At 37.0% G+C, this 135148-nt stretch overlaps 23 protein-coding genes and 1 long non-coding RNA gene across 42 annotated transcripts; 12 read left to right on the top strand and 12 right to left on the bottom strand.

Moving 5' to 3' along the window:
- Nucleotides 1-12789: 12789 nt before the first annotated feature.
- Nucleotides 12790-18192, top strand: LOC131010327 (uncharacterized). Its single transcript, XM_057937798.1, has 9 exons — nt 12790-13154; nt 13633-13744; nt 13969-14159; nt 14246-14340; nt 14469-14894; nt 15569-15677; nt 15918-16563; nt 17104-17233; nt 17906-18192. Exons 1-8 carry the CDS (start codon nt 13020-13022, stop codon nt 17223-17225), a joined length of 1836 nt encoding a protein of 611 aa, XP_057793781.1. The 5' UTR covers nt 12790-13019; the 3' UTR covers nt 17226-17233; nt 17906-18192.
- Nucleotides 18108-24341, top strand: LOC131010309 (sucrose-phosphate synthase 4). Of its 2 annotated transcripts, none has more exons than XM_057937766.1 (16): nt 18108-18249; nt 18327-18436; nt 18848-20008; nt 20095-20184; nt 20305-20522; nt 20654-20717; nt 20825-21024; nt 21101-21581; nt 21700-21822; nt 21968-22099; nt 22192-22368; nt 22454-22507; nt 22595-22657; nt 22761-23585; nt 23667-23794; nt 23902-24341. In XM_057937766.1, the coding sequence occupies exons 3-16, from the start codon at nt 19733-19735 to the stop codon at nt 24164-24166; spliced, it is 3096 nt and encodes a 1031-aa protein (XP_057793749.1). In that variant the 5' UTR covers nt 18108-18249; nt 18327-18436; nt 18848-19732; the 3' UTR covers nt 24167-24341. The 2 variants fall into 2 exon arrangements, with proteins under 2 accessions (XP_057793749.1, XP_057793750.1); XM_057937767.1 differs by having other exon boundaries at nt 18111-18249; nt 18381-18436.
- On the bottom strand, nt 24298-28417 carry LOC131010363 (uncharacterized). Of its 5 annotated transcripts, none has more exons than XM_057937857.1 (11): nt 28124-28257; nt 27883-27969; nt 27506-27639; nt 26650-26708; nt 26531-26585; nt 26405-26452; nt 25658-25685; nt 25402-25511; nt 25051-25098; nt 24719-24838; nt 24298-24521 (listed from the first exon to the last, which is right to left on the bottom strand). In XM_057937857.1, exons 1-11 carry the CDS (start codon nt 28245-28247, stop codon nt 24462-24464), a joined length of 873 nt encoding a protein of 290 aa, XP_057793840.1. In that variant the 5' UTR covers nt 28248-28257; the 3' UTR covers nt 24298-24461. The 5 variants fall into 5 exon arrangements, 2 of the variants coding, with proteins under 2 accessions (XP_057793840.1, XP_057793841.1); XR_009096534.1 differs by adding an exon at nt 28283-28417 and having other exon boundaries at nt 24493-24521; nt 24719-25098; nt 28124-28185; XR_009096535.1 differs by adding an exon at nt 28283-28409 and having other exon boundaries at nt 24493-24521; nt 24719-25098; nt 28124-28180.
- A 167-nt stretch (nt 28418-28584) lies between these two features.
- On the top strand, nt 28585-32287 carry LOC131010357 (glycerophosphodiester phosphodiesterase GDPD4). Of its 3 annotated transcripts, XM_057937849.1 has the most exons (10): nt 28636-28764; nt 28838-28854; nt 29043-29129; nt 29555-29652; nt 30248-30308; nt 30388-30468; nt 30642-30734; nt 31349-31438; nt 31755-31882; nt 31950-32287. In XM_057937849.1, exons 3-10 carry the CDS (start codon nt 29043-29045, stop codon nt 32116-32118), a joined length of 807 nt encoding a protein of 268 aa, XP_057793832.1. In that variant the 5' UTR covers nt 28636-28764; nt 28838-28854; the 3' UTR covers nt 32119-32287. The 3 variants fall into 3 exon arrangements, with proteins under 3 accessions (XP_057793830.1, XP_057793831.1, XP_057793832.1); XM_057937847.1 differs by lacking the exon at nt 28838-28854 and having other exon boundaries at nt 28585-28764; XM_057937848.1 differs by lacking the exons at nt 28838-28854; nt 31349-31438 and having other exon boundaries at nt 28585-28764.
- Nucleotides 32288-34094: 1807 nt separating this feature from the next.
- Nucleotides 34095-36648, top strand: LOC131010373 (uncharacterized). The gene is made up of 6 exons (XM_057937872.1): nt 34095-34223; nt 34384-34551; nt 34661-34731; nt 35352-35457; nt 36016-36148; nt 36271-36648. Exons 2-6 carry the CDS (start codon nt 34469-34471, stop codon nt 36463-36465), a joined length of 588 nt encoding a protein of 195 aa, XP_057793855.1. The 5' UTR covers nt 34095-34223; nt 34384-34468; the 3' UTR covers nt 36466-36648.
- Nucleotides 36649-37203: 555 nt separating this feature from the next.
- LOC131010379 (RING-H2 finger protein ATL58-like) lies at nt 37204-40141 on the top strand. The gene is made up of 3 exons (XM_057937879.1): nt 37204-37929; nt 38005-38087; nt 38439-40141. Exons 1-3 carry the CDS (start codon nt 37684-37686, stop codon nt 38734-38736), a joined length of 627 nt encoding a protein of 208 aa, XP_057793862.1. The 5' UTR covers nt 37204-37683; the 3' UTR covers nt 38737-40141.
- Nucleotides 39397-40107, top strand: LOC131009755 (phytolongin Phyl1.1-like). Its single transcript, XM_057937164.1, has one exon. It carries the CDS (start codon nt 39397-39399, stop codon nt 40105-40107), a length of 711 nt encoding a protein of 236 aa, XP_057793147.1.
- A 50-nt stretch (nt 40142-40191) lies between the features above and the next one.
- LOC131010369 (single-stranded DNA-binding protein WHY2, mitochondrial) lies at nt 40192-42602 on the bottom strand. Its single transcript, XM_057937866.1, has 8 exons — nt 42430-42602; nt 41944-42050; nt 41769-41854; nt 41579-41671; nt 41378-41472; nt 41182-41255; nt 40911-40999; nt 40192-40474 (listed from the first exon to the last, which is right to left on the bottom strand). The coding sequence occupies exons 1-8, from the start codon at nt 42465-42467 to the stop codon at nt 40349-40351; spliced, it is 708 nt and encodes a 235-aa protein (XP_057793849.1). The 5' UTR covers nt 42468-42602; the 3' UTR covers nt 40192-40348.
- A 1764-nt stretch (nt 42603-44366) lies between these two features.
- LOC131010340 (uncharacterized) lies at nt 44367-48716 on the bottom strand. 7 transcript variants are annotated; one of them, XM_057937818.1, is made up of 7 exons: nt 48527-48714; nt 48220-48443; nt 47945-48077; nt 47198-47366; nt 46565-46601; nt 45698-45986; nt 44367-45604 (listed from the first exon to the last, which is right to left on the bottom strand). In XM_057937818.1, the coding sequence occupies exons 2-7, from the start codon at nt 48403-48405 to the stop codon at nt 45561-45563; spliced, it is 858 nt and encodes a 285-aa protein (XP_057793801.1). In that variant the 5' UTR covers nt 48406-48443; nt 48527-48714; the 3' UTR covers nt 44367-45560. The 7 variants fall into 7 exon arrangements, with proteins under 7 accessions (XP_057793801.1, XP_057793805.1, XP_057793802.1 ...); XM_057937822.1 differs by having other exon boundaries at nt 48523-48714; XM_057937819.1 differs by having other exon boundaries at nt 44367-45624; nt 48527-48713.
- A 13685-nt stretch (nt 48717-62401) lies between these two features.
- On the bottom strand, nt 62402-63755 carry LOC131010371 (DNA repair RAD52-like protein 1, mitochondrial). Of its 2 annotated transcripts, none has more exons than XM_057937868.1 (4): nt 63376-63735; nt 63166-63208; nt 62991-63085; nt 62402-62776 (listed from the first exon to the last, which is right to left on the bottom strand). In XM_057937868.1, exons 1-4 carry the CDS (start codon nt 63639-63641, stop codon nt 62488-62490), a joined length of 693 nt encoding a protein of 230 aa, XP_057793851.1. In that variant the 5' UTR covers nt 63642-63735; the 3' UTR covers nt 62402-62487. The 2 variants fall into 2 exon arrangements, with proteins under 2 accessions (XP_057793851.1, XP_057793852.1); XM_057937869.1 differs by having other exon boundaries at nt 62510-62776; nt 63171-63208; nt 63376-63755.
- Nucleotides 63756-64846: 1091 nt separating this feature from the next.
- Nucleotides 64847-66477, bottom strand: LOC131010354 (GDSL esterase/lipase At1g71250). Its single transcript, XM_057937845.1, has 3 exons — nt 66291-66477; nt 66017-66144; nt 64847-65668 (listed from the first exon to the last, which is right to left on the bottom strand). The coding sequence occupies exons 1-3, from the start codon at nt 66442-66444 to the stop codon at nt 64946-64948; spliced, it is 1005 nt and encodes a 334-aa protein (XP_057793828.1). The 5' UTR covers nt 66445-66477; the 3' UTR covers nt 64847-64945.
- Nucleotides 66478-70082: 3605 nt separating this feature from the next.
- Nucleotides 70083-71186, top strand: LOC131010393 (uncharacterized). The gene is made up of 2 exons (XR_009096545.1): nt 70083-70640; nt 70992-71186. It is a non-coding gene; the product is annotated as an uncharacterized LOC131010393 (long non-coding RNA).
- Nucleotides 71187-73427: 2241 nt separating this feature from the next.
- Nucleotides 73428-75418, top strand: LOC131010331 (protein NRT1/ PTR FAMILY 4.4). Its single transcript, XM_057937806.1, has 2 exons — nt 73428-73600; nt 73670-75418. The coding sequence occupies exons 1-2, from the start codon at nt 73504-73506 to the stop codon at nt 75226-75228; spliced, it is 1656 nt and encodes a 551-aa protein (XP_057793789.1). The 5' UTR covers nt 73428-73503; the 3' UTR covers nt 75229-75418.
- Nucleotides 75419-76102: 684 nt separating this feature from the next.
- Nucleotides 76103-78591, top strand: LOC131010342 (probable beta-1,3-galactosyltransferase 8). Of its 3 annotated transcripts, XM_057937827.1 has the most exons (6): nt 76103-76528; nt 77051-77263; nt 77328-77896; nt 77967-78092; nt 78163-78272; nt 78340-78591. In XM_057937827.1, exons 2-6 carry the CDS (start codon nt 77105-77107, stop codon nt 78492-78494), a joined length of 1119 nt encoding a protein of 372 aa, XP_057793810.1. In that variant the 5' UTR covers nt 76103-76528; nt 77051-77104; the 3' UTR covers nt 78495-78591. The 3 variants fall into 3 exon arrangements, with proteins under 3 accessions (XP_057793810.1, XP_057793808.1, XP_057793809.1); XM_057937825.1 differs by lacking the exon at nt 76103-76528 and having other exon boundaries at nt 76636-77263; XM_057937826.1 differs by lacking the exon at nt 76103-76528 and having other exon boundaries at nt 76991-77263; nt 77967-78029.
- A 4940-nt stretch (nt 78592-83531) lies between these two features.
- Nucleotides 83532-85330, top strand: LOC131010356 (protein BEARSKIN1-like). The gene is made up of 3 exons (XM_057937846.1): nt 83532-84075; nt 84186-84460; nt 84541-85330. Exons 1-3 carry the CDS (start codon nt 83919-83921, stop codon nt 85102-85104), a joined length of 996 nt encoding a protein of 331 aa, XP_057793829.1. The 5' UTR covers nt 83532-83918; the 3' UTR covers nt 85105-85330.
- Nucleotides 85331-85512: 182 nt separating this feature from the next.
- Nucleotides 85513-87428, bottom strand: LOC131010364 (chlorophyll a-b binding protein CP26, chloroplastic). The gene is made up of 6 exons (XM_057937859.1): nt 86696-87428; nt 86535-86619; nt 86402-86452; nt 86198-86318; nt 85971-86105; nt 85513-85853 (listed from the first exon to the last, which is right to left on the bottom strand). Exons 1-6 carry the CDS (start codon nt 86892-86894, stop codon nt 85593-85595), a joined length of 852 nt encoding a protein of 283 aa, XP_057793842.1. The 5' UTR covers nt 86895-87428; the 3' UTR covers nt 85513-85592.
- A 15-nt stretch (nt 87429-87443) lies between these two features.
- Nucleotides 87444-89807, bottom strand: LOC131010377 (uncharacterized). Its single transcript, XM_057937878.1, has 3 exons — nt 89666-89807; nt 89422-89602; nt 87444-87715 (listed from the first exon to the last, which is right to left on the bottom strand). The coding sequence occupies exons 1-3, from the start codon at nt 89805-89807 to the stop codon at nt 87610-87612; spliced, it is 429 nt and encodes a 142-aa protein (XP_057793861.1). The 3' UTR covers nt 87444-87609.
- Nucleotides 89808-89994: 187 nt separating this feature from the next.
- Nucleotides 89995-94431, top strand: LOC131010343 (uncharacterized protein ycf45). 2 transcript variants are annotated; one of them, XM_057937829.1, is made up of 9 exons: nt 89995-90241; nt 90321-90383; nt 90909-90986; nt 91121-91341; nt 92249-92321; nt 92410-92694; nt 93505-93648; nt 93915-93965; nt 94081-94431. In XM_057937829.1, the coding sequence occupies exons 1-9, from the start codon at nt 90017-90019 to the stop codon at nt 94138-94140; spliced, it is 1200 nt and encodes a 399-aa protein (XP_057793812.1). In that variant the 5' UTR covers nt 89995-90016; the 3' UTR covers nt 94141-94431. The 2 variants fall into 2 exon arrangements, with proteins under 2 accessions (XP_057793812.1, XP_057793811.1); XM_057937828.1 differs by having other exon boundaries at nt 90017-90241; nt 92246-92321.
- A 5-nt stretch (nt 94432-94436) lies between these two features.
- LOC131010383 (uncharacterized) lies at nt 94437-95560 on the top strand. Its single transcript, XM_057937885.1, has 2 exons — nt 94437-94999; nt 95261-95560. The coding sequence occupies exons 1-2, from the start codon at nt 94755-94757 to the stop codon at nt 95463-95465; spliced, it is 450 nt and encodes a 149-aa protein (XP_057793868.1). The 5' UTR covers nt 94437-94754; the 3' UTR covers nt 95466-95560.
- Nucleotides 95561-95858: 298 nt separating this feature from the next.
- LOC131010321 (CLP protease regulatory subunit CLPX3, mitochondrial) lies at nt 95859-104025 on the bottom strand. 2 transcript variants are annotated; one of them, XM_057937785.1, is made up of 15 exons: nt 102675-104025; nt 102255-102316; nt 101481-101569; nt 101243-101322; nt 99943-99993; nt 99118-99192; nt 98948-99025; nt 98181-98237; nt 97773-97843; nt 97561-97660; nt 97338-97442; nt 96770-96832; nt 96550-96672; nt 96278-96436; nt 95859-96201 (listed from the first exon to the last, which is right to left on the bottom strand). In XM_057937785.1, exons 1-15 carry the CDS (start codon nt 103530-103532, stop codon nt 96130-96132), a joined length of 2043 nt encoding a protein of 680 aa, XP_057793768.1. In that variant the 5' UTR covers nt 103533-104025; the 3' UTR covers nt 95859-96129. The 2 variants fall into 2 exon arrangements, 1 of the variants encoding a protein (XP_057793768.1); XR_009096530.1 differs by lacking the exons at nt 95859-96201; nt 96278-96436 and adding an exon at nt 97084-97168 and having other exon boundaries at nt 96595-96672; nt 102675-103930.
- A 1537-nt stretch (nt 104026-105562) lies between these two features.
- On the bottom strand, nt 105563-107318 carry LOC131010341 (probable methyltransferase At1g29790). The gene has a single exon (XM_057937824.1). It carries the CDS (start codon nt 107158-107160, stop codon nt 105913-105915), a length of 1248 nt encoding a protein of 415 aa, XP_057793807.1. The 5' UTR covers nt 107161-107318; the 3' UTR covers nt 105563-105912.
- Nucleotides 107319-110880: 3562 nt separating this feature from the next.
- LOC131010312 (pentatricopeptide repeat-containing protein At1g19720) lies at nt 110881-113881 on the bottom strand. Its single transcript, XM_057937770.1, has 2 exons — nt 113609-113881; nt 110881-113536 (listed from the first exon to the last, which is right to left on the bottom strand). The coding sequence occupies exons 1-2, from the start codon at nt 113792-113794 to the stop codon at nt 111158-111160; spliced, it is 2565 nt and encodes an 854-aa protein (XP_057793753.1). The 5' UTR covers nt 113795-113881; the 3' UTR covers nt 110881-111157.
- A 4786-nt stretch (nt 113882-118667) lies between these two features.
- Nucleotides 118668-126053, bottom strand: LOC131010336 (zinc finger CCCH domain-containing protein 6). Its single transcript, XM_057937812.1, has 4 exons — nt 125550-126053; nt 120779-120985; nt 120171-120295; nt 118668-120032 (listed from the first exon to the last, which is right to left on the bottom strand). The coding sequence occupies exons 1-4, from the start codon at nt 125607-125609 to the stop codon at nt 118958-118960; spliced, it is 1467 nt and encodes a 488-aa protein (XP_057793795.1). The 5' UTR covers nt 125610-126053; the 3' UTR covers nt 118668-118957.
- Nucleotides 126054-132800: 6747 nt separating this feature from the next.
- LOC131010329 (uncharacterized) lies at nt 132801-134882 on the bottom strand. Its single transcript, XM_057937804.1, has 4 exons — nt 133779-134882; nt 133558-133665; nt 133334-133474; nt 132801-133260 (listed from the first exon to the last, which is right to left on the bottom strand). The coding sequence occupies exons 1-4, from the start codon at nt 134877-134879 to the stop codon at nt 132835-132837; spliced, it is 1776 nt and encodes a 591-aa protein (XP_057793787.1). The 5' UTR covers nt 134880-134882; the 3' UTR covers nt 132801-132834.
- Nucleotides 134883-135148: the final 266 nt, after the last annotated feature.

A 135148-nucleotide genomic window follows, 5' to 3' on the forward strand; every position in this document is an offset into this window, starting at 1 on the left:
ATTTTCCCGATGAGCAAATCTTGCAAGTCAAGACCCACACCCCATGGTATGCAGACTACGTCAACTATCTTGCATCCGGCATTCATCCACCACCCGAGTTGAATCGTTACCAAAGAAAAAAATTCTTTCATGATGTGAAATTCTTCTTATGGGATGAGCCGTTCTTGTATCGACGATGTGCCGACACCATCATCCGGCGGTGTGTACCCGAAGAGGAATGGGGAGCTATTATGAGGGAGTGTCATTCTTCCCCTAGTGGAGGGCACTTTGGCACCAACCGAACCGCTTTTAAGGTGCTTCAAAGTGGCTTCTATTGGCCAACTATTTTCAAGGATTGCCACTCATTTATTTTGAGTTGTGATCAATGCCAAAGAATGGGAGGAATATCAAAGAAGCACGAGATGCCCCTTAACAATGTGATTGAAGTTGAGCTCTTTGACGTATGGGGCATAGACTTTATGGGCCCATTCCCAATGTCTTTCGGCTTCCAATACATTTTGTTGGCCGTGGAGTATGTTTCAAGATGGGTGGAAGCAATTCCTACTCAAACCAATGACTCCAAAGTGGTGATCAAGTTCCTTCAAAAGAATATTTTGACAAGGCATGGAATTCCAAGGGCCTTGATAAGCGATGGAGGATCCCACTTTTGCAACAAGTGGATGGAAGGACTTCTCAAAAAGTACGGGGTGAAGCATAGAGTGACAACGGCTTATCATCCCCAAGCCAATGGTCAAACCGAGTTGGCAAACCGGGAGATTAAACAAGTGCTAGAGAAGACGGTGAATGGGAGCCGGAAGGATTGGTCTCTCTTGCTTGATGACGCACTTTGGGCATATCGAACGGCGTACAAGACACCGCTTGGCATGTCACCATACCAACTTGTATACGGGAAGTCATGTCATCTCCCCGTAGAGTTAGAGCACAGGGCATATTGGGCGGTCAAGAAGCTCAATTTTGATTTCAAGAAGGCCGGCCAAGCTAGAGTCTTTCAACTCAATGAGTTGGATGAATTTCGAAGTGAGGCATTTGCAAGCTCAAGCCTCTACAAAGAGAGGACCAAGAGGTTTCATGATAGGATGATCCACAAACGGGAATTTGCACCCGGGGATGAGGTCCTTCTCTTCAATTCCCGCCTTTCACTCTTTCCGGGAAAGCTCAAGTCCAAATGGTCGGGCCCATTCCTCATCAACAAGGTCTTCCCCAATGGAGCTATTGAATTGAAGGGCAACGATGGACGCACTTTTGTGGTGAATGGCCAACGCATTAAGGCATACTTTCGAGCCGAGCCACGAGAGAAAGTGTCCGTCATCATTCTCGCCGAACCAAAGACATGACACCATCATGAAGACGTCGAGCTCACGACGTTAAACTAAGCGCTAGTTGGGAGGCACCCCAACAAGGTATCTTTAATTTTTGCAAGTTCAATAAACACACATATACATAGGTATTATATATTCATCTATGTATATATTTTTATATGTGTGTGATTTCTTTTGTTTGTGAGTTTAATTCCCTTTATCTTAAAAAAAAAAAAAAAAAAAAATTGAGAGAAAAACGCATAAAAATTGAATTTTTCAGAGGTGAGGACTCCCAGGGAGCCCGCGGTCACCACCCGCGGCCGCGGGGTGGGACCGCGGGCGAAACGCGCTGATCCAGGGATGTCCCGCGGTCACCACCCGCGGCCGCGGGCGGGACCGCGGGCCTCCTGGCCCCGCGTTGACTCGGGTTTTTAACCCCTTTTTCACCCTTTTTTTCCCTCACTTTTCACTCTCTACTCACACACCCACGAAAATTGCTTCATTCTCCTCTCATTTTGCACTTCCAAATCCAACTACAAGGTATGTTTACTTGCTCTCATTCCTTCATTTTTACATTCTAAGCATGATTTAGAAGATTTTTACCGATTATTTTGTGATATTTTGCATTCTACATGTTTATATGCAATTAGGGCTCAAAATTAGGATTTTTCCTACATTGTGCTACATTGTTGAATTGATGCTTTTAATTGCTTCTATGCATGTCTAGGATGATGGGTCTTTCATTTATTCGCAATTTAATCGGTGAATTTATGCTTAATTGACATTCTTGCTTAAGAATTTGCTTGTGTTGGGTGTAGATAAATGTCTAAGTTTGGGGGGGAGATTTTGGTGATTGTGGGCTTAATATTGATGCTATGTGTTGTTGTGAGATGCATTGTGATAGTGTGATTAATTTATGTGCTTTTAGAATAAGAATTCGCCCGTTTCCCGGGCTAATTTGCTTAGTTAAGTTGTTTTCTAGTATCTTGTTGTTGTCGTTTGTTGTGTCAAATAAAGACTCACACTTGGTTTTGTAGGCACATTTTGCTATGGCACCACGTGTAACAAAGGGCAAAGGAAAGGGGAAGGCCAGTACCTCCCGTGCCGATGAGGTGACTATCACTCGGCACATTCCTCAATTCTATGGGATTCGACTTCCTACTCCGGACTCCCGCGAACGTTGGGAGCAACTTTGTGCCATTCCTCACCGGCAATGCTGGTATATTTGCTCGGAAACTATCGAGGCCATGGGAATAGCCGAAGACATTTGGTCTTTGGCGGATAGAGGCGGATGGCGGCGAGTAATCACTGGGGGATGGTTAGCATACCGAGGGCTCACTCTTGAGTTCCTCTCCACATTCCAGCTCATCAAGTCCAACGGAGCTCCATCAAGAATCTCTTTCCAACTCGGGAATGAGCCCCGAGAGCTAACTATTGATGAGTTGGACGAGATTTTGGGTTGCCCCCAAGGAGGAGCATACGCCGGTGGATTAGAGTTCAATCCCACCCGTATGTGGGAACGATGTCACTTTCGAGGCGTGGAGGAGATTGCAGGCTATGACTCCCGGCGATCAAAGGCGGCGTCATTGCGCAACCCGGTTATCCGCCTTACCCAACGGGCCTTCGGGTTCACTTTCCTTGGTCGGGAGAATGTGGGCTTTTGTCGGTCGAATGAGCTCTTACTCATTCAAGGCGCCCTCACCAACATCTCCTTATCTCTTGGGTGTCTTTTGGCCGACCAATTCGAATCTCAAGCTCACACAAGAGGGGGCAAAATATGCATTGGAGGCATGATCACCCCTATAGCGACACATCTTGGGGTGGCTATTCAAGAAGACCCCATCTCCCGTGACATCCTCCTCGACCAACGTTGCCTAGTGCAACAACACTTTCTCGCCTCCGGGAGACGGCTTTTGTGGATCCTCAAGGGCGACAACGGCAATGTGTACTTCCCATTGCCCAATCCGGCCCTTACCACCATCATGGGCCCCGGGGAGGCCGCTAACCTAGGCATGCGTCAGCCCGCCCACTTTGCCGCCACCATTGCTCACCTCCAAGACGCACATGCACAACAACACGCCCCCGAGGGCGAGGAGGAAGAGCAAGCATATGAACCAGGTGGTGAGATACCTCAACCACCCCCGGCGTATCCAGGAGGGGGTGTCGGATTTGAGGATAGGATGATGGGCCGCTTTGACTCCTTCCAAGCCGCAAACATGGCCCGCTTTGATGCAATCCAAGAAGAGCAAAGAAGGCAATATGAAGCCTTTATGCAATACCAAGAGGATGAGCGGCGCCGCTACGAAGAGCACATGCGCCACTTCCATGCCTTCCATGGCCCCTTCCCGCCACCGTAGTCGTGCCCGTACCATTGTGAGTCCGAGCCAACTTATCCTTCTCTTTTCCTCCAACCTTATTTCCACTTTGTGTGAAATAAGTTTGGGGGGAGGGGGAAGATGGATTAGTTGTCTCGTTTATCTTGTGTTTTTGCATGTTTTGTTTTTGTTATGTTTTGAATAATTGAAAGACTTTTTGATGTTTTGATTTTTGTTGGGATAATTGTAACAAATTTTGTGAGGATGATTTGTTTGTTATTGGGCTTATGATATGATTGTGTTTTTGAAAAGAAATTGTTATGTATCACTTGTTGATTTTGCATGAAGAGTTTGAACTTGTGATGATGAGCTAAATGTTGCACCTCCAAGAACTTGAAAAAGAAATGAGCTTGTGAGAATTGAGCCTTTGATTGTCATACATTTACAATCTCATTTTGTTCTTGAGTGTAAATCATTTGAGCATGTGTGTTGATCTCTAGAACTTGCCATGAGTCCTCTCTTGAAAATAAAAGTAGATGTGTTGTTAATATTGAAGTGATTTAAGGCCATCTTTGTTAGCCACTTAACTCAAATTGTGTCCAAATTCTCATATGATCCTAGTTTACCCCTTTTGTGCCTTGTAGCCTTTCTTTGAATAACCAATAATAAAGGGGTAGAACCTAGAGTGTTGGTGGTTGCTTTGATGAAGAAAAGTTTGGGAAATGATTGAAAGTGCTTATCAAGCTTTGATTAAGTGAAAATCACTAGTCTCCTATGAGCTCAAAATGAAAAAGAAATGAAAATGAATGTGAATAAAAAAAGAGCATAAAGGGGAGTGATTTGCCTTTTGAATCATGGCCATGATATATATCACTAAGGATGAAATGCAGGGATTGTGGTTTATGTTTGATAAGAGAAATAGTGAAGTCGATTTGTTCATTATGATTATTTGATCGTGGGATGAGTCACTTTGCCTAAAAACTACTCACCTTACCAAAGAACCCTCATTACAACCCAAGGAAAGCCCTTTTTGATCTTTATTTATAACACATTGAAGTATAAAGAGTTAGGATAAATGGCAAGCTTATGGTAGATTGCATGCATTGTTTCAAGTTGAGTGCAAACACGTCCATTCTAAACACTTGAGAGTTGAGTGCACCATTGAAACATCCACCTTGTGAGGATTCAAGCTTGGAGGCTATAATGTTGAACTTACTATCACTTGTGACTTCTTGAAATGCATATCTACTTGTGATACACTAGTGAAATATTTTGAAAAAATTGAAGCCCTTGAAATGACATCAATTCATGCTTACATGTTTGTTTACTTTTATTTCTTTCTTTTTGTCGTTTGGGGACAAACAACGCTTTAAGTTTGGAGGGTTGACAAACATGGATTTCATACCTCAATATCACACGAATTGTTGTCATTTTTCCCCATGAATTGATTGCATATATGTGTTTGTATCCCAATTTTGAGTATTTATGAAGTTTTGATTGCTTGGTATAGTTTTTGAGTATTTTCAGGGCAAATCAAGAGTTGATTGGAGAATTGTGAGAGCATAGGATTGAAGTACGTCTCGAGAGGAATCCATGAGCGTGAACGGCGCCCGAATCGGAGCTCGGACGAGGGAGAACGGGGCCGACAAAGTCAGCCGCGCACAGAGGCCGCGGCCGCGGTCACGCGTCGTGGGGAAGGTATCGCCCGCGGTCACCACCCGCGGCCGCGGGGTGGGACCGCGGGCTAAGTGCTCAAGTCCAGGGGTGTACCGCGGTCACCACCCGCGGCCGCGGGCTGGGACCGCGGGTCCCCCCCACGGTCACCACCCGCGGCCGCGGGGCGGGACCGCGGGTTCCCTGAGTTTTGCCCACGTTTGAGCACCACGGGCGCGGGCCATGACCGCGGGAAAAGAGCGGAGTCGCGTTTTTCAGCCCTTAAACCCCATTTTCCCCCTTTTTCTCTCATTCTTCTTCTTCTCCATCACTCATCTTCCCCAACACTCCACACACTAAACCCTAGCCTCCAACAACACACCCATCTACCATTGAAGACCATTGAAGAGAAGAGAAGGAAGAAGAAGCTCATAAATAGGATTTGTCATTTCTTACTCTCTCTTTCATTATGTACACCTTTAACTTTGATTTATTGTGTTTGAACATGTTAGGCTAAATTTCTCTTTGATTTGGGGATTAGGCTAGATGATTATTGTAATGGATTGATTATTTATGCTCAATATAAATCTTGTTTGTTCATTTGCACATTATCTTTTCAAACCCTTGATTTATTTCTTGTATGGATTGTTGGCCACATTCTATGCATTTCTAATTTGCACATTGAATCGGGAGAGGATAATTGCAATAGATAAGGTGTTTGAAACATATCAATTCGATAACCGGGAGGTTGAGAGTTGGGTGAGAGTATGTCGATCTTTGTGTGCTTTTGGGAGTTATAGGTTAGAAGTTGACCGGGGACGGCAACTATGACCCGTAATCTACCGCTCTAGTCGTCCGGGAGGGGGCTAGAACTAGTTGGGAGATCACTCTAGATAATTAGGATTGTCAAGATTAATATTGAGCTATAATTGAAGTCTTTTACTTAATCATCGATGCCTAGTCCCTAAATCGCCTTAATCATCTTATTAATCCACTTGCTTATTTGGTTTTATTTGTCTTTGCACTTGTTAAGTAATTAGTAGATAATCAAACCAATCACTCCATCGTTTAGTCTAAATAGCTATAGCATAATGACTTAGGATAATCACTAGATTGAACTACTAATCCTTGTGGGATACGACCTTGCTTCCATATATTACAACTACCCGTATACTTGCGGCGTGGTGAAAATATTAGCGAACAACCCGCATGACTCTTGGATATGACTCGTCACATTTCTCAACCATACACATTCTCGACTTGTTTCGTGGATTGCAATGATTTCAGATTGATTTGAGGATGTTGCAGTCAAGGTTTGCTTCACAGACTTCCATGATATAGCAGTTCCACCACATGTGAAAATGTATCCAGTTTGTGACTTAGCTTCATATGAATCGGATAAAAATCCTGCATCCAAATACCCCACTAGAGTATTATAAGAATTTTCTTGATAATATAATCCAAAGTCAATGGTAACCTTTAGATAGCGTAGAATGTGCTTAACACCATTTCAATGTCTCAAAATGGGTGCAACGCTAAATCTAGCTAAAAGATTGACAGAAAAGCTATATCTGGTCTAGTATTATTAGCCAGATAAGTCAACGCTCCAATTGCACTTAGATATGGTACTTCAGGATCAAGTATCGTTTCACCCTTTTCAATTGGTTGAAATGGATATTTCTTAGTATCAAGAGATCTAACGACCATTGGTGATGCTAATGGATGTGCATTATCCATGTAAAAGCGTTTTAACACTTTTTCTGTATATGTGGATTGATGGATAAACGTTTCTCCATGGATACGTTTTATTTGCAAACCAAGAAATATGTATTAAGCGTACAATATGAGGGCCAAAGGCCTCTATTTATACAAGTAGGAAGTTAGGATTTTAGGGAGATTTCTTGATCAACACACATAAGATATATCTAAAAGATATATTTACAACAGATATTATAATTTGGTTACGAATAAATAACTGTAAAATATAAGGATAAAATTGTCTATAATACGTGTGAGGTAGTTTAAACATTAAAGGTCACCGACACTTCCATCAACTTGCCTTTATTTGATAAACTCTTTAAACTTTGGTTAGGTGAAAATAAAAATATTTTCCCTTTTTTAAATAATATGGACTACAGATAATAGTTAGAAGTTTATCTCTATCAATTATTTCAACATGTCAACTCCCAATTTAATTTATGACGAAATCACAATTAATGTGAAGACTAAATTTACATTTATGGATTTTTTTTTTTGAAACCACATGCTTTATGGATTGTATTTATAAAAGCTTTGATCTCTATGATCCCATTTCTATTATGAGACCAAGTAATTAAATCGATCGCCCTAACTTAGTTAGTGGAGCGTTTGATATTTTGACTAAAAGTCGGTAATAATTCAAATTCCACAATGCTTTTTAACTCGAAATATATTTATTAAAAAAAAAAACAAAATAATGAATTTTAAATGTTATGTAAAAAAATACTAAGTATTTGTTAGTATTGATTCATGATATATATTTTTTTTAATAAAAACAAAAATAATGAATATTTAACTTTTAGGACACAATATATTGATATGTTGAAATTGTGTCATGGATGATGATGATGATGATGATGATGATGATTATTATTATTTTAGGACACAATATACTACACTATTTAAATAAAATCAAGTCAATATATCCAAAAATAAATCAATAGGTAGTAATTAATTAGTCAAACATAATATAATTAATTTAATCTATATAAGGAAATAATTTTTAACTATTAACAAGATTTATTTTGAAATTTGAAAATTTGAAGTATTTAAATTTATTTTCATAAAGTTTGATCAAGGCTATAAATGTCAAAATATATTTCAGTCACTGATAATTTACTAAAATATCCTATTATGTTTATACATAATATATATGAATAGATTTATCCTTATATAAATAAAAAGTGAAATCAACAATTCAAAAAATCAAATTTTGCTAATGAGGCCTCTATATAAACCCTCAGCCAAGGCGTCTATATAGTACCCAAACACTTAAGTAATGGCTACCGACACTTCAAAGATGGTTCAAAAACAATCTGTAAAAATTCTCGTTATTCTGCTTGTTCTCTGCTTGCTTATTTCAGGTATGAGTTGTTACACAATAATTATGTGAAGGTGTAGACATAATCTCTCATTCTATAAAACTATAATATTAAATTCAAATACATTAACTTGATTCATAACGTTCCTTTTGTAGCCAGTATTATACGAATAGGTTATCTCAATTTTGATAGGTTTGAACTCAACAGATGAAAGAGGAATGATGTTAGTCGATGCAAAAATATCAAGAAAAATACAAGCAAAAATTTGCTCGGTATCATATGTTGATCCAACGTGCAGCCAAGAAGGAAGCCAAGCATGCTTTAAATGCCTAAATGTGAGGCATTTATATAATACAGTGTGTGACACAAAATCAGTTCCAAATAGATGTATTTGTAACTATCGCTGTTGAGTTTACCTCATTTCATAATAACCATCAACTTATATGTTAATTTAAATTTTGAATAATTAAAGTTGCAGAATTTCTCAGCCTTCACGTGTTAATGTAATATTTCTTTATTTAATACTGTTAATTTATATATAAAAAGATATTAGATATTATCATCCACTTTTTTTGAGATGAGATTTTGAAATAGGAAATACGTACGTCATTTCTAACAATAACACGAGGGCAAAATCTATAAAAGAAATACACTAATGAATATATAGGAAATATATACGAGGGAGAATAGTATCCTATATTATACATTGAGGATTCGTTTGGTATGCATGATAAGAGTGTGATAGATATCTATAACATCTTAATATGTTGTTTGTTTCAAAAATTAAAGTTCTTTAAAAATTCATGACTCATTGTCTATTATCAATATTTTTTTGATTGTGCACCACACCTCAGATGTATGTGATATACGTAATACAAAAAATTTAAACTTTTTTATAATCTTACCAGACATCACAGTCTAAAATACCACACATTATCCCATACCACGTGTGGCTAACGACCCATGCTGTATCTTATATAATTGTAAATTTATCATGAGAAATAAGTAAAAGTATAAATTTTTTATGTTACACTACTATTGTTTTTTTTTTAAATCTCAAGTTCTCTAAGAAGGAAAACAAGAGAAATATATTACACCACTATTCATGATTATCATGAATTGGAGTTGCTTGAATGTTTTTCCATACTACTAAAAAAAATTATTCATCATATAAAATATATGAAAAAGTTAAAAAATGCTCATGATACCTCTTTCACCTTTTCTGCTTGAAGTTTTTAATACAGTTTTTAATACAGTTCTTGTTTGGTCAATGTTAATGTGCTGGTGGATTTCACTTATATTTTAGTGAGGCTTTACACTATCTATATTGTCATATCTAGTTTCAAAGTTACATAATATTAAAATTGGATTATATGATATTGGGTGAACTTCATACGTACTCAAATAAATAAAATGTAGTACAACTTTTCTATCATATTTCATAGTAATATTTTTTCCGTGAGCGAAAGAATTTTTTAGAAGAGAGCTGAATGAATCTTAGGAAAAAGGTTGTTGAGTATTAAAAATGAAGAAAAAATTGTTGAGTGTATTAAGGATGATGAAAAAGTATTTTAATTAGTATTGAGAGTGATGAAAATGTGAAAAACAAAGGTAATGAGATATTCCCTCCGTCCACAAAAAATAGTAATTATTTTTATTTCTTGTCATTTTGGGATGTTCACAAAAATTAGTCAATTTTCATTTTTTGAAAATTTTACATTACATGGTGGACCATTTTCTTCACTCATAATACAATTACTTATCATTAGTTACACTACTTTTTAAGTGAGACCCTTTCTCCACTCACAATATATTACTCCCTCCGTCCCATTACAAATGTCTCAATACTTTTGGACACGAAAATTAAGAAATGTGTAATTAATAGATAAAGTGAGTTGGTGTAAATTATTTAAATATTATGTATAAAGAGAGAATATTTTGCCAAAAAAAGAATGTGACATGGGACATCCCATTATGGAAAGATAGATATTTATAATGGAACGGATAGAGTAACCATTTTTATTAAAACTCGTACCATATCTTTTTAGAACTATTTTTTGTTGACGGAGGGAGTATTTATAAGTGGTATGGTATAGTCTAAAAATAGGTAAGAAATTTTTTTATGAACGTCCCAAAAAAAAAAGTAGAAAGTTCTTTCATGGACGGATGAAGTATAAGTTTTTAGCCATTTTAAGTAATAAGACAAATATATCATTTATGGCCCCACCACTATCAATTTATTATTTTAACTTATTCAATAAAATTTTATAATCTTTTCAAACTTACGGTTTTATTGTGGTAACCGTGCGTGAGTCCCTAAAATAATCAATAAGAATCTTCCATCATTATGACATTATTCTTTTTTGTATTTTCTCTATCTCACCCTCTCCCTCTCTCAATACACGGCTGAATCTTCACCAAAATAAATCATCTAAAAATCCTAATATCGTGCATGCCTCTATCTTAAAAAAACGTGCATCTTGAATTCACATTTCACTATTGAATTCTTGAATTCATATTTCACTCTTGAAGAAAAAATAAAAACCGTGCATCTCAAAATAAAATCGTGTATCTCATATAAAAATCGTGCATCACATTTCTATTCTTAAATTATTGTTCTCAAATTCATAATGAGTGAAAGTATAACTGAATCCGGTTTGTGGCAGCAACCACATCACCATAATACTTCAAAGAAGAAGAAACAATATATGGCGCCGCCTCCGGTGAGAAACACTAATTTTAAAGATGATATTTAATTTTAGAAGTTGATTTTAATGTTGTATAATTGATTTCGTATGTGTAGTGAATCATGAATTAAAATTTAGGGTTCGGAATTGAATTTTTTGAACTAACCGTGCACGGTTAGTTAATCGGTACATGGTTGCACATAATTGAATTTTTAGATGTACAATTATGTTTTTATGGTGATGTTTATATGCACACATAAACAATGAAATTGGTATTTTTGTACAATTATGTTTGTTGTTGATGTATGCTTGATTTGAGTGTGCACAGTTAATTATTGATTGCACGGTTTGATCGTTTTTCTTTGATATTTGATGATTCTAATAATTTATTTTTCATTGCAACCTCCTCTGTGTACTAGATAAAATATATTGAAAGAAGTGACAATGTGCTTCGAGCGATACGAGTGTTTGGAATAATTTAGATATGGTCATTTTGATCGGCTCAAGAGGGAGAAGAGCGTCAACGCAACACTATACCATCTTTTGGCACGAAAGTTGTATGATGAGAGATTTTATGCAAGTGATAAGTGGTTCTACATTTGTGGATACAATTTACGATTGGACATGATTGAATTCTATTTGATAACAAAATTACACTTCAAACCATTTCCACAATTTTTTATCATTCAAAAATTGAATGATTATTTAATTATCCTTCCAATCCCATCATTTTATTTATAAGAAAATAAGAAATACCGAATCAAACTTGCTTATAAGAAAATAAAAAGATTGGGTTGAAGAAATACCGTGAAGAAGGTGACGGACGGCAGCGCAGCGATGTAGTAATAACCATAATTGCTAAACTTCGTTTGAATAAAGGGCAAATAACGTCAAAATGCCTGAAGTTTGGCGAGATTCTCGTTTTTCCCCTGACCTAAAAATCTCGCCTTAAAATCCATGACCGTTGCTCCGATTCTCGTTTTCCCCTTAGTGATGTTTTCTGGCTATTAATTAGATGACGTGTCACCAACGTGGTACACTTATGCTGAGTAGATTAATTAGAAGCTAAACAACGTCGTCTTGCGTCTGAATTAAATAACCTAATAGCGTCAAAATACCTAAAGTTTGGCGCGATTCTCGTTTTTCCCTCCACCTTAAAATCTCGCGTGAAGGAACTACAGAGCAACGGTACCAACATATTCTCCGACGCCGAACTAGATGTCCGTTGGGTTGGAAACGAGAACGAATTCACCGGAAACACTGCAACAATTTAGAGCAGTGATCAACACTATCTTATACGCCTTCCATACTGTATAAAAACCCTAGTATAAAGAGAGAGGGAGAGGGAGACTAATGATGGGTCCATTGTCCTCAACACGCCGCTCTCTCTTTCCAGTCATCTCTCAGCCGCCGGACTAGACTAATGATGGCAAAAAATTATTTAAGTCCGGCGGCTGAGAGATGACTAGAAAGAGAGAGCGACGTGTTGAGGACAATGGACCCATAAGTTTTTGCCCTTGAATAATTTTTTTTTTAATACAGTTTGAATAAATATCTTCTATCTAAGATTAATTTTTCAAAGATTTTTCAAATTCTTTCTATTTTTCCATCTGTTAAAAACCAGACACGCGTTAACAAAATAAACTTTAGATTAATTTAGTCCAAAAGAAAATGGGCCCAGGGAGTTAAAAATAACCTAGTAGCCCAAGAAACTTTGAACAAATATGAGGGCAAACATTAATCTATTATTGTATATTATATTTATACGGACACAAAATATTGAATAGGAAAATAATGAGGGCGAACACTATAAAAATAAAAGTTGGTCTGTGGCGCACCGCCTAATTGCAACTCCGAACCCTTTCATCTTAAGCAGCTCAAGACAATCATAATCCTGAGCTCGAGGCGGCAATCACCGATCGCTCTCTGATTGAAGTGATCACTCTTGGTATTCATATTGAATCGAGTCGAGTGAAGGGGAAGAAAATGTTCAAGAAGGCAGTGGATGCCAAATCGCAGCAGCGCCTCTCGGGGGCTGACCGCAAGAAACTCAAACGCACTGTTAGAGACCGATTTCCGGCTGTCTCCGATGCGGATATCGATCTTTTGCTTCCGCCCAAGGTCTTTGCTTTCCCACTTTTCATTCCCTTTTCTTGTAATTGCTGTTTTCTTTTAAGTGCATTTGCCCTTCTTTGCCACAGTTTTCGTGGGCTGCAACTTCTTATCTTCTGTATTTAACTTTTTGCTGTATGATTATGTCTGACGTAGAGTGCTTCTCTGGATAAGTCTGGGGAATACCAAATGCCAAACGATTTCTTAGAGCTCACTTCCGCTGTTGATAATAGTTTTACACCATATATACGTATGAAAGTTCATATATTTGAGCCGTATATTAGAGTCTCTCGTTCAATGAAGAGGGTCTTTTTATTTTTTATCTGCATTTTAATTAGTTGGGAGTATTCTCTATGCTGAAGATCATATTGAGAAAGTTCAGTAGAAGGAGAATCCCATTAGTCAAGGAACAGCCTTTTTAGTTTCTTTCTTCTGATATCCTTGTTTACGACTGCCTAGTGTTTTACTTGATCAATTATTTTCTTAGGTAGAGATTGCAGTGGCAAAGTATCCCAACCGAGTTCTTGTATATGGCCTAGAAGGTGACTGTCCCTTGTTTTTTGATGCTGATGGACGTGGCTCAGAAATATTCCCTACAGGTAATGGGAAGTTAGTGCCATATATGGATTGTGTTGTATAAGCTTGTGGGTGGGTGCGTGTTGGCTCCAATGCCTAACTGCAGTTAGAGTGTTTTAGTCTCCATTTGCCTATATACGTTCAACTTTTGTACTTATTGTGAATTATTTCAGAACATGTGTTCTAACTTGTAGGTGCAACTCTTGTGAACTAGTGTTACTTATTTTACCCATTTATTTGGTGGTAGTTTATGCTTTGTGGAAGGTTCCAGATCTGTTGCCTGCTTTCATGCTCAAAGGGGGTGAGGTTTCCAGATATGTGCTTGGCGGGGCGGACTTGATGTTTCCTGGCATATATATTCCCCCTGAAGGTCTTCCATCATTTTCTGCTGGTGAGCCATGGGCTGTCAAAGTTCCTGGCAATCCAGCTCCTATAGCTGTAAGTAATATAACAACTTCATTTGGCCTGATTAAAGTGCTTAATATTTCTTATCTAATAATATGTCAAGGAATTTCTATACCCAGGTAGGCAGTACCACCATGAATAGCACAGAGGCATTAAAGGCTGGCTTGCGTGGGAAGGCATTAAAAATATGGCATTACTACCGTGACACGCTTTGGTAATAGCACCTGGGAATTGCATTTGATCAGTACAAGTTTCCTTTAAAAATAAATATATCGAGTGGGTTGCCTTTGCCTCTATAACAGTTCCTCTTGTTCTTTGTTTGCATTTGGTGCTTTTCTCCAGGGAGTCGGCTGAAAATTGTTGTATTCCAAATGCTGGATTTTTGGAAGATGTTGTGTTTGAAGACCCTGCTTTATATTCTGCTGGCCAGGCTTCTGATTCATTTGAAGATAATTCCTCAGTTGGCCAGATGACTGCTATGGCCAATGAGAGTACAGGAGATGCTAGTCTGGCTGATGGAGCTGCTCCTATTTTTGATTCTGCTCCCAATACCGATCACACTGTGGTCAATGAAGTTGGTGAAGAAATAAACAGTGCCATGGTTGATTTACAAGTAGCGGAAAATGCATCAGGCAGTGATTCTAATGTGGATGACCAGCATCCGTTGTCCGTTGAGGATGTAGATTCACTATTGGACAAGTGCCTTTTGCAAGCCCTACATACAACCATCAAGGATAAAGATCTTCCCATGCTAGGAAGTATATTATGGTAAGGGAGACACACCCGTTGGTAGCTGTTTATAGCTGGAAGTTTTATTTCATTGCCTAAATGCATTGGTTAAACATTTCATTTAATATGTTACCTGGAGATGTTGAATAATTTTTTATCAGCTCAATTTGGTGGTTATTATGTCATTATATTTCCTCGAATGAGATTATTCAGGTTATTGGCTTGCACATTTTTAGTTACTGTTCATTGATGATACTTGAATATATAAGTTTTGGTATATATTGAAATCAAAATTGAACATGACTGGTTGGGTTGGTCACTTGTCTTGATTACAAACATTAAGTAGAATGCCAACACATTCTTTTCCGTTTGCAGTTTCCAAATAATGCTCTAACAATTATTCAGTTGAAGTGAGTGTTATGATAAGTAGGTTGAAAGAAATATGTTGCTCTAATGAATATATGTATCTTTTAGTCTGTTGAGTAAATTGCTTGTTACATCAAAAAGGATTATTAAATGATCAAACACTGATGTGGGACTGTGCTACACATATAGGTCCCTGTCGTGAAGCAAAGCTAAGTCAGAAGCCTATTTAATTTTCTATTTTTCTTATCTTATGTCCTTTGTGCTATCTTCTAAGTATGTCTGTTGCCTGTTTTTCATGCTCAATGTATGATATTTCATAACTGATCTGCTTATTTGTGCTGTTACAGGTCTAGTCATGTGCTACCTTGCAGACCTTCAGGTGTTACTTTGGACATCAAGAAGTCTTCTTACAAGAAGTTGTCCAAGTGGCTGCAGTCAAAATCTACTGGTGGATTGGTCCGATTCCATTTACTAAATTTACAGTTCCTTTTTGTTTACTATATACTACAGATCTTTTTTGCTGTGCACATTCTTGAATAACTTGATATTTTTGTATCTACTGCGAAGGCACTTTAATGAACTCTTTGTTTAACCTATTTGCCTTTCCAACTTTACTCTGTTAGTCTGTTGTGTTATCATTTCCTTGTATGTGGATTTGATTGCTTAAGACTGTATTTTATGTATTTTGCGTGCCAGATTTCAGTGAAAGAAGATAAACATAAAAAAGAGGTAACACTTGTCTCAGTTAACCGCAAGCACTTGGAATACACATCTTTCAAGCCAGAGAAGAAGAAAGTTGAAAAGAATGAACAATCTGCAAAAAGCACCACTGGCGAAGGACAGTCAGAGAAATCACTTGATGTTGTCGAGCTTTATAAGCCAAGCACGCATGTCAACCCTATATTTGCTGCTGTTGGAGCTGAAACTGGGAAACTGTACACTGCTTCAGAAGCTTCTGAAATTGTCTTTGGATACATAGAGAAGGAAAATCTGGTGAAACAAGCAAACAAGGCTATTGTAGTTTTAGATGCAACTTTGTGTGATGCTTTGTTTAAGGGTGCTATCAAAAAGGGTACAACATATCCAACTGAAATTCATAAAAAAGATGTGGGACAGACCTTTGTCAGCCGAATGCAAGCTCATATTGGAGTAAAAAGAGGTAATGATACTGTTGTGCGGAAAGGTGCACTGAAGCCGATCCAGATAATTACAGAACGAAGACAAGGGAACAAAAAGGTTACGAAACTGTCTGGTCTAGAATCCTTTTTGATAGATGCGGAGGCATTGGCTTCAGAGCTTCAGAAGAAGTTTGCTTGTAGTACAACAGTTTCAGAACTCCCTGGTATGGCTTAATACTAGCGTGTCATATTTATTCTCTTATTTTAAATGTCTCTTTCTTCTCTCTGCGTCTGAGAGTATGTGTCTGTGTGTTTTGGGCCTTTAGCATGTGCTGATGAACCGTGGTGCTTGTATGTGTATTTCATTATTTTGGGAGAGTGAAAAAAAGAACTTAACTCCCTTTTTTTTTTTTTTTTTTTTTTAAATATATCTCACACCTCTTGTTTGTTTAGCAGGAGTCTTGGCAAAATTAAGGTTGAGAGATTTTTCTAATCGCTTTGCTTAAAAAAGTGGTGCTTTCAATTTGAAATGATATTAGCATGAGAACTTTGTGTTACTGTTGCAACTTTTTGTCATGACATAGCTAATGCAATGCAAAGTCCTAGATGTTCCTTAAGTCATACACCAAGTCTCCAAGACATTGCTGTTAATTTGATGATGCCACAGTAACTAATATAAAATAAAAATATTATAATTCTATTACTTGTAAAGGGGCTTTCTACTCTTGTTCATTGAGATCTAATCAATTTCTTTATACAAAAAGGTAAAAAGGGGCTCGAAGTTTTGGTCCAAGGTGGTGTCATTGATGATCTTGGGAGACATCTTGTTGAACAGTATGGCGTCCAAAAAAGATACATCGAGGTTCTTGACAAGACCAGAAGATAAGTACTAAGGTTAGTTTATGCCTTTTATGGTTGAGTAATTGAGGTTAAGCTCAGCATGTTGCTCTTTAACTATCTTGTCTCACAATTCCCAATCTCCTCCACCCAAAAGATATATATTTAGATAATATCTTTTAGGGGTGGTGGGCTAAAATAAGAACATCTCTTAAAATAAATAAATAGGAACCATTTTCAGCCCTTAGATCATCAAGATCTACGGTTGATTCATCACTTTGTTGGATGAATGCGTGGTCCTAAGTTCGAATCTCATAGGTAGCCAAAATTTTAATTTTTGAAATTCGACATGTACACAGTGAATTCATACATGTTCTACATAGAATTCATACATTTTACTTGGTTCGTATTTTTAATTTTTAATTTTTAATTTTAAGAGCTAACACATAAATACATGAACAAGAGAGAATCAGGTCGTGAATAGTTAAATATAACATGCATACGAGATTCGACCATCTCTTGTTAATGTATTTTATGTGTTTATTCATGGTTCTTAGTTCTCCCGAAAAGATGTGGTTCTCACTTGAACCTAACCCTATATATATATATATTTAACAAAGTATTTGAAAACAATTGCTCTTGCCAAAACCATTATGCATAATACTTTTGCGCTTTACATGTTTGATTTCTCTCAAGCTGAGATGTTTGCTAATATTGTTTAATCTTCAGGTGTAGTGGCGTATCCTCTGAGGCTCTAAGAAGCACTGGTGACGTGATGGCATTTCTTGTATCAAATGGCTTCCTTGTTATTGCAATAAGCATTTGTGGTCAGGATCTTATTGTCTTGAATTTCAGGATGCATATACAAAACAGTTTTGTGTACAGTCACTAAAATTATTGTTCTAAAGTCCAGTTTTATTTAGTGGACAATCGTAATGGTGTTGTATCTTTGAACCCCAGATCTTTTTACGAAAACGTTGTGACCATAAAATTCTAAATCAGATGTTATTTCTTCATTGTCTCTCTCCGCTAATATACATTTGGAAGAGGTAGCGGCCAGTTAGGTGGTGAAGGTCTGCTTTTATGCTTATATATGTGCGCTGTCTTCCAATTTTTCTTTAATTATCGGTCTTTCTTCTGTTTGTGCAAGTGTTTCAACTAGGTTTAGGTAAAGAAGCACTCTTATCCAGGAGAGGATTTGCAGGTATCAAGGCGAACTAACTAACTCGAAGTCTAAGCAAGTATGGCGTTGAGTAGAAGGTGAAATTTCTCTGCTGGTATTTTTATATCCTCCAGTCGACTTTAACTACTAGAGTGAGATAAGCTCATAGGCATATTGCTTTCTGAAGATGCTTATTCGTTCATTCCACAATGGTAGGTAGTGTTGATGAAATGCCTTTACCGAAAAATAAGGTAAAAAGTGTGCGTCTGGAACTTGCTTTTAGTCAGGCTGCTGGGTTTGAATATGATATCAACGTAGCTCTCTAGAAGTGGAAAAGTGAGAATAGTATGTTACACCATGTTTGGATATTCGACCAAATATCCACCAATTCTTTGATGCTCATCTTTTTTAGCTAGCTTTTGGCATAGACACAGCAGCAACTGTTTGGGAATCCTAGTAGAAAAATGTTGTTAGATACTGGTATCTGATGCTGCTGCCTTAAACTGCAGGAATATGTTGCTCTAACTAACCTTTTCCGGCGTCGGCGGATCGAGGGAGAATAGCTTGAACACCCTCCATATCTTGTGTTCTGCTGCGAACAAATGGCATATGCTTTTCATAATTTCAGCACCATTGATTCCTTACACACTATTTATTGAAGAAAGAATCTTGGTGTAGTGTTGTTGAAATACCACATCAACCGTTGGTCATGCATTTGTGCTCTAAATGAGTGCTCCTATCACCTAACCCAACATATGCTGGAATAATACCACACACAAGTTCCTCTCAAAAATAAAAAAAATACCACACACAAGTTTACCCTACCGAATCTTGATTTTCTTATGTGATTATTAGGGGTAAAAAAAAAGAACATGTTTTGCAATTAACAAGGAAAATATGGCCATTTTCAGATTTGAAGTATATATTCTTGTAAAATCACTGATTTGGCAATAAGTGGGATAATGCTTTATCCGTTCTTTTTCGAATAAGTTTTCTTTGCGTTAGTATATATATACTCTTAACACAATTGAATAGAAAACTAAAGCGATGGACACGAATGGTCTGATAATTTATTTTAAGAATCGGATATGAAAATTGATTAAAATAGTTTAGTGTTAATCTGGTTCTAATCAGCATTTCAAAAAACACGCATTTTGACGTTTCAAGTTGATAATAAAAATAGAAACTAGATAGTACATAGAGATTATTAGTAAATCCCATGCATCTATGAATAATCAATATAGAGAATCAATCCTTCCAAAATTATTCAAGTGTGGCCAATATTCTATTTGAATAAAATCAGTATTTTTGGCCATGATATATAAGGATGGCTGTGCTTCTTCCTCTTTTGAAACTCAAAACACAAGTAGCATTGGCAGTAAGTAGAGCAAGAGATGGTGAACATGGGAGAAAACGAGTGGCTAAACGGGTATTTGGAGGCGATATTGGACGTTGGAAGTGCAAGGAATGGGAAAAGAGATGCAGAGAACCAAGGAAGAAGCAAAAAGAACAGCTTCAACAAGTGTATAAGAAGAGAACTTGATGAGGAGATGTTGAAGTTTGAGAAGATAGAAATCGAGAAGCATAAGCTGTTCACTCCTACTAGGTACTTTGTTGAAGAAGTCATCAATGGCTTCGATGAGGCTGATCTCCACAGAACATGGGCTAAGGTATGTACATCAGTTTCTCTCACACTGCACATAGTGAAGGCTAGCATTGTAGATTATAATTTGTGAGATTGGTTATGGATGGACAGATGATAGCTACTAGGAATTCTCGCCACCGCAACAACAGGCTTGAGAATATGTGCTGGCGTATCTGGCATCTTGCCCGCAGAAAGAAGCAGGTGAGCCCTTTTCTCCATTGTTTCTACATAAGATGAGCTAGTTATGGATTTATAGTTAGTTGTTCAGCAAGATGATTTGGCAGAAAAGATTGAGACTGAGAACTTACTCTCTACTTGCAGATAGCATGGGATGCAGCGCAAAAACTAGTGCAACGGAGATTTGATAGAGAGAAAGGGCGTAATGATGCTGCACAGGATCTCTCTGATCTGTCTGAAGGTGATAGGGACAAAGGAGAGTCTAATCAAACTGGCTCAGTCACAAACATGTCAAGAATAAGTTCAGATACACAGCTTTGGTCAGATGACAAATCTCGACAGCTATATATTGTTCTCATAAGGTAAGTAAACTATCTTCCTTTATCCACATTAGCAGCTGTAAATCTGTATATGAACTAGAAAGATAGGTGTCTATAACATTAACATATGATGGAATTAGTTTTTCATATAATGTGTAGTGTTTACCATGCAGTCTTCATGGGCTGGTTCGCGGAGAAAATATGGAGCTTGGACGAGACTCTGATACTGGTGGCCAGGTAGTTCTGATGTTCCTTTTTTGTGCAGCTGATAACTGGTCTAGTCTCTAGAGTGATTTAGATGTGATGTCACTCACTTCTTTCTCCTGTTTCCGATTCTTGATCAGGTTAAATATGTTGTGGAATTAGCTCGAGCTTTGGCCAACATGGAAGGGATACACAGAGTGGATCTTCTCACAAGACAGATTACTTCGCCCGAGGTTGACTCCACCTATAGTGAACCCATTGAGATGCTTTCATGCCCCTCTGATGGATTTGGTGGCTGTGGCGCCTACGTTGTCCGAATCCCTTGTGGGCCGTCTGATAAGTATGTACACGGTTCAATTCCCACATATTTTCCCTCTCAAGCTATAACTTTGCTTCTGAATCTCTCGATGGAACAGATATATACCAAAAGAGTCTCTGTGGCCTTACATAGGGGAGTTTGTTGATGGAGCTCTTGCCCACATTGTCAACATGGCAAGAGCTTTAGGAGAGCAAGTCAATTCTGGAAAACCGGCATGGCCTTATGTTATCCACGGCCACTATGCAGATGCAGGGGAAGTTGCAGCGCGCTTGTCTGCTGTCCTAAATGTGCCAATGGTGTTGACGGGGCACTCCCTAGGCAGGAACAAATTGGAGAAGCTACTCAAACAAGGCAGGCTCTCTAGGGAGGACATTAACACCACCTACAAAATAATAAGGAGAATCGAAGCCGAGGAGTTGGGGCTGGATTCGGCTGAGATGGTAGTAACAAGCACCAAGCAAGAGATTGAAGAGCAGTGGGGCTTGTATGATGGATTTGATATACAGCTGGAGAGGAAGCTAAGGATAAGGAGACGGAGAGGAGTGAGCTGCCTCGGAAGATACATGCCAAGGATGGTGGTATCAACTTACATTTCTCAATGCTATAATTTCATATATACGTAAATGACTAATATGGCACAACAGAGAAATACAGATGTGAATCTGCTATAATTGCATCAAACTTGTTATATTATAGGTTATACAACCAGGTATGGACTTCAGCAGTGTGGCGGAGCAACTATCATTAGACAGTGAAGGAGATCTCAAATCAATGATTGGCTCTGACAGGAAACGTCCAATGCCTCCGATATGGTCCGAGGTTCGGTTATATTAATCATAAAAAATGCACAATACACATTGCTTCAGAAGAATGCCAATCAAGGAATGCTGCCATCAAGACCTCAAAATGCATATCGTACCTTTAAGCTTTTGATGACGGCGTTCTTAACTTGTTTCCAATGCAGATTATGCGTTTTTTCACCAATCCTCACAAGCCTATGATACTAGCATTATCCCGTCCAGATCCTAAGAAAAACATAACGACTCTACTCAAGGCATTTGGAGAATGCCAGCCCCTTCGAGAACTGGCAAACTTGGTAACTTTTACATATATCTTAAACTGTTCTAATGTGTAATTGAGTTGCTGTCAGAAGTAGTAGTAATCTAAGATCAACTCCTAATCTTGCAGACACTAATATTAGGTAACAGAGACAACATTGAAGAAATGTCCAACAGCAGCTCATCCGTCCTTACAACAGTACTCAAGCTCATTGACAAGTACGACTTGTATGGTCAGGTAGCTTATCCAAAGCATCACAAGCAACCCGAAGTTCCTGAAATCTATCGCCTGGCAGCCAAAACCAAGGTGAGTAATCTAATGATGGATAAATTCAGTTGTTCTGATGCTAGTGATCAGTAACATTGATTGATCTGATGGATCTGTACTGAAGGGTGTTTTCATCAATCCAGCTCTAGTCGAACCATTTGGTCTCACTCTCATAGAGGTCAGTATACAGCAAGTTTCTTTACAATTTGTAACAAGCTAAGCTAACTAATTTAATAATATGTTGAAAACTCATGCTTTTCTTCAGGCTGCTGCTTATGGACTGCCCATTGTTGCCACAAAAAATGGTGGGCCTGTCGACATATTAAAGGTAATCATTTTTGGTTATTCTTAACTGTTACTGATAGGAACTCAAGAAAGAATACCATGTTCCTGCATGAGCTAACCAAAAAGCTTGGTTTCTGACCGACCAGGCACTCAATAACGGTCTGCTTGTCGATCCACATGATGAGAAAGCCATCTCAGATGCTCTTCTAAAGCTCGTTGCTGACAAAAACCTCTGGCAAGACTGTCGGAGGAATGGCCTGAAAAATATCCACAAGTTCTCATGGCTGGAGCACTGTCGTAACTACCTCTCACACGTTGAGCATTGCAGAAATCACCACCCAACTAATCATCTTTCTGTGATGCCGATTCATGAGGAACCACTGAGTGAATCACTCCGTGGTGTTGAGGACCTATCTCTGAAGTTCTCTATTGATGTGGATGTAAAGGCCAATGGGGAGTCTGATGCAGCAGCTAGCAGCCAACAGAAAATCATTGATATTATTCTACAGCAAAAGGCAACTTCTGTTGGAAAATCAGTAAATATTTACTGTCCAGGGAGAAGGCAACGGTTGTGTGTGATAGCCGTTGACAGTTATAACAGTAATGGAAGCCCTGCTGAGGAATTGGCATTGATTATCAAGAATGTTATTCAGGTCTCGGGATCAAAGTGCACGGGGATAGGCTTTGTGCTACTGACAGGTATGAGTTTGCAGGAGACTAAGGAAATGCTGGGGAGTGAGGTAAAGCTAGAAGATTTTGATGCATTGGTTTGTAGCAGTGGAAGTGAAATGTGTTATCCTTGGAGGGATCTGGTTTTAGACCAAGACTACGAATCCCACATTGAGTACCGTTGGCCAGGTGAGAATGTGAAAGCAATAGTGACGAGGCTTGCCAGTGTAGAGAACGATGATGTGCAGCTGAGTCGATGTGGCTCACGATGCTTCTCATATAGCATCAGACCTGGAGCAAAGGTGCATTTTACGAACGTTGTCTGATATAAATATATAAGAGGGAAATTTTTGAATCACATACATGCAAATATATTGTCACAGGTTCAGAAAATAGATGATCTAAGACAGAGGCTACGTATGAGAGGCCTAAGGTGCAACACGGTCTATACTCATGCTGCATTGAGATTAAATGTTATACCATTGTTTGCATCAAGAGCTCAAGCACTAAGGTGTGTCTTTCAATTTACAAATAATTTATTTGAGGAGTTCATTGTGTTTTTTCCAGAGTCACCACCTACATGGAGTTGTACTGTCTAACCTTAAGGTATATACACAGATATTTATCTGTGAGATGGAGTGTGGAGATGGAAAAAGTGATTCTATTCATGGGGGAAAGAGGGGACACAGACTATGAAGATTTACGCGGAGGTGTTCACAAAACCGTTATCCTCAGAGATTCTGTTGTTTATGATGGTGAGATTAATGTGCATAGTGAGGACGACGTGTCCATCTCTCAGGATAACAAAAGAGTAGCTCTGGCAGAGGGCTTTGAAGTTCATGACATTTCCAAAGCCTTGGATCTTTTTCAGAATCCGATTTGATTTGTGATAGCAGCACGAGTGACTGCATTTGGCACAGTGAGTCAGACCATATTTTCGACAATCATGTAAAACAGAAGACAGCAAATGAAGGTAGATAATGTAAGTAGCTTGTTGCTTGAATCAAGACTAGATAGAAGGAGCAGATAATGATATTTTATATTTCTCCTTTTCTGTTTGTCCGCACCAACCGTGTAGCATATTTGATAATCTGTACATGCTAAGAAGAATATGTCAAAAGCTACATCTTTAAACTTTCCTGTTACATTCCTTCTTCCTTTGCCCCCTCACAAACTCATTAATCCAGCGTAACATTGTATTCCTCACCACAGGAGCACCTCACATTGTTTGAGATTTCCTGAAGAAAGGGAAAAATTGTTGGTTCGATGAAATAATCACTCTTCTATTAAATAAAAACCATATTTCAGAGGGTTGAGCTTTCTTTGATCACTGCCAAGTTTTGAAGTCATGTAATTCAGAAGCGACAATGCCAAGAGCAAAACGGCTAGCTCACATACATTTACTGAAAACGTAAAGATAGAGTGGCAAGCTTACTTTCAATCTCATAATCTGAAGCTGAAGGGATTCCATATACTCAGCTTCTCCAGCTTTGTCGGATAAGAGTGCCTGAACCTCCTCCTCCAAGGTTTTCTCGCTCATCTCCCTAAGTTCTGGCTGGAATCACTCAGCATCATCATCAGATATTAAGAACATATAAAAAGGAAAATATCAGTTTGTTTCTTTGTTTGTTCATTGAGTGCGCTGCCGATAAACCAATGTAACTCAGATAACCTCATTAGCCAAAGAACATTATATTCCAGAACAGTAGGTACACAATCATTAGAAGATAGATAAGGAATAGAAGTATACACACTATCGGAAGTCACCTTAAAGTTTGTCATCTTAGCCTTCACTAGCTCAACAGACTGCCTCAGCTGTAACCGGAGTAGTCATGCAAACACGTCAAAATTTTGTTTAAGTTACTAGAATAATTTTAGTAGCATCAATTGAGCTAAACCGAGAGTTCATTTCGGCTACAAATCTTTGTCAAAATACGAAGCCTAACATTTAAAGATCACCATTTTATCGTGGAAAAGTAATTCCAATTGGAGGAAGTATATGTATCAATTACTCACTCATATGCATACCAAGGATATAGTTATCTGTCTTCTGAAGTATGATTATCCAAGTTGGAAAAGAAAAAAATGAGTATCCAATAACAAGATGCTTATGCAAACCTTAGTATTCTCCAAAACAAGATCTGATTTTAGTTGCTTTATTTCATCGAACTTGGCCTGAGCAGCTTGAAAATCCATCATAATGCTTTCGTCAACACCATCTGGGAACTCTGGATATCATCAAGGATTTGTTATATCGATTAGATCAATTACCCCTAGCAGATGATATAACTTTGTCCTTTACATCCCATTGATTGACCTGAAATTATAGGAAGTCTAACTAAAATTGGAAAGAAAGGAAATGTGTATTTCATACCTTTTATTCCGTTGCTATTTTCATTTACCTGCAAGATTAATTAGTAAGGATTGACAAAACATCCTCAAAGGAAGAAAACATGACAAGGAAACAATAGTTGAAATTCCTTCAAGTTCATAATTTTTCCATGTAGTCAACGCACAGATTTTTTTTTTTTTTTTTTCTAATCTTTTTTGTCTTTCGAAGTTAATTTTCATCCTTAAAACCTGAAGCTACACTAGAATGATCAGAGAAGGGGAAGCATTAAAAGGACAACACAAATGTTATTTAACATTGAACAAGCCAATGAATACCAAAGTGATACCATAGGACTTAGCAAGAATACAAGACATGAACTTTTTTTTTGTTGAAACAAGACAGGAACTTAAATATAGTATTGTCACAATGCATGTGGCCTAGTATGGTTTGACATAACAAGCTTAAAATAGAAGTGGGTTTTTAATTACATGTAGAGCATGAGAGTGTCAGACATAATAAAGTTCGCCACTTATCAACTGTGTTGATGATATGTCTGGTGGTTGTCAATCACACATTTAGAGAGGATGGAATGCAGCAATGTCTGCCTTCCACACTTTCCAACAGTTTATGGTCATTCAAAATCTTCTACATGCTAAACATTAGTGTTATGAATACTAGATATAGATCTAGCGCACGATGTTCCATGGATCTTTGTATTGCTGCCCCAAAAAAAGCACGTAGTCATCATACCTAAAAATATCTTGTGATGGAGAAAGTCTAAGAAATTACCAAGTGATCTCCGGTTTTTGAGCTAAAATTCTGAGTTTTGACCCACTTCTGCACAAGTAAATACATGTCGAATATTACTAACAGATGTTGCATGGACAATCTGGAGGGTTACAGAAGATATCAGACCTGTTGTTCATTTAGCTGTCCACTGATATCCTCAGTAACCTTCTTATAATGTGCACTGTATAGGAGAAAACATGTCATGTGATATCTTATAGCTTTTCTGCATGTGGTCCACTTGTTACCTTCGTTCCACAAGTTTTGCTGACAGGCTCAGTCTTTCCTGTTGCATTAGCTCCAAAGTCTGCACATCGAGAGGAATCAAGACTAGAATGACTTCACATATTGTTCTGAAAATATGAAGATCGACCCCCACCCCCATCCCACATCCAGCAGGGGCCTCCAGCCTGAAATGCATACCATGTCTGATCTACCTTGCTATTTCTATCTACCACATGACCTTATATAACCAAAAAGATTAACCATGCAAGAAAAGATAGTAGTTCTTTGGGATTCCGGATGTTAGCATCCAAGGAAAAAATACCATCGAAGAGATTTGACTCATCTTAGATCTCTTGTATAGGACAACAGTGGCGTTAATTATTAGCAAAGCTTCCTATGCATAAAGATATTCACAACCATTATTTACAACCCACAGTGAAGCTGCTTCACTGATGCTGAGGTGATGCTCAGATCTCTAAATAACTAGAGTTAGGAACACAATCATAAACTCGGGAAGAGGACCCAAAATGGCATAGGCAGGGACACATGAAAGCAGAAAAATGGGTTTCACAATCAGATGCATGTTCCTAGAAATCGCAGTAACACAAAACATTCTTTTAACTGTGAGCAATAGAATAGGAAGGGGAACAGGTTGATCCAAACTATTCAAATAGCGCAAGCATGATATTCAGATTCCATCACCAGCTTCAGTGTAACCTTATGTTTGAAATGAATAGGTTTGGTAACTTAATGAAAAGGTGTTAAGGAAATCCAGAAAGGCAGACTTCTTAAAACAAGAAAAAAAAGAATATAAAATTCACAGGTTATTCCTTCAGATAAGAATAATATATAGGTCTGCATCCATCAGCCGATATGTACCTTACTTAGGGTGTAAGAATCAGCTTCATAAGAAGCAATTTTCCTCTGTTTTTGCAGAATCTGCAAGCAGATCTCCCCCGTGGCTTTAGCTATCCGATCAGCTTCCTCCTTGACTTGCTTACTATCATTCCTCACTGCATTTTATTGAGAATTGTTCACAAAAGAAGAAGAACTCCGAAACCAAACCACTAGAACACTAACTCTCTTTTAAAATGTCGATATGTGAGCCTAAGCTTTAAAAGGAGCAGGCATCCAAAGAAGATAAGGGAAACGGCTATGAAAAATGAATTGTTCGAGATGCTACATTGAAAAAAACCAATTATTCGCTTTCAGCACAACAGAACAACATAGGGAAGAACTTTTTTCCTACATACAACCTGAATCAAGATCCTTTTGGAGAGTCTCAATAGTAGTTTTCTGCATATGCTCTTCCACGGACATTTTAGCTGCGTGATCCGCCACATCTGCAATTCAGTGGATTTTACTTTCAATCTCACATTTCAAAAGCTCTCCAGCCATTTAACATTAACCAACAAAATTTCAAGTAAAACTAAAGGTTATTTAACGAGAGCTACACGATCAATTCCAAAATTATCGGCAGAGAGAGAGAGAGAGAACCGTTGATCTGAGAGCGCAGGGTCTTCATGTACTGAAACAATTCCTCCATTGAAACTGCTGATCTACCCATGGAAATACTTTTAAGTTTCACAGCGCATGATTGCAAACGAAAATTAACTCGCATTCCACAATAAAAATGATCGATATTTACAGACCTACCTTCAGTATTTGAGAGAGAGAAGAGAGAATTTTGAAATACGCGGGGTTGTTGATTGTTTTATAGCCGTGGGAAGCGGGTTTGGAGGGAAATGAGGTAAAGTTCCGGTGCAGGTGGGGTGTAGGGAGAATAGAGTGAGGTGTCAGTGTCACGGTTAAATTTGGAAGAAATTAACCATTTACCACGTGGCTGCTATTACCATTTACCACTAGCCAAACAAACTGTTGTTGATTAAATGAACCTTTAGCTGTGGGATTTTGGGAAGGCTAGAAAACTAGTAGACGATCTTCTTGAAGGAGGAGAAATGGCAGCGCTGATCTCGCGATGGGATCGGCAACAGCGGCAGCTCCGCGTCCAAAGACGCAGCATTTTTGGTCTCTTTTCATCGAGGAAGAAACTCTTTAGGTTCCTACTAATTTCCCTCGCCATTATTGCAATTCTTCCCCCTCTCTACTTCCATTTCAGCCTCCGCCGCTTCCGCCAGGTCCCTTTTCTTTTTCTATATTTACCAATTTTTTTTGTTGTATCGTTAATTTAATTGATCAAATCTCTATCAGGATTCCGTACTTGTAAGGTGGTGTTTCCGATGTGATTGAACCTCTTCTTACTATGCAGTTTCATTTGTTGTGGCTTGATCATTCATTTGGAACGTTAGTGAAGAAGTGACTGATCCCAACTGCTTGTTGGCATACATTTCTGAATTATGAAACATATTTGAGTGCCTACTATATCATCGTCTTATTGGTTGCCATGTATTCGCAGATGCAATTACGAAAGTGCAGTTGGATGTCGAGTCCACCTTTAGTGTGTGCTCATGGGGGTGACTCAACCAAGGCTTTTCCCAATACCGTAGGCATCTCACCTCTATTCACTTGGCTTGTTTCTTTTTGCTCTTATTCAGTCCAGAACGCACACTACATCTTGTAGGGCGAGTTCTTTCTGATGAATTTAAGGACACTTTAACTTTTTTATTTAAATTTAAGGTAGAAAGGTCTATCTGATGATACATAAGATATTAATTGGACTATAACGCAAGAAAATATGATCTTTTGTTGATCAGAGTGATTGTATTTGCTGGGATCGAAAATATAGCAATGATATTGTTTGTTCATGCCTGCCCCTTTCTCATCTTCTTACTGCACTTCTTTATATGATCCTTCTACTCTTATTGTCAAAAACAAACAAAGAAAACCAAGGGAGATAGAGGTGAAGTTCTGAAATTGTTCTAGAATTGTATGCATTGCAATAATAAATTGCTTCCTTTTATTTGGCAGATGGATGCTTATCGCATTGCTTTAAGTTCTCAAGCAGATTGCATTGAGATTGATGTGTCTCGTTCTTCAGATGGATTATTGTTAGCTCTTCATGATAGGTAAACTAACTGTGTAACTCAAACATTCATTGGTTTGTCTTCTAGGAGTATGTATTTATTCTATAATCTTTCGCATTTTAAGATGATTACTTAAAATCACAAAAAACAATGACTCCCCTTGTATTTCAATTAGCTACAGACTTCTCCAAAGGTGCTACTAAGTTGAAAGTAGTAGTACTTGCAAGACTATTAATTACTACTATTGAAAATTGTAATATTCAGCATAACAACCCCCCCACAAGGGGCTCGGATCTAGTTAAAACAGTGCACAGTAACATAATGACAAGACTCTATGATGAATGCGTTCTTCTGAGTAGAGATTAAAGGAAGTGAGATTTGTATCTGAATACCTAATCTTACTCTACAGTGGTGCACATAGTTAAGAAATCATCATGAATTCCTAAGTTATTCTAAGGAAAATTACAGGACATTTAACAATCTTTGAGTTCGCTATGTGGTGTCAAAGTAATAAGCACTGCCAACCAGAAACCAATTATCTGACAACCTAAAGATGAAAGAAGCTCCGCACACCGCTTCAAGTTGTGTTTTCTTTTGAAGATGTGCTGGAATGTTGATTCTCACATATTACAGGCAGGGATCTGCAGCGACTCTCTGGAAACAAATCTTCTAAAGTTGGTTATTTGAGCATGAAAGAGGTGGGCTGCCCTCTAGAATGTCAAATACTTGAGAGTTATCGATCAAAATCTGGGATCTTGATATAATGAATTTCTGTAGATTGCAGATCTGGGTTTCAAACATCACCAGTCCCTGGAGTTCAGTGATGTAAATATTCCAACCATTGAAGATGCATTAAGGGTAAGATGGAGAATTCTGTCGCTTTCTCTATTTTAAAAAATCAACTAAAATCTGTTTGAGATGGTCTGAAGCTGAATTTCCTTCATGATTCTTCGAAGAATCTCCACCAGTCAAATAGCACTAGCTCGTAGATAGTCTATGATTGTTCTAAGCTTGGTTTTATTGTGGATCAGTTAGTTTCAGGTTCAGTTAAGCAGGTGATTCTCGATGCTAAAGTTGGACCTCCACTATACGAGAAAGGACTAGCGAAGGATATCCTTTCTGTTGTAAGTATTCCTAGTTGGGGCCATGACCTGTATTTGTTTGTGTTGTATTGTGCAAGTTTTGGTTTTGAAGTGTCACGTTCTATGGTTTGGTTCACATTTGCTTCCTTTTTACAGCAGTTTACTTCCTTTGTACCAGCACGTATTTAGTGGGATATACGTAAAAGCTCATTTATTTGATTGTGGTGAAATAGAGTTGCAGTCCAATAAAGAAATATAAAATAGAAAATGCAACTTACATTTGGAATTAGCTTATTTAGGATCAGAATATTCCTCCTTTCAGACTCACAAAAGTTCAAGTTCTTTGAAACTGTGATCTACTTAGATCTGTTCTCCAAATGAAGAATATAGACATTATAGAATTTATCTTGACGGAAGTTTCAGAGTGAAAATAAGTGAAAATTTGTTCGTTTGATTGTGGTAAGCTAACTTATAACGAAAAAAGAAGCTGCGTGTGTGTTATCTTTCAACATTGCTTATATTGGTCGTTACCTGTATTTTTCCATGCTTTTCGACTACCAAAAAATGCTAAGTAGATCCAACTGTTCTTCCTGTTCTGCATTCTCCAGTGAGAATGCGAATCATTGTATCTTCTTAAATGATTAATACTTTTACAGGTAGAAAAAACCAACTGCAAGAACTGCCTTGTCTGGGCAAAAAGTGACAGCCTAGCAAGGGAACTGATTAGATTATCCAACGATACAATGGTAAAAGAAGGTTAAACTGTTGTGCCATTTACATTTTTCTTGGATTGAAGTTATGGGAAATGAGTATGAATGGAGTTAAGAGCTAGTTTTGGCAACTTGAATATAGAGAAGGGTCGAGAGAAAGCACTTGGGATGTGTGTGTGTGAGTGAGGTGAGGGGGGTGGTATGCGTTATATATTCTCGTGATTGATCTTAAGATGTGAAATGTGGAGCAAAACATAAGCTTCACCAAAAAATAAACTAGTTGTGTTGGTGTCGTGCAAAAATGGTTGAAAGATTTGGATTGAACTATTCTGATTGATCTGTGTTTATGAAGGTGGGGTACATCGTAATGATGGATCCATCAAGTGGAGCTAGGATGAGGGTGTTGAGGATGAGAGGCGCCGGCGTGGTTGGTGTTTACCACCCATTAATCGATGAGAAACTTGTGAAGATACTCCATGGGTAAGAATGTGAAGTGAATGTTGTGAGTAAATATAGTTTGCATAAATGTGATGAGTAGCATTTGCAGGAGGAATAAGAAGGTTTTCGCGTGGACCGTTGATGAAGAGGAGTGGATGCAGAAGATGTTGTTGGAGCGTGTAGATGCAGTGGTAACGAGTAATCCTTCTCTGCTACAGCGAGTTATGCAAGATCGCAGGAAGCAATGCTTCGAGGAGGGCTTTTCTTTCTCTTCTTAGAGGCTGCTCCAATTCGATCAACATTCTCATCTCATCAATGGAATTTTATTTTAGTTGATTAGCATTAATTACCCAACTCTCTCTCATACAAGTATATATTAGTAACACTAATTGAAAGCAGCTCCACGGATTTGGTTTTTGTGAGAAAGAAAATACTCCCTCCATCCCATTTTGATACTCCTCTATTCTTTTTTCGGATGTTTCAAAATATAGTTAACTTTCTAAATTGAAATTACATTAATTTTGTTTATTAAAACTTATTTAATGTGTATAAAGATAATATGTAGAATAGTAAATAAAGATAAAATAGAATAATTATATATCACTTATATTTTTCAAATAATATTATTTAATATACATAAAAAAAGGTGGGAGTGTTAAAAGTGGGGCAAAGGGAGTATTATTTATTTGAGGAATAAGTTCAATCCTCTTTTCCGCTTGGGAAAATTACTAGATAAGGCTATCTTGATTTTTCTCGACAAGTGAAATAAAAGTTTATGTAAATGAGTACTCATCACTATTACTTAGAGCATCCGCAATGGGCTTACTTGATAGCCTACTTGATAGTGGGGTACCACATTGAGTAAGTAGTGCCGCATTGGAGTTACTTGATAGCCTACTTGATAACATTAGTTTTGATTTTTATATTTTTCATTTAAATTTAATTGCTCAAATTTAAATAACATATTTTTCTAATAGTTAAATACGCCATTAAAATAAAACATCATTAAAAATTACATAGAATTTAAAAACACCTAAAACATCATAAAAAATTACATAAAAATTAAAAACACCTAAGACATCATAAAAAACCATCATTAAAATTACATAATTAAAATCTTAGTCTAGACCACGACGCCTGAGCACGTCGGCGACCATGGACGCGTGCAATGCCCTTTGTGCGTCCGTCATGTGCGTCGTATCCGCGTTCAGGAGCTGCATATCGAGCTCCCTCTTCTTGATATCGTTCCTTCGCATGTACTGGGCGGTGAATGCCCTCATCTGTTGGTCGGACCTGTCCAACCTCTCCACTATTTCGGGTGGAGGCTCCAAGCTCATCTGCGACGCCGACGCCTTCCCTTTCCCCTTCGCCGCCTTGTTGCCAATGGGCCGGGAAGAAGAGATCTCCTCGCCCGACGCCGAGGTGGTAAAGCCGCCCTCTTCCGTAGTCTTTGTCCTCTTGGAGGCGTGCACGTCTCCGGCGAGGTACATCGACTTGAACTTGTGATTGTTCCGGAGAACTCTCCACGCATTCCAATAGTTGAATGCGGCCTTTTGTGGGCTTCGACCCTTGAAGAGGATTTGGGCCTTGTCCCGGAGCATATCGTCGGAATGGCCGGAAGGCTAATTGTTGCGCGTCTCCGTCCAAATAGCTTCCCAGAGACGCACATCCGCGCCACTCGGGCCCAGTGGCCTTGAAGTTGCCGGATCTTAAGGTCGACGCCGATGATGGGGTTGACACGTTCGCGGATCCGTCATTCTTCGGTTTGGAGGCACTCTGCTCTGCACTGGCTGGTTCCTCCTCGGCTGGGGTCTCTTCCAAGTTGATTCCTCCCATATCGGGGTGATAATCGGCGGAGAGATCGGGGCACCAATTAGGATCATAGAAAGGGTTGTGTGGATCCATGAAGGAATAAAATTAGAAGAGAAATGGAGGAGAAGAAAATTGGAGAAGAAGAAATGTGAAGAAAAATGGAGGAGATGGGGTTTTTTAAAGAGGAGGAGAAGAAAAAAAAAATTGAAAACAATCTGTCAAAGCACGGAGATCGAGGAAAAGCAGTCAAAATTTTCATTTAAAATTCGAATTTCTCTAATTTTTTTTTAAATTAAGGCGCGTGCAATGCACGCGCCTTCCCTCTCCCCCATCGTGCATACTCGAAGACTCGAGTATCCCTCGAGTAGGTGCCCCTGCAACGCCCTACTCGAGTGCAACGCTCTACTCGAGTAGGCACTCGAGTAAGGGCGTTGTCAATGCTCTTACTCTCTCTAAAAAAAAATCAATTAAATGATGTTCTTATATGGGAGTATGTTTTGGTGGGACAAGCAACGAAAGGAATAACCGGTGGTTGAGACGACGTCGTTAAGGCTCTGATCTCCATAAGAAGGCGCAGGACCTGTTTTTTGATAATCAATTAAATCAGATTCCCAATTTAGTTTTAACCAACCAACCGTCTGAACAACACCCAGAGCTACCACACTCTCTGCGCATATCATCCAAATATTTCAAATTAAACTAAACAAAACTTCATCTTGATTTGAGCGCAGGCAGCAGCAGGAATCCATCAATTCTCCCTGATCCGCAGCTCACCCCATAAACAAGGATTCATTACTCAACCAAAATCACACAACGATGGCGAAACGCTTTGGATTTGGATTTTTGGTCTCATGGTTCCGTAAAAAAATTGTGGACCCTCTTCACCAAATCCTTCGCCGGTTAATCTCTTTCCCAAATTCAATTCTTTATTTTTTACATTTCTTCTCATAATTGCGAGTAATGCTTGTTATGTTCACTCAAATTTCGGCAATTTGATTGATTTGATAGGGGAGCCGAGCCCAAGCAGCTGTCATTCTCCGCTGCGCTCGGAATCACCTTAGGACTCTTTCCCATCTGTGGTACGTTCCTTCCTCAACTAATGCTCTCACTGATTCAGCTCATTGCCATTTCTTTTATTCATTATTTTTAAATCATTTTTGTTCGCATTATACCTCATCCATGCAGCTTTGAGCTGAAATTGATCATTTTCTAGGGTTTTCTTCTTCCTCTCCGAATGATGATGAATTTACAGTCGATTTCATATCTTCTTTCTTTGTCTGTTCTTAAATCCTGTCTAAGATAGCCCTGTTACTGCAGGATCTACGGTAGAGTAATATGATTATTATAAAAGGAAATTTTGGAAACTTATTATTTTTGGTTTCACAAACTTTTAAGTTTTGGTTTCAGCTTATGCTTTGATATTGTGTGTTTGATATCACTCCCTCAAAAAAGGTGTTGTAGTTGCTGTTGCTGTCGTTATCCATTAAATATCTGGCCTTCACAAATTTTTTAATTCTTGGAAGTGCAACTAGTTAATTTGTCTCGTGACTTGATATCTTTTATTAACTTTCTGCTGAGTATGTAATCTTGTGTCCCCCTCTTTGATGTTATATCACATATCCTAAATATCTGATATTGTGGGCCGCAAAGATGCGATCTGGATGACTATCTTACACTTGGAGTTTTTCATCTTCACTAGGGGTTACTGTGTTTTTATGCGGGTTAGCTATTGCGGTACTTGGATCCCATTGTCATGCTCCAACTGTAATGCTGACTAACTTTATTGCTACTCCGATTGAGTTGAGGTAATCCTTTATCAAGCTCAAGTCATCATCTATCAGTTTGTTCTGTTATTAAATTTTCGCCTAACACTACAAGGTTCAATGAGTATTAGTTCATTGCGCACCCGGTGATAGCCTTTACCCTCGATGCAATATTCATGACAAGGATTTCTGTGTGTTAGGGTGCAGAGTACTAGTTGGCATAGTGATGCTTCTCTTTCTCTGCCTTTACCATCAAATTCTTGATGCGTGCTTTGATGTATTTTTTTCGAGTCAAATTGCCAAAGTGCATGATTTGATGTTTTGGGAGCCAGGCTTTTGTAGTATGGTTGTGAGCGTCCACTTCTGCTTATTCCCCTTCTTCATATTGGTTGGGAGGATACGCACAAATGTAATATGGCAATGGTTTCATCTTATAAACTTACGCCTTTGGTTTGTAACTGCGAGTAGTAAGTCATGTGATATCATACTATGATACGACTAGTATATTTTAGGACTTGATTTCTATTTATTATTCTTAGCAGAAATTTTGAATGATCAATCTCAGAATTTGTGATTATTGTCTATTTCTTCTCTCAACAGTCTGATGATTCCATTTCTACGATTTGGTGAATTCATTACTGGTGGACCTCATTTTGCTTTAACTTCTGATGCTCTTAAGAAAGTGGTCACCGGAAAAGCTTCATGGGAAGTCCTGCAGAGCATTTTCCACGCGGTACGAAACCAAGTTGACATTTACATTCATATCCATCTCCTGCTGTCTAGTGTTTTTGAGAAGCATTAAAAAATAGGGCAACAGTTTGATTAAACAGATGGATGGTATTGACATATGTGCAGTTGCTGGGATGGCTTGTTGCTGCACCATTTATTTTTGGAGGCCTCTACGTGTTGTGCTTGCCATGTTTCAAGATGTTGGTTTATAGGTTTGCGGTTGTTCCTTCAAGCCCGAAAAAGCCAATCACCTCGATTTCGAGCCCGAGAAAGTCTCCCAACTCCCCCAGTGAAGTCAGGCTAAAGGTCAGGGATGTATGACTATCTGTGAGAAATGCAAGTGAGCGCTACGGTACGCCATTGCAATTGCCATTGCCATAAAAATGGACACACCTTAGATGTAACAGTTTCAAAACATTTCTGTACAGGCTGCTAGCATGTAAATGTTGTACCCTATTTTGGCCTACGTGCTGAGATATTAATATACAATCTTTATTTTTTATGTAGTTTATTTGTCTTGTTGCTCTTGCAAGAGCCATCCATCGTAAACCAGACTATTATAAAAACGATATTTTCATTTTCTTTTCTTTTTTAATCTCAACATGCATTAGCTGTACAAGAAGACGAAAGGGTAGTCGTGATTAATGCTAATTCAATCATCAGCAGTCATTAGAAAGGAAAAGGATGCATGGGCCATGAGGTTGAACCAGAGCCTTAATTTCTTTTTCTTTTTTTTTGCCAGGGTTAATTTATGTTAACTACTAGTAGTACATGGTAGGGGCTTGGTATCGAAAGAGTATGATTCGGATATTTTGAATTCTTTTTAGAATGAATTTAGGAGTGCAAGTACTTAGTGGGGCTCTAACATAATATTATACTCCATTATACATTATTAATGTAGTAGAACACATGAAAATGATGGTGCGAATGGACGGTTCGCCGCAGGGCAGGTGTTGGACTTGGCACAACGCAACCAATGTATTAGTTGTTGATTTTTTATTTGAAACTATTAGTTGTTGATTGTTAAAGATCAACTAACTATTTTTCACATACTAGCAAATATCTAACAAATAATACTACTTAATATTTTGGTGATGTTCCATAGAGACAAAACAAATGTCATATGTTGTAATATTTGATACCCTATCTAATCTTACAAGCTTGACATTTCACCGATCGCCGTTGCCAAATAGGGAGATCGGTACATGAAGAAACTGACAATACGAGATTTTATGAGAGAGAAACTTGCTCTGGACAGCTCAATTGCCTCTCTCACTCTCTCTCTCTCCACTTTATCTATTTAGGTGTGTGTGTGTAGTGGACCAGTTGTTAAGATCTATGTCTCTATCTCTTCTTTCCTGGGCAAACCAATTCCAGATCTTTGCCTCAAGGGTTCTTCTCCTATCAATTCCATTTTTATCCACATAAACCCAGACAACCTTCGTTTAAAAAGGAAAGAAAAAAAATCCCGTCTTGCTTGGTTGCTTCAACAAATGCGATCTACTTTGGGGATCAGAGCAGAGCTGGTGAGTGTTGGTGATGTCGAAAAATAGGAATTCAGAGCGAGAAATAGGTAGCAGCAGCAATGGTAGCAGCAGTTGTTGCTCGAATGCATCTTCTCAGCTGAAAATCTACCAAACATTCATATTCTCAGTCCCAATTTTCTTCACATTTATACTTCTCTTCTTGTTTTATTGGTTCTATCTCCGGCGGCGACGGGCGGACTGGTCTTCTCTCAGAATGAGGGCTAATAATTCCGTTCTAATCGGCGATGATATCTCCAGGGTATGTATGTATGTATGTAAATATCAGCATTCCGTTAAATTAATAATGCTAATTTACTGTATTCTTGGTTGTTAGTGTGAGCTTGGGCTAAAGAAGGAGCTGAGGGAGATGCTGCCTATTATCGTCTTCAATCACAGCTTTTCTGTCAAAGACACACTGTAAGTTTTAGGTCTTCATTCAACTATAATCCTTTCTTTATATGCAGCACAGAGAATTAGCAAATCATCTATTATTTGTACTTGTAGTTGCTACAAGCTATATTTTGTTTTGGTTTGTGTGTTGTATATGAAGTTAAAGAAGAGCCGTTTGGTTTCTCTATATATGTATAACTGGATTAGTATCATAACAAAACTGATTTGCCTATCTTTTTCTGTTGGTTGCAAAACAAAATATTTCTTGTGTTTCTCTAGTGGTGCTACATAAAATTGAGTAAGCAAGTAAATATGTGAGGAGTTATGGATAGGATGTATGATGATTGATGGGAATGAATTTGTTGTTTGTATTGGTAGATGCTCAGTGTGCCTGGGGGAGTACCTAGCGGAGGATAAACTACAGCAGATACCAAGCTGCGGGCACACGTTTCACATGGACTGCATCGACCTCTGGCTAACCATACACACCACTTGTCCACTCTGCCGCCACTCTCTTCTTGCTCCCACTCTTCACCAACAGACTCAGACTAATCAGGATCCTCAAACCAGTGATCCGCCTTCAGAGACAGATGAAGGCCTTGTTGCCATCGCAAGGGATCAACATGATGACCCAGAAGCTCAAACCCAAAGGGGTGTCATGGAGACTGTCAAATGAATCTCATCAATTGGAATATTGATATTCTAATTTTCTCATTTTCTGTGTACAGAGTGAAGAGGCATTATCGCTCTCTATTTATGTATTTTTCCCAACACTTGAACAACTCTAATGTATGCTTAAGCCTGGCTGCCTTGTTTATTCATTTATATATGTTGAGCTGGAGAAAAGATAGTTATGACATACATGAATATGAATAGGGAAGAGGGGAAGAGATCAAATGTTTTAAGCATATGTACTCCCTCTGTCTCGCGAAGCTTGAGCAGTATTCGTTTTGGAGTTGTCCCGTAAAACTTGAGCAGTTTTCTTATATGGCAAAAGATTTTTTCATTATTCACCTTTTCACTCACCGCATTTAACATACAAAATACTAACTTCTTAAAATTCGTATTTAAAAAAAATTGCTCAAACTCCGGGATTACATTTACGAAAGAAAATGGTAAATGGAGTTAAGTAGAATTGAGTTGGGCCAAATCAAAACTCAACATGTTGAAGTAGATCTATTTTGACTGAGTCAACTACTGACTTCGCCAGTAACCACTTGTCTTATCTACAACGACAACTAGAAGCAGTCACTACTCTCTCTCTCTGTGTTGACTTTCTCTCTCTTACAGCTTAGCTTGGTCGTGGCCATTTCAATTTTGAAATAAACCGGCAGTCATGTCTGTGGCGACAGCCGCAAATCCGGCCAACATCTGTGCAATGGATAGGGTTTCCTACTGCTGCGTATGGAAGGAGGGGCGCGTTATCTACAAATACAGCGTCGGCAACCACGAGATCGACAACATGGCCGCCTTGTGCTTGGAATCCATCCCTCCTTACCACAGATCCTACTCCCAAACCATTGCTTCTTACACTTTCTCCTTCTTAATCGACGACGCCTTCGTCTACTTCGCTATTCTGCGCCGCCACTCTCTCACCAACTCCCATCTCCTTGCCTTCCTTCAAAGCTTGAGGGATGAATTCACCAATATTGCCACTCCTAAGACTCTCGACGACCACTTTGCGCCCGTCGTCCGTCGCCTGGTGGCTTCCTTAGAGGCCGCAACTGCCACGCCGTGGCCGGCCATGAATGGGGCCGCCGCAGAAGCTGGTACTTCCACCAAAGCCCCTCTCCTAGCAAGGCCTTGCAAACAAGACAAGAAGAAGAAGATCAAGGATGATGCGGCTGTTGCCAGGGATATTGAGACGCCGGAGCACAGGCGATCCACGGACTCCGACGCGTCTTCGAGGATCAAGTCCAGCACCCAGAATCTGAGAGACAAGTGGTGCCGCCAAGTGAGGATTGTTCTTGCCATCGATGCTGCAGTCTGCCTTCTTCTACTTGTAATTTGGTTAGTTATATGCCATGGTATAGAGTGCATTCGTTGATATATATATATGATGGAGGCCTTTTGCATTTCAATATATACATATACATTAGGTGGATGTAGATATGAAAAGTTTTGGAAAATATTTATCCTCTGAAAATGGATTGCTTAATTACTACTGCAAATGGTTATAGAATCCAGAAACAGCCACTTGGGAAGTATCACAGACTGCAATGACACTCAAACCCTAATTAACAAAATGGGCATCATTACAAAGATGATTGGCAAAAGTGAACATATATCTATCTATCCCACTCAGAGGTCTGGGCTTGAGGAACCACCCTAGCTGAACCTGAAGATTCACCATTACCGCTAAAAGGGACCTTCACCACAAGTTTATCCCAACCCATGATGTGCGGCAAGGCAAACTGCACCAACAAGATGAAGCAAATTAGCATAACAATGCACAAATGAAATAGCATCAAGGGATATTTCATGTTTCAGCACATCCAAACAGTCATGATTCTAGGCTGCACTAACCAGGCATCTTCAGTTTTTTACTCATGGAGACACCTTACAATCTGATGTTCTCCAAACCACAAAAAACAAAAAACCGAAAATGAAAAGATCCATTTTGAACTACACCAAGTGTGAAGCATCAACATCAAAATCCTCATACTTGTAGCACAGGATCAACTAGTAGCCAAAGAATCCTTTACTATGTGTTGATTATGTATTTTGGGTACACATGCCACTAATCTACAAGCCATCACCAAAATGGAAGGACGCGTCTCACTATATGCAATTCATTCTCAAATAAGTAAATATCGACTAGAAAACATGAAATAAAAGATAATGTCTTACAGAGAAAGCAGTCCGCATCACTGCAAACTCAGCACCAGTGACAGGAACAACAAACCGGTCATTTGTGTTGTGGACATTGCTGACAACACCTGCAAAGCAACACAGCAATATATTCACTCAGTAACTTAGGTATTCCTATTGCACTTTGTTCAAAACCAAAGATAAACAAGTACCGATGGTAGAATTAGCTATAACACTACGTTCTACATCATACCAGTCACTCAACTTCGTGATTCATTTGCATAACTTCACAAATAAAAGGAATACTTACTCAGAGAAACAAAGTAACCACTACCATCAGCATGTGCTTTAATTGAAAGACTCTTTCTAACTTGACCTGCATTACTGTGGATTAAATTGCAGTTAATTTCACATCTAAACTAACCAAAGATGAGAAAATTGAGAACAATAGCTCGCAAAAGATTCAAAATGCAAACAAACATATTAAAACCAAATAGATAAACAACCTTGATAGCATTGATGGGTCATGGAAGAATTCACATGAATCCTTTGGACCCAAATTGATCAGGGATCCAACTTCTGTTGCGGACAGAGCAAATTTCTGAAGTATACACAATAACATATATAAGCCACTGATCAATCCAGCAGTATGAATGTTAAGAAAAAATACAGATCAAGGAACAATGTCACCTCAGTCAAAAAATTACCTGCCTTTTCTCCCAATCATATTTACGCTCACCAATAGCGGGCCAAAATGTCAACATGATGACGCCACGACGTTCAACTCTGTAATCTCCAGTCTACAAATGAGGGATCCAAATTACGGCTTCATATTGAGAGGGAAAAAATGGAATACATATCATGAAAATAACTAAGCTTTGTTATTTGATATCATACTTCTAATTTAGTGAACTTGGGTAGAAGAGGATCAGCAGATAGTGCAGCTTTACCCTTGTAAATTGAATAAGGTGCAAATATTTTAGCTGCAGAATTCCCAAAAATCAAAAAATTAAAAACAGAGATTGAGTAAGGAAGAGGTGAAGTTGGATTTAATGGTGAAAAGGTGTGATACCGCTAGGCTCAAATTTTGCTGTAGCAGTAGACATCCACGCCCGGGTGGCAATGCCACTAAATAATTTGAAGTCATTAGCAGCTACACCAAGCATACTCTTCGAAGCCCTGCTCCATATACAAAAAGAGTAACTGGCATCATCTTTTTGTTTTTTTTTTGAAGTAAAAGTAATCACCTGCACAAACTTATCTAGACAACAGCAAACCAACTCGCCTATGCTAGACCGAACAGATCATTTCTAACAACGGCAGCTCATCATTAATTTGAGGGCATTTTGGCTACTAAAAAATTGTCAGTAGAAATGAGAAGAATCGCATGGTTTTAAAACCCCAGAAGCCCTAGAGTGAGTATAAGAGCAAGCAACAAACGAATTGAAGGAACAAAAGCATTAAGGATATTGAGGGGCGATTCGGCTTACAGTAAGAAATCAAAGGAGAAATTGTGAAGAGTAAAAGAGGGTTTTGAGAATTGCAGGGTGGGGTTTACCTTGAGGAGTGCAGGAGCAGCTTCGACAGCTTCAACATCTTTCTTCACGAAACCAGAGAGAGAAAGAGCGAGAGAGTGTTCCGCCGGTGGCGCAGGAGTAGCAGTGTGAACGCGGGTTTCTAAAGAAAGACCTACACTTCACACCACACTCGTCCCAGTCGTCCGTCTTTGATTTCCCGCTCCTTTTACGTTTTTCTAGAATTTCAAGGCCCAAGCCCACATACAATTGCCTATTTTTATTGGGCCGGACACAAGCATCTTTAAATTTCTGAACTATAAACAAAACAAAATAATGTATTATGTCCACAAAAAATAGACTCTTTTTATGGTTTTGGAATGTCTACAAAATTAGTCTCTTTCTATTTTTAAAAATTATCTATCACGTCATGATGGCCCTAATTTTCACTCACAATACAATTAATTATTATTAATATTTATTATTAACATACTCCCTCATTCCCACGAATCTTGAGGCAATTCTTTTCGGCATGAAAATTAAGAAAATAATATTTAGCGTGTTAAGTGTGATAAATGAAAAAGTGAAAAAGTGAATAAAGAAAAAAAAATTATCATATAAGGAAATGACTCAAGATTCGTGGGACGGAGGGAGTACTTTTACGTGTTCCACTCACAATAAATTAAATGAAAAAGTGAATAAAGGTAAAAAAAAAATATCATATAAAAAAATGACTCAAGATTCGTGGGACGGAGGGGGTACTTTTACGTGTTCCACTCACAATAAATTAAACTATTTTCATTAAAACACGTGTCGTCCTTTTCTAGGATTATTTTTTATAGACGAATAAAGTATTATTTTATATTTATCTATATAAAGCACCTCTTTTCACCATTTTTTTTTTAGTTTTTTTTTTTTTTTTGAATTTGTTACAACCAAACAAAGGAAAAAACTCACTCACACTCTAGCTCCTAAGGTGACTCGAACCCCCGACCTATTGGTTGGAGGGGAAGCGTCTTACCAACAGACTGTGCTTCATCGTCGATTTTTTTTTTTAAGAAGCCTCTTCAATAAGAGATGCCCAAGATCTGAAGTTTCGAATTAGATCTTTAAAATTTCTTTATTTAGTTGCATAATTTGTCAAAAAAAAAAAAAAAGAAACCTCCTCAGTCTTGTTGAGAAATCAACATCCGGATGCAGAATTGAATGATCTATGAATTGGAATCATTAAAAAGATAGTGTTTGTTGAGAGGGGACTGGAAAAGAAACCAATAGCGCGTAGTTATATCAAATATCTTGGAAGGTAGCAAGGATTGATTGAGATCTCATTCTTTGAGTACGCGACCACTAAATGGTGAAAAGCAACTGAATTCTTCTACAGAAAAGACTCCACAACATTCAAAGATTGAGATTCTTGAAGAATTCGAGATATGCTATATAGTAAGATAGTATTGTAAGTCTAGGCTTTTTTTTTTTTTTTTGACATTTTTGTCCGTCCATAAGAATTGTGATCTTTCTATTTTATACATAAACTCTTATATTTTTATTTACATTTACACAAAATATTTACAAAAAAACTACTATCACACATACCCTTTCTTCACTTTATATACATTTTTCACTATTTTATTAAAATTCATGCCCTTCCATCCACACCACACTTGTAATAATCTTCAATTTATGTATATGTCACAATATATCTTCTTTTTCTAAAGTTGTACATTGGATTTCGGAAAAAAAAATCAAATCTTGGAAGTAATTGAAGATGAAATATAGTTTCGCTCAACTACATATATCTGCTACCTCTTGAATGTCAAAATTCAGAAAATAACAAATTAGGATTAAAAGGCTTTTTTTTTTTGAGAAACGGATTAAAAGGCTTTGTTCGTAATGTATTGTGTTGTTAAATCTCAAGGAGAAATTAATCGGACACAAAAATAAATAAGGATGCCAGGCTGCCAGCAGCATCATGGAATGACAATTTGAGCAACATTGTCTCAAGCATAGGAATTATGTTACATAATCCATCAGTAGTCGAATTAACAAGCAGTCACTAAATTACTCCAACACAAATGACATGACAAGAAGTCTTCCCTAGCTTACAATTACAAACCAAAGTCTTGAATTCAAAGTGCGTCAAGTTCCAGAGAGAGAGAGAGAGAGAGAGAGAGAGGGAGGGAGAGGGAGAAAGCAAGGATGAAGATGACCTGAGTCCTAACCATGGTTGGTGTGTGTTAGGGTAGAAGAACCCAAAGAGACCAAAAATATCTGAGGGTAACTTCCAATGCAATGAAACTCCTACCCCATTGGTGGAGTTTCTTACAAGGTACCTTATAATCTACCTAGCTATAACAGAATACTACGTCACAACGGCTCCAACTCCAATAGTTGAACCCCCCGTGCATCATTCCATATTTTTACATTTACATCAAAACAAAACACTCAGACCCCACCCCCCTTTTCCCAAAAGAAGACAGGATCTACTACTTTATAAAAAAAAAAAAAGAAAAAAAAACATAGTTTTTCACCACAACAAAACTATTACTAGTCAGAGTTTTTCAAATCCTGAGACTAGCTAAAGTTATCAAACAACAAAATCTGGGGCATCCCCTGCCCCATTTTCCTAATTACTATCTACTACTGCCATCTACAATATAGAAAATAAAAACAAGAGAGATTAATTTTGAAAAGATGAGCCATTTCAAGATCAACATTTTGAAAATGAAAGTGGACTTAGAAGTTATTAATATATATGTGACAAACATGAATAAAAAGACTGTTTGTTCGGCCGCCCCTCCCCTTGAGGGGGCATTGATGAATTGAAAATGATTTGATCTTTGCTTAAGCCTTTCCGAGGCTGAAGCAAGAGATGATCCGACTCACCAACTCTGCCTTCCTTCCCAAGTGAGGCAAGAGTTGATTGAGATGCACATGCATGCGATTTTGCACTCTCTTGTAGCTAGGAACCTTTCCTAGTGAGAGAAGTGCATATGATGAATAAGGCGTGCTCCATTTCTGGATGCAAATAACCCCTATGGGGGGTTCGTCCATGAGAGGGAGAGATAGAGAGAGAGATGTAGAAAGATAACCATGGTTAGGCCAAAGGTACTTCAGGAATGAAGTGAACCGAATTGAAAGAATATAATGATCTCATCCGCATGCACGAGTCTCTAGCTCAACGATGAGGTATTGGTGGTGCGTGCAGACTCACGGTCACGCCTGCGGCACAGCAAAGCAGACTGTCAAAGATATTAGTACACTCATCAACACCATCATATTTCAACACCAAATTACTCAACAAAATGCACAAACCTGATTGAAGTGGAGTTGGTGGCGCCAGGGATACAGGTGTGCCATAATGTGGCGGGTAAATACCAGTTGAGTTCATCGTTGAATACTGGAAGAGGTGGTGGGGATACTGAACGCCGTAGCCCTGGTTGCCCGAATACCCCGTTGCTCCTCCGCTCCCATCGCTCAAGTTCAGATAAGGGTAGTAAGCAGCAGCAGCAGCAGCCGCCGCCGCTCCTGAGACAAGCCCGCTGCTCCCAGATCCATACAGTGGATACTGTGCGCTTGCTCCTCCATACACACCGTAGTAGCTCTAAATCAAGAAATAACTTATATAATTATTTAATTTCTAGTAAATATCATCGACTTAATTCCTTAAGGAAAATAGTTGCAATCAGCTTCAGCAAAATTAAATATTACATCATTATGTAATTACATAATATTTTCAGTCCAATTACCATCAGTCGAGCCATGAACTAGGAGGATGCTCGAGAGCCAATCAAATGGTATTCAAAATACCATTTTGTTACATTAAAAAATGGTGATTTTGTTAAAGATCTAGTTTGTAAGCCAAACAATATTGTCAAGAATAGATGCGTGTGTGAGAAGGTACGCAGTCCTTGTGTTTCATGGTATTTAACTAATTTCATCGTGACAGAAACCTGAGAAATTGTGTAGAGTTACAACTTCTGAGAAATAGACTTTCGTTGACAAAAATGTAAGTAGTATATGAAGCAATTCAATGTTTATTTATTAATTAGTAAGATAAATGATTAAGAAAAAATGTTTTATAGTAATTATCAGTGCATGTATAGTAGTGGTCAATGAAGCATTTCATGAGAATTAGAGATGGTGGAGGAAGTCCAGAAAAAAAAGGAGTTATGTACAGACCGTGGGGTAAGCATATTCAGCCGAGTATGGAGAGAACCTGGGGATTTTGCCAAACAAAACAAGGTATTAGGATCTCATGCTGTCATCAATTATTTGTTAACAGTTGCTAGAGTTAAAGAAGACACAAGCTAAACATGCATCAATAATTATCAATCATTTCATGTTCTTCAACAGTGGTGTGTGTGTGTAGAGAGAGAGATGAAGAAAATGATGATGATAATGGAAAGACTGAACATGCGTTGGACTAGAATAATATCAGTGGATGCAGCAACATAATGCGGGTGGTCCAACCATACACGCCTATCGCGGTGTACATGTTTTTTCAAAAGAGTAAAAACGCAGAATGATGCAATAGAAGTGTCTTGCACAAGATATTAAAGATCAATGGAGCAGCCATTATTGGTTGGTAGTCATTTGGTTTCAGCATGTGTTCATGTTTGTGTGGGTGAGAGAGAGAGAGAGATGTCAGACTAGGATGATGATGGTGGGAGGTGGTAGGGAAAACCTTAAAATTCAAATTGATGGTAATATATAAATTAAATGCACATGCATATGTTAGTATATATTCTGGGCGTGAGTTGGCAATGCACGTGCAAATGCCCTCGAAACAGTAATGATGAAGAGCATACACACCCATACAGATTGTAAGGAATGCCTTGTTGAATGGAATAATGAGGGAAGGTTGCAGCGGAAGCGAAGGCAGCCGCTGCCGCCGCAGCGCTCACTCCACCTGCTGTCGCCGCCCCCTGAAATCCTCCCTGATGAAAACCCCCCATCACCCTTATGTTCCTCCCTCCTCCACCTGCGCCAGCACCATATAAAAATTGGATAATTAATTAGTTGTAGATTTATTATATGTACATACATAAAAAATAAAATTGAAATCTTGAGTGAAGGCATGCATGTAGTAGAGAGGTTTAATGTTTAAATGGATAAATAATACAGCTGGGCATGCCAGTTGTGGTAAATCCGAAAGCAAAGGTAAAGAAATAGCAGCACAAAAGCTAAAGCGTGTTGTGTGTCTTTCACAGAAGAAATGAGCTGTCATGCTTTTCTTAAACATATCCTGTGCGATATGGCCAGCCCACACACACACACTGTTTCTGTTTGTGTGTGTTTGTGGTCAATAACTCATAATTCCCAAGTCCCAAATGTTGAAGATGTGAGAAAGTGGTGTTCAAGTTCAATTCACACGCAGTAATTAATCATCAAATATGAGAGCTAGCTAGCTGGGTTCTTATTTACTTGGGGGTAAAGCAGCATGCATAAAATAACAAAGTTTTACCCAATAAAATCTCATATATGCATACAATGAAGAAAAGTAAGATCAAAGCAAGTAAAAGACAAAACAAAATGATGAATGTATGAAAATGAATATACCATGCTTAGGAGTAGAGGGCTTAGATCTTTGAACGCCCAATGAAGCAAGATTGCAGTTAGCCCTCCTCCCATCAATGACTGGAGCTGCATCAACACATGCTCTCATTGCCGCATCTGGTTCCCGGAAAGTTACCTGAATCATTCATTCCACCCAAATATACAGCAAGCTCAATTAGATACATATTCATCTAATCAATATAATTCTCTCACGATCTACACACACACAGTATATTCAACAAGAATAAAGTGAGGAAGAAGAAGAAGAAATGACATACAAATCCGTAGCCCTTGGATCTTCCGGTGGTCTTGTCGGTGATGACGACGGCCTCCAATATTTCGCCGAACTGCTCGAAGTACTTCTTCATGGTATCCTTCTGCGTCTCCCACGCCAGCCCGCCAACAAACACCTTGGTGTACGTGGTGTCTCCGAACTGTCCGGCGATGTTTGCTGCCGCCGTCATCGTCTTTCTCTGGTGGTGATCTCGATTAATCTGATCCTCTAGCAACTCTGCAAAGTCAGTATAGTTGAACACTGCGGATCTGGAAATCAAGAAAAATAGGGTGAAATTGGAGACAACTTACTGGAAGGAGTAGAGATGGTGGGTGGATTATGAAGCGTTGAAGGGTGGGGTGATGGTGGTGGAGATGGAGAGACAATTAGGTCAGAGACAGCAGGGAGGGAAAAAAGAGATGAGGAGGAGAGAGAGAAATGGAGGGAAGAGAAAATAAAATAAAATAAAAAAAGGTGGAATTGGAAAAAGAAGAAAGGGCGAGTGATAATACGGACATGAATTATATAGATATGAAGCCCCCACCAGCCCCCAACCCCAACCTCTTTTAACATCCATTCCCCACGCGCTCTATTTCTCCCTCCCTTCTCATTCAATTTATGTATGCAATGGTCCCCCACCCCAACACACCTTCAACTACTAAAATGTCTTTTAACTCTCAATCAATTTCAAACTTCTTTTTCCCAACTAAAATCCTATATAAAGAAGTGGAAAATTTTATTCTTGTTACCTCTTATAATATTGAATAAACTAAAATTCTACAAAATTGTAGTAATATTAATTTTTTTTGAAAATTATGAAAAGTATCTATTATATAATCAACTAAGCAACTCACAAGCAGACGGAACCTCACAAAGGTGGGAAAATTATCCGCATGCGGCGGAACCACTACCCATAAAAAGGTGGGAAAATTACTCACACTCAAACGGAATTGAATCCAAGACTTTTCCATTACCCATACAAATGTGGAAAAACTACTCACACACAGGCGAGATTGAACCACCCAAGACCTTTCACAAAAGAGATTTTTTGAGTGCCTCAACTTTGTCACTTGAGCTAGGACTCATTGACAGTAATATTAAAAAATTTAATAAGGTTAAATTGCATATCTTTATGAAATAAAATACTAATGTGGGGATAGACTTTTTTAAAACATAACGCTTATTCATAGACGAAAATTAGTAGATATTGTATTCTAATTGTAACTAGTTATATTTTGTTCATGTTTAATTGTAATCATTATGATAGTTTTTTTTAATAAATTTTTGTAACTTTTGTCACTATGATTATGATATATGGTTGTTGCTTTGGCTTAATGTGTAAGTTCAAACATATCCTACTTATGCATATACAAAACAACGTAGACTTTTTTTGTCTATAAAGCTATGGTCAAATTAAGTGAACTAAGTCTGGAATATATGGATTTGTGGTATTGTTGTTCAATCAAGTTGCTCCATTTTGACCAAAAAAAAGTTGCTTCATCTTGACCTATTATATTTGGCTAAAAACAGGGGCAGATTAGGGGATGAAGCCCCTGCTTTTTTTAAAATATATACTCCCTCCTTCGTTCCTAAAAATTATTTATTATAGTAAGTGACAGAATTATAATTTTTTTTAAGTCTATTAAAATTTCACTTATCCCCGAAAAAATAAACGGTATAAACCGTATAAGAGCAACTAAATCCGCCGCGGGCTAAAAGAGCAACTAATCGTTAAACTCATGACTGCATTGACAACTTTTGTGAATGGGCTGAAATATTAGCACAAACTTTGAGTTAATTTCTTCTTTTTTCCAGGCTATATTATGGAAACTATTTACATTGATATTTTTTTTTTCCGAAAGAAAACATTTATTTTTAAAAGCATAATGATCTAGTAAGAGAAACTATAGGAGAACTAGCAAAAACGGAGCTTAATAAATATGGGAAACTTAATTACGATACATAAAACTTTAAATTGCACCTTCCTCCAAACTACTTCTTCACATCTCGTTAGTTGCCATCAATGCCTTAAATTTTTATTTATTTTTCATTTATTCATAGACGATGTATAGTTTTGTTAGCTAAATTTGGTGTTATAAATTTTGGAGAAATCGGATGAATTACGAGTTTGATCGGGCGCATTTGAGGCAGTCCATTTTTCTTAAGTAGCTCATCAAATAAGAGAAAAAGTTGCAAGAAGACTGTGTAATATAGTTTATAGTAATATTTTTATTATTCACGTATTTGTCTGGGAACTGTGTGTGTTGTGCAGTAGACATAATTGTTTATTTTTATAGTATATGATAAATTATGGCACGAAGAATAAATAAAAAATTTAATTTAATTTAATTGTAATGTGAACTCGTATAAGTAAAGCATAGATTTGGTTTGTGATGGAATTATTTTGGATTTTGAGTTGTGATAATGGCGGCTGTAGCGTAGAACCATTTATTGGTACAAGAAAATGATGTTTGATTGGGACGCGCTGGTGAAGGAGGTTGGGGAGTGTTGTGGGCGGCCATAATTGTGTTTCCCATGGGTCTCGATATTTGAGTAATCAAACATTGGCCTCAATTATTGTAATATTTTCAACAAAACCATATCATATTGATTAGCATACCATATAATAAAAAGAAAAAAAAAAAGTACTTGGATGAGATGTCTCATAACAGTCAAAATTTGGATCAAAACTGAAATTAAAAGAGAAAGGGTCAAAAACTTGATGAAACACGATATGTTTGTTGAGTAATTGATTGAAAATAGGTCGAAATCGGTGGTATATTTGAACTCGTCTTTAGATATTCAGATGAAAATACGATAGAACAGATAAAAACTCAAAGAACATATGTGATGAACACGAGAAAGAACTCCAGGAAAATAGACAGAATTTTTACTTTTGAACTAGAGTTTACAATATGAGAGTAAAAAATGAGTATGCATGATAACGCTCATATTTTCATGGTTTTTAGTTTTCATATGATGTCAATTTTATAGGGAATTGAGTGTTGGATGATTGTTTTGCGCTTATATTGATTTATCTTGTGAAATATGATACTTGCTCGAATTTTGATAGATTTTACAGGAATCTTGAGATCGAATTTGGAAAAATGTTCTGAAATAGAAGTTGTAGTTCGTCTCGAGAGGAGTTTGTGAGCACAAACGGATTGCAAATCGGAGTTCAGACGAGGAAGATATGGCCGAAACAAAAACGTCGCACGCAACAGTACAAAAACGACGACCCACTTGAATAGGTTGCCGATTTTGGGCATTTTAATGAAGAAAAACGGCGGTCAAAACGGCGCCCACCGTGTTGACCACCGAAATCTCTGGACGGATTTTGTGGTTGGAAGCTAAAAGACGGCGCCTGCCGTTTTGGGGATTTTTATGTACAAAAACGGCGACCGAAACGGCGCCCGCCGATCGGATCGCCATTTAGTTTGCGTTTTTCAGTATTTTACGTTTTTATCAGTTATTTTTTATTTTTGTACTGGATTTTTCCCTGAGACTATAAATATGGCTCATTATTGACCTATTTAAGGGGCCACACTTTAGTTTTCAGTTCTATAGCTTTTAGTTTTCATTGCTTTCCTATTTTTAGAGCTTGGATTGGATTTCTGCAAGGATTGAAGATTCAAGATTGTTACATTGGTTTTACTACGGATTTTTATATAATTCGATTTTTATCATTGCTTTCATTTTAATTATGTTTATGTTCTCTTTTACTATGTCTGGCTAAATTTTTAATCCGATATATTCTAGGGTTTGTAAATAGTTAATTAGATTCATGTGATTAATTTGTTAATACATTTTTGCCTTCCGGTTTATGATTCATAATTCCTGGTGCTTGAATTCTTGCGAATTACTTGATCAATAATTTGCATGTATAGCTATTCGGTTTGAGACCTAACGGAGATAATTGTTTAACGGATTCAGGAATGTATGATATGATTTTAACCTTGAGACCTAACGGATATAGGTGGATCATAGGGAGATATTCCTAGGAGCTTTTGGATGTTAGTAGATTTTCTTGAGACCTAACGGAGATAGATAATTTACTAATCTACTGTCATTGCTGCTCTAGCAAAAGTAATTGATTAACGACCTCTCATTATAGCTGGATTAAACTGGTAATTAGGATTAATAGATTGATTGTGTGAGTTTGGTTAATGAATTTACTTCCATAGGATCAGACGTTTTATCATTTCTACCTGAATTTTATTTGCTTTGTTGTAAGTTTAGTTTTAATTATTCTTTCATCTAAGTGTGAGCGTGTGTTGGCCAAGGGGTAAGGGGTTCATGCCTAAGACCAAAGGTCTTGGGTTCGAGTCCCCTGTGGCGCGGCCGTTTAATTTCTTTATTTAATATTATTATTTCATCTAAGTCTTTTGCGTAGATATTGGTAGAGTCTCTTTAGGATTACTTAGAGTAATTTTGTTTATCAGTCCTCGTGGATACGATACTCTGCTTACTATTTATGTGCTACAATTACATTGTTTAGTTGCAGTTTTTGTAACTAATAAAATAGTGACCAATACATATACAAATTAAGAGAAAAGAAACTATATATCTATTTATAAGTGTGATTCTAAACTAAGAGCACCATTGTCTTTTTCCAACTCCTCATGCATGCACATTCGGGCCGGGGTAAATTCATCCTCTCGCTAGTTCATGTGTAATGTTCTTGATAATGACGCCAGTCGAATACTCTTCACCAAGATCCTTCGGTATAATGGCAAATTTTGTCTTCTCTTGACATTCTTGTTTTTAATTAGGGCTGGAACGAGGACCTTTATTGATCCAGTTATGTGCATCTAGGGCTGTAAACGAGCCAAGCTACTTGTGAGCTATTCGACGTTCAACTCGATAAAAGCTCGTTCGATAATTTAATGAACAGCTCGTTTAGCTAAACAAGCCAAGCTTGAGCATGACGATGCTCGGCTCGTTAGCTCGTGAACAAGCTCGTGAAGTGATTTATCTTAAAAACATAAGATTATTCATTAAATGTCTTACTATATTTTATACTATATGTATTAATATTTGGATTAAGTATCTAATTAACATCATTTATTTACAAGAAAATAGTAAATATATTATATTTTTGTGAATAAAATAACTTATATATTTGAGAATTAACTTATGTATTAGGAAAATAACTAAAATTTTAAATAAAAATTTAAATTTAAAAAGCTCGATTAGGCTCGGCACTGTATTCGACTCGATTAAAGCTCGATCGATAATTAATCAAACAACTCGATTAGCTAAACGAGTCAAGCTTGAACTAGACACTATTCGACTCGGCTCGGCTCGATTATACCCCTATGTGCATCGCTTCCTTCCATCAACTTTTATCAAAATTTGGTCAACACTCCTATAACTTTATTACTTATTATCAATGACTCGATGGCAAAAATACCTCTTGTTATTAGATCACCATTGATCTCTCCCATCATTCTGAACCTCTCAGACTCATTAGGTCGTCATAAAGAAGAAGTTTAATGGAATCCTGTAAGGCTTTGGGCTTTTATGTCCATTGATCATGCTCCATACCTAATAGACCACACTTCCTAAAAGATGCACAAAATCATCCACGTCACTATTTTACTATAAAAATGGTATCACCCAAAATTAACATATGATCGGGTAGAGCGTCGGGGGAAGGGGGGGGGGGGCAATTTTTCATTTTAAATTTTAAGTCTATAATTATTTTCTTAAGTATTTTGAAAGTTCAATAGAGTTTTATTGAGCAAATATATGGGAGTTAGCTGAAAAATCAGTTCTTATTTGCTTAACATTGTTTTAATAATCAAAGTTAGCAGGAAAGTTAGTTCCTACTTTTTAATACGAACATCTATTAATAGAAAAGTCGGTCCTTGTTTTATGAGTTTATAGCATCCAAGCCAATTGCTTAATATTTTGCATTTTTTTTTATAATATTTTGTTAAAATTATGTTAATTTTCCTCTTTTCCCCCATCATAGTTAATTTTGAATGTGAGTTTGAGTCAATTATCTAGTTTAAATAAGATTGTGAATTGTTCATAATGAAAATCAGTTTATTTTTATAGAAGATATAATGATTTTAAAAAAACATAGAATGTGCTTCCGATGTACTTGTTGAATCAATGGAAAGATAAGCGCATGTAGAAGTTGAGTTAAACTTAAATCATTTATAATGTATTGAAATAACTTAATGTATGAAAATATCATTTGTTTTTGTTACTATTATGAGGGTTAATTATAGTTTATAGCATGAACTTTTAACAAATTTTAATTTATAGCCTCAACTTTAATATATATTTTTTATAGCCTGATCTTTGTAAAATTATTTAATTATAGCCACAATTGCACCAAAATTATGGTAGTAGCCTATTCTTTATCATAATTACAACTAAAATGATAATCGATTGCCACAAAACTAGAGCCTAATGTATTATACACGAAAAGAGGTTTCCAACGGTAGGTAGCACATTATCATCGGACCATCGGTATAATCGGAATCACGCCTAAAAGTTAGTGCTATGATGCCAACTTTCAGATGCAATTCCGACTTCACCGATGATCAAATAATGATGGGCTACCTATCGCTCAAAATCTCCTTTAGCGTAGAATACATTAGAATTTGATTTCGTGGCAATCATCATCGTTTCATGTGTAATTTCGATAAAGAAGAGATACTCTTAGTTTTGATGTGATTATCTCTATAACTAAACAATTTTTCAAAGTTCGGGTTATATAAAAAATAAATCAAAGTTTAGATAAACTAAAATTTGCTGAAAATTAAGGGTATAAACTATCATCATTTAACAAAATTGTTCAATTCTTATTAAAATTCCTAGCTCCGTCATTGGGTGGTACTTCAGCATGCATCCCTTCTTGTATATCTATATGTCATTATCATCCTTCACATTGATTGATCATCCAAGTTTGCAAAATACAATTATTATTTTAATTGTGTTTTGGACAGGTACAATTATATAAATTTTACACGGATTTGGGTTGTTAAAAGTATCGGCCTCATAATTTTGATTTATCGCCATGTTCTATCATAAGTAACAATTTTAAATGGCTAAACTCTATCAAATATGAAGCTAGTTACACACACACACATATATATATATGGTTGGGTTCTACAAGAAAATGAGCATATACAAAAAAAAGAGAAACATTGGACATGTCAGTAATGCGGTTGAACATACCAATAATTTTATTGAAAGTTTGGGGTTTCGAAATCTGGATACGTTCAACACAATTACTGATACGTTCATCAAAAATCTGGATGCAAAATTTAATCTTAATTATTGACCGTTCGATGGTTGATATTGTTTCTCCTTTCTTTGCAAATATTTATTTTCCTATTGAACTTCCTCCTATATATATATATATATATATATATATATATTAGAGTGGATTTTGAAAATAGCTTATTTGTTTAGTAAATTTAAAAATTATCCACTAAGATAAAAATTTTAAAAATGACCACACATACCATTTCACCCTTTAAACATCACCCCTTTAAAAATTCGCGCATTTCACAACCAGTGGAATTCACAACCATAATTTTTTTGGTTGTGAATTCAAGTAGTTGTGAATTTGAGTTTCTAAAGTTTGAATTTACAACTAAAACTAGAATTTATTTTGGTTGTGAATTCGAGTTTTAATTGTGAATTCATAGATCTGGTTGTGAATTCAAGAATATTAAGTTGTGAATTCAATAATATTAAGTTGTAAATTCATCGAGCTGGTTGTGAAGTCATAGATTTAGTTGTGAAATTAAAAATATAAATTGTGAATTAATAGATCTGGTTGTGAATAGAAGAACATTAAAATGTGAATTCATGGACCTAATTGTGAATTCAACATCATAAATCAATTATTCATATTTTTTTTTCTCTTTCAATCAATTAAATTTCTCAAATAAAATTCGTATATCATCACTGAAAAAATTAGCCTAACAAAAAAGTAGTAAGTAAAAGAGATACTCAAGAACAAATACCATAAATCCTAAATATGGAAATCCATGAATTAATTTACATGTTATGATGGATTGAGAATTGTTGAGGTTTTATTGGAAGAAACAGACTTGTTATTATGCATCCAGACCTTGAAAACCTGCCTCTTAACCCCAGCCTCACTGCAGAACCTCTGCAACTCGGCGTCGTCTTCTTTGGGAATCCTCCACCCCACCTTATCCGCGAACTCCATCATCTTCTTCTTCTGCGCCGCCGTGTACTTCGTCCGGAATCGCTTCTGCTGGGGGGGCAGCGCCACCGCGTTGAGATGGAAGGCGCTGAAGTTGAGCTCCGAATCGAACAGAGGGAAAGCGCGTGAAGGCTCGAGTCACGGCGGAGGATTTGGAGGTGCCGCCGCTGCAGCTCCACCGGCCCAGGCATAGAGAGAGAAAGAGAGCTACAATAGGCCCGTGATCTAGTCGCCGGAGTCTAGTAAAGGGAAGGGTGACGGTGGCTCCTGCATATGGAGTCGCCGGACCACGGAGAGAGGGAGAATAGGCGGTGGTTCGCTGCCATCTGACGAAGAATGAGAGAGGCATCGCGGTGGTGGTGGTTGTGCGGCGCTACCGCTGCGATTGCTTGAGATTGAGTGGCGGCGGCGCGGCGGACGAGCGGCAATAGGGTGAAAGAGAGAGAGAGAGCGAATTTTTTATTTTTGGGGGAGAGGTATTTTCGTCTTTTTGATAAAAAAACTGGCCATTTTTTTTAAGTTTTTATTTCATAGGCTAAATTTTAATTTTACAATATGGAAGTGCACACTTCTATATATTACCTCTATATATTACTTATAAATTACAACCTAAATTGATTTTTTCCAGGTTATATACGGTTACATGGAAATAAGAATTTTCTCACTTATATATAAGTTTTTACTTGTGTTTTGATCATGTAATTAATATTGGTACGTGTGTCCTACTTCACAAGTGATCATGACATGCAGCACACAAGTATGTTGATGGTTTATGACTTTAATCATGGTTTAGAATCTCGGCCTAGAGATTTAGTGCTTAATAGTTTTAATAGTAATGTAAAAACGAATAGATTTACACATAACAAAGTTGCACGTTGTCATTTCGCACAAAACGAGTTAAAACGAAATTATTTCTTCCAAACAATTTATTTTTTTCGTACATGATATTAACATATATTATTGTCTCGTATTCATGAATTGAAATGTTCTTCTTTTATATGAAGCTCGTAGTCTTATGCCCAAATTAAAACATACATCAAAGGTTGCAACTAAGGGAAGTCAATTAAATCCTTGTCTTCTCCCAAATAATACTTTTTCCAATTTTAATTATCTATGTACTTGGTATTTAGTGTGAATGAATAGGCACGCAATATCCATCCATCTCCTTTTACAAAAAAAAAATTATTAATTATTTGCCATCTTTCACACTTGATATGTTGACATCATACGGTATTCTAAGAATTGGAAAAACACAATGTCAATGTAGATATATTATTAATTATTTGCCATCTGTTACACCTGATATGTTAACAATATATCATATGGTATTCTAAGAATTGGAAAAACACAATGTCAATGTATATAAGGTTTTGAAGAATGATGTATATACATAAGGAGTGGTTAATTATAAGTTATAAATTTATTTTAAACTAAGAATTATGAATCATGGAATCGTTATAAATTTTATGAGTAATAATAAATTCAGTGTCGGAAGTGATGAATTCGAAAAAAAAGAAAACGCCTTCCATGCATGGCGTTCAAACTCATGACCACGAATCAATTTAATAAAGTGATGAATTCACTGTAAACCTTCAACATTTAAGGGTTAAAAATAGTTCATAGTTTATATTTTAAATTAACTAACTTTTTATTTTATCCAATTCATATGGTGTTGTTTTAGTGAGAACTACAATTTTTGTAAGAAAGTGAGAACCATTAAAATAATTGCATTTGTTGTAAAAATTAATGCATTTACGCACTCGAAAAAAAATTAAATTTTCGCTCCCTTCAAGATTCAAAACAAGAATAATAAATACTAAGTTGCTTGTAATGTACAAATACCGTATTAAGTTAATATAGTTAAATTTATGTCCCTTTCAGGATTTGAACCCATCTTTGAACGACTATTGGTGTATTACAATCAGCTTATTCGTAGATTTATATTGGCTTAGTTTCATTTTACATGATAAATTTGATTTTACACGATCCATTTGAATAAATTAATATTAATCATACGATTTTTCAGTACAAACTCCATTTAATGTAAAAACTACAAATTTTGCATTTAACATATATAATAATTGCACTTAACCTTGTTGGGTCCCAGAGGGTTGACTGAACAGGTGTAGGGGGGGGGGGAGGGAACACCTGAAGGCTATTTTTCGCGGCGTAAAACAAACTAACCAAATTTCAGCTAAAAAGATGGTCAAAGACTGATACTGAAGTGACTTCAGTAATTTGACATCAGTCGAGCACTGAGCTTAACTGATATCCACATAAGGCTTCAGTCTAGAGTTTGTAAAACAGAGTAAAGTTATTGATCTCACTGACTATCAGTAGATTGATCAGTTAGACTAATAACTCAGCAGCGGAAATTTAAACTTAACGCCAATGGCCTTTTGAAAAGGTTTGTCACTTATAAAATCTTTAGTTACACTTTTCAATTAATCCAGTTCAGTTGAAAACCGATTTAGGACAGAGAAGGAAAAACTGAAAGCAAATAAAGAACACAAAGATTTTTAGACACAACGTTCCTAATCCACGGCCAGATGGATTAGTCTGACAAACACTCTGGGCTAATGTTTAAAGGTGCATAGCAAACCTACCAACATCCTGGGTTGAATTTCTCGCTCGCTCTTAGCACGCTAAGACACACTCGTGCCCTTGCAGCGCTTCGCTAAGATTTGTGGAGTCAGAACCCTAGTTTGAACTCCTCTCTACTCAAACACTTTTTTCGCTCGGTTGAAAAGGGGTTCGAACTCTTCCAACTAAGACTACTGAGAACATGCTCTCAAGTAATCTATTCTAGGCTTAAGATAAAACAGGGGTTGCCTAGATTTCTAAGAGAGTTTTGGTAATCAGCTAGACTGATTTTACAACATTTGGGTACACTCTTCTTCGATTCAAGGTTATGTCTAAGATAGGGCTGGCTTGTGATTTTGACAAAGCTTCAGCGTATGTCTTGAATCGGTCCCCCAAGATTGAAGGTGTTCCTCGAACTCTATTTATAGGTGAAGTCCCGAATATATCCGTTGGAGAGATGGTCTTCAGGATTTCAGTCATTGTGAGACATTCTGTTCTTTGGGGCTAGGCTTCAATCTTCTTGGCTCCTGATTGGTTGAAGGTTTGAATCCTTTTTGTTCTTGGAGCAAGGTGCGTCTGAACTTTAGCACGAAGAAGGAAAGTTGGTGTACTGGAAATGACGATCTTCAAATCTGTTGCATTTAATGCGCCGTTGTTTACACTTGTTTGCACGTGAGACTTTAAGTTCAACTGGAGAATCAGTTAGAGCTTTCGTCATTTGCTTGACCACTCGTTGATTTCAGTTAACTGAACGTCTCTATTTCTAGTTGTCCTTCACCAGTATTTTTTTTCAGTTGTTCAGTCTTCAGACGAGCTTTGATCTTCTAAGTCTTCAGTCTTCAGTTTTTTCGGTCTTTGATATTGAGAAACTCCAGTAACCTTCAGTCTAGCTAAAAGATTGAACTCTAATAGTTGAGTTCAAATAAAGATGCTAATATAAGAAAAGGTAACTAAGGGTTTTGGGATCATCAAAACTTGGGATATGTTTTTTCTTCTATTTCCCAATAAACCTATAACAACATTAATATATTCGATGATAATAACTATCCAATTAAAATAAAAAAAAATAACTAGGAAGAAAATGAAAAGGAATTAAAGTTAAAAGAAAAGAAATACTACTAAATCAATGAAAAAAGCTACACGATTTGTAGGAAACAAATAAGAAAGAAATTAAAAAAATTCAATGAAAATAATTTTGAATCGAATATTAAGTACACAAAAATTTGGGTACAACCAAGGTTAACCCGCACCCAGACCATGACACATATTTTGATTTAAATCGTGTAAATGACACTATTCAGTTATACAAATGACACTGCTTATAATTGACATTATTCGATTATATAAATAACACTGTAATATTTTAAAATGTTATGGCGTCATTTTCAATCTTATAATATCATTTAAAATATTATAATGTCATTTACAATCTTATAGTGTCAATTACAAGAAGTGTCATTTATATTTCTAAATAGTGTCAATTATGCACAGTGTCATTTATAATGTTATAATGTTATTTGTATAACAGAATATTGTCAATTACAGACAATGTCATTTGTATAACTGAATAATGTAATTTACACGATTTAATCAATAACCCTAATCATTTTTATTTTTGAGTTTGATAACTATCAATTCGACAGAAGGAAATAAAAAATTGGTCATTAAGTCATTATTAATAAGATAAAGGGAATATAATTTTAATTCGTATTCAATAGCTAATTGAATAAAAAAATATTTATATCTATATTTGAATAAAATTTTAAATATAAATATAAATAATTTAAATGAAGTATAAAATCGAATTAAAATTATTTGATCTGGTATGCGTATAATAAAATGGTGGATGAGGATACGATGTTGGGACAGATGATATAATATGGTTATGGGGGTTGGAGTTGGCATCTTTATTTGCTTTTTGGAGTGGCATTCTATGGCAGGCGTGCTGTCATTGCCACGTCACTCACACGCAGTCAACTAATTAGTAATTACTGCTACTGTTTCCATTACTATTCTAAGAGAGTCTCAAGCTAAGTTTATTTTAAAGAGTTTAAAAATTTATAAAATATAAATTTTTAAGTTATAAGTTATCAAAGTATTTAAGTAATTGAGCTTATAAATTAGACAAAAAAAATTTATTTGTGAGAAAAAATCTTTGTTAAATAGAAAAAATCGAAGAAAAATAAAATTCGAATGATATATGATGAAAATAAAAAATTATAGTTGAGTTATTTTTGTAAAATAAGTGTTGCTTATAAGATAATGAGAAAATAAGTTGAGGTAGAACAATTTATTTTTCGAAGAGCTTATAAGCTCTTGGAGCTTATTTTTACAGCTTATAAGTTGTTTAGAAACTTATTTTGTCAATCACTTTGAAGGAGCTTATAAGCTATTTTAAAGAGCTTATAAACTCAACCAAACACCCTCTAACTACTGCTCTAAAAAGAAGAACATACTAATCACTACTCCCTCTTTAACAGTCGAATTAGTTGTTCCTTTATACTCCATCCGTCCCACAAAATTTGAGCAACATTTCTTTTTGGGTTGTCTCGTGAAATTTGTGCACTTTCCTTATGTGGCAAATTTTTTTCTCTTTATTTCATCTTTTTATTTTTTCACCTATCACATTTAATACACAAAATACTGCTTAATTCTTTAAAATTTATGTCGAAAAAAAATTACTCAAGTTCCGCGGGACAGAGGAAGTAGTATAAAGACGTGTAGATCTATATTTAATATAGTAGTATAAAGTAATTATTAGGAGGAAACAAATCAAATTAAGCAGGAAAATTAGGTTAAATTAAATGGGAATATTCAGCACGTTACAGTTTGGTTTTAAAAGTCTTATCTAATACTCATTCATGCTGTCCCACACTATTTGATTCTTCTTTCTTATTGGCCCAACAAACGAAAATAATAAGAGAGAGAGAGAGAGTATTTCGCAATGGGGAGTATGGGCAATACTCCCCATTTTGATATACATAAACTTTATTCCTGCAGCAGCAACAACAAATTTTATGCCACTGCATGTGTTATGGTCTAAAATACTTAGTATTCATTCTAATAAGTTTTGTGTGCGCATAGGGTTCAAACTTAAATAAAATATAAGAAAACACATGGTAGAATTTGCAGTGAATGTGGTTGGGTAGCTTAGCTTTGTAGGAGAATCCCAGGCTGTGTTTATTCCCAGAAAAAGATGGAAGAAAAAATTCAAAGTAGCAGAGCAGCTGCAGCATAATTGAATATTCAAAGTGAAAAGCAGTTATTTAGTTTTATCTTTAGAGTGTAGAGCAGAAGCACAATTTGAATTGAGTTATAAATAATTGTATTATACATCTGGCAAAGCTGCCTCCAACATGTGTGTTCCTTTGACCATAAAGTCACTCCATCCCATTTCACATCTCCATTTGCTCATATACCTTTATTTATTTTCACCAACTTACATATACATTTATAAGAATATCATTTAATCAAGACTCGCGGATCACCATGTCACATAAATTCACATACAAAATGAGCCAAATTAACTTGTAACAAAACAAGCCTTGATGATAATGTGCTAAGTGGATTACATATAGAAGCAAGTAGGTGTTGACATACATGATAGGTAATCCAGGTGAAGATGAACATAGACAAATCATTCCAATTCTTGATGATAAAGATGAAGTCCCAGGCCAAGGCGAGCACAAGCTCGACGAAATGCCATTGCTTCTGCCTTTTGCACAGGACCCCCATAGCTTGTGTCGCTAACTGAAGCGCTGCCTGTTGCTTCTCTGAAGATCTACCTCACAGCAAACAACCATTAGGAATTAGGATAATGATGAAAGACAAGACAAACTTAAGACTTACATGCTCTAAACATTTTACTAGAAACACAGATGTTGCTAATTGAGTTTGAATATTTCATACAACAACCACTAGACTTTGAATTCCCCAAGATTCTAAGCTGGATGTTATGATTGTATGTATATAGAGAGAGCTTGAAAGTGCAATACCTCTGCATCAGTTCCATAAAGTGTGACACGATACACAACGGATACAGAAGTGGCATCAGCAGAATAAGTGATGCTACGGACCTCACCAGACCATTCTACAAATACAACACGTTTTTCTTTTCAGCATACAAATATATATACAATTGCAATCAGATTACTCAGTTACTATATATACCTCACCTGGTGCATGTAGGTTCAAAATCCGATTCAGTATGTGCCTGCGAGTTACCAGATAAATCCAATCAACTCAAACAATACTATTCGCATTCCATTTGTAATAGCAGGAGGCAAGACACCATTTTTATTTTACGATTCAACTTTTTCAGTGTAAATAAACAAGCAAAACGATAACTTGTTAATAATGTTAGTGAGAGAGGGGAAATACCAGGGAACGTATCTCAGAGAAAAGTCAGAGGCTTCTGTGCGAGATTTGATAAGGGAATCGGGAACCTTTTTGTTCAAGTCCTTGAGAATTTCGGAGAGGGGCCTACTTATTCCGGCGGTCGGCACGGCGGCGTCATCGTCGTCACTGGCCACTTGCGGGTGCGCCTTCGCGGAAGAAGGGTAAGAGGGCTTTGAGGAAAAACGACGGCGTTGAAATTCAAAGCAGTAAGCTTGACCGATTTTTGAGATGGACCTTCTGCTGCCCATGTTTGATCTCTTCACTTCCAACTTCAAGCTGTTGCTTCTTTAGGTCTTTTTCAATTTTGGAGCAATAAAAACATTTTGGGCCGCATTTTTATTGTTGTGCAAGTTGGCAACACCCCAGCTGTCAAATCAACTTTCATGCTATCAGAATAAGCAAGCCCAATGGTGCTCTTTTATCTTTTATCTTTTATCTTTTTTTTTCTTGGGCTTTTTTGAATAAAAGAAGCCCAAACAATTACAATTATAATCTGATAAAATCTTTACACATGTCTAAGAGTAATATCAAATTCTAGCATTTTCATATAACAAAAGCAAATTCTAGGTATGTAGATAAAAATGTGGAAATCATAGTTACTTTTAACTATTGTGCCACGAATCTTTTGTGGAACCAAAATTTGTGTAACAATGAAAATAATATTACACGAATTTATATGAAAATTTTCAAATATCAAAATTTTCGTGTAAGGGTATTAAGTGAAAATAAATACTACTATTTATATATTTTTATCTATAGAGATACAATTTTCTATTACTATATGATTTTGCCTAAAGTAGGATGATACTTGCTAATGCATTTGTATGAATATATTAATCTTGAAATATCAATTTTAATGTTCACCCCCAAATTAATACTCCCTCAATCCCACTCCAATAGGCTCACTTCTTTGGGCATGGAGATTAAGAAAACTTACTTTTTAGTAGAAAAGTGGTGTGATCCACACCAATTAAGTACATTTTTTTTACTTAAAATGAAAAATGAGCCTATTGGAGTGGACATCCCAAAAAGGAAAACGAGACTATTGGAGTAGGACGGAGGGAGTACTATATATATATATTTACTCAAAAAGTTTTAAAGTTCAGACAATTAATTGTTTTTAAGCATGAGGTGGTGAGTTTTATTATGTTTTGTATTCTCAACTTTCAGTAATTTTCAAAAAGTATCTCGTAATACCAAAATAACAACGTAATAATTAATGAGTCGCCTCGTCGAATTTTTAGGTGAAATCTTTTCTTTCCACCTTAATTATCCAATAAAACGACGTCATTCCACCTAATAATCTGACAAGGCGACTCATTATTCCAAATTCAAATTTTATATAACGAGACATTTTTTGAAAAATATTGAAAAATGAATTTTTTTTAAATAAAAAAAAAACGAAAATTGGTTATTTTATGAAAAAATAATGCTAATATTTGGAGACAAATCATAATCAACCTGAAATTTTATTTAGTAAAGAACAATGTAACTTAATTATTATTCTGTGGTGTAATGTAATTGTAACTACATAACAATACTAGAGATGAAATCAGAGAAAGTTGATAAGAGCGAGCTGCTGCACGTTAATGGGATGGCAGTCGGAAGGAGGGCCGGCGTATGCCCGGTGAGCAAGAACAGCATCGACGGCCTGCGTGGGATGGAAGGCATCCCAAAACACGTACTGAGTCCTGTCGAAGCAGGGCGGCATCCACGGCAGGCACGTGATCTGTTGTCCGAAGCCGCAGCAGCCTCTGTCGACGACCCTGAAGCCGTACCTGGCAGGGTTGTTGAGGATGTCGCCCATGGCGGCGTAGGAGTTGCCGTAGACGAAGATGGAGCCGGGGTGGGAGCCGTTGTTGAGGGCGTCCACGAGGGAGAGGAGCCCCTGGTTGAAGGGCCCCAGGATCTGGTTGACGTAGTCCACGCAGCGCCCCGGGGGCCCCTGCCCGGTGGCGCGCTGGTTGGGGATGCAGCCCAGGGGGCCCAGCCCCGCCAGCACGAACTTGCGGAGGCCCACGCTGTAGAGGGCCACCAGCTGGCGCGCGTAGTGGTTGAGGAGGAGGTTCGCGAACTGGGTGGGGTTGTAGTTGAAGCTCGTCGGGTAGAGCCCCGGGAGGAGGTAGTTGTTGATGTAGTCGTTGCTGCCCAACACCACCACCGCGATGGCTTTCGACAGGTATCGACTCAGGTTCGGCCCGCTCATCATCGTCCGAAGCTGGCTTAGTGTTGTCTCGAAGTTTATCACTTGCTGGCTCAGGGAATACCTTTCACCCTAATATATATGTATAACTAATTAATCACCGCAAATATCACTTTTAAGTCTCAAATTACTCTTTCATTTTAAATTATTATTATCTTTTTAAATCATGAATTTTCATTTTCGTTTCATGGCTTATCATTTTTGTTCCATGTAAGTTAGAAAAAAGAATGATTAATTCTAAATACATGTGCAGTGATATGCGGCTAGCCATGTCAATATTTTGGAGCCGAAAAATGAACAAATGGTTCAATTTCATAAATTTAAAAAGCTAATGTGAACTGATCAGAATATAATTAATAGTGAGAAAGTAATTTAAAGTTTAAAGTGATATATGAATATTTAGAAAGTGAGAATTTATACATAGTGCTGGCCAGTCTCGTCGAGGATGCCGGCAGCCGCGGAAGCGTAATTAACACCTCCGAGGATTCTTGGTCCGGTTGTGGTGGGATCGGCAAACGGAGGCGGCGCGGGAAGACCCAACCAGGCTCCTGATCATAGACCATATCAAGGTTTTCTAGACATATTAATAATGTACAAAAGATATAGTGGTAGGAAAACATGATTTAATTTAAAATATAAATAAGTAAAAGAAGTTATAGTATTATGAATTAGAGGGAAATGGGTAGATAGATACCGAGGTAATCTACAAAGGTATCTCCGTTGGAGAATTTTCCGGTGGCAGTACCCCTATTGGAATCGATGCCGTAAGGGTAATAATTTGATTTGGCAATAGACCTCAAGAAATTGTTATTCCCATTGTCTACCAAAGAGTCGCCGAAGACATACATGGCTGTGGCTTGAGGCGCTGCTGCTGCATTACTAGTGTTGGTGGATGAGAATGCAGATCCCATCACCATTAATAAGCTCATCCACAACACAACTCCAAACATCTTTTCTTTTCTCATTTCTTAATTAATTTAATCAAAAAGGGAAATTGGGCAGTCTATACATATATACACACACCAAATAAATATTTATTTATGAAGCTACTATCCATTTGCAACGGCTTGATTGAATTCTTCCTTTTCTCCCAACTTTTTCCCCCAGTTTTAGTATGCCCCCGTCGTTTAGCATTTGAATGCATGCATTTCTTCTCTCCACCATCAAAATTCATGTGAACCTTAACCAATCTAATCTTCAATCAATTATTAATTTCTTATATACTTTATTGTGTGCATACATACGTGTTTAGTTTACTCTTAATTATGCTTGCTTTTTCCAGCCACTACATCACTTATTGCTCCCCATTAATTCCTGTATAGTTGCCGGCTAATTTCCAAATATATTATTCATTTTCTTTTCTTTGGGAGATGCAAATAGAATATATATACATATCTCAACTTAGAAGATGCTAATTGGTTATTTGAGCTTCCACTTGTATACGCAATATTAGCCGGTCCTTTCTTTAATATTGCTTCAGCATTATCATTTCCTAGCTAGATTTGGATATTAAGTAGTCATCTGGTCAAATGTGGAATTTAAGAAGCCATTATCAAATTAAATCCTTTCTATAATAGAGATGCCTAGCTATGCATATTCTTCTTTCCATAAATCTTTTCGTACTTTAATTACTTCTTGTCTCCACATATCACATATACAGACAAAAGGAGTACTACAGCTTAATTATTTTTGGGACAATTTATATAGATCATATTCATATGTAGCTAGATATCCACTAACTAGTAATGGGTAATTATATATAGAGTTCGAATTTCTTACAAATTTGTTTAGATGTGTACATACAAGAAAGCTTCAATGTGAATTAGTAGTAGTATTTTACAAACTATAATTGAATGTTGCATATGTTTTATCTGAAAATATATTTAGAGCACACAAGACTTTTCTAAGAGTAAATATGACTTTTATTTAAAATAAATGAGATTTTAAGACTTTTTATTTAATTTATAAATGAGACTTTGCTCAATTGTGAATCATATTTTTTGATAAAATTAAATAAGACTTTTTTATTTACAAATATTTTTTTTCCCCGTAAATGAGACTTGCTTGCATGTAAATAATAATTTATATAAAATTAAATACTCTCTCCATCCACAAAAGAACTTCCTATCTTTCCTTTTTGAGACGTCCACAAAAAAACTTCCTAACTATTTTTGGACCATACTCCACCACTTAAAATTTCTTACTTTTCATTTTTTCACAACTCCCAATATTAATTATAACACTTTTTCACCAGTACTCCCAATATACTCAACAATTTTTTCTCTAATTTCAATACACTTAACAACCTTTTTCTTAAAACCCGTGCCACTCCCTCATAGAAAGTTCTTCCATGGACGGGGGGAGTACTAATTTTCTTAAGAATAAATAAGACTTTTCTTAAGAGCAGAGAAAACTTTTATTCGTAAATGAGACTTTGTTTAAACGAAAATAACACTTTTAAGAAAATTATACTCCAAAGTAAATAATTTTAAAGATTTTTATTTAATATAAATAAAAGTTTTAAGACTTTTTATTCATAAATGAGACTTTGCTTAAATGTGAATCTAACTTTTTATAAAATGAAATGAGACTTTAATACTTTTTTTTAAATTTATACGTTAATACTTTTTATTCATAAATGAGACGATACTTTACGTGTCACAGCCCAAAACCGTTTACTACCTTTGCAAATTTTATTTGAAAATTTTTATATTTTCGAGATATTAAAAATATAAATCTATGAGTCGAGTTTGTGGAGAATTATCTAGTCGCGCCCCTAGCTAGATGTATGACTCTAAATTCTAGGTTATACCTATAGAAATAAAGTTTTATATTCCAAAAATATTTTTATATAAATTTGGGCCTAAATAAATTTATTTACTTAAATATATTTATCATGGACATTATATTAATTTTGGATTAAGAATAAAATATTTTCATAAATTTTGTTAGTGTTGGGCTTATTGTTATTAATGTGCCAAATTCTTTTGCAATGATCCTAAAACAATTATTCAAGTTTCAACATTTATAGTTTATTAATGATTTCAAGGATTTGGATACCTTATTTTCGTATCTGCAAATTAACAATTTCTACTCTATTTATTTACATTTGTTTAAAGAAGTCTCCAAGCCAGCCATTCCTATTTTTATTCTTATCAGATATCTAACCGCCCTAATTAGATAAATGACTTTGAACTATAGATTATATTTATAAAAAGATACAAATTTATATTATCAAATTTTTTAATAAATATGTTGGGCCATAGTTTTTATTCTTTTTCTATGATAATTGGGTTAAAATTTTATTATTTGAAAGCCCATTTATCATCTTTAAAGCCCAATTATTATTATAAGTCCATATGTCTTTCTTTAATTAAAATGAGATGTTACGTGGTTCAGTTTTTCCTTAGCCACATATTCGGATTTAATCACCTTCAGCCACCTAATTTTATTCAGCCACATATCACTCACTGCTATCACATTTAAATTCACCCAAATAACTTGCTAGGTTTCATTTCATCAAAATTTTCCAGAGCACAAATTTCATTCAAGTTAACAGACTTCTCATTTCTGATATTTCCTTCACAAAACTTCAGCTGGTAATTTTATTGTTTCTGTGAGATTTCATGTTTTAATTCATCACAGCAAATTACTACGTTTTTCTTTCATTCTCATTTATTTTGTGAAACAAAACAAGCCCATTAAACCAAACCCCTCTGTACATATGCACATAACCAAAATTCCTTAAAAAAAAAAGAAAATCTTTTATAAGAAATCATTTTGGATAAATTCCTTTACGTAAGTATTTGACAAACACTACAGTAGCAAACTTTGAGCAGCAAACTTTGATTTCCAGCAGCAAACTTTGATCAGCAAACTTTGATTTTATCTTCAGCTATATTTTATTCTGAAACTTAGAAAGCAAGTGTAAATTTCCTCAGCCACCATCTGTTATCATCTGCAGCAAATTTTGATTTTTGATTCCTCCACAGCATCAAACTTTGAATTCTACAGCAGGAAATTTGATTTCTTTCACATTCAAAACTTTGAATTCTACAGCATCGAACAAGTATTTACTTCTCATTGCTGCCGACGTAACTTCTCCTATTTATACCTCAATCCATCATCCTCAATTCATCATCCCCAATTCGTTTTCTTACACCAACTTCTCGTCTGTTCATTTTCGCTCAAGTGGTAATTTTGATTTCTTTTGTGCAGATACTATGAAATTTTATTTCAGCATCTAAATTGTTTCTTCATTCTCTGCTCAAAACCAAGATTTCCAAATTCATACATGCATACATCATCAAATCTATCATTTATATTTAATAAGAAATCAAATAGAATAGATCTTATATATTACATGGAAAAAGGAAATAGATAGGAAGATAGGGAAGGAGAGTGAGGAGGTAGGAGCCGCCGGCCTCCGGCGGTGGCGGCCGTCCGGTGGCGCGGTGGTAGGAGACCGAAGGAGAGAAGAGGAGAGGAAGAGAGGTTGAGGAGATGGGAAGGGGAGGCAGAGCCGGCGGCTCCCGGCGGCGGCGTGCCGTCCGGTGGCGCGGTGACAGGAGGCCGAAGGAGAGGGAGAATCGGGAAGGGGAAGAGTGAGCGAGAGAGAGAGAGGAGAGGGTGGCGTGAGTGGTGTGTGTTTGTGAGGGTGTTGTGGTGTGTGAATTTAAGTTAGGGATTTGTTAGATGGGTTTGGGCTTTAGTTAGTTTAATTATTAATGGGTTTAAGTTTTATTAAAAATGTTTGGACTCAACCTTTAATTTCTTAATGGGTTGCAGGATTTTATTTTAAATAGGTTATATTTGTTTTTAAAATAAATATCAACCCAAATATTTTTATAAGAAAATATATTTTACTACTTAAATTTATTAGATCAATTATTTTTATATGATCCAATAATCTAAATTATTTTCTAAAGTTTAATTAGGCCCTTATGTTAATTATTTGAATTTATCTGACTAGGTGCGGCGCGACTAGGACGTGAACTTTAAATTCTTGCAGTTAATTTTCAAAACTCAAAAGTTCAAGTTTCAGGTGTGGGATTTATTTCAGTACATGCACGTGGTTAATATTTGTCCATTTTAATATTATGTGTTTACCGTATGTGTTGTAAAAATATTTATCGCTAGGGGCCAGCATAATTGGTCCAGGACTTCACCGTCCTTGGTATGCCACAAAGCGATTTCATGTTACAGGGTTGCAACCATTATATTGTCGCCAGGGGCCCACATATAGGGTCCGGGACATTAAAGTCCTTGGATTGCCACAGTGCGTATGGAAGTTATGTTACGTTATGACAATATGTGTTACCATTTTATTAACATGGACAATTATTGCATGTTCCCACACTGAGTGTACCCTGTATGCTCATCCCATATTCAACAGTTTCAGGTGATTGATATCGGAGGCGCGTGGAGAGTCGAATGGGCGCGTCGAATCTATTTAAAGATAAATGTTTCCTAAAACATATTATGTTATTTCATGTGATATCTTTTGGTTATGTAAACTCTGAAATTCTATACTATTTGAGATTTGTGTGTGATTTATTTAAATAAATGTTGTTATATTATTTTAATGTCATGACTTGTTTAATTTATATTTAAATTCATTTCAAATATTTATTTAAGAATTTATATCTTTACGAAAATATATACATGGATACATACAAAATTTTTAATCATATAAAGATTTTATTTTGTTATATTTTCCGCTGCTAAAAAGATATTATTTTATACTTAGAGTTTTTCCTTAGTAAAAGTTTTATTAATTAGTTAATTATTTTTCTGACATCTTCATGTCGTGCTTTGAAAATAAAGTTGTTTAAATTTATGAATTCAAAATCAAGTTTTATATTTGAATACATTATTGAAAATTTTGATATCTTATAAATCGTTTTAAAAGTGCTTTAAAAACCAATTTTATTTAAATATTTCTTTTTCTTAAAATTATTTTCGAAAATATTTATTTTAAAAGTGAGTTTTAAATTATTTTAAAAGACTTCCGCATTAAATATTTATTTAAATTTTATATTTAACTCCTTAATTAGATTAGGGTGTTACATTACGAATACAAATAATATTTTTCATATAAGTAAGACTTTTTAAAAAAAAACAAATAAGATTTTGTATACGTACATAAGATCTTGCTTGGTAAAGCAGATTTGATTTTTTTAGATGAGCTGACCCGACCACCCGACCCATCTCGGTTCGGCACGACCAGGCCCAACCACATGTATGGAATGTACCACACCACAAAGTGTGGCCCTTTAACATTTTAGAAAGCCAATAAATTCTATAGTTTGACCTATTTCCCAAAGTGCTTGTGTATGAAATTACTTTTTGAGGTTACTCTAGTAATTATACGCCACTTTCACTTGATAATATATGCGAATTCATTAAAAAAAAATTAAAAAAAAGGAGGAGAAGAAGAGTATTGTCAACCCTCGCCACTCACGGAGTTTCAATGATGATTTTTTGGATTGCTATTTGGTCACTCATCGATCATCATTACACACACCACTGTTTGAGGGTAACTCATTAATTAATATAATGTGTATATGTCATGTATATAATAAGCGTGGTTACTCAGAAGTTTGAGCAATTAAACATATAAGTTTTGAGATACTCTCTAATCTTTCAATGTATTACAATGGAAAAAGTGCAAAATTAATCTGTTTAAATTAATGTTTACTCCCGCCGATAAGGTCTAGTCCCAAGTAGCAAGGTTAAAGCATAAAAAATTTCTCCATAGTTAGAGGGTTTTGGTCGATTCCTATCAAAGTGTGAATTATCTTTTTATTTTATTTGTAACTATGTGTATCTTATACCCTTCAAAAAAAAAACCTATGTGTATCTTATAGCATTCTAAAGATAAAAAAGCTCACTCATAAACTCTAACCCATATTGCTAAGTAAGTATGGTCCATTAACGCCAATATTTGGTAAATTTTGTTGTTCCAAACTTCCAATTATATTGGTTTTATTCGCAAGGCTGAGGCTGAAAGTCACCACTCACTTAATTAATCCAAAAGAGGTTAAAGGAGAAGAAGTAATTGACATCTTTACTGACTAATTAAAGTGAAAAGACGGGTGGGGGTAATGCTATTATTAATCAAAATGGATTGATTTGATTCATTGTATATTACCAGTTACTACTCCCACTCTCGAGTGCATCTATATGTTACCTTACCAATTAAGGAAGCGTATGTATTTCTGTCCACAAATTACAAGGAAAAATAAACAAAATAATAGTGGTATGCTATATATATGCATGCAGATAGATGGTAGTTGATAAACAAATTAATTTGTTTGATGGAATTGATCATATAGAGAAATGAAAGGATTTATTGATAGTGCATGAGAAATAGAGATGCATGAAAATGACGTATCCATGGGGAATGGAAGCAGCGGTGGGTGTTGAAAGAAATGCAGGAGAATGAATATTTTCAAGGTGATTATAATATATGATGGGAAATTAAACAAGTGGTAAGGAGTTGACGCTCCTCCACCACCTATATATTGCAAAACTCAAACAGCTGAGACGAACGTACATGATTCTCTCTCTCTCTCTGGATGATGGTGGTGGTGGAAGGGGTCGAGGAATTGGGGGACATTGACAAGTTCGGTTTGATGGTTCCCTGAACTATGCAGATTGGATTTGATGAGAAATATGGTAGTATATCTACTGTATATAAAAATCCATGGAAGATGGTGGTGGGGCCTACATTGGTGGGCAGTGGGGCCGCCCCACTACCAGAAAAGTCAACCCACAGCAGAACAGAGCAGGGGACATTATAAATAAAGGCTCAACTTAATTTGAGAGTAGCAGAGCAGAGCATATCTATTCTACTGATTGTGTTAAAAAGGGGAACATTCAAAAGCTAGCAGATTATAATTTGCATGGATATGGAACAAGAGTCCGAATCTGTTGACTGGAGAGGGAGACCTTCCAAACCCACTCGCCATGGCGGCATGACTGCTGCTCTCTTCGTCCTAGGCATGCATTTCATGATTTCATCATTTATCCAATGAATGAGTTTAATTTATACTATATGTTTATGTGCAGGGCTTCAAGGTTTCGAGATGATGGCAGTAGCTGCGGTGGGGAATAACCTCATCACATACGTCTTCAACGAGATGCACTTCCCTCTGTCCAAGGCCGCCAACACCGTCACCAACTTCGTGGGCACCATTTTCCTGCTCTCCCTCTTGGGCGGATTCCTCTCCGATTCCTATCTGGGCAGCTTCTGGACCATGCTCATCTTCGGCTTCGTCGAGCTCTCCGGCTTCATCCTCCTCTCCGTCCAAGCCCACGTCCCCGAGCTCCGCCCCTCCGCCTTCCAGGAGGCCTCCGGCTACAAGGCCTCCATCTTCTACGGCGCCCTCTACCTTGTCGCCCTCGGCAGCGGCTGTCTCAAGCCCAACATAATCTCCCACGGCGCCGACCAGCTCGGCAAGCACCAATCCAAGAACCTCTCCACTTTCTTCAACTGCGCCTATTTCGCCTTCTGCACCGGCGAGCTCCTCGCCCTCACGCTCCTCGTCTGGGTCCAGACCCATTCCGGGATGGACGTCGGCTTCGGAGTCTCCGCCGCCGCCATGGCTGTCGGCCTCATATGCTTGATCTCAGGCTCCTTCGCTTACCGCAACACCCCTCCCCGCGGCAGCATTTTCACCCCCATTGCTCAGGTGTTCGTGGCTGCAATCTCCAAGAGAAAGCAGATATGCCCATCAAACGCAAGCACACTACACTCCTCCTCCCTCCACACCAACAAATTCCGGTTCCTGGACAAAGCAGCTTGCATCAACGGCAGCGATGAGAGCCCCTGGCGCCTCTGCAGCGTCTCCCAGGTGGAGCAGGTCAAGATTCTCCTCTCCGTAGTGCCCATATTCGCCTGCACAATCATCTTCAACACCATCTTAGCTCAGCTGCAGACCTTCTCAGTCCAACAGGGAACCTCCATGAACACTCACCTCACCCCCAACTTCCAAATCCCTCCCGCCTCCCTCCAGTCCATCCCCTACATGATGCTCATCGTCGTCGTCCCCCTCTACGAGACCACATTCGTCCCCCTCGCCAGGCGCCTCACGGGGAAGGATTCCGGGATCTCCCCCCTCCAGAGAGTCGGGACGGGCCTCTTCATCGCCACTTTCTCCATGGTTGCAGCAGCCATCATTGAGCACAAGAGAAGAGTCTCCACACAGACACTCTCCATTTTCTGGATAGCTCCACAGTTTCTCATATTCGGCCTCTCAGAGATGTTCACTGCTGTAGGGCTCATTGAGTTCTTCTACAAGCAGTCAATACAAGGGATGCAGTCCTTCCTCACGGCCATGACATACTGTTCCTATTCCTTTGGGTTCTACCTCAGCTCCCTTCTGGTTTCTTTAGTGAACAGAGTCACCTCCGGGTCCGGTGGCGGCTGGTTGAGCAACAACGATCTCAACAAGGATAGGCTGGACCTCTTCTATTGGTTGCTAGCTGCACTCAGCCTCGTCAACTTCTTCAATTTTCTCTTCTGGTCTAGATGGTATTCTCGCACTCAATCTCCACTACTCGACACCGAATTGCCGCAGGAGCTAGACAAACACAATGCTTTAAGTTTAAACTACAATCACCACTAATACTTAGTAATACGATTTCTTGTTTTTTCTTCTATTTTTGTACGCCATTGAGTAGTGGAGCAGGAAAAGAAGCCTACTAGGCCACAGCTGCTTTATGCATATTGTATCTTGTTCCTATCTCTTCCGTGCTACTGTTAAATTGGACATCGCGCAAAGTTAGGTCCGGAACAATAATCTCTAATTAAGTGTATACGTGTCAATTTCATTCACAAGTAAGTTTGTATAGTATGTGGGTGGTGGGGTAGTGTGCTTTAGTTAAAAGCAGAGTCTTGATTTAATTTGTAATGATCCTACTGAAACCATGGTTGTTTGCTTTTTAACCACCTCCCCTTGGGGTAAAGGTGGTAAAAGAAAATGACAGGGGAATGAATATGTTATTGGGTGTCCCCCTGCATTTCACTCTTTCACCATCACTCCCAACCTCCACTATCAAACATGTCTCATACATGTTTCCTGCCACCTTCTCAACTCCAGATAATCTTTTATTTTTCCTTTTCTCAAGCATCAACTGTTTCATCTCCTCCTTCATCAAAGGCCAATACATACATAATATCCCCATATGTTTACTAACTTTGGTAATCAAATAAGACATGGAACCAAACATCCTTAAATGAACAGATATGTACACACTAATGCTTTCATGCCTTGTTTTCCAAGGGCATAACACTCTACATCTAGTACAGTTCCTCAAGTTGAGCTGCAAACTAGATGTTGGAAATATAGTTTGCATGTTTGTCATGAGAGATTACTAGCATGACCTCAAAATTGAGCAAAATATGGAAGTTCCAAAATCACATCTCAGCAACATATCACTTTTCCATTTCTCAAGTATAATATCAGCAGACTTGAGCCTATTTTCTTGATTCAACCTAAAATTTGTGGTTTCACCTTTGCTATTTCTTCCAAGTTAGAATACTGAAAAGAAATGAATATCTAGAATCAGCCTCTGTTGTGCTTAAATTAATACGACTCCAAAAATTCGGCCAAAGTGCTCCATTTTCTGCGAAAGAGAAGTAAAAAACCTTCCTCAGCCCCGGAAGTATGATTTATGTGTACAAGAAAAAGGGCCACACACTGTAATTTCAAGTAAACAGTTTGTTGAAACATGAGAAACTCATGATCAAACTGCCATCCAAGCACCATCTCCTAAGCATCCAATAAAAACCAGCCACGCCATCTAAATAGCTCTAAAACAAGTAGACAAGTTTTTCTTCTTCAATCTCTACTTTACTTAATAATTACTGATATTTCAAATCAAACTTCTTCCAGATTCTAATGATTTCTCATATCATCATCTCAGGTACTGAAATGCACTAATTCCTTTATTTTATAATTATGTTATGCATTTTTAGGCAGTAATGTTTTGCATTATATATGTTAGCCCCAGAAATGGAGTTTTTGTGTGCTTTGTGGTAAGACCAAATCCATAGACATTTCGTATGGGAATTTAAATCTTGATCTCCTAGTACAGCAATTTGGAACCATTGAACCTGTAACCAAAATCATGAACATGGAATTATTATCTGGCTGTAGCAAATTAGCACACGTTTTTTCCTTTTCAGTAATTTGACTTGGAACTTGGTTCCCTCCTAGAAATGGAAATTCTAATAGTTGTTTCTTGCAGAATCATGAAATTCTTTACCCAACATAACACATCCTCAAACATGACATGCTTAAATTTACATCCATTCTGTGGCTATTAACAGCCCAGATCATTAATGCCTATAGGCATAGCTACTTTTTTTCAGCCTACCTTTTTAGTATATATTAGAGATAGATGAATTTGCATAAGCAGAAGCAAGCAATCATGTTGTTGATACAGGAAATCAGGAATCACAGCAAAAGGAGTGAGGCAGAGAAGAAGGTGGCCTGGCATATGCTGTCAATCAGCAAGAAAATGAGAGGAAAATCAGTTCCATTGAAGGTTATTGCTGCCCTATGTATAGCATGCTTTCTTGCAGGAACCCTGTTTACCACACGGACAAGGCCCCCGCCGCGGCTCCAACACGCGGACGAATGTGATCATAATAAGCGCGTAAGTGGTCTAATTAATTAAGCTTCTACTTGATTAAATGAGTAATTGTGTTTGATTTTGTTAGAAATTGGGGGAGAAGATTCCGAGCGATAGTGATATAATGGGGGAAGTGATGAAGACACGCGAAGCAATCCAGTCACTGGATAAAAGCGTATCCTCGCTGAAGAAGATGAAGACGGCATCGAGTTCGAACGGGAGCAGCAGGGCGTTCGTGGTGATAGGGATAAACACGGCGTTCAGCAGCAAGAGGCGGAGAGAGTCGTTGCGAGAGACGTGGATGCTGAAAGGGGAGCAGCTGGAGAAGGTGGAGAGGGAGAAGGGGGTGGTGATCCGGTTCGTGATAGGGCACAGCGCGACGCGCGGGGGGATCCTGGACCGGGCCATCGACGCGGAGGAGGCGGAGTACAGAGATTTCCTGCGGCTGGATCACGTGGAGGGGTACCACCAGCTGTCGACGAAGACGCGGCTGTTTTTCTCGACGGCGGTTGCGACATGGGATGCGCACTTCTACGTCAAGGTTGATGACGACGTTCACCTCAATTTGGGGATGCTCCTCACCACGCTCGCCAAGCACACATCCAAACCCAGGACCTATATCGGCTGCATGAAGTCCGGCCCTGTGCTTTCTCAGAAGTCAGTATACTTACTTCATTTTATTATTTTGTTTTTGTAATTAATTTTGAATATATATATATGTATGCAGAGGTGTGAAATATCACGAGCCCGAGTACTGGAAATTCGGGGAAGAAGGGAACAAATATTTCAGGCATGCAACTGGCCAAATCTATGCAATCTCCAAGGACCTTGCGCATTATATTTCCATAAATTCGTAAGAATAATTATTAATCTGATTTGAATTAGTTGAGGTAGGGAAGATGAAGATGTTTATGTTATGGCAGAGACATCTTGCACCGGTTCGCAAACGAGGACGTATCTTTGGGTGCATGGTTGATCGGATTGGAAGTGCAGCATGTGGACGACCACTCTATGTGCTGCGGAACGCCTCCGGGTAGGGTGATTATATTCAATTAATGAATAAAGTGGTGGATTGATGATAAATTAATGGTTGCATGCAGATTGCGAGTTCAAAACTCACGCGGGGAGTGTGTGCGTGGCATCATTTGATTGGCAATGCAGTGGGATATGCAAATCAGTAGAGAGGATGAAGAAAGTGCACAGTGCGTGTGGAGAAGGTGATGACGCTATTTGGAGCGTCCATCTCTCCATTTAATTTTCATTACCCAACCGCACCATTATTTTCCCATTTTCACTTCCTTTTGGATTTCATTATTACTTTAATCATCAATAAATTAATTGAATCACTACTACATGCACCTTCAATCTGCCTACTTTCTTTCTTTCTTTCTTTTTACTGCTATATATTCACTTCCATATGCTACTTTCTTCTTCTTCTTCTTTATTTTCACTTTCGTTTCTTCATTATTATAAATATGTTTGCTACTCCGTTCATTCAACATTATGAAATTATGATGAAAGCCTATAATTAATTGCAAGTCTAAAATAATATTTATTTATATATTCTAATTTGAATCGTGTCGCTGCTTCTTATAATAACTATTAGTCTTTGCATTCATAATAATAGTTCATTTTTGTTATTTTAAAATGTTCACAAAAATTAATCTCTTTCAAATTTTTAAAATTTTCTATTACATGGTGGACCATTTTCTCCACTCATAATACAATTAATTATCATTCTGCCTAAAAAATATATAATTAATTATCATTATTAACACTAATTTTTAATTGAGACCCCTTCTCCACTCACAATACACTCGACTATTGTTATTATATAAAACTCATGTCATGCATTCATTTCTAGGACTATTTTTTATGGACGAGGAATACATATGATACGGGATGAAATCCGATGTCCCATAATTTTACATGTGCCACGTTGTCCACTCTTATAACTATTATTTTAATAATATTTTTTATATAAAAAAATTGTTATCGTACTATGAATTATACTTGATTTTTATTTTAAAAAATTGTATATACCATAACTTTAATTTATCAACATGTTATTTCAAACAACTGCATAAAACAACGTTTAACAATAGGAAATGTGGCAAAGTAGGTGCATGTAGTTGTGACGAAGAATTTAGGGACTTCAAAAGTATCTATAGCATATTTTAAATTCATATATATAATTAATTATAAGACTGTCACCATAAGGTACTTTAATGATACAAGTAATCAAATAAGATGAATGAATTATATTAACTCCAATCATATGAATGTGACTCATCAAACTTATGCACTATAATCAATCATGTAGGATTAAACGGAATCTTCTTTGTGACTAGAAAAAATTATTACTTTATTTTCTTAGTAATTATTTGTTTTAGAGACTTAATAGTTGCATGTCTTGATGCAATGTATGTATTTTTTTTTACATATATGAGCGGTAATATAGCTGAAACTGACAAAGATGTTTATGAGAAACCAATTATTAATACTTGTAATATATATGAAACTAAATGAACTAATTAATTTCTTTGTACATAAGATAAATGAAGTAAAACGTAATTAGCAGGATATATAATTAGCGCGCTATATGATACTCTCTTCGTCCCACTTTAAATGTCTCAAAATTATGAGATAATTTTATAGTTTTAAGACATTTGAAGTGGGACGGATGGAGTATTTACTGTGAAATATATTGAAATATATATCCTTCTATATTATGCAGAATCGTGGGTGTCAAAAAACACGAATCGACTTGTCCAAGAAATGTCCGTTTGCGACGCGAGTTATTATGCATGTTAATTAATTAGGTAGCTACTATATATGGGTATATGACACTAATATCCCCCAACCTACAATGCTAAACACACTAAATTTATCTGCACCAGCACCACTATATACATGGACGATAGCTTGTTTTAAGAAAAATTTACACTCTCCATTTTTGGAACATAAAATTTATGTAGACCTAATAATAATAATGCACGAGTACCTATTGGTTAAAACAGTCAGGTACTTTGTGATGCAAGGTGTATATGCAGTTGACTAAATAAATACCGAAAAATTAATCTAATTCTTTGCACAAAATGTTAACTTTTTAGGTCTATATATCAATTTTTTTTAGGAAATAATTTTAACAATTTGGTTCAATATTGCTAATTTATAAATTCAAAGCTAAATGATCCAAATGCTACTAATTAATTCTATATATATCGTGTTAATTAATAGGAGTAGTTTAATACCACAATTATATGTATAATTCCTACAATAAAATTATCTAGTAGTGACACAATTTTAATGACATAAAAAGATGAGTCATAGAATTTGTTACATCTTTAGGTGTAACAAAGTGTAGCTACGTACACCCGGCCACACATGTATGTATATATCAGTCATATGATTGATAAAATATCACCTTCCAGATACAAATCAGTCATATGATTGATAAAATAAACGCACCATATCGTGTCCTAGATCTCACTAAAATTAGGGGGTCTCATTGGAGCGGCCCCCTATATATATATATATATATATATATATATATATATATATATATATATATATTTTGAAGCACATGTATTTATATATATTTTAGTTACACATAAAATTGTAAGTAAATTATTATTATTATTATTATTATTATTATTATTATTATTATTATTATTATTATTATTTTATTAATAATAATAATAAAATTAATATTTTCAAATAACTAACAATTAAATATATTATTATAAAAAGTAGCTACACTTTCACATATCACATAAATAGTTACATCTATACATGTCACTAAATTTAGTGACATGTATTTATTTTTGTGACATATATAATAGCTACCCGATTATACCATGTTGCAATTTTATTTAATGATATTTATAATTGTCATTATTTGTTAAAAATTATTGTCACTACTAGAGCATTTTGTTGTAGCGTGTGTTAGACTAAATTTACAAAACAACCGTATCAATTAGCAACCAATCGCAAAATACTAACTATAAATTGACGACTTTTAAAGAACCGAGTAAAATTGCAAATTTGTGCCAAATTAAAGTTTGAATTTTTGTTGCTACTGAGAAGTATATATATCATACGTCGAAATTGAGATATAGATCAAATTATATATGCAATATATGTGCACAAATATTTTACTCGTCATTGACATGCAGATGATGGATATTACTCTGAATTTCGAGGATACAGATCAAATATGGAGCAATATATAATAGAAAAGTAAAAAAAAGATGGCGTGAAAAACAATAAAGGAAATATACATGTAGATGAGGAGTAAATGATACTACTACTATTGATATTAGATTGGGAGACGTGCTTGTGAATCAAAAAGGAGGAATTTCGCAAACGTGCATGTGCACATCCCTATGCCGAATGCGTCTCCAACTATTATTCATTAACACCCCAAATCCCTTTTTCTAATTAATTACTATCTCTGCAAAATGGAGACCTAGACTAGTACTTAATTAATCAATAATGTGGTTTGAAATTGAATTGTGATTGCTATGTAGTATTAAATTATGGAAATCCCTAGACGACTTATTTGTTTCTTCTTTTCTTTTTTCTTCAGAAAAATTTACTTTGCATGATTGAGTATTTTTATCTTCAAGAGTATGATTTCCTTAATCACATATTTTTAATAGGATATGAATCAAGATAAATTAATTTAAATAATAGAAATAATCAAATGCATTGAGATATTCCAAATTTTTAATCCATCAAAATAAACAAGGAATTAACTTTACTATCACTAAAAAAAAAAAAAAACAATCCTAACGACCAAAAATTCTGTAGCAGATTCCCAAAAAATGATTGTTAAAGGCCCTAACGATCGATTTAATGACCATTAATAAGTGTCGTTGTTTGCATCGTTGTTTTTGTAATCAACGATCATTTTTTCAATCGTTAGAGAGTAGAATTTGGTTGGTCATTTACGACATATATAGCTAGAATTAACGATCGAAAGAAAACGGTCGTTAACTCCCCGCACAATTAACGACCGTTTATTTTCGGTCGTTAGTTAACGACGGTCGCTAGTATTTTTTTTTGTTTTAACGACAATTTTTCTATCGTTAATTCTTTTATTTTATTTTTATGTTTTGAATAGCAATATAAGATTTATAGCAATATAAGACATATAACAAATTAAACTACAACAATTCCGAGAATCCAAAATGCATAAAAGTAGCAAATATATGTCTACAAGTTTATAAATTCATAATCAAAGTATTCAAGTATGTATCTAGTAGTGTCAAATAAAAATGAGCTAATCAGAGGTTAGGGTGAGTCTGATCAGAACTATTTGAGGAGGAAGATCGATATATCTGCATGAGCTGCGCGATCTGCTTCTGCATCTGCGTTTAGAATGTCGTTATTTTAGAACTGTTAAAATTCGATCGTTAGATACGTGTTTTCTTGTAGTGTATTTTTATTTATCAAAGTTAATCCTCCAAATTAAATACACAAATTTCTTGCCAATTAATAGTGCACATAATTTTTAATTTTGATATGGTAATACACAAACTTTTAATTTGTGATTTTATTGTGAAATTAAAATCTCCTAATTTCAAAGTCTACAAGAAATTTAAAGAAACAAGTTAAATTTTATTGTCAAATTTATGCAGCTCTCTTCGAAAATTTGAGAATTTTAATTTTATGATAAAATCATGATAAATTAAAATTTTATATATTATCATATCAAAATCAAAATTCATATTCAATTCACGAAATGGCTAAAATATTTATATATTTACAGGTAAATAATCCTTTTCTTTTCTGTTTGACCTAGCTTGCTTTACGAGCGATCCAATATCCTTAATACACTTTGTTATTTCCTTGGGATTGTTTCCTTGCATTTAATTACTGCATGCAATCCTTTTTTCGGTATGAAATGCCACCATATGCGACCTACTATAGCCTTTGACTTTTATTTTCATCAATTAATCAAATTTGATCACCTTCAATTCCCTTTTCATTTAATTTTTATTATCCAAGTTGATGCACTTTCAATGTGTGTGTGTGTGTGTTTTTTTACATTTCTAGTGTCGTGAATTGAGGATCTAATATAGTTTATACATTATTAATGACATTTGGTTTTTATAGTTTCTTTCTACCAGCTCAAATAATTTTGATTGATCGAACCAATCTATATTTACAAGAGAGGAAGTTATTTTAACAATATAACATATACTCCTATATATAGATATAGAGAGACGACGCAACGTACACAAACAGATTCATTAACGCATATTTTGGAGTTTGAATACGAGGTTTTGAGAGTGGCAGTTATAAGCAAAAGTGAAAAACTTGAAAGTAAATGAAATGTTGTTAGAATAAATTAAAGAGTGGAGATGAGGAATATATAAAAGAAATAAGAGGAATTTGCATGGAGCGTGGCCTAGCTTTAACTTAACTTCGACGTTAGCTTTAAGCAGTCCCAACGGCGGCGGCTCCGGCCGTCAACTCATGTATCTCTCCCCGCCCAAATACAATAACCTATCGTTGACACTTGACACTTTAATTACCCATATATCATATATATGAGACAGAATGCCCTGCGTCTTTGCTAGCTATATTAATTTGCAGAGAGAGAGAGAGAGTTTGGGCATGCACCAGCACATCACATCCATCAATTATATATCTGCAATCGATCGTATATATGGCGGCGGGCGGCGTTCCACCTGGATTCCGGTTTCACCCGACGGATGAGGAGCTTCTCCACTTCTACCTCAAGAAAAAGGTTTCGTTTCAGAAGTTCGACATGGAGGTTATAAGGGAGGTCGATCTCAACAAGATTGAACCATGGGACCTACAAGGTATGTATATGTATATGTATATACTGATGCATGCATGGAAATGGAATATATATATATATATGGATGAAATTAATTAATTAAGATGATGATATGATCATATATTGGTGCAGAGAAGTGCAAGATCGGGTCGACTCCGCAGAATGAATGGTACTTCTTCAGCCACAAGGATAGGAAATACCCAACTGGTTCTCGGACAAACAGAGCCACCAGCGCCGGCTTCTGGAAAGCAACCGGCAGAGATAAATGCATACGCAACAGCTTCAACAAGATCGGCATGAGGAAGACCCTTGTCTTCTACCGTGGTAGAGCCCCCCACGGCCAGAAGTCCGATTGGATCATGCACGAGTACAGGCTCGAGGATTCCAACAACGAGCCTCCACCAAATGTACATCACTTCACTTACCTATATATTCTCCTAATTTATTCAATATTAATGCTAACATGTCGTTTAATTTCAATGATCAGGAGGATGGATGGGTTGTTTGTCGCGTATTCAAGAAGAAGAATCTGTTCAAGATTAACGGCACTAGCACTAGTACTGAAGGAGGAGGGATGATGGCTGATCCCAATTCCTCTATCTTCGCACAAAGAAACAACATTAATGCTTCAATGAATCAATATGATCTGTTGCATAATGGTGCAGATCTCAACTACTCCCATATCCCAGTTGATCAGTACCCACAAGTTGAATCCCACAACTTCCATCTCAAGCCATTGATGCTCACTAGTGGCAGCAACTACGATCATCCAGATTATGACCACCACCACCACCACCACCCACCACCGCTCATCAATAACATGCAGGTCAAACAGTTGATGTCTAGAGATGACTGCGAGAGTAGTGCTACTCCTCCTGCACCACCACCACCACCACCCAATTTCCAATCTTGTGAGCCGGGAGGCCTCGAATGCGATCACTCCTCTCAACCCATGAATCAATGGGATCCACTTGCCGTTACTTCAAATCCCACCCAAATCAATCACTTGTCTCTCAGAAGTGAGATGGACTTTTGGGCCTATGGGAAATAGCATTCCTACCTCTCTAGTATTTATTTTCACCAAAATCATTTAACTTGGTAATTGAATATAAAATTATACGTCACCTTGTAACTCAAATTCTTTACAGATTATTACTCATCACTCATTACATTCTCATATCTTCAATTTCATGTATATACTTGTTTCAATTAATGTTGTTTGAGCCTCGTATACACGTGTTGAAATTATATCAATATTATTACTTAGTTTTTCCCAACACCCCTGTTATCGATACTGTGATGTTTTATCTTGGTAATGTGCATGCACTGGTGAGACATTAATTAATTAGTGAAAAACTGAGAGATGAAACATGCATGTTGTGTATAGTAATAGAGAGTAGGTAGGTAAATCCAAATCGAGCAAGGCTGCAAGCAGAAGAATATATCTGAATGAGAGTGATTTGGATGAAAGATGTGATGATTAATGGATTGTACAAGGTTTGATGATGTTTGAGAAAACTGGGAGCGTACATAAACGAATTAGAGAGTTGGAGCTCTTTCAGCTGATCCGGCAATAACAGTGAGCAAGTTGTTGCCAAAAGGATCGCTCAAGTGTGCAGCGAGGTTCTCAACGGGGCCTTTTCCGGTGACATAGGCTTGGATGAAGAAGCCAAGCATGGCGAACATGGCTAGGCGCCCATTCTTGATCTCCTTCACCTTCAACAATGCAGCTTGGTCCGGATCCTTAGCCAGACCCAATGGATCGAAAGGACCACCGGGGTGAAGCTTGTCCTCCAGATCCTATACCAATTCATAAAACACACAAATTAACATCTCATCTCTACCTAATACATACATATATATATATATATACACAGTTTCAAGCAAGAGCAGAAATTGATGCATGTTTCCACTTACCAAACCGTTTGTAATTCTGTAGTACTCTGCACCTCCCAGCAGAACAACCTCAGCAATCACGGCAACAACAAGGTTAATGGGGATGTTTTTGCCGAAATAGTTCAATGTGTTGCCGTCAAGAAGCAGAGCGCCCGTCTGCATACATATATATATGTAAAACAAGAAGCTAGCTAGAAGCAACAAGTGTTGGGAGCATAGATATAGAGAGAGAGAAGGTAGGTAGTTACCTTGAACCAAACAGCCTCGGGGCCGCAGTTGGCACCAAATTTGTTGAATGCCTCAGGAATGATAAAACCAGCAGCGCCAAGCATGGCCCATCGAGCGTGGATCAGCTCATAACCTTGATATCTAAACCAACATGGATCCATCGATGAGTATATCTATACATCTGATGTGATGATTGAATAAATAATTAAGGAATATATATATACTTGGCGAAGTCTTCAGGCTTCTTGCTGAGGCCAAAGGGATCGTATCCATAGCTACAGTGCATATATATGAAACGAATGAGTATTATTTAGGGTGGGAATTGAGGAAGAAGCTGAGTGAAGTGTATATACTTACTCTCCAGGAACTTCTCCTGTGAGGTACTCTGGGATTTCAGATCTGTCCAAGAGCCCATCAGGCAAGAAAATTCTCCTGTCAGGTCCTGATCAAATCCACGTACACTAATTAATTACTACTCCAATTTACTCATTCATAGTTAAAGTAGGTTGCATCCTTACCATACCACTTGGCGAGCTCCTCGTCTGCTGGGGCCACAGCAACAGCCTTGGCCTTAGCTGCCTTCTTCTTCGAGAAAAGGGCCACCGTCTTGAAGGTTGCCGGGCTCGATGCAGATGGCGCAGCCCGTGATGCCCCGGAGAGGCTCAGTTTGTTTCCGAGCATCTCCGACACGCCAAGGGAGGATGCAAGAGAAGCCATCTTCTTCTTTTTGTTTTTCTCAGATGGTGGTGGCGGTGGTGCTGGTGGTGTGGCCAAGAGCAATACAATGCAAGAACTATGGATTGCAAACACTAACTAAAAAGGTGGCATTTGTGGATGTAGATGTGCCAACTAAGCTATCGTTTCCTGTGGTGAGCAAATCTGATTGAGCTCTTTGATAGGGCGAAGCCGATGAGGTTGCAGATTGATTCTGCCCACGTGGATTCTTGGATAACATGTTCTATCCACATTCCCCCACCATATTTACTTCTTTTACTACCATCCCATTTTCACGCGCTACTCACAAAACTTACCTTCTTTTGTTTTAACCATCATTCCTCCTCAATTCACATCAAAATACTAACCCAACTGCATTTCAATAATTACTTTGGTCTTCCTCCTTACACGTATGGCTTAGTGCACTTCTTGTGAGCTCAATTATCCTCACTGGCCAAATTTTTTTCTTTGCCAAGTACAAATTAACATTAGGTTGTAAGGAGGTTTCGGTCAACAATCAAGTTGATGAGAGCTTCTTGGCCTGAATCTCAATTGAAATAAAATATTCCATATTGCCTTGACTTGGATTAAAATGAGAGTGCACAAGGCTGGGTGAAGGCGTCAAATAGCTAATGCATAACAGAATCCTACATTGACCTCTCTCTATAATATATACAAATATTCCAAGCAAGTTCATCAACTCAAATCGTGTTTCCACTTAATCATATCCCCGTCCTCTCCACTTATTCACCTCCCTGGAAGTTGCTTGAATTAGCTTTTTCGTATTCACGACTAGCTCGTCAACAAGGTCACCAATTTCATCCCTGGAATAAACAACCACAACATTTGTTAGCCAACACACAAAAACTTAGACCAAGATTTCTAGCATGCTCACAGAAGCCTGAAACCATTTTTTTGCACATTTCAGGGATACCCCAAGATCCTATAAATCAGAAAGCAGATACTTTTTCTTTTCTGCACATTCTCTCATAGCACATGACCTTAAATATATCATATAACAATTTTCTGCACATTTCAGCAAGGATATGAATAGAACTGTATGGAAAAGTAACATAGATTTCAATAGAAACTCATCAAACACAAATCTCATGGGCCCCTTTGATAGCTATGTTTACATTAAGAGTTCAGAAGCCTGGTGAAGGGGTAAACTAGAAATATTTTCCCAAGGGATGTGAGAAGTGGAATTCAATTTAGATGTTCCCACTTTTCTTTAGCTAAAGCTAGAACTGCTTAAAAAAATTTGTGCCCATCATTTGTCAGTAACAATCTCTAGAGTGAAAATATAGTCCTTAAATGCTCACCTTCTCAAACAGTAGATGAGACCACCAATGAAAGAATACATGAAATAATAACAAATTCTTATTCCTATACATGGATAGTTGGAGCAAATAAAATCACTGCCATTTCCAAGTAACATGTTGAAACATTGGCAGGCTGAAATGTTGTTCATTCTCCAAAGTAAGACATTTTACATTTGGAATAATTTGATCGTGTCGAAAAAGAAAGTAAAACTTGGAAATATTATATCATTGCAAGGGCAAGCTTTACTGGCTCTTTGTTAAAAAGCAATAAACAGTCCTTACTAGCTTTGCTGTCAACACTTGGGCCTAATTAGATAGAGACTGGTTTGATAACATGAATCTTGTTGCACAAATTTGGAGCCCTTTCCTATATATTCTAAATTCAGCCTGTTCAGAGTTTGTTATATGAAGTAGATCTTCCTCATTGACCCAAAAGAACTAACCTCAGCGGCCAAACACCAGAATACAAAGGAATAGAGATAAGTACAATAACAACCACAAAGAAGAGCTGTAGCTATTATTGTCATTTTCTTTTGGATCACAAGGAAACTTTTTAATCTGCAAGAGCAAGATACCTTCTTTCCCAGTTAAGCGACTAACAAGCCAGAAACCGATAAAAGAAAAAGAATTATCATCATATTTAGCCGTTTCCCATATAGTTATATCCTAACCGGTGCATGTCCAGACGAAAGATGATCAAGGAAAACCATATCTTGATTGAACATTAAACTAGTATTCAAGGATGTATGACAAAAAAGAGCCAGTAAAATACATCAATCCTGTGTTTCTTGTTTTTCTTTTCCCCGGTAATTTGCTAATCATATAAAAATGAGCTCAATAGCCAAAACAAAAGGAAAGAATAAGGTTAAGATATGAGAAAATTGTTGAAGCTAGGACCATAGAATTACATAGCATGTAACTTTCAATTCTTGCACCATCCACTATTTGCAAGATAATTGAAGAAGAAAAAAGAGAGCAGCATCAGATTGGGGTCTAGAATGGTTTCAAATTTAAAGATTAATCTTGGCGAAAACAGAGTTTTCCATGTGGATAGTAGTTAAAGAAAGTAAAGGGGTTGAGAACAAGTGACTGGTAATCCAGGTAAACACAACCAAATACATCATTGTGTTCTTCAATGGAAAGTAAAATGAAATCACCAATGAAATAGTTCAAAGGTATAGAAAAATGAGAAGCAATCGGTAACTTACTGGGCGGGGAGAGCTCGAGCTCGGAAGTTGTGAAAAGCCTTGTCAACATTGGAGTATTTGCGACTGTCATCATATGCGATCCCTCGGCCGACGCCATACCCAAAACCCACACCAACGCCGCACCCAGCTCCGAACCCAAATCCCAGCTGCAGACCCGGGATTCCCGGACCAAAGCCGGCACCTGAGGAAACAAACATCATCACTCACAGTCACAGCCAGCCCTGAATATGAAATCTAATTTTACCTCCAAGGAGGCCAAAGGCAAAACCAAAGCCGCAGCCGGCGCCGATGCCGAAAGCAGGTCCGAGCTTTCCCAATTGATTGGATTTAAGTGGTGGCAGCTTCCATAACAAGCCCTTCTCTTCTACGTCTCTGCCCCCGTTCATTTTCCTCAAATCCCTTCCACGTACCAATTCGATTCAACTCGCACTCCATTTTAAGTTAAGGTAGTGATTAATTTATGGAGACGCCCCCCAACTGTGCTTATATTTCACTCTTACCCAAATTCTTACGATATTGACATTCATCGCCCCAATTCTTTTGAAAACTAATACTCTCATGCAGTGTTGGATTGGGTTGGAGGGGAATATGATTGATGGCTGCTTGTTTCTTCACAACTCTATCTCTATTCTCTGCGACTCATCCACCACCACCTCCATCTCCATCTCCTTGTTGTCGACTAAGTTCACATCCACTCAACAAAAACACACTTTTCACTAGTACTATTGGATTTGCTCGATCACAATGTCGCAGTGTTGCGAGCACAAGGATTGACAGCCCTTCTACGGTTGGTGATGACGATATCCACGCACTGTTGCAGGTGAGGTGACTAATTTGATTTCTATTCTACAGTTAGAGCCATACCTCTGCTCTGGAACTTCTTCCTCGTATTTGCGCAGATTCTTCCACATGATTTGCGCCACAATCTTTTAGATGACTCCAATCGGCATCACCTTCTGGAGGTAATACGCTGCTTTTACGACAAGGGAAACCAAACTGCACATTTTTCTGCTACTTGTCTACTTGGCTGCCGTATTGTTGGATGTGATGTTCCTCCAATAACCTCTGCAACTCTTGTATGGAGTATTCGCTCGTCTTTGTGCCTTATTTCTGCACCTCTTAGTTTTTAGTTAATTTAGAATCTGCCGTTGTTCAATTGATGCAAAATATTGGACGCATACTTTTACTACGCTCAGAATTTTCAATTTGATTCCACTTCATAAACACAATCGTGGTAGTTTTATACTGGACACTGCCACATCCTATGTATGAGAAATTTACGGTGATGCGTGTTTTATACTAGACTACTTACAAATTCATTTGGGATTCTGATATGCACTTGAAGGTGATACAGAATCCTAATCTGTTATGCTTGGAGCTTAAATCTTTCCATTGCTTGTTGAAATTACATGTTAATGTCATTTTGGGCATATCAATTGAAAATGTTTTTCATCTTCATTTTCTCAAATTGCTGTGCCAATTGACAGGTGATATTGGATGTGGGCAGGCCACCACAAGCATGTTATTTTGGTGATCTTGGCAGGCGCTGCCTTAGGAAGAGGGAGGTGGGTCATCTTGCTGTATAATTGGAGTAACATGTGGTGTCTTGATCACTAATAAAAAAGTTGAGTTCTTAAACCCGATAAACAGCTATCTGTTATGAATTTTTGATGATTCATTAGTAAGATATTTTTGGCAGGTGTCCAAGGAAGAACTGGAATATGCACAAAATGCAATCGGAGAATTAGGAGGTGATAATAGAGCTGGAATTGTAGGCACTCTGCATCGAATATCTGCAATCAGGAACAAGAATGGAAAAGTTATTGGTTTAACTTGCAGAGTGGGGAGGCCACATAGAGAGAATATGGACATGGTCAAGGACTTGCTTGAGTATGGTAAAAGCATCTTGTTTCTGGGAAGGCAAGCAAGCATCTTAAATAACTTATGTTACATAATTAGTAAATCTTTTTCCATGTGATGTGTGTGCAAATGTAAACAAAGCATTTTCAAGTTGGTGATTGCAAAAAACTGGAGAATGAGTTCTATAAAAGTAATCATTTTTACCTTTAGACATATAAATATAACATGGTTGTCGGTTGATATACCTTAGATCAATAAATGGGCTGAGGATGCTACACATCATATTGGAGTAACTCATCAGAGCTCATTCAATAAGATCAGCTCGAGTGGGGAAAAAAGTAAACTAAATAGCATATTTATTGTATGTAAGCTAAAGAATATACACGCACGAATTCATCCAAAAGCCCACTTGGATATAGAGAAAAACCTCAAAACCTAAGAGCTCAAATTGATCTAATTGATACAAGTCATTCAGACTCTTTGTTCTTTTTAGCATCCATAATATATTTTTTTAGTGATGAGATGAGAACCAACTCTGAATTACTTTATATCAGGCCTCTTCCAGCTTCAAGATAAATGCTTTGAATTGCCCATGTTCTGTCTGTTTTGTGCTAGTCGTCCTGTCCGGTGATCTTTAGCAAGATAACATGCCAGATGATTCAATGGAAGGATTTGCTAGCAATTTTCAATGCATTTGGTGAACATACTGGTAATGAGTTCATAAGAGTTTAATAGCAAAATATTGGTAACTGTGGAATCTAAACAGAGACACACAAACGCTTTCCCTTTATATGACAATTAATTAAATGTCTTTATCATTAGACTTCTAGAATACACAGAGGTCTGATAAGGCCATTTTCTGAAGTACGTATGATGCTATTCATGAGGAATACTTGTTTCAATCTCCTAAGAAGCCAATTACTATCTGAATGGATTTTTTCTCATTGATCATATCTGACTCCAGCAGGCCTGGTGCTGGAAAAACTACAGTCATGCGAGGGATATCTCGTGTATTGTCAGATGAACATCTAAAGAGAGTGGTTTGTGCTTTAGAGGCTTTATGGTGCATTCCTTTCCTCATAATATGATCTTTCATTTAGAGTGATCTTCACTTTTCCAATCAGCTAGGTTATTGTTGATACAAGTAATGAAATTGGAGGTGATGGAGATATTCCACATCCAGCAATTGGGAGAGCACGGAGATTGCAAGTTTCTGAACCATGCATGCAGCACAAAGTGATGATTGAGGCAGTAGAAAATCATATGCCTGAGGTGATAGTTATTGATGAGATTGGCACAGAAGCTGAAGTGCGTGCTTGTCGTACTATTGCACAGAGAGGAGTAATGCTTATTGGTAGTGCTCATGGCAAGCGAATCGAGGATGTTATAAAAAATCCCACTCTTTGTGATTTGGTTCGTGCAATTTCTTTCATTAATATAAAAGCACAGAAGTATGCTTTATCCAATCTTTCTAAACATCTTATGTAACTCAAACTAACTCCCACTCTGCAATTCTTTGTTCTTAGATTTGGGATAATCAGGATTCATAATTAATCTGGTTTCCAATCTAAACTTTTGATTGCAGACATCATCTCGTTTCTATCTATGCCCCATATCCATGTCCGATGATTGAATCTGCATTATTCACAAATACTTTCTTCTATTCCTGAACCTATTTTCCATGTGTATTTATCTCATCACCATTAAACTTTATTTCAGTGTTAAAGGGCCTCCTTTTGTCATAGGTTGTTACGTTCATGTGTATTCTTTTACGTACTGTTGTAGTAGATCATAGATTAATTAGTCCATTGTGAAATGTATGATTGGTGGTTAGTTCTAAAATTCCAGACCCATTTGGGTTGGGGTAGATGAGCTCCCTCCCTTGGCATGGCCTGCCAACTAGAAAAGGATAGATGCACTTCCCCTTGGAGATATGCTCCTTGGCCTGCCAACTAGTCATTATACTTTTTCAAGTTTTAGCCTTTAATCAAGAGTTTCTTTGAATTTATGCTTGGACCTCAACTTCTTTTTCGTTTCAACTTTAGCAGATAACATTAGATTATATTTCTTCATGTAACATATTCCTCATCTTACCCTTATTCTTACTGAAAATTTTCTTCATTAAAGTTTACTGCTTGGTATTTGAAACTGTTGATCAAATATTTGTCAAATAAAATGTTATACTTGGCATTTATGGTTTATTTATTTATTATTGTCATGCAGATTGGAGGGCTAGAAACAGTGATTTTGAGCGATCAAGAAGCAAGGACCAGAAATTGCAGGAAAAGCATTATTGAGAGAAGAGCTGCTCCAACATTTCCTTTTCTTATTGAAATGAGGGAAAGACATTACTGGGTGGCACATCGGGTTAGTTGGTCAACCATTTTTTTTTTTGTTAAGCATGTGGATGAATACTATTCCATATTCTACTAGATACCGTCAATTTTGTTCAGAAATCTCAGGTATCCTTGAATTGGTTAATTGTAGTCCTACTTTATGGTTACTGGCAACATATAAATATACAGCTTGAATTTTACAAGATTTTTTGTCCTTTGAGTTTAGATTAATAGAATGAGGAGATAGGAATTGCTACGACTCGACTAAATCTTTGCCACTTCGTATTTCATTGTCAGACTGACAAGAGTGTGGATGCATTGCTTCGTGGGAAAAAGCCACTGGTTGAGGTAATCATGTAGTTCTTGTATGCTTTACATTTGGATTTAGAGTTTGGACATGTGCTCGACTTGAGAGTAAAGAAAGCTGAGAACGACAAGTTTGTAATGCATTTGAGATTTGTAGGTAAGACGCAGAGATGAACAATTTAAGGTTGTGATGGAGAGATGGAAAAGTGATGACTAAAACTGCCAATTCTTGCTCCTTGATCAAGATAGAGGACAACAGGCTACAAAATTGTGCAGTTGTGCTTGGAAATTATTTGTAGATTCAAGTAGCTGGACAGGCTGAATGGTGTGTGCTCATGGAGTTTTGTTACTTGTTACGGCAATGAACTGATGATGTTGATGCTGTAGAATTTTCTTCTTCCTTTGTTTGTTGTTATTGGTGGAAGTAATATGTAAAAAGTATTTATCTGTACAGATGGATGTTGTAAATTGTGGGATAATGAATACAATATGACACATGTTATAAAAATTTTGAGAATATCAAACTGCCATTCAGGAAAAGATCAGGTTGCAACGATCTGAATAAAATTTTGTTGCAACCTACTTTTTTATCAAAAGAAAAAAAGTTTTGACAGTTTAATATTTGATGATGAACTAGCCTTCATTGTTTAGAGTAATTTGTAGGAATAAAAAAAATTAGATGGAATAGTACAGAAACATAAGTGATAAATGTGGCATGGATGGGAGGCTATGATTAAAGCAGAAAATGTGTGGTGCTTAAGAAAGAAGTAGAGAGTGTGCGAGTACAAGTAAGAGGAGGAAAGGGCAAAAGGAAGGCAGTTTGATATATAAATGGCGGCAGCGGCAGCAGCAGCTCTTGCCCATATCCCTAACCGGGGCGGCCCGAAACCCGCAATCCCAGTGTGCTCACATTCACATTCACATATAATAGTAAGTGTTTGGAAAGCAAGGGCTTCTTCTTGTTCATCGCAACTTAAAGTAAGAATGGCAACCGAAACAGAGAAATTGGGGATTAAGATCGTGAAAGAGGCTCCTGAATCCAAACTCTCCGACCTCGGCGTTCGCTCTTGGCCCAAGTAAACTCATCTCATCTTTCCTTTTCGTCGATACCATCTCCTTTACTCTAGTCTCTATCATCCATGTTTCTCCAATAATACCATAGGATTAGAGGAATCGTCGCTAAAAACTTTTTTACTCACACGCATGAATTAATTGCTTGCTTGTACCGCTTGGAATCTGTTTAATTTCTTTCAATACCCTTTCCCTAATCTATTTGAGTTTGCCATTCTAGCTTATGTCTCAATTATTTGATGTTGGATTTGAAAATTGTGAAATAGGTGGGGATGCCCTCCAAGCAAGTTTCCATGGACATACTCTGCAAAAGAAACGTGCTATCTGTTGAAGGGAAAGGTGAAAGTGTACCCAGATGGATCGGAGGAGGCAGTTGAGATTGGTGCAGGTGATTTGGTCGTCTTCCCCAAAGGCATGAGCTGCACCTGGGATGTCTCTGAAGCTGTTGACAAGCATTACCTCTTTGAATGACTGCTTTATTGTTTTCTCTATCAACTCCCACTTGGACTGGGAATAACACACTTTAATTTGCTTACATCAATCCCACCACTCTCCATTTTGTTTTACATCTCCAACTATTCTACTCAAATACTCCCTCCGTCCCATGAAGCATGACACACTTCTTTTCGGCACGGAAATTAAGAAATTGGTATTTTGTGTGTTAAGTGTGGTAGGTGAAAAGGTGAAAATGTGAATAAAGGATAAATTTTTTGCCATTTTTAGAAACGTGTCATGCTTCGTGGGACATATCAAAAAGGAAACGTGTCATGCTTCGTGGGACGGAGGGAGTACAAGATTAGTAACAACACAACTACAACAGTTGCACTCATAAACTATTCTACTAAAAAATATGACCTTCATGAAGAAAAGGTAAAATGAGCTATTTCTTTGATAAATAGATACAAAAGTGTAAAAACACCATTTTAGTGTACAACAAACTGCCTGTCGCATGGGTAGTATCTATGTTGAACCGCCTAGCTACTGTACCCTCTTATTTTCTATCCCCAGTCAACTCAGATACCCCTATCTATGATGAGAAGATGACAACTACAAATGCTGAATGAATCAACTGTTACAATATAATCAGGGTGGGAAAAGAAAAAAACCAAGACGACAAAAATATCCTTCTTACAAGCTACATGCTCATTGCTCTTGATGAGACCTCCAATTCACCTTCCTGCTCAACATCGGCTGCGGCTTTTCCTTCCTGGATTACAAGTCGCACTCAACTCTTAGAAAAAACAACTCAAGGCATAATCTATTATGAGTACATTATATCATACCATGCTATCTTTGGTGCTGGCCTCTGCTTGGTATCTCCCCAAAGCACCATCACCACGAAGTACTTTTCCCCCACATCCAGGTGCGTCTGTCGTGCCTATTGACTCTTCGTCAACCACAACAGCATCTACTCTATCTTCTCCTGTCTTAGCATCTGGAATCTATACAGAAGAAGCAATGTTTATTATGAAATACAGGATAACAGCAGACACCCGTTGCTATATACTAATGTGATGAGGACAATAAATCTTTAGATACACAATAACGAGGTTACCTCATACATAGCATCCGTTAGGAGGCCTTCCAGTATGGCTCTTAATCCTCTAGCGCCCGTATTTTTTGTCATTGCTTTATTGGCGATCATCCGTAATGCTTTCTCAGTAAAGTGTAACTTCACCTGAGATTTATGTATGTTAAACATGTTATTTCATTTCATGCTAAAATCATCAGTCGACAAGAAGAGCTCAAGCTTCAGGTCAAACGAAAAGGCTTACATTGTTCATGTCAAATAACTTCTTGTACTGCTTACCAAGAGCATTTTTGGGCTCTGTCAAGACCTGCAAAAGAAATGAAGTAGTTAAGAAATATTGTGAGAGATATTATAACCAAAGTAAATGACTTGCCTGTCACATTCTTTAGTCATGTATGAATAACAAAGATAACATATATGTATGAATGTGTGACACAATATAATGATGCATATTTGTTTTCTAGTTCTTCACTTTCCTAAATAAATTAGAGTCTGACATAGGAACTTCATATTACCAAATGTGAAATTGAGAGAGAGAGAGAGAGAGAGAGAGATTACACTTATATCCTTATTTGATCATGCACATCGGAGTTAATTGAACTAATATAATTGCAGTGGTATTTTCAAGAAAGCATTGCAAGTCCTACGGAAGAGCCCAAAATATTCAGCTAGGTCAGTTCATCTGCTTGCAACACATGTTAGCTACATTGATGATATATACTGTAACCTTATTTAATTCAGACTTAGTTGCATGTATATAATGAGAAAAGTAGAAGAAAAAACAAATAGAAAAATGGAACAATCAGTATTACCTGAACAAGTTGATCTTCTGTAAGGGCTGACAGACTAACCAAAATAGGGAAACGCCCAATAAATTCTGGAATTAGACCATATGCAATAAGATCACTACTTTCTACCTGGGAAAAGTTCACTTTTTCAGACTTCACATACAGGTTAGAGGCAAATATTATAATTCTCACTATCTCAAGGCAAGCCAACAATATATTTTCAATATCCCAACTTCAGTATTCTTACAGATTCGAGTAGGGATGAAGTCACGACAGCATCAATCACTCCACCTGCTCTCATGTTAGCACGCACTGGAACTCCAAACCCAATTGATGAGTCCTGTCTTCTGCAAAATAAAATTAAATATGTGGTTCAGATCATTGTACAAACACAACTAGCAGCACAGTTTGCAAGTTCTATTCTCCCATGACTGAGGAGCTAGCTAAAAGGGACATTACCTTTCAGAAATGGTTTTCTCCAAATCAATAAATGCACCTCCACATATGAAAAGGATGTCTTTAGTGTCTATCTGGAGTAAAATAAGATGCATAACTTATTAGTCCAATGGAACAGATTTCAATGGTCAAAGAATGACTCTGAATGGTCTGCTAGCATTTCCAGAAGTCCATTCTAGAGATGTGAGTATTAGTGGCTTCTTAGGTGTTCCCGCTCAGTCTTATAGATAATAAACAGCAGTATTTCAAAGAAAAAGTTTTATTCATGATGGATTTTCTTAGAGATGAGGAATTAAAACCCACAACTTTTGCTTAGCAATCAAGATAAGAAAGCTAGAGTGATTTTCTTTTCTTCTAGAAATCGACAAATAGACATTTAGGGAAGGTATGAGACCATTAGGACCACTTTACCTGAATGTTATCGCCTCGAGGGTGCTTCCTTGCCCCTTTTTCTGGAACGTTGACTATCTGGCATTCAAAGTCAGATATATGAATTGAAATACTCATCTCATGTAACGACATCAATTCCATGAGAATTAAGAGTTTTGTTACTTGCAGATTATTTTGTCACACAACTACAAGAAAGCTAATCATCCACTTTAAACTATGTACATATGGCTTTTATAACTGATGATTCTCATAAGTCATAAAATAGTATGACTACATATTGATAGACGAATGAATATTCATGATGCACACTATTGACTTGGACCTATCAGAGTCATGGTAGTGAATAGTCATACTGGCAGATTATTAACATTTTTTTTTTGAGCAAAGGCAGATTATTAACATTGCAATGAAACATTGTATTCAATTTGTAAATTTGGTCAAAACTTGTGTTTTACAATCCAACTAACCCTAATGAAATAATTTTACTTAAAAATGCTAGTTACAATACTTCATACATTTGATTTATTAGAAAACTTACTGAAGTGCCCCCAAATTATTTTATTTTATTTTACTTTTGTGGAACTTAATTTATAGTATATTGTTTATATTAGTAAATGAAGAAGCCAACTCCATATAAGTGGAAGATCATGAGAATTCAAACTCAATTTATATCCAAATAGTTTAAAAACAGAAATAGTTTCTCCTAGAGGCAATCATATGACTCATATGCTTAAAGTGAGTCACGTATAATCCCCAAAAGAATATAATGTCACCAGACTATTACTTACAGTCCCTTCCAACATTTTCAGTAATGCCTGCTGAACACCTTCACCGGAAACATCTCTGCTGATGTTCAAGCTCTCCGCCTTAAATATCACCAAAAGGATAGGATAATATTGTAATTAGAATTGCTTTCAGAAATAAGAAGCTCAAGGAAAAACACAGGAATGATTAGAACCTTCTTAGTTATCTTATCAACTTCATCTATGTAGACTATTCCCTGTTGTGCAGCTTGGACATTAAACTCGGCAGCCTTGAAGCAAATGTGAAAAATGAAATAATAAGCCTCAATTTCACTCGTGCAAAGAAAATGTGAAAAATTGAAGAAGTAGGCACCAATAATAGGCAAAAGTGTAAAGGCAAATGGACTTTCTTTTTCCTTCAAAATGCAGATATATCTCTTCTCTTCCCCTCCCCACCAAGAAGACCAGTAAGTTGTATAACTGAAATCTAACATAGATACAACAAAAAATATTTTCTAATCTCAGCCAATCCTCTACTAATGTTCATCCAACTTCTGTATAAAAGTGAGCACTTGTACTACACACCACTATGTATAATCCACACTTTACTAAGGAATTATGTATTATAGGCAGATATGAATTACTTTCCCTTGTTTTTTTCTTACAAATAAAAAGTAAGTTTGGACATTTTTTAAGTATAGCCAACTGAAACAATTTCTTTCCAACTCAGTAGCATATGCAAAAATTTAGAAGGGAATAAATTGGTCAAGTTGATATCTCTTCATGTATCCTACCATGAAAAATATTAGCAGCCTCAGCTTTTCGTGAGAATTAAAGATGAACCCACATCTCTTAAGCTTCACGTTACAGAAATGACTAAAGCATAATCACATATGAACAACCACTTATAACTTCTTTTTGCAGACCTCATGATGAATCTCCATAACATGCATGCCTTGTACATAAGTAAGCCCTTTTCATGGATTGGATTAGAATAATCTATACAATGGAAAGCATCTAACAAAGAAATAGTAGGATACCGTGAGTAATTTGTACAATATTGATTCAACATCTTCACCAACATAACCAGCCTGCAATATAAAAATACTTCCTTTTAGATATGAAGGAGAGAATCATGAGAAAGAAGACAAAGAAATAAAAAGAAAATAATCTGTATTTTGTTAATTAATTTGCAACTCTCTATGTATGACACCTGTAAAACTTTTATTCAAATTTAGGGATGCATTTTTAATGTGGTACGACCAATCAATGAAAAATCTTTGCATCAAAATACCAAAAGAAGCATGAAGTGTTTCGATTCTTTATTAGTGAACTTGAACTTCTTGAGCCACCATTACTTAAAGCTAGGTTTACATGGTCCAACTTGTGGGCAGCATCAGTTTGTTGTAGATTATCATTTTTTGCAATCTTATAAGCATGAAGCTCAAAGCAGATTAAAAATCAGACCAATATCCAATCATTTTGGATACAAATGTTGTAAGCCTTTCAAATTTGATAACATTTGGCTATAGCACAAAGATTTAAAAAAGGTTCTCCCAGATTGGTGGAATAATGGATCTCAGCGTCATTGTGCAGGACTAATCTCCCTTCTCTGACCTAATTTAAAACCCAGCCACAACTTTTACCGCCATGCAGATTTTTTTAAAGATACGCTCACGCCATTGCTGCTGCTCTGTCCTAATCCACCACTGCCAACTGCTCTGCTGCCTGCCAACTCTGCCAACTGCTTTTCTGCTCTATTCAGGTTTTTGAGGATTTTGTTTCTGGATTCCTTCTCTAATGATGATTTCAGACTATAAACCTACTTCAAGGACCACTATCAAATTGAATGGTTCCAACTATCCCTTGTGGTTTTGTGCCTTCTTACTATTTCTGGGATCTCAAAATAAACAAGATCACGTTCTATTTGCCCTCCTACTACACAAATGATAAATATGCTACTAGTAGTGGGACGGATTGTTCTGTTATGACTTGGCTTCTGAATAGCATGGAAGAATCAGTGAGCAAAAATATCATGTTCTTTGAAATTGCCAAAGCCATGTGGGATGCCTTAAGAGAGATGCATTATAATGACAAGAATGCCTCTCCTATGCACTAACTAGAGGAAACAACTATTTCAAGATGATTTATCACCAATCAAATGGTAGTCCCTCATCCATTGGTAATTTATCTTTTCAAGATAAATTACTTTTGTGATTGATAACTGATAAGAGGTACAAATCCACATTAAACTCAATCCCTGAACCCACTACACTTTCATGCCACCTAACTACATGCAACTGATATTATATATTCTAACGAGTGAAATTAACCACCAACCTGTGTCAAAGTAGTTGCATCTGCGATGACAAAAGGTACATTGACAAAACGTGCAAGAGTTTTTGCAAGTAGAGTTTTCCCTGATTATCAGAAATAACTAATTCAGCAACTTACTTGAGATTTATAAAGAAAAAAAGAACATAAATTTTAAAGACACTCCTATAATAAAATAGTAAAACCAGCACACTGAACCAAAGAATAGTGTCAGGCATAAGCATTTCGAACATAGTAATCATACCTGAGCCAGTTGGGCCCATCAATAACACATTGCTTTTTTCCAAGTCTACATTTTCGTCAACATCTAATCTGGACGATTCAGCTTCCGACCTAGCACATGCCACAAGATTTGTAAATTTCCATTGATCCTCTTCTCTGCTAAGGACATAAAAAAGTTGGTGGTATGACTCTTCTAAATATCTTTTAACATGATCCCTCATCCCTGCTCTCAAGCTCATCTCCAATAAAGGAAATCAAAACAAATAGCCACTTATTAACTAGCTTGAGTATAGAGATATCAATAAACCCCCAGAAGACAGAAACTGGAGCTGGATTTCCACTTTGCCTCATAGGATAATACCATTTTCTGACTAGTCAAACATGATGACATTCCTACTAAATGAATGAAAATACATCTAAGCCTTTTGAAACTTATCAACAAGTATGGACTCTTGGAGATGTTTAAGGCATTTGGATTTCAGGTTTTGTTAGATGATAACTGATAAATCATCATCATTGCAGACCAACAATGAAGAATACATATATTTGGTTAAGAGGGTGCATGGCTGATTTCAACAAACATAGAGGAACTAATTTTTTTTGATGGATTAGCAAATATTGGGATTAATCAAGCCTGGAATCCAGTGATGCACTGGGGCTCCCACGTCAAGAAAATAAGAGCACTTTAAGCAGACGTGGCAGAAGTTTCCTTCTAGAAGCATTAAGTTTATCTTTCCTATTCTCATATGTACCACCTAAAAAATGATGAAAAAAGAAGAAGAGGATATTCACTAACCCCTTTGGCAAGGATCCATGATAGATCCTTTTGTAGTGGTTGTACACAGCCACTGAAAGCACCTGCCAATATTAACATCAAAGCATAACTAAAATCTATGTTGATAAGATCAAACCAAAAATAATATCAGGCGATGTGAAAACAAGATGACCGTAATTTATTGGAGAAGTTCTCCTAATATTGATAAACCATGTAAGATACATTCAATGTATGAAAGTGACCATATGGATCCCAAAGGAAGATAATATCAGTGGATTCTATTAAGATGACTACTTGAGAGAATGGTGAAAGGGTATTGATACTGGAGTTAGCACAACAGCTGTGTCTGTGGTGTATCTATGCATATACATGTACATGAGGATGCTCAGTGGTAGTACATCAAATGGAGTGACAAGTAAAACCAATGGATAAGATGAGGACCTTTTTGGCACGTTCCTGGCCGATGACAAATTTATCCAGCCCCTTGCAAATCTCCTTTGGTGTTGGAAAATTTTTGCCAAGATTAGACCCACCCCAGGTGGTCTTATCTCCATTGTTAGCACCAGTTCGATTGCCATTACCTCCTGAGCCTGATGCTCGAATGACATTGACACCAGGTGCAAAGGGTGGGCCGGGTGGGGTATGCACGGCGATCCCATTTCCTGATGGGGGCGGTGGCGGGGGCCAGTTTTCTGGTGGCTCACTGCCATACGACCTCAAGGTCTCCCAGAAGGAGGGTCGAAAACGCTTGCCATTGTCCTGAGCATCAGTCAATTTCTTGTCAGAATTGGAGTTCTTGCTTCTGACCCTGCCAATCTCAATGAAACTTCCTTGAAGAGGAGACATCTTGAACGGCCTGAAGTAATAGGCCGTCTTACAGTTGGGGCAAAGATTTACAGCCTGGAAAGCATTCCCATCGGCACCACCATCTTTGTTATTACTATGACTGCTCTTGCTACCAGCATCGGGTGCATCGGAATTTGAATCGGGTGCATCCGAATTGGGCGGAATCAGGTGATGGGGGCGGTTGGTGAAAAGGAGATCCATTTGCTTGGAGCAGCGAGGGCAATTAGCCTCCGCCCTAATCCTCCTGGTAGAGGGGCGGAGCTCATCGTCGCCACCGCCGCCCTGGTCCCACTTGTATCTTGCCTGCACTCCGATGAAGGATTCCCTCCGCTTCACAGCGTGCAAGCAATTGACCAAGCCGCGCTTTTGCACCTGCCAATAAGAATGATCACACCTCCACCAACCTTTTCCGACCACCTCTCTTAGTCTCGTCCATCTCCAAACTCCCGACATGGCAAACTCCGATCTTTCTTGTATCTGGATTGATCAAATTCTTATCTTTTCGAGTAAAAATAGATAGTAGTATTTATTTAGTGCATGGCGGAATGTGTGTTATCCAGTGGAATCTAATCTAATCTAATCTTTCGACGCTAGGAAGTGAATATAGGGGAACACAGAGCGAGGAAATAAACGAAAACCACGGCACAACATCAAAGTGGGAGCGCATTTGTAGGAGAATTGAAGCCCAGAATAGAACAAAATCCACTCCAACACTCCAAGTCCAATACATGGAATTTCATGTCGCCGATCTGAATTTCGACAAACAGAATTTGAGGATGATCCCCTTTCACTGAAATTGGACATCTTATTAGTTGCTCCTTCTCCACAATCCCCTAATTTAATTTAATGTGTCTTTTTTTATTGATAAATTTATTAGTATGAAAAAATGGAGATTAACACAAATTTCTCCCTTATAATTTCTTCATTCTTTTATCTTATTTTCTATAAGCATGCCTTTATTTTGATAAATATATATATATATATATATATTCACAATTTTTCACAATTTTATTATGATGGAAAAATAAAATTCTCCGAACATGGTTGAATATTTTTTTCGGACAACCTATTTTCACTCATTATCTCTTCAATGTTGGATAATGTGTGAAGATATTTTTCAATATTTTTTCATTTTTTCAGTTCTAATAAACAATATTTTTCCACTACTATTTCTATCTCACTCTTTATTTACTTTATTTTTCTCTTATTTTTTCTATATTTTCTTAATTTGCGTATTTCATTTTTCGTCTTAAAATTTGTGTTTCTCCCTTCTAAGAAGTTATTTGAGTAATGAAGAAAGTAATATATATAAAGTCTACGCACATTTAAAGTGAACGAAATCATTCTTAATGAAATAAATTTTTAGAAAAAGAAACAATAAAAAACAAAATTTTAAATCCTTATTGGTCCCAAAATAAGTCTTAACAACTACTACATTGTATAGATTCTTCAATCTATTGACAATAAATCAAAACGTTACATTTTGAAACTATGATGCCTTCATCAATCTCTCGTCATGAATCATTGTCTTGATTTCAAACTTTATTAGAGTAACTTAGAGGGTGTTTGCCTAAGCTTATTTTAAAGAGCTTATAAGCTTTTGGTGCTTATAAGATGTTTCAGAATTATATTACACGACTGGATTATAGACAAACTCTAAAATTATGTCACATTTATGATGAAATCACATAACGAGACCATTTGTATTTTTGATAGGCAGATAGTTTAAAGAGAACAACAAAATCAAAAGCTTCTTTGGATTAACAGTTAACACGTCCTATTCTAAAAACTTTATTGAAGCTACAAACACACTCCGTAGGCAGTGTAAGGAGATCAAAACAAGAAGAAAATTCATTGAGTCGAGTCCAACACACAGAATTCCTCGAAAATATACATATATTTTAACAACATCAACCAACCTAAGGCTTGCCCAGCTCTAAGCAGACTAACTACATAATCATCATTCCTAACAAACCAAAAACAGTCTTAGTGAACTAAGAACTGAAAAATATGCAAAAAAATGGTTAGATGAATCAAGAATTATAGCCAACAACAACCTTAAAAATAGGTAGTCTAGACGCCCCGAGTAAATCATCTCGTCCTACCAAGAGCTGCCAGTACATACATAAAAATAGAAATTTAGGCTTATTTCTAAGCATACAATTAGATTTTCTTATAATGAACGCCTATAATACGAGTGGCTTATTACAAAGTCGACTACTGACCCTGCGTGCCTTGAAGTGTTCTTGTCATTCGACTCATTCTATTCGTGCTTATGCCTATTTCCGCAGTCATCCACTTTTCTTATCCTATGATCCAAATATCGTAGCATATATATCAAGCTAGCTAGTACAAGAAAAACGAATATACATTTCTGAATCAACTTCAGCAAAGCTCACATATTTTTGTTTGGGATCAGCAAAGGAATTTAATAATGCAATGACATACATATGCATGAAGAACAGCCAATATACACAAAAGAATACTCTTCAAAGAGGATATATATATAAATCTGTTAAATATGAGACATTTCTCCAGTTCCAAATCAAGACTTATGCATACAGATTTATGAGCTCATTGCCAACAATTCAAGTTGCTAGCTGCATCAAATAAAAATTTGAATCACAAAGTTCCATCAAATGTCTATCTATTACCTTGCGGCTGATGCAAATATTACCTAGGAAAACCCTATACGACTTACAGAAGAAAAAGCAGTTGCAAACATCAACACGGTGTGATCAGCCATTCCTCTTCACTTATTTGACATCTTCAAGAAATCATTTATAATTGGATTACTATAGAGTGCAAATCTACTCTCAAAGCTCACTAGCTCCTATGATCTCACTGGTTTCTGCAGCACAGCTGACAAGTAAACTTCAGAGTTTCCTGCACCATTGATCTTCTCCCCCACAACCCACTTCACCTTCTTATAACCAAATCGTTCAATCAACCGCGTGAGAGCCCTTCTCTTATCATCAGTGGAACAATAATAGTTGTCTAACCAAAACAGCCCGCCCGCCCTCAGCACACGATCAATATCAAACATCAAGAACTCCAGCTTCTCGGGCCGACCCCCCACATCCAATCCATTAGCTACATGAACTAAATCAAACACATTGTCATAAAATGGGAACCTATAGTCCAAGCTAAAATACAAAGGGAAAAGCCCCCTAGCAGCAATGAACTCACTAAAAGGGGCATCCAAGTTTAATGTGGCAGTCACCACAGTCAGATTCCTCTCAGCCATTCTAGCAGCAAACGTCCCAGAGCCACCACCAAGATCAAAACTGATCCTAACCCCACCACTACTCATAGCCAACACATCATCAATGAGGAAATCGTTCTTGCTTCTAGCCTTAACATATCTCTGTGTCTCATAACCATGAGTTATATCAAAACAACCAGCACAATCCCTGTTCAATTTCTTACTATTCAGACAAGCAAGATTCTTGCATCCTAGACCACTCCAACTATAAATCTTCTCACTAACATTATTCCAAAGAGAAAAAGGAAACGGCTGCAAACCCACCTTAGGAATTGTCTTAGCGAAGCATCTCCTCCTCGGCAACGGCTCGCACCCTTGTAGAATCAGCTTCTGACCAAGACTCCAGTCGTCGGGGCAGAGCCCATTGACTTTGTAGCCCATGAATTCAGACAGCAAATCCGTAGATTTCTCGCAAGAATGGCCCACAGATGCCACCATTTCGGTGATCCCAGTTCTCGAATCTTTCCCTAATGGCAGCTGATGGCGGTTGAGAAACTCTTTGAGCTCATTCGCGATGTTGGGTTTCGAAAGATCGATGCTTTCGTAGCCCAAGAGATCTTTCTCCATCTGGGCCAGCTTCTTTTGCGAAGATTCGATCTCTCTGAGAATTAAGCTCACTTCCTCTGAGATCAAAGAAATATTCTTCGGGTAGTGGTGATGGTGAAGAGATGTGGGGTGGTATGTGAAGGCGTACAGAGCGAATAGATTTGTGGTGATGACTGAGAAAAGCATGAGAAGATTTACTGCTGAAGAGCAAACTGACGCCCTCTTGAATCTTGCCGTTCCGTCTCCTATTTTCAGAGAAACTGAACCCATTCTTTTTCGCAGTAAATCCTGAAGGGGAGAGAGAGAGAGTGAGCGGCGGCAGCAGCAGCAGTGAAGTGAGAGAACTGTAAAGATGGGTACTGGTGAGCAAGTGGAGAAGGAGATATTAAACAACGTAGATTATGACATTACATTTTAAATAATGTCCTAAGCTGAATTTTGAGATACTAAGCTCGTTATTACTTGTCGGTGGTTGAACTAATCGCGGCCGCACCCGTGGACTCAAATTGGAACACAAAGTGGGTATACTCGAACATCAAAATACTTGTCAAATGTAGGCACTGGCACCGGCTGTTCAAGCTCACTGTGAATGTCATTTACTTTTACATTACATATTTTGCACAATTATGATTTACTTTGATATATATCAATTTAAATCTTAAATTATGTATGTCTAATTAAAAATACTCCATATCATATACTATCGATAATAGTATTAATTAAAAATTTGAACTACTTAGATCAAATTTGTCCTGAATAATAATTTATGTATATCAATGAAACGTTGTCATTGCATTTTAAATGAATTAGAATTAAAAAATACAAGTTCAAAGAATTAGAAAGAGTTGAATAAATTGTGATATGAACTAATTGAACATTCATCATAAAGTAAATACTTGATTTACTCAGGAAAAATTATCACAATGGTCGAACTTCAAACTTCAAATATTTACATGAAACAACTCAGACAAACGTAGATAATTTTTTTATTTAGAATTAAAGAGATATATATTATATAATCAAATAAACATCATACACGCATGCGAGATCTTTACACCAGCAGAATGGAACTCAATGCCTCTCACAAAGAAGAGTATTTGAGTGTCTCAACTTTGTCACTTGAACTAGGTCTTATTGGCCAAACGTAGATAAATATTTGTTGTGAAAATTGTATGTTTCAATAGAATGCTAAAATTCAATGATGGAACTCTTTTAATGACCAAAATATAGTTTAAGAATATCACAAGTATTCTAAATTGTTGTAGTTTACTGAAAAAGTTAAAGGTTGTTGCTAGACACCAGCAGCTAAGGATCAAGCTGAGACAAGATCCCAACAGAAGATCCAACTGGAGTCCCATATTGAAGGGAAAATTTCAATCTGAAGGATCAACGATGCGGCTAAGCTGATCAGGGTTTGTACCACAGAGCACGAAGACTTTGCTGCTCACAAGTCACAACGCTAAACTGATGAAAGCATCAGTTTAATCAAAGCAAATTGACTGAAGGACAATAAACTGACTCATGCTCAAACTCACTAATGTCACGCTATGATGCACGGATTCTTCAAAAATTAGCATGTACGGCGAATCGGATTCTTTTAGGGTGCGATTCTCTCGGATTCTCGTCGGATTCGCACCCGTTTCGCCACGTGGCGTATCTTTTAAAACAATTTATAAAAATAAACCGGATTCGCAAATTCCATAGGCGAAATTCACGTATCTCGTGCACGAAAGGCCTACACAAGGTTATTTTGATAATTTTATTTTCAGTTATGACTTATAAATTGGACTAATAATATTTGAATCGTTATATTGTTGCTCAATTAACTTATATAATTGAAAATGCTTAATTTTTGGGTAAAATAAAATGTAAATTACATATAATTAATGTAAGAAAATTTAAATTGTATATATTTTCTAAGCATTATATATCATAAAATTTTAATAATTAGATGTATCATTACCGAATTGCACCCTATAATTTTTAAAAACTCGTATCCCCGTACTCGTATCGTATCGCCCCCGCATCCGCACTCCCGTACCTATGCAACATAGATGTCACGTCACCCTAAAGACAACAAGCTCAAAACAAAGTCAAATCCTAAAGCGTATCAACCTTCCGAACATTTAAATGCCTCTGAATATGCATTAAAAGTGAATCTCAGTTTTTAGAATAAAGTATAAGGATGACTGTTGAACGTCAACATCAAGGTACGGATCATTCCTTGCTACAATGGGAAGTTTGTAAGTGAACAACGAATCGAAATTTGAAGAATGCTTCTTCCAACGGCTAAATTCATTCCTCGTTCTATATATACATCGAAAGAACAAGACGTGTGGTGGTAGTAAAAAATATGAAGCTGTTGTATAATATTAGGTTAAACCTTTAGAAATCAACAACTGAGATCTTCATTGTAAATTCTAAGTTCATAACTTGTGAATGCATTTGTAGTTTCTTAGACTAGGCGTTTTCAATGTAAACTTCTTAAGCTTAGAATTGAACACGCTGATCCTTAATTAGAAATTATTCTGCAGTGTAATCGTGTGTTTACCTAATTGGATAAACCCCTTTGTAACATCTTACTAAGTTGTAAAGACGAAGTGAAGAACTAAGAAAAAGTGGACGAGTAAGCTTCGAGTGAGAAGTCTGAAAGTAGGCGAAGCAACAGATCGCAACCACGTAAATTGCCAATTACGGTATTACAACCGTGTAAATTGCTAAGTAACGAAATTGCAACCGCGGAAATTGCTAAGTCAATGTTAAAGGATTATCTTGAGTGCCAGGGTCATAGATGTAGGAAGAATTGCTCTGAACGACGTTAAAATATTTGTGTATTGTACTTAATGTTTTCTTTTATTGTCTTGTTACTTATGAACTTACCTTGTTATACTTATTGTGCTCAAACCAACAAGTCTTAAGCAAAAGAAAATTGATTGTATTCTTACAATCTGTATTTAGGATCAGTCTTGCTTTATCTACAAAATCTTTTAGCAAGCTGACCTCATGTATCACAAACTGTTTACCAAAATCATATCAATTTTTAACTGACTTTTTAGAGTAGCAAGTGATAAAGACATTTGTATCAAAGACAAAGGAGAATGGTTTGAAAATAAGTGGGGATGGGGGTGGATCTTGAGGAGTGAGCTCTTTGAATGGGAAAAAGAAAATTTCTCTTATTTACTTTCTCTAATTGATGGGTTTTCACCAATTCAAAATAAGGAAGACAGGTGAAGGTGTGAGTCGGACAACAAAAGAATCTATTCATCGAAGTCAGCCTGTAATGAGATTGAAAAGAAATTACTTCAAGCAAACACTTCTGCAAAACAGAGTCCCGAGTCAGCAAAATCTTTCGAAAAGAGGAGTGCTCTGAGAGGCCATCAATGACAGGTTCCATTTTTGTTTGATTCAATGTGAAACCGTGGAACATTTATTTTTCTCCTGCGCATTTGCATACGAAGTGTGGGCTTGCTGCTATAATTAGTTTGAAATCAACTATGTTGGACATATTAATCCGGTATGTCAATTTGAGCAACATTTGAGAATTGCAAGAAAAAAAGGAGCACTAGAATGGTGGAAAGCATTATTGTTATGTGTTGTTTGGAATTTATGGATCATCGAAATGAGATGGTGTTCAAGAATGTGTCGAGCTGTTATGAGGACTTAATTGAGTGGATAAATGTACAATTTTGGTTCTCAAATTTATCTCACAGTAGGGCTTGTTATAGTTTAGGAGATTGGATGTGCAATTCATCTTACTGCCTTGAGCTTATGTAATTTTGTCTTTTGTATTTTTGTAGTGAATTTTGTATCTTGTTGTTGGATTGCACCCCTCCTGCCTTTTTAATAAATTTCATTTACCTAAAAAAAATGATATAAGATTCACACAAAAGATTTTCATTAAAGCGAATCTTGTTGTCCATTCCGCATAAAAGATTGAAAGAAAACCATTGTGTTTGTTCGACTGTTGACAACTTACTTGTTACATCAGTATAGAGTACAAACTGCCAGTATTTATCAATCGAACGATTGATGGTAAATATATACAGTTTGATAAAATAGATTCCAAAACTTTTGAACAATATGCCTATCAAATACAATTGGTTTTCCTCCTCTTTACATTAATAATACATACAAAATAATCACTGTGATTTTCTATCTCAATATTTTCATGAGAAGCCAGCCGCCGGCAAGGATAAGAGTCAGCTGCCCTATAAAAATTGTTCTACAGTTTCTACAAAATAAATCAATGTTGTTGTCATATCTACATTTACCAATAGTCACCACAAGAACACACCCCCTGCTTGAAATGGTGTAAGCATATTGAATCATGTACATATATTTCACAGCCATATTTACTCGACACCAACTTACCAAACCTGTGGCAATGGTCACACATTCTCAGGTTCTTCACCATCCTAATACTTCGCGGTGGCTGATGGCATTTGATGACAGCGTAAGCTAACGCCAGCTTTTCACTATGAATCCCACCAGTTTCTTTCTCCTCCTCCTCTTGGATGCTAACCATGTCTTGATGCTTCGATTCCTTAGTGTTCATTTCGATGCCTGCTATCCACGAATGCAGACATTTACCGTCAAGCTGGGAGAAATCACCGGTGACAAAAGCATGTACTGTGTTTCTCCCTTCAATCCAACTACAGCCGATAGGTCCAGTAAGGAGTTTTTTTGTTTGGGGCCGTTTCATCTTTGAAGAGTCCCTTGACACCCCACGTAGATCATATAGCTGTAAAACCAACCTTTGTGTGGAAGCATTATCTGGTTCCAGTTCAAGCAACCTTTCCCCTGCATGGATTGCCAATCTAACATTCCCCTGCCTACGACAAGCAGTTAGTACAGCAGACCAAATAGAGACACCGAGTTCTATGGGTAGACCTCTGATGAATTCAAATGCTTCATCAAGCTTCCCTGAACGACCATACAAATTTACCATTGCAACGCAATGGTCTAAACATGGCAAGATATGGTACTCTTCGGTCATCAGGGAAAAAACATGTTTACCCTCATCGACTTTCTTAGCTAGACCATAGGCAGAAATTATACTAGCAAATGTGCTTCTGTTTGGTTTATACCCTAGTTTCCTCATCCGTTCAAAGAGCTCAATCGCCTCGCTAGAATATCCATGTAAAACATAGGCAGTTGCTAATGTGTTCCAAGTGATGATATCCATGGACGGCATTGCAGCAAAAATGGATCTTGAGTACGTTACACTCCCGCACTTTGCATACGTGTCTATCAGAGAATTCGCAACTGAAACCTCGGATTCCAAATTGCTGCGTAGGACACAGCAGTGGATCTCTTTCAGCTTCCTTAAAGCAATCAAATTTGCACATGCAGGTAAGATGCTCAAAGTTGTGATTGCATTCGGCTTGACACCATAGAATTGCATTTTCCGGAAGATCCTCAATGCTTTATCCTTCTGCCCATGATGCAAGTACCCTGCAATGAGAGCATTCCACGAGGCAGTGTCTCTCTTGACACCCCCATTCGTCTCCATCATATAGAAAAGATCCAAAGCCTGATCCTCATCTCCATTGTGAATGTACCCTGTGATCATCACATTCCATGTGACGACATTTGGCAAGACACCGGACTCCTGCATTTGTTTGAAGAGGTCATCTGCAATGCCGCAGTATCCAGATTGGCAATAGCCTGCAATCATTGAATTCCAAGTATAGATATCTTTATCTGAGATCATATCGAAGACCTTTCGGGCAGCTTCAAGCTTCCCACACTTGGAATACATATCAACAAGTGAATTACCCACAAGCACATCTTCACCATACCCAAGCTTTATGGCAACCAGATGAACTTCCCTCCCTTTTCTAATATCTTTCTCAAGGGAACAAGGCAAGATAGCACTCATAAGCGTTATACCATTTGGTTCAACCCCGGCTAGGATCATCTCCCGGAACAAGTTCAATGCCTCAAACCTCCGATTATTTTGTGCAAAACCCAAAATTGTACTAGTCCATGTACATACATCAGGTCTCACTCCACGAGTCTCCATCTCAGTCATTAACTTCATTGCAACATCACACTTCCCCAATTGACTATAGCTTGAGATCAACACATTCCAAGTGACAACATCAGGCTCTAGACCTTTTTCTTGCATAAACTCAAACAATCTCTGCGCCTCAGCTATATTTCCCGCCTGACAATAACCCGTAATGAGTGCATTCCAAGATACCCTGTCACTCGCTAACATCCCATGGAAAAACTTCTCTGCAGAGCTCAAACGTCCGCATTTGGCATAAACAGAGAGAATCGAGTTATTGACGCGAAGGTCACCATTCAACCCGCGTTTGATCACCATCCCATGAATCAACTCCCCAGTCTCCACATCACCACAGTTCCCACAAGCCTGCAAAATCTTGGGCAACATGTAATAATCGGGAACGACATCACCATCCTCAATCATCCAATAAAACAGCGCTACAACATCACCCCACTTCTTCTCTCTCGAGAAAGCACCAATCACGGCCGACCAAGCATACAGGTTTCTCTCACGCATTTCATCAAACACCTTGAATGCATCATCCAAGGAGCCGCATTTAGCAAACATACCAACCAACTTGGTCTCAAGAAACGGGTCGGGTTCGTGCATCCATTTCTTGGCGCGGGCGTGGAGCTTGTGGCATAAATCGAGTGAATTGGAATCAACGCATGATTCGATCAGGTAGGAGAGGGTGCTGTGTCTTACCGTGGAGCTGCAGGAGTCCAAGGCGGAGATAGCCGCGCTCAGCTGGCCAAGTTTGCAGAGCCGCTTTAAGTAGGCGTCGTTGATGAGCTTTGGCGAAGTATTCCTCGAATGAGTTTTGGATTTTGGTGGGATTTCTACTATTTTTGAGGGAGTTATGGTTTTGCAGGGAAGAATTAAGCTCTCCATAGGGTTAGGGTGGGATAGGGCAATGCTGTTTCGCCACTTTTCTCCAAACTTTGTTGTCTGATTGGAACAAGATTTTTGAGCCACAACATTTCGTGATAGCCTTCTATTGTATTTTATCCTGCATCATCTCGTTCCATCAACTTATGTCAACTTTCTCAAAATTAATTACTTATTCGTCTCAATTTAAATTTAATAAGTCATATTTTCATATTTCCATATTTCATTTCAATAAATTATTATTTAAAAAAATTAATATAACAAATAATTTACACAATTCATTATTTACACAAGATATCATTGTGATTCCTAATTAATCATCTTTCTCTTCACTTAAAATTTTCTCTCTCTTTTTTGACAAATACTATATCATACAAAAAAATTATTTTCTCTCTCCTACTTAATTACTATAAATTATTTATTTTTTAATATTTATAATCAAGCTTTTGGCCTATTAAATTAAGACGAATGAAATATGATAAACTAGTGTATTGCCCTTCGAGCTCCGATGGACAATTATTTTAAATTGTAATGACATATTTCTATTATTATATTTAGGTTGAATTATACATCTTTTCTTCCATATTTCAGATACATAAATATAATCTCATCCAATCATTTTTGTTTATAAAATATACAAGTATAATCACGTTTATCCATTCTCAAAATCCTAACTCTATCGGTAAAACAAACAATATTAATGCGATAATTTTGAATAACATATATAAGTGATATTCGTCGAGTTTTATTGAAAATTATTATACACTGTAATTATAACTAATTATTTATAGAAGAATAATTAATGCAAAAATACGTCAACTTTAAACCAATTTTGAATTTTAACACCAACTTTACAAAATGTAAAAAATTACACTAATATTGATTATAGTAATTTTACATGAATTTTATTTTCGGCCAAATAAAACTGACTTGACACGCAGGAATGATGATATGGATGAATCAAACGTTATACAAAGGATTATTCGCATATATAAATAAACTCTCAAAAGTATTAAAAATATATAAATCCCCCAAAATTTCACCTTTAAGGGTGTTTGATTGAGTTTATAAGTTGTTTAAAAGCTTATAAGCCCATTCCAATTATTTGGCAAAATAAGCTCTTAAATAGCTTATAAGTTATAAAAATAAATTCCAAGAGCTTATAAGCTCCCTAGAAAATAAGTTTATTTACCCCAATTTATTTTTCATAATCTTATAGGAAACATTCATTTTGCAAATATTATTCAACCATGATTTGTTATTTCCATATCATATATCATTTCTAAGTTATCTCTCTTCAATTTTTTGTCTCTTGTTTATAAGCTCAATTATTCAAACACATTGACAACTTGTAAACTCTTAATAAATGCATTTTATAAGCTCTTGAAACATCTTATAAGTTGTTGAAGTTCATGAGCATTTTGAAATAAGCTTAATCAAACACCCTCTGATTAAGTCATGACCGTTGTGCTCGTGCTTGAAAAACGTTTGTTGATGTTGCCGTGGCAGGTGCTCTATATGGTCGCGGCACATGCACTTTTTAACTTTGGTGTTGTGACCAAGGTTTCGCTCGTGATACACTTGCACGTTTAATTTGTTTTGATTTATTTTGCTCGTTTGAGCTTTGCTTTATGTATTATTTTACTACGGACTCTTATCGAACTATACTTGAGTACTTTGTAATGCACAATTTATTTTATCTTGATCACATTTTCTAAAAATTTATCAAAAGATAAAATAAGTATCAATTTCAAAAGATAAGCAAATCCAAACATAAACTCATTATAAACACGAGTTTTTCTGAAGTAAACTCGACACAATTACACCTTTAACAACGTAGAAATTAATATTTGTCCACATACTTTTGGACAGCATAGTGACGATGAATTCCCTCTTCACCATCGCTATGTTCATCGGCCTATCCATGATCGCCCTAGAAAAAGCCACCACCAGCCTGCACCGCCAAGCCCCAGACGGTGAGGCAGCTCATCGTCTACGAAGTCCTCTCATTCAACTTCTTGCTCTTCTCCTCGCTCTTAGCGCAGAGTCTCAAGCTTCAAATCAACCTTCGCAACAACATGAAAGATTCTAGCCAAGCCAAAATCACCTCAAATACTGCCTCTCCGCCTCTACCGCCGGATAGTCTTCTTGATGATGTCCATCGTCGATTTTATTAGGGTCAAGTTGCGGCGGTGACGCTCTTGGTTTTAGTCGGCTGCTTGTTTATGCCATTAGTGCTTTGCTTGCTCTGATCGTCGACCACTCCCGCTCCTCCTGCTTAATATTAATAGTCATCTTCAAATTTACCGTCACCCCATATTAGCCACTTCGCTGCAATTTCATTTCATTCCATTATTAGTAATATTAATTGTTATGCGCTCCAATAATGAGCTCTATAAAGGAGCTCAATAAGGTGTATTGACTCTATAAAGAGGCTCTATAATCTCATTTCCATTTTATTTTATTTTTACTCTTCTATTTTAAAATTTAATATTTCACTAAAATTAAATTTCAACATTACATTAATTAAAGTAACTAAAATTCCAAATTACATTAATTAAAAAATTACGATAATTTAAATCTAAACTACATGAATCCTCTACGTTTGAGCACTTCTTCGATCATATTCTTGTGCCATTCCAATTAAGCCTCCGACATATTCGAAGTATCCGTATTGATGATTTTGTAATCGGGCTCCTCTCTTTTCACCTCGGCAGCTTTAGCTCTTACTTCGACAACCTTAGATTTTGCTTCAGCAATAGAATTAGTTGCGGTGGTAAATTTCTCGATTCCTTGTGCGACGTGTTCCATTGCTTCGTAGTATTGCGCATTCTCCGTTAAAGATTCCACTTTCCTCCCCTTGCCTTAATCGCGTTTTGCAGTTTTCTGGCCTCGTCGTGATACTTGGCTCGGAAGATGTTGTTGTGGTCTGCTCTTTCAAGCCCTTCGACTTCTTCGACGAGTGCACATCCTCGCCCTATGACGCGAACCTCTGACATTCGCTCAAAATGATCCAAGCGTTGAAGTGCTTGAATCTCATTCCATTGTTGGTCTCACAGATCCCAAGCACTTGTTCAGTGACTTGCTCATCACTCATTGCGCTAGCGCAATTGGCTTTACATTTCTCGTAGATCGTCTCCCACACCTTTACGTCTTTTGGGACGCGTTGAAAGTGAGATTTGATCTGCTTGTTGTCACGAATAGGAACCTTCTCAGGTTTAGTGTCGTTGAACCTCCGGGCGATATCTCCCCAATATTGGGTTGCCTTTTGGCCCGTCCCCAATATTGGGTCGTGCATAGCCTCCACCCACAACATACAAATGAGCGTCTCCGCCGAGGTGCACCCGGTGTTGGGCTTTGACATCTTTGGTTTCGGCACTTCGATGTAGGGGTGAGCAAAAAATCTGAAACTGATCCAAACTGAAATTTTAAAATATGGTTCGATTTTTTCAGTTTTTGATTCGGTTCGGTTTCTTATTTCATAAAATTTTGATTTTTCGATTCTGTTCGTATTTTTTAAAACTGAAAAAAACCAAAAAACCGAATTATATTTAATATATATATATATATATATATATATATATATATATATATATATATATATATATATATATAATATAATGCTCCCTCTGTCCCACTAGAATTGACACTTTTGAGTTGAGTACGGAGATTAAGAATAAAAGGTTAAGAGTGTAAAGTAGGTAGGGTCCACTTATTTTATGTGTGTAGAGAATGTAGGGACTACATACCATTTTAGGAAAGTGTCAATTCTAGTGGGACAAACAAAAAAGACAAGTGTGCCAATTCTAGTGGGACGGAGGGAGTATCTAACTTCAAATATTTTTTTCGAAATTTTTGGTTTTTTTCGGATTAATTCGGTTCGATTCTGTTTTAATTATAAAAATTTTGATTAATTCGGTTTGACTCGATTTTTTTAAAAAACTAACTAAAATATGGTTTAGTTTGGTTTTGGCAAAAACCGAACCATATAACCGAATGCACACCCTTACTTCGACGATATTGTCTTCAACGGCACGAGTTGGGTTCTTCGTCGTTGGAAGAGAGCCCGGGGAGAAGCTATTCGAGACTTGGGATAAAGGCGCAAATCCCATTATCGGGGAAGAACTAGAAACACTCAAGCCTTAAGTGTAATTCTTCACGTATTCATTGAATTGACGATCCATTTTTGAACTAAATTTAAAAGAATAAGATGAAAATATAAGGAAAGAAGACAAAATTATTGTGTTGAATGTAAAAAATAAATAGAGGAGAAGCGGTTATGAATACTCTTACAATATTATCGTTCTTTTCAATAGATACACCAACTTCATTCCCATTCAATACCAAATTATCTTCTAGTGATATATATTAGCTTCACTTAGTCGTAAATTTTTATTCAAACTATTAAATGAATACAAAAATAAGTAAAAACTATTACTCATGTGATTAAATATAAGAATAACAGTTAACCTCCTGATAAATTGCGGCGGGCATCATCTATTGAAGTTGCTTTTTTTTTAAGAGGGTAAGAAGTTGCTTTTGTTGTATCATAAATGATTGTTGAATTTTATCAATTCCACTATGTTTCTAGTGCAAGTAAATGTGTTTGAAATAGGTATTTCAATTCACGGCCAAAATCATAATCCATCCATCATATAGTGGAGTATTAATTTTCAGAGGTTATATTGTAAATGAAAATCGGATATCATAGCTTTTTTTCTCTTTTTTTTTTTCTTGTTTTGCATAAAACACGAACGATTTGAATACCAAACTCAAAAACCACACCTGTTAGGTTCATGAAATCAATTTATATGCCCTACAAATCAAAATATCAAGCCCAAAATTGAAGACAACTTATAAATCATGTCAAATCAAAGGCAGGAGACTCAGTTTATATGATAAATTTGTAAAGACATCCATATTGAATCATCAAGAGTTCAATCAAGTCAAAAAAAAAGCATAAGTAGTAACCCCATCTAACTAATCTTATCTAAGAAAGAAAAGAAATGCAGCTTCTTATCCAAAACTTCAAAATTGAGGACAATATAATAGCATGGAAAAACAAATATGAATTGGCCCTCAGGGAAGAAAAGAACATAGAGAGGTGGGGGAACGAACCATCACAGTAACAAAGATTTACACAAAAGAAATACGTCGACAGCAAAATTATGCACCAGTAATTTCCCTGTCCAGTTTCATTCTCTTAGTACCTTGAACATCTGGAATACTATTGACTTTCTGCTGCGATGTTACATCGTGCTGAAAGGTGCAGTTTGCTCCGTTCCTGCAACCCCTCGAACTGTTGAAATAGATGCAAGGCTTCATTATCCTTGGCTTCGTGTCCCTTGGTTTCATCATCGTGTTATTCAGAGGTTCTTGACCTATCCCCGGCGCTTGGTTGCTCTGATGAGCAAACTGGGGCATAGCCTCTCTTCTCTCTCCTCCATGTTGCTGAATGAGGCTCTTATAATAGTTGATATCCTTTGTTACAGGAGCTGATGCTGATGGAGAGGGCGCGGATATGACATCGGATACTGATGGTCGTAGATGGGGGATGGATCCTGTCCTACTTGGAGGATGAAAAGGTCCAGATGCTGCAGAAATAGATGACGGAACAACCATTTCTGGTCTTGTGACGCGACCAGAGAGTGGATCTCTTCTATGGACGGCCATATTAACTGAATCAAAAGAACTCTTAGGAGTTGACACCAAATTGGGGATATACTGTGCACTGGTTGAGGGCATTCCAGGCGAACTAGACGATGCAACATTTTTGGTTCCAATAGTCGGCATACCATGGAAGGTGGAAGAGGATGGCATGCTCTGCGCACTAGATGATGCGACATTTTGCCCGCTTGCAGATGCAGCATGGTTTGCAATAAGTTGCTCAATCATTTTCCGGTCACTAAGAATTTTCATGAGCAGCTCACGATCTATCAGGTTCCCCTGATCACTATTCGACATGACTGATGACAAGGCAGCTTGTGCAGCTGCGATGATATCAGGCTCCATGCCCGTTACTGAAAAACCAACAGTAGGTTTTAAAGCAGCATTAACCTGAGATAAAAATGCCCCATGAGGCGAGTGCTGTTGCTGGGGAATCATGGGAGTTATGTTTGATCCCATGGAGGCATACGATGTATCCACTGAAGCATCTTCATCTTCAATTGGTGTGATGGGAACCACAGGAGTGCATTGGTCATTGTTAGTTGAGTCTTCTGCACCGACTAATGCAGAAGGGCTGCACAAGTGTAAAGTAAAATGTTCAGTACAGAGAGGACCCCAAACAGAAACAAGCAAGGTCAACATAAAGCATAATCACCATCAAAGATGCACAGAAAAGAGGAAACATCAAGAGTGAGTGAGGTATGCATCGCACTTTAATGGAATGGCTGACGGGCGTGGATATATTGCTTCTAGCACTCTCATTTCTCGTTGATTCTGGGTTTCTATTTCTCTGCTTTCTTCCCCAGCAACGACTCGCCAAGAGCTATCTACTTCAATCTGCAACACAAGTATATGCTGAATATGTGAGTATTAGAATCAAGCCTCCACATCAGAGTGCCCCCTATTCCGTCCATCCTCTCCCAATGAAATACCAGAAAACCATAGATAAAATAAAAATCAAGACCTGCATGATTCGCAGGTAAGAGATTCCAGCCTTTTGCAAACCCCTGGTGAAACTTTAATTCTGACAAGAATATACCTCTAGGAGGCATTTGGTTTGAGTGATAAGGCATGATTGATAAAATAACTCCACCTTAATCAAGTGTTTGGTTTGCATAATTGGGCCCGTGATTGATAATCCGGCCCGCATCTAATCATCCAATTGAGTGATTATTTATCATCCCAAGGTTAAGTGGATTATTTATTCACCTTTCCAATCCTACATCAATCTTATCTACCCCATCCACCAATCCAAACGCCCCCCTAGTCTATAACTTGGACAACTTAAATAAGAAACACATTATATTTAAACAGACATACCCTAGGAGGACATTTCCATTTCACTAGAGATATATGAGATAGCTTCGCTGCCCAAGGATTTGCAGGTTGGCTTAACTCAAAGCCCGGGGGCAAGTTGTCTTCAGACCCCATGCCACCTGCCTGCAACGGCCATGTCTTTGCCTGGAGATGTTCTTGGGTTCCCATTCCAACCTGTGAAGGAGATTCTTCCGACAAAAACAGCCTTACCTGTTGATACAAATATATTAGTCTGAAGAAGCAATTCAGGCAGACTCTTTCATAATAATCATGGCTTAATCTAGAGATGTAAATGTGAAAAATATTAAACAATAGCTGATTCATATAAACCCTGATTGGAGATGCATTCCATATGAAATCAGTGCTAACTGCTACGAAAATCAATTATATATTCACCAAAGCAACCGAATGATGGCTTCTGATAAGCACAAGAAGTAGCAATAAAAAAGATACTCCCTCCGTCTCACAAAAACATGAACGTTTTTCCATTTTGGGGTGTCTCACAAAAACATGAACCTTTCCATTTTAGTACATCATGGCCCACCACTACTTTTCCTTAATTAATTCATTACTCTCACAACACCTTTTAAAGTGGGACCCATTTTCCACTTACTTTAACTCTCAACTAACATTTCTTAAAACCCGTGCATTTCTCTTTATTCATGTTTTTGTGAGACGGAGGGAGTATATAAAACCAGGAAAATAGTCCAAACAGACTTCATAAATCATGACTGAAGGGAGCTAGCTAAAACAGATCAGGGGCATTGCACATTCCATTACTCCAAACTGGGGGGAAAATGTCAGCCAACAAAGTTCCACTTATAAGTTAATGTCAATTCACTTTTAACTTTTAGGCCTGCAGGATAGTCTCACAAAGATGTGATCAGTCAGACAGTTCGTTTCTTTTTCTTTATTTCTTGTGATACATAAAATGATGTAGAGATGCTTGGAATCTAGCTCCAACAGGCCCATATGACTTGTAAATCATTTTAATTTCCTATAGGTCATCGGGTACTCATCACTACATTACCATGCGCAGTTAAGTGCCCAGAAATCCAGAATGACATGATAAGATTAAATCATGCAATTAAAACTGGAGCAAACAAATAACCATTCTTATTCCAATGTACTTTGGAGCAGCAAGGCAACTTCCTTCTGCCAGGATGAGAATAAAGGAAATAAAAATGCAGTATTAACAATACAATCTCGTCACTTCTCATTTACCAAACTAATTCAAACAAAAAATGAGAAAACGAAAGTCTCCAAGGATCCATGAATTGATTACAATCCTCCATATCAGCCTGCTTAAAATTCAAAAGACCATCAAATATAGAGATTGTATATCAATCTGCTTCATTCAGGGATAAGACATGGTTCTGTTCTCCAGAATATAACACATTAACAAATATAAAACCTATGATTGATAACTCTTTTTGAAATTAAACAAATTGATAGCCAGAGTAGGAAGATGTAAATAAGCAGAAGCTTAAAGTCATTGGCATAAACAACAATGTCGAACGAGAATGCGGAGAGTGATATGATTATATTCTCACATTTACATCCCCAAACCTTCATGGTCACATCATATGACCATGTTTTAAATTAGAAAAGTTCTTTTACCCCCCCCCCTATTATTATTATTATTATTATTATTATTATGGTGAAGCTATGGTAATGTTGTCTGGTGCTTTTACATCTACTCTTTTTCTTCTACAAAAAGAGGATCAACATCTACTCTCAGAGGTACTGATCTTCAGGGAAGTCATACATTCATCGCATTGCCAAAGTTTAACCAATTTATCCTATACAGAAATAAAACAGTACCATCAAAAAAATGAACAAGCCATATACGGGTTTTCTCAGGCCTATAAAATCTGGAAGTATAGAACATAGTATGTTTATATACTTAAGGATGGGATGACAAATGATAATGAAAGTGAGTGATTAAAGTTAAAGGTTGATTAACTCATACTGCAATATAAATTTTTTTGAGTTTATTGAACAATCAAAACAGGATAATTTTTTATATCCTATATAATTTAAGGATAAGTTTGACATTATCGAAGGTCTAGGTCCAAATTATCCATTGTCACCATATCTCTTCGCTTCCCCCAAACTTTTTGCCCTTTCTACTGTTCTTTATTCTTAACATTTCCATCTTAACACCTCTACCCTCCCCCCAGTCACCCATTATATTACTGCACACAGCATGCACAACTACTACCAAAAGCATTCACATGCACAAAACACATAACCTGATTTAAGAATAACATACTTCCTCTTTCAAGAGAGAATTTTCCGTACTAAGGCATTTATCAATATATCATGGTGGGAATGCTGCCATATGGAACTCAAAAACTTGAAAGAGCAAAATGTAGATATTTAATTCTCTTGTGCTGAGGGTAGGTACACATTCTACAGCAAGAAGGTAGGCTTAGCTGTGAATTGTGATTGACTGAAAGAGGACCAAAGTTACAAAGGCTGGAGCATGAGGGTAATCTTACAGAAAATTATGAGGCTCTTTATAATTTTGTCTCCCATTTTATCTTATTTTCCTATTGAGCATCTCTTAGGAAGGAAGATATTTCTTCATTTTTTTACACATTAAATTCAATTAGAGATAAAGAATACTTGAAAAGAAAGTCTTCACTCACATTCATATTCTCCATAACACTGCCCTAACGAAACTATTGCCTTACATAATTGCCCAATAAAGGAAGCCATGAGTCATGACCAATAGCCATTGGATGAGAAAACAAAGGCAACATTTGCCATGCCTCACTTCCTACACTTCACAAAATCAGTGGTGAGCCAACAACTATTACAAAGAGGCCATCATCACCAAAATCAAACAAACCATTGGGGAAGATAAATTAATTTATCCCACGGAGTGCATGAACTCATAGCTATTGATGAGGAACTCGTAGATAGTAATACCAAAGCCTCATCGTCAACTTCCCAACTCAGTTGAGCACAAAATTACGACTGGTATTTCCTAAAGCACACACTCCACTCAATGTGAGAAGTTAATTTATCACAACTACTGCTGCAAAATCAAAGCCAACACAGAGTCTTGAGTTCATACAGTATTTATCAGAATCCAATACTTCAAGAACTGAACATCGTGACAAAACGAAATACGTACGAGCAAACTGCAGATGTATGACCCGGTTCATCGCTAATACACTCACAATACTTAATCCGGAGTATCGGAAGGTGGCATGATTAGATTCAATTAAGTGAAAGAGCAAAAGATAAATCCTGAATGTTAAAAGCAGCAAAGAATTGAAAGAAATTCACTAGGAAATGGATGATCTGAAAACATGGCTGTTAGGGGAATGAATTGACAATCTCGTATTTCACCTAAAACCATAAACATGAAGCAAAGGACCAAAGGTTCATTTTGCTAATCATAATAGCTACATGACTCCGTAAACTACATCTACATATGATAGATTTTACAAATTTAACCAATCTATCAATTTAACCAGCAAGAGTTTCATTAACTCAAGGTACTCGTCAATTTTGTTGATATCACAAATAAACAATATCAATATATACAAATAAGCTTTATACAAAAAGTAGCACCAGTATATGAAAAATAAAAACAAAATGTGTCTTTTGTACAGTAGCATCATTTATAGGGTAGTTTAATTTTATGGATCCCCTCTTAATAAAATATTCTTAGTAATAAGGGAAAATACTCACTATTCTAAATACCATCAGTGAATTCAACTAATTAAATTTTATCATTGTTTGCCCAACTGATACTGGCCTAGCTTCTTTGCCGTATCAACTTAGCACCAGCACAGTTGAGGAGCAAATTTAGATCCTTCCATGTACCACATACTGGGTACTTGTCATACCCCCAAGAAACTAAAGAACTGGATGCTTTCTCAACCAGGGGTGAAATCTCACCTTACCTTTGTATATCCATTGTAAGTCACACGTGGGGTATAGATAAAAAAAATATATATATTCTTTATTTTTCATCACTTCCATTTCTGGTAAAACCAAAACATGAAGCCATAATAATATCTCCAAAGACCATGAAATTCAAAAGGTTTTTATATAGTAATCAATACCAGAAGCAACAACAAGCCAACATGAATTAAACCAACATTACTAGGTTTCAACATGGAAATGCTATAGACAGAGTATCGCTTTCACTACTCAAACAATCAAAAGAATGACAGTGGAGTATAACCACTACCAGACCACATAATTCAGTGCGAGCAGAAATCACAATGTACATGCAACTCAATTGTTTACTGACGCACATGAATAAGGTTGCAATAGTAAATTCTACTTGGTTATGATCATCTTAAACTAAACTTTATTGTTGTGAAGTGCACTGAAATTCCAAAAGGAGTTTCACTTAATCGATTCAACAATCCATCGTCTCAAATTAGTAAACTTGTTTAGGTTTATTAGTATGATTTTTTAAGCAACTAGTTAGCACAACTTGTGTATTAGGAAATTCTGAAATTGAGAAAATATGTATCCGGAAGCACGAGCGAGCTTTTTAATTTCATCCACTGAATAATCATTGCTCTTTTTCCAGTTGGTTTGTCATCCCAAATGAATGGTGTGCAGCTTTCCAGTTAGATTCTGCCGTCAATTGTATTCAAATACTTTAGATTATCACATTCACATTAAACACTTCCAATCAATCAGTCACCGGAACAATTCGATCTCTCTAAAATGTAAACAATATGATTACGTACTAAAAAAGTCAACAATAAGAACTGAAATTTTTTTATAAAAGATTTACCTGACATAGATTAACTTCGGAAGCCCATGAAACACTTTTTGATTTCTGCGATCCTCCCATGTTAACAAATCAAATATGTTCGATTCGATTCGTTTCGGTTCTCAAATAAATGGATAGATATATATCTTATAACTCCAATCGCTGTTTAGCAATCCAATCACCCAATTTCCTTTGGCGCACAATCCATACATAAAAACCCCTAATTGACAATTAAGTTTTAGTCGATTGTCCCTTCATTGAGCTTGACTGATAAGAGGGAGAAAAATAAAAAGGAAAACAGAAATGAGGGAGGGAGAGTGAGGATAAGTCCAAGAAAACCCTAGATTGGAACCCTAGATCCTCCTCCGATTTTTCATTTTTAGTTTTTGGATTACTAATTACTATTCCAGACTAGAAAAGATTTAGCTGTGCATTTTATGCAGCGCTGCGGTCTGTTTTGGTGTAACGCTCTACTGAAGCGCGTGGTGGAACCATCATTTTGAATCTTATCTGCTAAGGCCAATATCCCCAAATGTGACGACGGATTTCGACCAATATTTTCATTTTTTTTTTAGTGAGAATTCCCACAAGTAACCAAAATGAGATAGTTTGTGACTTATATAGCCACCACACATAAAAGATGACTTTAGGGGTCAAAAGGCATTGAAAAGACAAACATACCCTTACTAATTAGAGAATAAAAATAAAAGAAAAATGAAATTCTCACTTTTTTCTAAATGAGTTTCTCTCTCTTCCAAATCAGCCAACCACCCAACAACTCTTTCTCTCTCTTCTCTAATTGACTCTCTCTCTCTCTCTCTCAACTCTTGCTCATTTTCGAATTGCAGCTGCTTCATTTATGAGAAGTTATCTTCCTCAACAATGAGAATTTCACATCTTAAGGATTCACCGTACAAATCAATTAATATGATAGTAAATGCAAATACAAGGTAGGTTGGTGCTGAAAACCCACGAAAATTCTGAAAAAATTCATTCTTCATCTCTCATTTTTTCTCTCGAGGAACCCACGAAAATTCTGAAAAAATTAACTATTTTTTATACAAAAAAGCTTGGGTCGGACGAAATTCTTTGGGCATTCTGATTTTATTTAGGTATGTATGTTAAATTCATAGCAAATGTATCAATTGTATATTTTATTTTCTAATTTTGGTGAGAAAATTTCAGTACACAGTAGCTTCTACGTAAATTACACAGTTAAGACTATATTGGAATCAAAATCGAGATTTGTTGTTGCGTAATGATAAAATTTAGTTTTTTCACGTCTAAGACCACGTTGAGTGTGAAAAATATAAAATAAATGCTTGATTTTGAAGACACAGCTGGGAGATATGAAGGTGTTCTTAGCTACACATTTGATCAAAATCAACCGTGTAAATGTGTGCATAGTTGAACAACATACACAGTTGAGATATTATTTATGAATTAGCTTAAATATTTCTTATTAGAAATTAATCAATATTTAAATTTGTTAATTTATCTAGTTAATTAAATTAGTAATTAATCATATTATTTAATTTTTAATTAATTAAGTTACATATTTATTTATTATTATTATTATATTCATTTTGAGCACACTTGACTATAATGCGTACACTGTTGATTCAATTTGTACACATTTGATCAAAATCAACCGTGTAAATGTGTGCATAGTTGAACAACATACACAGTTGAGATATTATTTATGAATTAGCTTAAATATTTATTATTAGAAATTAATCAATATTTAAATTTGTTAATTTATCTAGTTAATTAAATTAGTAATTAATCATATTATTTAATTTTTAATTAATTAAGTTACATATTTATTTATTATTATTATAATATTCATTTTGAGCACACTTGACTATAATGCGTACACTGTTGATTCAATTTGTACACGTTTGATCAAAATCAACCGTGTAAATGTGTGCATAGTTGAACAACATACACAGTTGATATATTATTTATGAATTAGCTTAAATATTTCTTATTAGAAATTAATCAATATTTAAATTTGTTAATTTATCTAGTTAATTAAATTAGTAATTAATCATATTATTTAATTTTTAATTAATTAAGTTACATATTTATTTATTATTATTATTATAATATTCATTTTGAGCACACTTGACTATAATGCGTACACTGTTGATTCAATTTGTACACGTTTGATCAAAATCAACCGTGTAAATGTGTGCATAGTTGAACAACATACACAGTTGAGATATTATTTATGAATTAGCTTAAATATTTCTTATTAGAAATTAATCAATATTTAAATTTGTTAATTTATCTAGTTAATTAAATTAGTAATTAATCATATTATTTAATTTTTAATTAATTAAGTTACATATTTATTTATTATAATTATAATATTCATTTTGAGCACACTTGACTATAATGCGTACACTGTTGATTCAATTTGTACACGTTTGATCAAAATCAACCGTGTAAATGTGTGCATAGTTGAACAACATACACAGTTGAGATATTATTTATAAATTAGCTTAATTATTTCTTATTAAAATTAATTAATATTTAATTTTGTTAATTTGGATACTTAATTAAAATACTAATTGAGCTTATTATTTAATTTTTTATTAATTAATTTATATATTTATTTATTATTGTTATAATATTTATTTTGCGCACACTTGACTAAAATGCGTACACAGTTGATTTTAATTGTTGTGCACAGTTGAAAACACATTTACTAATTTATATGCACTTCTTTTGCAGATATGTCGTCAAGACGTGTAGCAATTCGCCATGGTGGTCATTGGGAGAGATACAATTACATAGGTGGTGACGAGGTTCTTTTATACATGCCTGTGGGTTTGTTATCCTATGATAATCTAGTACGAGGGATTAACGAGCAACTGGATTGTGATGAAAGCGCCTCTGATTATTTGTTTCATTATCTGACGAGCATGAGCGATGGTAGGAGAACAAAAGTTGCCTTGAAAAGTGATACAGATTTTTTTCGACTGCTTTTGGAACAGAATGACTATCCAGTAGTCTATGTTGTCAAGAAAGGCAAGCAGCCAACCAGAAATGTAGAAAATCGCACAGAGTCAAGGTGTTTTGGTGATGGCAAGCGTCAAACAGTCGACGCGCATGCTCAGATAGTGTCTTCCGATGATGAGTCTTCAGATGATGAGTCTTCAGATGATGAGGTCATCGACAAGCGTCGTGAAGAGATAGTGTTGGCGGCAATCCATGAATTTACAGGTTGGATTCGCCAACCTGGTCACCTCGAGAAGATGATTGGGAATCGTAAATTTTCTTCTGATGATCATGGTAACAAAGATGTGCCTGCTGAAGATGACGTTCCTCATTCAAGTAATGAACTCCGCAATTGGTTGATTGTTATCCCAGATTTTGATAGTGCCTTACCATTGAATTAGGCTGAACCATCGTTTCCAGATAAAGACCAACTTGCGGTGAATGCCACATTTCGGTCTAAGGATGAGTTGGCAATTGCTGTAGGGCTTTATCACATGGAGAAAAAAGTGGAGTACGTGGTGGATCGATCCACCACCGAACGTGTGGGTTATATCTGCAAACATGACGACGAATGCCCTTTCATGTTGCGTGCAGTCCAGGAAGTTGGACTTTGGAGAATCATTAAGTTCATTCCAAACCACACTTGTCGTTCGAATTTGACTCGCACTGCTCCGAGAATGGTGCCGTCTAGAGTAGTTGTTGCATACTTTTCACGAAAATTATCGGTGGAGATGATTGTTCTAAAACCGAAAGAGATGATGGATGAAATGCTTAGGCTATTTGGCATTCAGATGGGCTACAAGTTTGCTTTGCGGTCCAGGGATATTGCTCTAAAGATGATGTATGGTGGGTTCGAGCAATCTTATCAGAGGCTCCCGACTTATCTATACTTGTTGGGGGAGCGTAATACTGGGACCATATATGATGTTCAGACTACTCAGACGGGTGAGTTCCGCTACATGTTTTTAGCTCTTGGACAGTCTATTCACGCCTTTCAAAATCATCTTAGACCTGTCATTGTAGTAGATGGAACCCACCTTAAAGGAAAGAACAAAGGGGTTCTCTTTGTCGCAGTTACCAAAGACGGTAACGAAGGGGTCTTTCCACTTGCAATTGGTCTTGGTCCGATCGAGAATGACGAATCATGGACATATTTTTTATCGATGCTGCGTGCGAGCCTAGGAGATCCACCGGATGACTTACTGATCGTGTCTGATCAACACACGAGCATCCGGAGTGCCATTGAGTCCATATACCCGAATGTTGCTCACGGGTTGTGCTATTATCATATACAGAAGAACTTGGCGCGATTTGGCCGTCACGTAGCTGAAATATACAAAAATGCAGCCTACAGTTATCGACATGAAGTATTTAACTTGAGCTTTGCTGCTTTGGAAGCCCACCACCGGGCGGGTGCTTACAAGAGACTGACAGATATTGGGGTTGAAAGGTTAGTTTTTTTATTCACATACTGTACACAGTTGATTCACAGAGCACACACTCAATTGAATTCTTTATACACAGTTGATTCACATAGCACACAATCAATTGAATTCTTTATACACAGTTGATTCACAGAGTACACAATCAATTGAATTCTTCATACACAGTTGACAGATTATTATTTATTTAATAAGGTGGGCAAGATCGAAGTGTCCGGTACGGCGCTACAGTTTTATGACGTCTAATGCAGCTGAAAGTATGAATGCTCGATTGTTATGGGCGAGACGTCTGCCGGTTTGCGCCATGTTGGAAGTGTATCGCTCAACTGTAGAACAATAGTTTGACCAACGATGCGCAGAAGCTTTAGCCAGAGACCACGAGATGACAGAGGAGGCTTTCAGAAAACTATCTTTATCTGTAGAATCGGGTCGTCGCTATATTGTTCAGGGAACAACGACACATGTATTTAAAGTCGAATTAGAGAACAAGACAACCTTTGTTGATCTACAAAGCTGGACATGCGATTGTCGTGAGTTTGATTTGGACATGATACCTTGTCGTCACGCTTGTGCTGCTATACGGTATCTCAGTTATTTAATTCGTATATTGTTTCCAAGTTATTGATCGTTTTTACAATTGATCATTTTTTATTTTTTGTTTTTATTTTAGGCATGCCAACCTCAACGTCTATGACTTTGTGGGACGTTATTTCAAACAACATGCCTTATTACAAACTTATGCAGCTCGGGTAGAGCCAGTTCCACAACCTGACACGTGGGATGTGCCGACTTCAGTATCTGGCTACATTATTCGACCACCGGTCATTAAGCGACAATCTGGACGACCGAAAGACAGCAGAGCTCAATCACATCTTGAGAAATCGTCGTCCACCACACCGCGTCAAATCTGTGGCAGGTGTAAAGGCCATGGGCACAATAGGAGATCATGCGCGGCATCTCTTCCTACCGAGGACGTGGACCCTCAACCACAGAAGGGCCGACAAAAGAAGAAGTGCAGTATATGTAAGAGTACGGATCATACGAAGAAAAAATGCCCTCCTCCTCCACAAGAGGACTGTTAGCAATTGTGTATGCATTTAACTGTGTACTCTATTTGAGCGACTGTTATTGTGCACCGGATAACTGTGTATGCATTCGACTGTGTTCTATCATTGTGCACTGTCATTGTGCACCATATAACTATTCCTTTTGGCCGATTTGAGGGCGTTTGGGCAATGGAAATTAAGAACTTGAACATCCTAAGTTAATTTCAATGGTTAACAAATCAAATTGAATACTTATTTTTAATGAAACACGTGTAAATTACTAAGATGCTATTATATGTACACTAACATATACACTTACTACACTTAAGTTACATATAATATATGTTCAATATGTTTGAGCGAGTGATGGATATGAACACAATTAACTCATTTTATTGAATATAATGTTTACCAATACATTTCAATACTTAATTTCACTTAATTGCATCTCAATTACTAAAATATGCCCCGTTTAAAGGGTAGTTAGCCCGCAGCTGTGTATGCATTCGACTGTGTACTATCATTGTGCACTGTCATTGTGCACCGTATAACTATTCCTTTTTGCCGATTTGAGGGCGTTTGAGCAATGGAAATTAAGAACTTGAACATCCTAAGTTAATTTCAATGGTTAACAAATCAAATTGAATACTTATTTTTAATGAAACACGTGTAAATTACTAAGATGCTATTATATGTACACTAACATATACACTTACTACACTTAAGTTACATATGATATATGTTCAATATGTTTGAGCGAGTGATGGATATGAACACAATTAACTCATTTTATTGAATATAATGTTTACCAATACATTTCAATACTTAATTTCACTTAATTGCATCTCAATTACTAAAATATGCCCCGTTTAAAGGGTAGTTAGCCCGCAGCTGTGTATGCATTCGACTGTGTACTATCATTGTGCACTGTCATTGTGCACCGTATAACTATTCCTTTTTGCCGATTTGAGGGCGTTTGAGCAATGGAAATTAAGAACTTGAACATCCTAAGTTAATTTCAATGGTTAACAAATCAAATTGAATACTTATTTTTAATGAAACACGTGTAAATGACTAAGATGCTATTATATGTACACTAACATATACACTTACTACACTTAAGTTACATATGATATATGTTCAATATGTTTGAGCGAGTGATGGATATGAACACAATTTACTCATTTTATTGAATATAATGTTTACTAATACATTTTAAATACTTAATTTCACCTAACTGCATCTCAATTATCAAAATATGCCCCGTTTAAAGGATAGTTAGCCCACAAATGTGTATGCATTAAACTGTGTATTGTCATTGTGCACTATTTTACACAATTGAAGAATCGTACACACTTCAGAATTTGGTACACAAATGAAAATTGGTGCACAGTTTATCCAATTTGTACACATGTAATTTAATTTTCTTAATTAATTAGTACACAGTTCAGTGGAAGACTCGTACACACTTGAGAATTTGGTACACAGGTGAAAATTCATGCACAGTTCATCCAATTTGTACACATGTAATTTATTTTTTTTAATTAATTAGTACCTAGTTCATTCAATTTGACCACAGTTAATACAATTAATACAAATGAAAATTCAAAAACAGTTGAAGACTCGTATACACTTGAAAATTTGTGCACAGTTAATTAGCACAAATGATGTAATAAGTGCATAATTGATAAATTCAAAATATGTGCACAGTAGCTAAATACATACACAATAGCTAAATACGTACACAGTAGCTAAATACGTCCACAAAAACAGCCCACAATCCAAAGCAGAGTTCAACATCCAACCTAAATATCAAATAGTAAGAGAAAATATCCGACGAGCAACACGATGCCTATACTGGGACAAGTATATCTCGTCGACAGCCCCTCGGTGATGCTCTGTGCGCGTCAAGAGACGATCAAGTATCATGGTGCAAAAGGGGCCGCAACTAACCGAGTCCGTCTGACAAAATTGATCACGCGAAGGCATCACGGTCAATGGGATCTCGTACAGTTGCTCCAGTTTGGAATCGTGATGCTGCCAGTAACCTGCCTGCCTCAAGAGTCGGGGAAGGAGACGAGTAATACATTTCAATTTCGAAGTCCGAGCGGCTAATGAAACCCCGACCTCAGTGTCGTACTTGAAGGCCAAAGAATCGTACAACTCTACAGTCCATTCGTGCAATAGTACACGGACGATGACCCAATGACGACGACCGACATTACATATGATAATGACCTACATTACATATAGGAATTTGTGTTAGTATTTCAATGATAAAAAAAATTGACAAAGCATTAGAAATACATACCTGATTCGCCTTCCCCCATTCACTCACGTCCTTCACCAATCCCTTCGGTGGAGTCCAATAATTGTACAGGCTTTTCACACCAATACCAACTCCACTCGGCTTTGGTCCGTGGAGTTTTTCAAACTCAGTATGCAATACCAGCTAAATATGTAAAAATGAGTTAGATTCAACAAAAAATATTTAAATTGCTAAACAAAAGAATATCAAAGATTTTTGATACTTACATAGAAATCACATCCAACAATTACTGTCGAGTTATCTTTCACCACCGAAGATATGCTATTTTTCTTCCTCAATCTCTCTCTCATATAGATCAAATACAAATCAATGATCTGCACAGTTAAGCAATTTAGAATGTGCACAGTAGAATTAGAATGTGCACAGGTAAATTAGAATGTGTACAGTAGAATTAGAATGTGCACAGTAGATAAAATTAAAATAATACCGTCCCGGTGAACTCGGCGGAGCTATCCTCAATGTCATCAAATGTGGAATTACTCAGCTCATGCCCAGTAGAGATAACCCTAAGAGTTTCATCGGCATCCTTTGATCGAAATTCTTTGTATAGCCTTTTCAACGCAACAGGGGTAGTAGGAGCACGACCAATCGCACCCGACATGTACGGGCTCCTCAACGCAGCAGAGGGCAATCGCACTCGTGGAGCCAAAGCCCGTACTCCGCAAGACACATCCTCATCCGTGGGAAGCATATCTTCCTCTGGATCAGGGGAAGGCTCACGAGTTGGAACCGAAGGCGTCTCAGGCTCGTTCTCGGCCTGCTCCTCCACAACCTGCTCCACGGGCTTCTCCAAATCAACCTCCAGTCGCTCATTCACCACAACCTGCTCCACCTCAACCACCTCCTCGGCAGCCTGCTCCACCTCCACCTCGACCTCGGCAGCCTGCTCCACCTCCACGTCCACAAGAGGACTGTCTGCAGTTGGAATAGCTCGACTCACTGATTGAGTCGCACTGATGGAGTGTGACTCATCAGATCTCTTCACCACAATGTCAAGCAATTTATGCGCGAGACGGGCAATCCAACCACTCTCCAAGTCATCCAGTGGTATGCGAGGAGCTACTCTTCGAGCCAAGCGGTCCAAGTGAGCCTCCTCGTCATCTGCATGCTTGCATGGCAATCCATGCAAGCAACAAGAAGTAGATGGTTGTGGTGGCTCTGGAGAATGTGTCCTCTGCTGCTTCTCGGCTGCTGCACTACGGCGTGAAGAATCGCTGAGTCGGCGGGTGGACGATGGTTGTGGTGGCTCTGGAGAATGTGTCCTCTGCCGCTTCTCGGCTGCTGCACTACGGCGTGAAGAATCGCTGAGTCGGCGGGTGGACTTACGTGCAGTCTTATGCCCTGGCTCCTTTCTTCTCTTCCTATTCGGTCGCTCTTCTTCAGACCTCTCAATGATTTCAATGTCTTCATCAACAAGTTGTTTCTTTGCTGCATGCCTCTTCGAGGGCTCAAAGGTAACCGCCATGTGATCATCTCTCCTAACGCTCACATAGAACTCCTGGGCTTCCTCCATAGGAGTAGGAACCATAGGCTCAATCGTCAGCTACACAAAATCAATTAAATGTGTTAACAATTATCAACTGTGTATCAAGTAATCAAATGTGTAACAATTATCAACAGTGTATCAAGTAATCGACTGTGTAACAGTGTAATCAATTTTGTGTCACTGTGTAACAGTGTAATCAACTGTGTATCAAGTAATCAAATGTGTTAACAATTATCAACTGTGTATCAAGTAATCAACTGTGTAACAGTGTAATCAATTTTGTAAATGTATTCAACTGTGCAACCGTGTAT

Source organism: Salvia miltiorrhiza, chromosome 2 (genome assembly GCF_028751815.1).
Source record: "Salvia miltiorrhiza cultivar Shanhuang (shh) chromosome 2, IMPLAD_Smil_shh, whole genome shotgun sequence".
Taxonomy (NCBI): Eukaryota; Viridiplantae; Streptophyta; class Magnoliopsida; order Lamiales; family Lamiaceae; genus Salvia; species Salvia miltiorrhiza.

Bases quoted from the DNA above. Each gene is read 5' to 3' on its own strand.
- LOC131010371 (XM_057937868.1), bottom strand. From the start codon at position 63,641: ATGGGCAGCAGAAGGTCCATCTCAAAAATCGGTCAAGCTTACTGCTTT. The intron at 63,086-63,165 runs GTATATATAGTA...TTGTATTTGTAG, and splicing joins ACCTACATGCACCAGGTGAG to AATGGTCTGGTGAGGTCCGT. The intron at 62,777-62,990 runs GTATTGCACTTT...GCTGTGAGGTAG, and splicing joins TTTATGGAACTGATGCAGAG to ATCTTCAGAGAAGCAACAGG.
- LOC131010354 (XM_057937845.1), bottom strand. From the start codon at position 66,444: ATGTATGTCTTCGGCGACTCTTTGGTAGACAATGGGAATAACAATTTC. The intron at 66,145-66,290 runs GTATCTATCTAC...GTCTATGATCAG, and splicing joins TACCTTTGTAGATTACCTCG to GAGCCTGGTTGGGTCTTCCC. The intron at 65,669-66,016 runs GTATAAATTCTC...CATATATATTAG, and splicing joins ACGAGACTGGCCAGCACTAT to GGTGAAAGGTATTCCCTGAG.
- LOC131010321 (XM_057937785.1), bottom strand. From the start codon at position 103,532: ATGTCGGGAGTTTGGAGATGGACGAGACTAAGAGAGGTGGTCGGAAAA. The intron at 102,317-102,674 runs GTCCTCATCTTA...TAATATTGGCAG, and splicing joins GCCAGGAACGTGCCAAAAAG to GTGCTTTCAGTGGCTGTGTA. The intron at 99,994-101,242 runs GTTGGTGGTTAA...TTTATATTGCAG, and splicing joins ATGCAACTACTTTGACACAG to GCTGGTTATGTTGGTGAAGA.
- LOC131010377 (XM_057937878.1), bottom strand. From the start codon at position 89,807: ATGAACGGGGGCAGAGACGTAGAAGAGAAGGGCTTGTTATGGAAGCTG. The intron at 89,603-89,665 runs GTAAAATTAGAT...TTGTTTCCTCAG, and splicing joins TGCCTTTGGCCTCCTTGGAG to GTGCCGGCTTTGGTCCGGGA. The intron at 87,716-89,421 runs GTAAGTTACCGA...TGTTTATTCCAG, and splicing joins GCTCGAGCTCTCCCCGCCCA to GGATGAAATTGGTGACCTTG.
- LOC131010309 (XM_057937766.1), top strand. From the start codon at position 19,733: ATGGTGAACATGGGAGAAAACGAGTGGCTAAACGGGTATTTGGAGGCG. The intron at 20,523-20,653 runs GTAAGTAAACTA...TTTACCATGCAG, and splicing joins CTATATATTGTTCTCATAAG to TCTTCATGGGCTGGTTCGCG. The intron at 21,025-21,100 runs GTATGTACACGG...TCGATGGAACAG, and splicing joins CCTTGTGGGCCGTCTGATAA to ATATATACCAAAAGAGTCTC.
- LOC131010340 (XM_057937817.1), bottom strand. From the start codon at position 48,405: ATGACGGCGGCAGCAAACATCGCCGGACAGTTCGGAGACACCACGTAC. The intron at 48,078-48,219 runs GTATGTCATTTC...TGAATGATTCAG, and splicing joins GATCCAAGGGCTACGGATTT to GTAACTTTCCGGGAACCAGA. The intron at 46,602-47,197 runs GTGTGTATGCTC...CAAAATCCCCAG, and splicing joins ATTCCTTACAATCTGTATGG to GTTCTCTCCATACTCGGCTG.
- LOC131010327 (XM_057937798.1), top strand. From the start codon at position 13,020: ATGTTCAAGAAGGCAGTGGATGCCAAATCGCAGCAGCGCCTCTCGGGG. The intron at 13,745-13,968 runs GTAATGGGAAGT...ATTTGGTGGTAG, and splicing joins CTCAGAAATATTCCCTACAG to TTTATGCTTTGTGGAAGGTT. The intron at 15,678-15,917 runs GTCCGATTCCAT...TTTGCGTGCCAG, and splicing joins CAAAATCTACTGGTGGATTG to ATTTCAGTGAAAGAAGATAA.
- LOC131010379 (XM_057937879.1), top strand. From the start codon at position 37,684: ATGTCGAAAAATAGGAATTCAGAGCGAGAAATAGGTAGCAGCAGCAAT. The intron at 37,930-38,004 runs GTATGTATGTAT...CTTGGTTGTTAG, and splicing joins TCGGCGATGATATCTCCAGG to TGTGAGCTTGGGCTAAAGAA. The intron at 38,088-38,438 runs GTAAGTTTTAGG...TTGTATTGGTAG, and splicing joins TTTTCTGTCAAAGACACACT to ATGCTCAGTGTGCCTGGGGG.
- LOC131010329 (XM_057937804.1), bottom strand. From the start codon at position 134,879: ATGGTTCCTACTCCTATGGAGGAAGCCCAGGAGTTCTATGTGAGCGTT. The intron at 133,475-133,557 runs GTAAGTATCAAA...TTACATATTTAG, and splicing joins TTGTTGGATGTGATTTCTAT to CTGGTATTGCATACTGAGTT. The intron at 133,261-133,333 runs GTATGTATTTCT...TATGTAATGTAG, and splicing joins AATGGGGGAAGGCGAATCAG to GTCATTATCATATGTAATGT.
- LOC131010369 (XM_057937866.1), bottom strand. From the start codon at position 42,467: ATGTTGAAGCTGTCGAAGCTGCTCCTGCACTCCTCAAG. The intron at 41,473-41,578 runs GTAATTTTTTGA...TGTATACTTCAG, and splicing joins ATGATTGGGAGAAAAGGCAG to AAATTTGCTCTGTCCGCAAC. The intron at 40,475-40,910 runs GTAAGACATTAT...TTGTTGGTGCAG, and splicing joins TGATGCGGACTGCTTTCTCT to TTTGCCTTGCCGCACATCAT.
- LOC131010363 (XM_057937857.1), bottom strand. From the start codon at position 28,247: ATGCGAGTTAATTTTCGTTTGCAATCATGCGCTGTGAAACTTAAAAGT. The intron at 26,709-27,505 runs GTACATATCGGC...CTCGATGTGCAG, and splicing joins ATTCTTACACCCTAAGTAAG to ACTTTGGAGCTAATGCAACA. The intron at 25,099-25,401 runs GTTTGCATAAGC...CTCCGGTTACAG, and splicing joins TTGTTTTGGAGAATACTAAG to CTGAGGCAGTCTGTTGAGCT.
- LOC131010364 (XM_057937859.1), bottom strand. From the start codon at position 86,894: ATGGCTTCTCTTGCATCCTCCCTTGGCGTGTCGGAGATGCTCGGAAAC. The intron at 86,453-86,534 runs GTAAGTATATAC...TATGCACTGTAG, and splicing joins ACAGGAGAAGTTCCTGGAGA to CTATGGATACGATCCCTTTG. The intron at 86,106-86,197 runs GTAACTACCTAC...ATATGTATGCAG, and splicing joins CCGAGGCTGTTTGGTTCAAG to ACGGGCGCTCTGCTTCTTGA.
- LOC131010357 (XM_057937847.1), top strand. From the start codon at position 28,585: ATGGCAGCGCTGATCTCGCGATGGGATCGGCAACAGCGGCAGCTCCGC. The intron at 29,653-30,247 runs GTAAACTAACTG...TATTACAGGCAG, and splicing joins TTGTTAGCTCTTCATGATAG to GGATCTGCAGCGACTCTCTG. The intron at 30,309-30,387 runs GTGGGCTGCCCT...GAATTTCTGTAG, and splicing joins GTTATTTGAGCATGAAAGAG to ATTGCAGATCTGGGTTTCAA.
- LOC131010341 (XM_057937824.1), bottom strand. From the start codon at position 107,160: ATGGGTTCAGTTTCTCTGAAAATAGGAGACGGAACGGCAAGATTCAAG.
- LOC131010356 (XM_057937846.1), top strand. From the start codon at position 83,919: ATGGCGGCGGGCGGCGTTCCACCTGGATTCCGGTTTCACCCGACGGAT. The intron at 84,076-84,185 runs GTATGTATATGT...ATATTGGTGCAG, and splicing joins TGAACCATGGGACCTACAAG to AGAAGTGCAAGATCGGGTCG. The intron at 84,461-84,540 runs GTACATCACTTC...TTCAATGATCAG, and splicing joins ACAACGAGCCTCCACCAAAT to GAGGATGGATGGGTTGTTTG.
- LOC131010373 (XM_057937872.1), top strand. From the start codon at position 34,469: ATGGCGAAACGCTTTGGATTTGGATTTTTGGTCTCATGGTTCCGTAAA. The intron at 35,458-36,015 runs GTAATCCTTTAT...TTCTCTCAACAG, and splicing joins GCTACTCCGATTGAGTTGAG to TCTGATGATTCCATTTCTAC. The intron at 36,149-36,270 runs GTACGAAACCAA...ACATATGTGCAG, and splicing joins TGCAGAGCATTTTCCACGCG to TTGCTGGGATGGCTTGTTGC.
- LOC131009755 (XM_057937164.1), top strand. From the start codon at position 39,397: ATGTCTGTGGCGACAGCCGCAAATCCGGCCAACATCTGTGCAATGGAT.
- LOC131010342 (XM_057937825.1), top strand. From the start codon at position 77,006: ATGAATTTGCATAAGCAGAAGCAAGCAATCATGTTGTTGATACAGGAA. The intron at 77,897-77,966 runs GTCAGTATACTT...ATATGTATGCAG, and splicing joins GGCCCTGTGCTTTCTCAGAA to AGGTGTGAAATATCACGAGC. The intron at 78,273-78,339 runs GTAGGGTGATTA...GGTTGCATGCAG, and splicing joins GTGCTGCGGAACGCCTCCGG to ATTGCGAGTTCAAAACTCAC.
- LOC131010343 (XM_057937828.1), top strand. From the start codon at position 90,017: ATGGCTGCTTGTTTCTTCACAACTCTATCTCTATTCTCTGCGACTCAT. The intron at 90,242-90,320 runs GTGAGGTGACTA...GTATTTGCGCAG, and splicing joins ATATCCACGCACTGTTGCAG to ATTCTTCCACATGATTTGCG. The intron at 92,322-92,409 runs GTTTGTGCTTTA...CCAATCAGCTAG, and splicing joins ATGAACATCTAAAGAGAGTG to GTTATTGTTGATACAAGTAA.
- LOC131010331 (XM_057937806.1), top strand. From the start codon at position 73,504: ATGGATATGGAACAAGAGTCCGAATCTGTTGACTGGAGAGGGAGACCT. The intron at 73,601-73,669 runs GCATGCATTTCA...GTTTATGTGCAG, and splicing joins TGCTGCTCTCTTCGTCCTAG to GGCTTCAAGGTTTCGAGATG.
- LOC131010383 (XM_057937885.1), top strand. From the start codon at position 94,755: ATGGCGGCAGCGGCAGCAGCAGCTCTTGCCCATATCCCTAACCGGGGC. The intron at 95,000-95,260 runs GTAAACTCATCT...ATTGTGAAATAG, and splicing joins GGCGTTCGCTCTTGGCCCAA to GTGGGGATGCCCTCCAAGCA.
- LOC131010312 (XM_057937770.1), bottom strand. From the start codon at position 113,794: ATGGAGAGCTTAATTCTTCCCTGCAAAACCATAACTCCCTCAAAAATA. The intron at 113,537-113,608 runs GTAAGACACAGC...TTATGCCACAAG, and splicing joins TGGACTCCTGCAGCTCCACG to CTCCACGCCCGCGCCAAGAA.
- LOC131010336 (XM_057937812.1), bottom strand. From the start codon at position 125,609: ATGGGAGGATCGCAGAAATCAAAAAGTGTTTCATGGGCTTCCGAAGTT. The intron at 120,986-125,549 runs GTAAATCTTTTA...TTGTATCAACAG, and splicing joins CCGAAGTTAATCTATGTCAG to GTAAGGCTGTTTTTGTCGGA. The intron at 120,296-120,778 runs GTATGTCTGTTT...CTTGTGTTGCAG, and splicing joins AATGGAAATGTCCTCCTAGG to ATTGAAGTAGATAGCTCTTG.